Below are 140,698 nucleotides of genomic sequence, written 5' to 3'. Positions count from 1 at the left end.
AACCGTGAGGCAGGCGGCAGGAGGCAGGAGGCAGCAGGAGGGTTGCACTCCTGCATTCTTGACTGCATTTCCGATTGTTCAGGATGTGTCGGTCCGGGTGCATGAGAGTGTTGGTAAAATAATTGGTTACGGCTCGGAACATGCCGTAGAGAAATCTGTAAAACAAATGAAATGAAATGAAATGAAATACATTCGATGTGGAATGGTGGGGGGTTGCGGGTTGCACGTACAACAACATATGATTCGTAGGGAGTGCCAGGGATTTGATTTCTCAGTTTTTATCTACGCATTTCCATTCCATTTCTGACGTCTGTCAGTCGCATTTTACGAGTGAGTACATGTATACGGCCTGCCTCTGCAGTGTGGTGCGTGAGAGTTTTGTTCAATTAATGCTTGTAAATTTTGCTTAGAAATCACATAAATTCTCTTGCTGTAGGTAAATTTTGTCTTGAATTATGAATTCAATAAATAATAGTTAGAAAATACTACATAGCTGAGATATTTGTTTTCGAAGAAGTAATTTGTTTGACAAGTCAAAAAAAATAAATAAAAAAAAAGGGCTGATTGGAAATTTATGTTTTTGTATGATGTTTTAATTAATGCAATAAAATAAATTTAAATAATAGTTTAAATAAATAAAAATATTGCAAGGCTTTAATAAATAAAATAAAAATAATACAACATATATTTATTATATGCATTATTTACTTACTATTTATTTATTATTTATTTACTATTTATTTATTATTTATAATATTTAAAAAGCATTCAGTATCCCGCATCTATTTTTCCCTAACCATATAAGATATGCTTCTTCCGTTTTATTCCTTTACTGCTAAGCCAAACTGGGAGAGAGAGAGAGATAGAGAGCACAGAAACGCGCGGAATTTTCACTGAAATTGTGAAATTAAATTTCTTCATTGAATTGTTCCGAATAGTAATAAGATCCCAATGAATTATACGATATAACAACTAAATATTTGCTTCTGCGTATATGGATTCAACGTATCTTCAGAATATACGTGTTAAATATTCCATCTAGCATATAAATAGCAACCAACTATCCCTCATATGTGGCCCACATAAAGAACTTTAGCACCAGATTTCTTCTTTCATTTCAATTTAACTCAATTGATGCCTTCCTTTTCAGATACTTCACTTCCTTATGCAAATGAATCTTTGGCTTTTTGGTTGATTTCGCAGGCAAAGATCATTAATATTAATTCGGGCAAATCTTTGGCCGACTATACTATCGCAATTAACAGCAAAACCACTCCCAAAATACACATCAACACGAAAACAATTCCCAGTGACATATCCGAGCTACTTACCAGCCGAATGACTTCAACTTAAGCCTGTTTACGCAATATATGTGATGTTTGCCCCACGAAGGAATGTTAATGCCACAGATACAACAAAACATATTTCGAGTCATTAAGAGAGGAGGCATCCTCCCTCCTTCCTCCATTGGCAAAACATGGCAGAAGGTGAACATCAATTTTGAAACACACGCACAACGCACTACACTCCTCTCCTCACCTCTCCCTCTGTGTGGCGGAGAGGCATCCCAAATCGATGGACACGCCCCCACATCAGAGCATACCATCAGCAGAGCAGAGCAGAGCATAACATATATCCCAGCCCATTGCTGATTTGTAGGTGTTGTCGTCTTCATCTGGGTCGTTTAGTTGGCTTGGCCCTTTCGCCGACTTACGCTGTGGCCACACAATTATGCTCATCAACATCCGTCAGTCGTCGTCGACTGAGCAGCAGTCGTCGTCGTCGTCGTTGGTGGAAAAGTGTTAAGTAATGAGTTAATCTGCAACAAGACTCGCATGATTAAGTGCTCTGGAGGCCCAGTAGGCCGCTGAGGTGGCGGTGGTGTTGCACGATAGGTGGGGAGGTGGCTGAGTGGCTCTTTAAATAGATTCGTTCTGTCCAGGGGTAAAGAGTACCACTGTACAGTGGTTATAGAGATAAAGAAATACATCTAAATGTGCTCGTGCATACATATATACATAACTTACTAGTTTCGTGTTAATACCTCTCTCTATACCACTTTTCTAACATATTTTCTGGGCGAGTTTAGGACTCTCTTAGGACTCTACATATGGATACAGAAACTGAGTTTATGGAAGGATTAAACGAAATTATGGCTCGAAAATACATTCTGAGGGGTTTTAAGCTATACACGAAAATACACGTACCTCAGAGAAAGAAGTATATGTGCAATGTGCAAAAACTATTAAAAACAAAGTAAATATTTTGGACTTTTTTTTTTTTATCTAGTATATATAAAAAAAAGAACAATATTATTTCCATAAACTTTAAAATAAACTAAATATTAAATGAATAACTTTCAATTCATATGAAATAAGTATATGTGCATTCTAAACAAAAATTAAAAATACTAATGAAATAATTATTTTTATTTTTTGCTTTTTAATAAATTATATGCTTTTTTTTTTAAGTGAAAATTTGATTTATCCGGGTGGGCATTGAGGTTGCCAAGCAGGAATCTCTGTTTCTAATTGATTGATATTTCATGGTACATCCTAAAATTGTTGTATAAATTAATTCAAATAATTTACAAGTAAAAATGAAGAGTAAATTGTACAAAATTCATAACAAAAACTTACATCACGTATAATTGTAGGGCAGATTTAATCCTTCAATCGGCTGAAAGTTGCCCACTGCCAAAATACACAATGGGAGGAATAAAAGAATCTAAAGACTCTTAACTTAATTCTGATGAAAATCGTACATATTTTATGGGTAGAAATATGGTAAAAGAACATAGATACGATAGGACAGATTATAATAGAGATTTTTGCATCGCTTATTGGTGGATAAACAACTGACACAATTTCCAGAGAAAATGCAGCGACTTTCTGGACTAATTTGTCCAATTATAATCCCAGTGGATGGCTTTTACTTTGCTTCCATACTTTGAATGGCTCGAAAGTGGCCAAACTACACTGCTCCTAATTACTTCATTGTGCACAAGAGCTGTGAATTAACATAATTTTGTAGTACCTTCACCAAACCCATTTCGGTATTAATTGTACTGCTATTATTATTATTATTACTACTCCCACATTTAGTTACATTTCTCGCCAGCGTTTTTCCCTCATTAAGTAATGTGCTCAATGCTTAAACGATGCCACTCCACTGTGCGATGCGCTAACTGATAAATTATGATTGTTGTGTGGAGTCGTCGTTTTGCTTGAATGAATGCGCCTGCCTGGGTCCCCACATTTATGGTGGGGAGGTGGGTGTGGGGAGCTGCGCTTATTATTTATCGCATAAATTGAGTTAATGTGCCCGAGATTAAGGACTAGCCAGCGCGATCCATTGGCCAGCCATTGATCATTCCGTTGTACCTTCAGTCCAGACATTATGGAGACGCTATCAGCATGGAGCATATACACCACTGTCCCTTTCACTGTCTTATCAATATGATAAATTACGATATAGATACTATAATAGGAAATGTGCGTGTGTCTATCTATGTAGGTGAGTGGTCAGAAGGGGGCACGGGTGCGGGCACGGGCACGCCACAGTAGCCGTAGCCCCATGGCTGTGATTGACATAATTGGGCGCACACCATAAAATGCGCTCACAAAGATATCCATAGACAGAATGTCTGTCTGTACAGTGGAATACATAGTTTATGATCGCCACAGACAATGATCAATTACAGTGGGCAATCTTAATCATAAATATTGTCAGTTCTGACGGCACCAAAAAAAAAAACACTAAAGAGTTCCACAAAAAAAAAAAAATATATGTATATAAAAAAAGTCAATGCGTTGATTTTTCTTTATGCCGAAACTCCAATTAAAATTGTGATTATGATGAAGCACACAAATGAAGCAGAAGAAGCATACAAAATAACAAAAATACAGCAAGAGAAACAAGGAGAAATCGAAGATTTAAATACCCTTTGCTGAGGGACTCGTCATATTTTGTTTAGATGTTAGCCCAAGTGGCCAAAACCCAGCAAATCTCCTTTGAAAACCATAATACCCCATATGAAAGTGTATGTAAAACAGCAATAAAAAGTGATGCAGTTATTCCATACGTTCAAGTAGTTGGAGCATTTTTTATTTTTTTGAAGAAGGTGAACACACAGCGAGCCATAAATTATAATTATCGACGAGATTAACTCTTTGCCGCGCCACTTAACTGCGATGACACACGCTCCCAAGACGTCCAAAGAAACAGACAGAGAAAGAGTTGCACAGAGAGAGTGAGAGAGAGAGAGAGAAAGAAGGGGAGCAGCGAGGCAGAGATAGCCAGAGAGGTGGATCTGTCCAGAAATCCCCACACAGCGCACAGCTCTGGTGAAAGAAAGCGACCGACCGCAGATAAGCAACAAAGACGACACTAAATCGTATGCGATAGCAGCAGCAGGAAAGCAGCAAAGCTGAAGAATGTGAGCAGGAAACGACTAAGAGATGACCTGTAATGGGAAATCAATAAACAATAAATTAATTATGAATCATGAATCAATAAAAAAAATGTATGTAAATGTTAATGAAACACACAAAATAATACTAATAAATGTACTATGAAGAAAAGATCTAAAGAGAAGACTTAGTAATGACAGATCTAAAGAGAAGACTTAGTAATTTCTTTGATAGATATACATATATAAAGATTTAATATTTATTACTCTTCCTGATACGATAGATAATACTCTATAATTTTAATTCTTTAAGGAAAATCACTTAAATAGAAAAGAACACTAAACAATAATTTCAGAAATTAATTTAGGTATTTGGCCAGAGATATGCTGATACTCTTCACTGCTTAAACTCTTCTCAATCTAATACCCTATCTTATTTTAAGTCGCTCCAAGTTGTGTCGCTCTCCCCCTTGCATATGACACATTCCCAGCCACATGAAAAACAAAAAAGCAGCCCACAAAAAAAAAAACGAAAGCAAAAATGCACTCGGAAAGGTTGAAGGGCCTCCCAAAAGGAAGAACTGAGGCTCGTACGGGAAGAACGAAACATTCTTTATTTTTTGGCGATAACTTTGGCTTGGCGTCGGCTTCTTCAATTGATATCTGCTCTCTGGACAAACAAAAAGCAAGAAGCTTGAAAATTTATGACCCCCTGTGGTTTTATCGACGCCTCTGCGACACAACCCTTCGGATGGGTCGGGACGGTCCGGGACGGTACGGTACGGTCCCCGGTGCGGCTTTGTGCCCTGTCCCCTGGTCTGTCGATTGAAAGGCGAATGAAAGATACGGGAAGGCAATGTTGTCGCGCAGCTAAACACAAAAACTATATTAAAGAGAAAAACTGAAATTGATGTGTGGTGTGTGTGTGTGTTTTATATCTTTGTATTTTTTGTATCTTTTTGAAGTATGAATTTGCCATGCTCTCTCTATTTGCCGTGACTCCCAGATTCGAGTATCGGCGGAGATTCTGTTCTCATCCCCAGATCAGACCCATTTCATTCAGTACTCACTTCATTCATGGACTGTGATTCGAGATGCCCTTCTACCCTCCGGTTTTCTTTTTTTTTTTGTCTCTTTTACAATATACTTTTGTATCTGTAGCTGTGCATCTCACTGTCTATCTGTATCTGCCTGTCTATCTGTCTCGTTGCGTTGGTAATTTTCAATTTTTATAGTCGTCTTGGGTCGCCAACACACTTGACCCGCTGCCAGACTGACTGCCAGATAAGGATTTCTTCTCCCTGAGATCGCCCTCTCTCTCTCTCTGTCTCTGTGGGATCTCTCAAGCTGTGCAAAAACTGCTGTCTACCGATTTATGACACCACAAAAGTTAATGCTTAATTATGGCAAATTGCAAATCGAGGCGCATTCATTCGCAGCAGCCACAAAACTTAACACGAATTTCATTTTGAGTGCATTTTGTGTCCAAGTTCCGTTTCCAATCTCCCAATACCCCAATCCCCCAGCCAGTGCTGGAAATATTTTAATTAGCTTCGACGATCATAAAAATACAGACGGGGGGAAGGGGCACTGTGAACGTTTTACGATCTGCCAGAAGCGGCAGCTTTAGCATCAGCTTCCAGCAGTAGTACGACGGATGTCGAAAGAGTTTGCACAATGAAACGCCTTAAAATCGAAAATGAAAAACACATTAAAATTTAATCATGCTCGAGAAGTGTTCGAACATGAACTGCCGCACTGCGCTGCTCTGCGCTGCCACATAAAAAGGGATCACGGATCAACGTTTTGGTCATGAAATCAAAGAGAGAGCCCACAAGCGGATTAGTCCACAAACTACTTTACTTTATTTTACTTCTACGAGTGGCAAGGCTTTGGCAAAATGTATCTGAAAGATGTGCAGGGGAGGATGTGCAGTGAAGATTTAATTTAGTAAAGATCATAAAAAAAAACCTTTTTGATTTGGTTCCTCTATTTCATTTTAGCTCTTCGGTGGATCTTCCATCCATCTTCTTTTCATCTTCTGATCTATTGATCTTCTAGTTCAGCTGCCGAACCTTATACAATTGTGAATCATATTTTTAATATTTTATTCGAGGGCTAATGCCCATTCATTCATCTAAGAAAACAATTCAACCAACAAAATCTTTGCTTCTGTCTGCCCCAGAAAGCCAAACTTCAGTAGTGATTTCACTTGTGATTTAACATGATTATAATCTGTTTAGGCCACCCTTTTTGTTACTATTGTTGTTGTTGTTTGGAGGCTGCTTAGAAAAGTTTTCGTTAATCCCATCTTCCAGGAAGATCCCCATCATCATCATTATCATCAGCATTGCGAATTGATCATCATTATTATGATTATCGATGCTTCCTGTTCCATTTTGACCGGTGCCTGCGTTTTTAGGCTACTCAACTCGATCAATCGAGCGCGATCCATGAGATCCATGAGATCCATAGGGCCAGCTCCTACGATGTCTGTCTGCCTTTCAAACGTTATTGTTTCCATGGCTCTGTGGCTGTTGTTTTTTTTTATAAATCCTCAAATTATCAGTTTATGGCTGCTTTTAGTTTTATGAACCGATCACGTACTAACCATTCCGTGGCGATCATTTCGCCTTCGACAGCGCCTCTTTGCCAATGGACAACCACAAGGCCCGCTCTCCCTTTCAGTTTATATATATATTTCTCCCACTGACTCTCGTTTTTCGTTCCTTTAACGTACCCTGTATGGGGTGGATGGGGCGGATTGGTGAGCTCGTAACTGAACCTTTCGCAGTTCAGTGCACCCGTAACTCTTCCTTCCGTTTCATTGGGTTCCTTTGATATTTCAAGCCCTTAAAAATTCCATAAAATATACTTAGTACCAGGTATCCCATGGTCGACTCTTTTTCAGACTATTTCTCTCCCTCTGCGACTGCTAATGATCCTATTTCAGTCGCTACCTCTTCGGTCCCTGACTCTGCCTCTGCCATCCAACGATCTGCTGGATGCGTGCGAATCTTTTTCCAGCTTAGTGTTTTGTTCTCTCCCTCACTCCGATATCCAACGAACGCGTTTCTTTTGTTCCTGTTTTGTTGTTGTTGTTCTTTACGGTTCTGTGTCTTTCCGTCTCGCTTCATTTTCAGCGCATTTTTATCGACTGCACAACTAATTAAAACTGAATGAAAAAAAACGAGATCCCGAGGGTCTTCGTGGCGCTTTTTGGTTTTGAAAGAAATTTAACAAATTATTTAATGATAGATGGTTGTTAAATTGACTGCCCGTCTGGGTCTCTCTCTGTAGTTGTATCGGTCTCTGTTCACAGTCCGGCTGTGGCTCTTAACTATCCGTTATTTAGGGTATTAAGTGATTAGGGGACTCCAATATAGACTCCTCATAGAGCTTAACTAATCGGTATGAGGATCAGCATCAGTCATGGGGGAGGTTGATTAAAAATCAGCTATGACTACCATGTGACGAAGTGTGGAATTTTATTTCGCTTAGTGATATGGGAAAGTTTTTTTCAGAGGGGAATATGACGTTCAACCAGTTCTAGGCTGCTTATGTTGTACCGGCTTAATATGCGGATTTGAAAGATTTTTCCTAATTTTTCTCAGTCGAAAAAAAATCCTTAAACATTGATTTTCTCAACCGGCGAGCTTTTCTGGTATTTTGTGCCACCGAATATTCTTCTAAGTCACCTATTCATTGATAGAATAATAAGATTAGAACACTGGGTATCCTGGTATAGAAAATGTACTGTTTTTTTTTTTTTGCTTTTCCAACATCTTCTTTGTATTATTTTAAACCTATTTTTACTCCTCCTTGGGCGGAAACAAATACTGCAACAGTGCTTCTGTAAACAAGAGACATTTTGCTGTAAATAATCCCATAGATCATCTCTCAGAGGCACCCACCCCGCACCGCTGCGTAACCTTTAGGCAAACAAAAATACAGGAAGCCTGACAGCATGCCACCAGTGCAGCGTATTCACTGTCTGACCTTACTGAAACCTTGGGTGTTCTCTATCTCACAACAAAAAAAGAGGAGATTACCCTGTACTCGAATTGACAATCTACAGCAAAGATCAACAATCCGCAAACCTCATATGGAAAAGGGCAAAGCCACATTAAAAAATGAAAACACAAAAACAAATGAAAATTTTTTTTTGTACAATTTCGTAATACCGAGTGTCACACAATTGAAATATGTAATTAATTATGCCCATACGAGGGGGCAAGGGGGGTGGTCGTCGTCGCCTGCTGTTTATTTTGTGCTACCAGAAACAACCGAATATTTCCCCGATAGAGATCTACAAAACTATTTGCCACACACTGAGGCAGAAGGGGTGTCGGGTGGGTCCCCGTTCCCGGACCGCCAGCAGCTTCAAAGCTTCGCTTTTTGTTTGTGTGTTGTGTTTGCTTTGCTCATATTTCGGTTTTTAATGAATCCACTCTATGATTATCTCGATTACGAAACATTTCCCCCAAAAAAAAAAAGCTCCATTCAAATGATATATACTGACGCCCACAACAAAAAGCAGCCAGCCCCTCAATGCACGACTGAATGCAGTGGAGTGGAGAGGAGTGGAGTGCCGTGCCGTGCCTGCCTATCGCTATCTCTGTCTGTGTCTGCGGCTCCATCTCCTTCCCACACATCGACTTTGTTGGTGGTCGTCGTAGCTGTCGGTGGCGGCGGCAACTACTGAAAATATTAATTAGAAGCCATAGTAAAAACAATAAAATGTTAATAAGCTGCTATCATCTGGCATCGAAATTCAAATTTCAAATGAAAGCAAATGCAAATTTCAACAAAAACATTTGCCAAATAATTATGCTCTAATTCCATAGAATTGAAGGGTAGTTGGTAGTAGGGGGGTGTAAACCTTTCAGTAGAACGGGGAATAAATGGGAGATGAAAATCTACAGATACTCGTATATGTGGGTGTTTGTTCTCTATCTGGGATATTCTGGGATCTCTACAGTTTTGAGTATTCCCAGAGTATTCTCAATACTCTGAAATTTGCGAAATATTTATCCTGTTAATCGGTTGAATGCACTTTATAGGGGTTTAACCAAAGAAATTTAAAGCAGAAATAATTTATTATGAATAAGATTAATTCAAACAAAAATGGTGCAATCTTTTGTATTGTTCCTGATCATGAGTAGCACCCAAAATGTAACCCACACCCAACCCACATTATTGATATATATAATAAATCCAGAAAATGCTTAAGTTACATATAGAAAGAAAGAGCCTAGGAAGAAAGTGTTTCTGTAAGCGAATGATTATATTTTTATACCCACTCGTATAATCAAAAGCTGTGTTGTGGATAAGTGGACAAATTCCTGAGTTAAAAGCAGCTGATGACAGGCTAAATTAAATATATTAAGCTATCTAAATTAAGTATTAAAGGCAACAATAAGCATGACTAAAAGCGAAATCAACGGCCAGTGGAACAGTCTCAGACCAAAAATTAAATAACTATTAAATTTGTTTATTTTAAAATATTCGCAGATTGCATTTTTAGTAATTTATTCATAAAATCGGTGTTTAAAGTATGAATTGAACTTTCGATTCAGGCACTGCCTGTTGGGGGATACGTAAAGAGGATCAAGGATGTGCAAGGTTACAGGCAGATACCAATACCATTACTACAGTCGGCACTATGTATATTCCGCCAACACTAAGTAGCAAGTAATCTGTAACCCTGATTGATTATTCCCCATTGTTTGCATTAAAATTTGAATATTTAATTAACTTGTAATTGTACAGACAAAGTGTTAACATTCGCGTGCAATTACGATGCACATGTCCATATCGAATATCCCTTAAAATTTTGTATATTTTTACAATTATTTTTAGCGAGGTTTTTTTGTGTGCGTTTTTTACATAATTTATGAGCAGACAGACACACACAACAGATTCATTGATTTTTATTATTGTTCGAGTTAGTTAAACTTTTATTGACTTTTAATTTCATTTGTTGTATTTACGTTTATGGTAATGGGATTACATTTTTATGGGGAGTATTTTGTGGCTTTACACGGCCAAAGACACTGCCTCTGTGCATCTGTGCATATTTTTAGGTGACTGGATTAGTGTGTGGATTTGTGGAATGTTAATGGAATTATGGGCACAGAAGTGTGGATGATTTCCAGGGGGCAGAGAACAGCAGATAGTTTTCAGAGGGAAATGCAAGTGTGGAATGGCTGCAAATGCAACTCTGAAAGGTATAATATTTAACATTCATTGACATCTTTCAATTGGGAAGCTTCATAAATTATCAAAACACAGGAAGATATTTTTAATTACAATCATTATTCAAAGTGAAGTGATTCATCGAAAGGGGTAGGCAAGACTAGGCCTCAAACACTCCTGTCCATAAATTTCACACTCAACTCATTTCCTGCTCATTATCATATATATCCCCCAACCGAATCCCAGCCGAATCCCCACCGAATCCCCACCGAATCCCAGCAATTGTACAACAAACCTCCTCAGCTTTGCTTTACAATCTCAATGCGTTCTGTGTTGGGTTGGGTTAGGTGACGGGCATGAGAGGCAGAAGGCATACGGCAAGCGGCATGGGGATAAAATCTGTGGATAGAAGATGGGTCTGGGGTTACCCACAGTCATGGCCTGTCCAAAAAACCCACTCAATTGGGGTTTGGCTCTTTCGAGTGGGCGTCCAACGTCTTCTCCGGCACACATGCGTGTTGTATATCGTATCTCTCCTTCTTTGCCCTGTGTCTTGTGTTGTCTGCAGAGATTTGTGGCCTGGGCGGGTCCCCAGGAGATGTTAGGGAAGGTAATCATGCTGTCACAGTCGCTAATTTCAATTATCTTGAGTGTGCACGTATACGTAATTTGTTTGCTTTTTTTATATCAACAGGCAACAAAATAAATAAAAAAGATTATTCTCTTACTTCCTTCCTTCCTTCCTGAATGAATGAATGAATGAATGAGTTAAACCATCAGTTTATTAAAGTGCATCCATTATCCATAAGTTTTTTGGGCTGCTTCCCCATCCGCTTTTGGGGGCTCCATTTTGACAATCAAAATGTCATTTCATTTGGCAGTGAAGCTCCGCAAATCCGCAATTGAGACGCAACTTACATGTCATTAACAAGGCTTAAGCCAAACGACATGACAGACAGATACTGACTTTGGGTACAGCGATGGAACGAGCACAGAGACACCGCAAAGGGCAATGCCAACACAACATTCTGTCTAGATAATGTTGCATGCAACGTTGCCAAAGTTCAGCAGGAGTTCAACAGAGTAGAAATTAGTACAGGAAGCTCACAGGTGGATTGGGTAACTGATTACTGGAATGCATATGCAGAAACTGAGCAAAGGGTAGCCTGAGGTCGAGAAACTAAAATTTAAAATTGCCAAGAAAATGTTGAAATATTTGGATACGGTTCCATGGCCCGCATATCCACATTTTCATTGTATAGAACCAAATTTTCACACCGAACTTTGTATATACCCTATACCCGCCGCAGCGTTGCCAAACTTCTTGCCCTTGAAGGGATACCCTGCACAGATATCTCACCTTTCAAGCAGAGCATCGCTTTGCTGTAAATTGGCCAATTATCAGCATTTGAAAAATGGTTTACCTGCCACAAACTCTCTACCTTTCTACCTGAATTCTTCCAGAGTTTAGGATAAAAGATACAATGGTGCGGGGATGGGTGGGGGCGCTGCACTACACGCACTTTGACCTTTCGGGCAAAGACAATGCACATTGAATGTTTGAAAAAATAAGGAAAGGGAGAGAAGGAGAAGGAGAACGAGAGAATGATAGACCGACACCAACACCTGCCCCGTCCCAAATGCCGCGCACAATTCTTGTCTATGGCATAGATACACACCTCTATTTTACACTTCTGTGGACGAGGACCCGGCAAATCTATCTGTATCTTTTGATGACCGAAGGGGGAACAGCTCTGGGCCCGGGCATTAATGAACAGACTTCACACTCGGGGCCATAGATGAGTGAGAATTCAAGGGGAAAAACTACCTGAGAGCAGAGAGCAGAGAGAGAGAGAGAGAGGAAAAAGTTATATTGATTATGGAACAAATGTTGGGAAATTAGGCAGCGATTTATACGAAAGCCCCTTGCTTATTCCTTCTCACTCTCGGATATGCTATGCACTTTGATAAATTAATACAATATCGTAACGTTTGGTCATTCAATTGATTCTTTTGGAAATTCATTAGCGCGCCGCTAACGGACCAAAAGGCGTCTGGCCAATGATAGGGACAGTGTCCACCAGAACGACGGGCTCTATGCCACTTTGATTTCTATTCATTTTTACCCATTCTTTGTGGGTTGGTTGTGAAATGCGTCGGAGTGTAGTGCTGTGTGCTGTGTGCTGGTCGGGTCCCAAACTTTTTGTCTGGCTTTATTGCAGTTTGGAAATAGATGAGCTAACAGCTGGAGAGTGAGTGGCGCACTCGTACAGATTAGATAGCAAATGGTCGCCCATTTGAGGAGTTTGTCTGGCCGGGCAGAGTCAGAGAGAGGGAGAAAGGGGTACGAGAATATCCATAACAATGGTGCCAGGGTGGGGGAGCAATCAAATGCAACAAGTATGGATTATCCAAAGCTGAAAATGTTCTGGCATTCCGACTGAGAGAACTACAACAGTTAAGGAGCACAAAGGTTGGCCATTTGTTTGCCTTGACAACATTCAAAGAGTTGAAATAATACAAAAACAGGAGACAGCTTGCAGTGATTTTTTTACGCTTAGAGGGCTTCATATGTAAACGTAAATTTGGATGAGAAATCGATTGGAAATACTGATATTTGTCATCACAAAATCCATTTATAAAAGACACGACCTTCAGCACTGCACCAAAAGTATTTTTCATTGTTTGCCAACATTTCAGTAAGCAGCCAAGGAAGCCAGCCACCTATTGTTTTCGGACTGCTTGAAGTCTACGACTTAAATGGGATTTACTCTAGAAATACGCTACCTATTTTTCCTCCATTATCCCACTGAAATTGCATCTCTTTTAGAATCACAGTGCCAGCGGTGGTCTTGTCAGATGTGGACTAAAGCAGATTACAGTCGCAAAACTTCAAAACAATAATTAAAGGATGGAAAAAACTCCTGCAACATATCTAAGATCATGTGGGACTGCAGCTCTTCTTGACTCTTGCATTTTGCAACATTTGAACATATTTTTGCTCTCCATCAGGGACAGTAAATAATGATTATTTTTTATTTTTTACTTGAAAAAACTCTCCATTTAATGTAGCCGCACAGAAGAATTAAATGGACCAGATTTGAATTTTAAGTTTTTAGGATAATCATTATTGAAAATAATTATTTTTATTATTAAAAATTATCCATAATAATTATGGATATATTATGCCTGTTTTAGGTAAATCTCTACACCACCTCTCATCTGCTGAGACCTGTTTTTAAATTCTGTGAAGAATTATTCAAGCTGTAGCCATTAAATTGATAATTAATTCGATGCATTTCGAACATATCAAAATTCGCATAATCGCAATATTTGTATAACTTTAACACCACACTTCCTGCGCAGTTACCCTTTTTCTGCTCAACAATGCAATATTTGATCAATTTTCCAACCACAATTCCCAGAGAGTCAACACATTATAAGACAATTATCATTTAAGAAAACAAATATAACCTTCATCAAATATTCCTCAGAGAGAACTATATTTCGGGCACAATCCAAGGCAACTTTTTATTAAAAGAAGGTTCGAAATATGTGATGTTTAATCCCCTTTTGCCACAAAGAACGCACTCTGTGAAACAATATACAGCAAAATAAAACCCTCTTCAGTTCATTCTTATCAACAAAATGCATCATCATTCAGTTCAATTCCATTCCATCGTTCAGTTCCATCAACTTCATGAGCACACATACTCTTACTCACACACACACATATATGGTATAAGTAGGTTCTATCGTATACGAAGCGATACGAACGACTGGCAAATGGAACAAAACAAACCCCACCGAGAGGCAGGCAAGTAAACAAAAGGTTAATACAATCCAAATGGAGTCCACAGCATGCAACAAGCTCTACTGGTTGTTGCCACAAGACGAGGCGAGCCACAAGCCCGAGCGCACAAGCCGAACGAGCGCGGCCCGAGCGGCCTTCGGCAGCAGTCGTTCGTTCGGCTCGGATATGTCTGGCTGCTGTGTGACAGCTGGAAACCGGGCGCCGTGACAGTTGATTTTGTGTGTTGGAAGAGCTCGGTTCGTGTTCTCCCGTTCGAGTGGGACGCGTGTTTAGGTCTCTCGTCTCATCGTATCGTGGTTGTCGCGTCATTGTCGTTCCGGTTAGACGGCAGAAGCCCCGCCATGGATTGAGATTCGAAGCGATTCAAAAAATTGTGTGCCAAAACAAGAGAAATTTAGAAAGAAATTTTGAATTAGCAACAAAATAAAACAAGAAACCAAAAACGAAACAAAACGAAAAAAATGAGTGCAGTTCTATTTTGAATGGATGGACAGATAGGATAGTGCCGGTTGGTTGTTAGGAGTGTGTGCCAAGAAAGATTTCGGGCAATTAAAGAAGCGCGTGGAGTGCAGAGTAAAAGTAGAAGAGAAAAACTTGACAAGATGCATTTGCGGGCAATGCGTGGTGGCATGCCACAGTTGCAGCCTCAGCATTTATCCGAGGAAAGTGAAATTAAAAATACAACAACCGTCAGCGAGATCAAACGGCGAAGACATAGAAACAATCAAAATGTCGCCGCAACGTCGCCCAATCGGCTAAAAATAATCAGAGTCGACCAGAAGATGGCATCACTGCTGGTGATACCCCTAGTATTCCCGATGCTACTGATACTCTCTGGATTAAATGGATTAACACAAGTTGCCGCGCTCAAGGGTAAGTGTCAACAGATGTGGCATATATATTTTGTGTGCTTGCAACAGTTGCAAGCATCATCATTTTGAAGGGCAAACTACGCGTATGACAAACTATTTCCTCCTCCCAAAAATGCAAATCCTTTTGTAAATGCATATTCGACTTCGACTCCGAGAGTAGAGTGCCTTGCCCCTCCATTTATTTATTAGCGTCATTTGTTTCCATTTATGTGTTTCATCTATTTTTGGGGCTGCAACAACCAACAAGAGAGTGAAGGAAATTAAGGCACTGCGGTTTAGTTTATTTATGCCTGTGCAACGTTCGCTAATGGATTTTAAGGCCGATTTTATAGACGGAACGCGACATCGACTCTGCCTCATAGACCCATTATTCATGCGACTCTGCGCCTCCCTCCCTCTGCTGTTGCTGCTGCTGCCTTTCTTTCTCATTAGAGAGATAGAGATGCGAGATGCACTCCCATCTCTCGTGGGAGGCCACGTCCACACCGCCCAGACACACTAAGACTGTGTGCGGGAGGAAGATCTGTTCATTTGTAGATGGAATTTGGGCATTAGTAGAGATTTCCAAAGGTTGGGCTGGGTAAGATCTGTTTGTTTGGGCATAGGATGGGGCACAATTAAGGATTTATATAGGTTCCAGCTGGATTAGGAGGAAATAGAGTTCAAGCGAAACCAATTTGTTGGATTCTTTTATGGATTCCAAGAGTTATGAATTTATCTGCACAGAAAATTGAACTTGTGGTAAAATTCTAAGAACGATTCAATGCAGTAGAAGCAACTTAGAACTCTTTACAATTGCATGTAATGTATATTTGATCAACGATCATTAGAACTCTGGCTAAGGCTATGGTTTCCATCCATCTACTGTAGGAAGAAGCAGCAAAGTAAATTCACTTTCAGAGTATATTTACAGGGAAAAAACCTTTGGTTGCATTGCCATTAGAACTCAAAATATTTCAGGCAATCTTACTAAGAAGCAAAACTATCCTCCGATTGTAGCCTAAAATTTTTAAACATTGAAATCAATTCAGTAATCCCTTCAAGACTTTTAATCTCCGTCTCCGCTTATCTACGAGTGTTTTCTCCTTAATTCCGCTATCAAGCTCATATTATACTTAATGTTAAACCCCCCCTGAACTCGCTCAGGGACATCATTTCCACAGAATACACAGATCGAGTTACACTCAAAAGGTCATGTAGATGAGGGTAAAAAAAGCAGTGCAGCGCTCCTCAGGGACGGCAGGGAGGATCACAAAAGATCACTCAACCAAAACAGAAATGTTGTCTGGATAAATGAGAAATGAGTTTGCAGTTCTCCATGCCACAAAACTAATCAATGTATTGTTGTAGTAAATAGTTTTCCCCAAGGAACCTGATTACGAGAGGAGTTTGTTTTTCTTTTTTGGAGGCTAATGAATCTTGCGGCTTTTGCGGTCCAACTGCCACAATGCAATGAAAGGAAAACTAAAGCAAAGTGTAGTTGGAGTTGGAGTCGTAGGTTTATGGGGTTGGGGCTGGGGTGCGGTCTGGGGTTGAGGTTGATTGGCCATTTCATGGCTCGACAAAGTACCAGATAAAACACACATATCTAAATGAGCTTAAGACTGCACACCCGTGCACACCCGTGGCAGCCGTGCACACCCCTTCCCGCCTTCCTGCCTTCCTTCCATCCGCCTGCCACAGCGAGAGAATGTTGTAATCTAATGCTTATTAAACGCTTTTTAATGCCAGCCCAACCATCGCCCAGTGATATCTAAAGTTTTGGACACACGCAATTCGGATTGGGATTGGGACTCGGATTGGGCTTTGGCTTCAGATTCATTTTCATGTGCGCTGCGCCACGTGAAAACATTTAGCACGCAACAGCTTCAGATGTATCTCTGTGGCAGCTCTTCTCGTGTGATGTGGCAAGTGTTGCACGCGACGATGACGCTGACGACGACGACGCTCGTTTGATATAATAAATTGTATAAAATTATCTTCTCTCGGCACACGACAGGCTCTCTCCTGCCACACCATTTTTTCCGGCAGGGTGCAGGGTGTGTGACTCTTATTTTTTGGACTGCTGGTGGTGGGTCAATCCTTGGCTGCTTGAGAATCTCTTTCGGGGTCATACAAATTATCGCCCTCTAATATGCTGCGAGAAGGGGGTTGGACAATCAAATTGAGGCAAAAATCTGCTGCTAATGCCACTCTGGGGAACGTTTTTCCGCTGCTAACTGGATCCCCAAGTGGTGCAGCATGCTGCAGTTTTTTTTTTTTTATTTCTATCTCCAGGGGGTGGTGGGGTGGCACACACTTTTTTTTTTTTGTCTAGTTTATAGGTTCAGATTTCGCCTTTTGTCTCGGCTCGTTCTTTTTGTTTTTGGCTGTGCCTCAAGCCTCAAACTCTGGTGCAATTTTCGAGTCTCTCTCTCTCGAATCTGAAACTCATGTGCATTATGCGAAAATTGGGCTAAGTAGCGGGCTTCTCTCTGTCTCTATCGCTTTGGCTTACTTTCCGTTCGGTTCCGTTCCAATCCTTTCAAATGGAGTCAAGTGCTGGTCCGTAGCATGTTATTTGTTCAATCACATGATTGCCCTACCGATTTCCAGGGCATCACCCAATGAGCTGCTATCCCGTTCCCAGCTGCAGGCCACATAATGAATGGGGGGGCGCAGAGCCGTTTCTATCGATGTGCCGAATACGGCACACAGTTTGGGGCCAAAATGTGATTGAAACTTTGTCTGATGTTGGCTGGGTACTTAAAGATATATCTATCTATGTGTCTGCGATGACCTTTGGGCCTTTAGATTATTATTAGGAGGTGTACTGTTTTATTTCTTGGGAATTTCTTAGTACGCAGGTTTTTTTCTATGAATTTTGGTTATTTTTGTCAAATGCTTTGAGGCTTTTTCGAGATGAATATTTTTGGGGAAGGAACACACTCCATGGGATTAATTAATGCCTTCTTCCTGCATCCTTCCTGAGTTAAGACACAAAAGATCAAATAAAATAAAAAATTATTAAGAAAGAAAAGAAAATTGACAAAATATTAAGAAAATCTTTGCCCAAAGGGGATAACCACCATTAAGATCAGTTATATGTAGGAATAGTGTAAATATCCCCAGAAGATTCGACATCTTTTGGCAATCCCAATCAAAGCCTCTCCTTTTGGTTTGAATTTATTTTCTTTCGGATTGCACTTGGGCCTTCGTTGTGTGGCTTCTTCTTGTTGTGGGGCCGTTCGATCTTGACCAGGCTATTTGCCAACTAAACAATAATTAATTATTTAAAACAACAGTCGCGCACAGAACCCAGGCAAGAACAGGGGTAAGCCAAGTCTTCTTGCAACAGCAACAAGTCTGAAGAGGCTGAACAGGCTGAGAAGGCTGAAAAGGCGAGGAGTTCGGACATGGTCCGAGCCAAGTTTTGCCTACGCAAAGATTTTTTTCTTGTTGTTGTTATTTTTGTTTGCTTCCTGGGAGCTCCGCTTGACAGCCCCGTTTCAAATGTATCCATGTATCCATCTGTGTGTGTGTGTATCTGTGTGTGTTTGGTGGGATGTGTAGCTGTGTGCCTATAGCCGTGGGTTTTATGTACATTTTGCTGCCTTTTGGTTTGTGATATTAAAAATAAAGGAAAATTAAGCCTGGCAGCCGCGTAAAATGCAAACTTGCATCCGAAATGTTGCAGTTATGCCTTGGCGTTGCAGTTGGCGTTTAAAGCCGTTACTGTTGTTACTATTACTGTTGTTGTTGTTGCCGTTGTTGCTGTTGTTGTTGCAACATTTTTGCATGCAATCCAAAGCAATGCAATGCCTGCAAAATCGTTATTTCTCTTTGCCTTTTTTTTTTTTTTGAGAAGGCGTTACTGGATTTTTTTGGTAAAGTTTTTTTTCTCCTTTTTCGTGCTGCCTCCTAGCTTGAAGCAAATCTGTGCTTTGGTGAGAAAAAGGTTTGCAAATTGCATTGGAAATGCTATGTGTGAAGCGGTAGGATAACTGGAGAGCAGTGGTGCAGCCACAGAGCCAGGAGAAAGGGGCCCAGAGCAAGAGAATGGGGCAGAGGCAGAGGCTGAGCAGGAGGAGTGCACCAGAGGGAGGATATGCAATTCTGGAGAGGTCAATCAACATGAAATTTGATTCACAAGTTATGGGAAAGGCAGCACAGCAGGAAAATGGCGAGAAAAACGATTGGAAAACGATTTTTGGGGAATGGCGCAAGACCCATTTGGTTTTAAGGGAAAGAGCCTGTAAAATTTAAATATTCTGTAGATTTTAAGAGCGAAAGATTTTAAATAATTTGACAAGAAAAGGGACAAGTTTTTTGTTTACTAAGAAAAAATGGAGAGGCATTATAGCTTTATTATTATATATATATTATTAAATTAGATGGATAGATAGAAAAATATTCAGATAAATGGATGGAAGGATAGATAGATAGATAGATAGATAGATAGATAGATAGATAGATAGATAGCTGAATAAATAGGTAGATAAATTCTTGCAGTTTTGCGGAAGTAACAGTCATAAATAAAAGATTTAATCTTTAATTCATATCAACACTTTATTTTACCCTTATTTGCCCTCAAAGTTTATGCAAAAACCTTCCATGGTAATTGTCTTTCATAACTTTCCTGCAAATATTCCTTTGTGGTGCTGCTGCAGTAGTTTTTGCCCCAAAGAAATGCTCAAAATGAGTTAACTAGAAGATCAACAAGTTATGCTGGCTAATATGTATTTAATTACACAAATCTGAAATTTCCGGCTGCCCCAAAAGAGGTTTGTCTTTGTCATTTATCCTTGAGCCAAGAGTACCCAGTCGAGAGAGCTGAAGATGGGGACAAAGCCGGAGACAGAGCCAGAGACTGAGACACAGAGACAGAGGCACAGAGCCAGAGCCAGAACCAGAACCAGAGACAGAGCCAGAGATTTGCATATTTGCACTTGATGAAGTTAAGGCTTTTGCAGTGGCTCTGTGGCAGACATAGCCGCCAGCAGTCGCCATTTGGTTGAGGTCGGTCGCTCTCAGATTTTCCACAGTTTTCTGTGCTGCCTACGCGCACTCGGCAAGAAAATTATGAAAAATTTTCAAAGAATTGCCTTGAGTCATCGTCGTTTGCAGTCGGTTGCAGTTTGCAGCCAAACGTTGGCGTTGGCGTTGCCTCTCTGTGCTTGCGGAGAGAAAAACTTTATAATTTGTTAACAAGAGTGGAAGGCAGTGGGGAGATCGGTGGCGGAAAACGGCGCCACTGGGTCCCTGCTTACGTTTTGGGGCTGTTCGTCTGGGCAATTATGACAAGTTGACAAACGGCTTAATCTCAATCGGGGGGACTAGCTGTGGGATCCTCCGAATCACAGATTGTGATTGTCGATGTGGATGTCCATGTGGAGGAAGAGGAATAGGAAGATGGGGCCTCGGTCTCAGTCTCGGCATTTAAATCAATAAAGCAAGAGAGTCCGAGAGTCCGGCGAGCCATCCGTCGCTCGATCGCCGTCGGACGTTTATCGCATTGGGGATATCTAATATCGGAGTGGGGACTCGGGACTCGGGACTGGGGGTCTGTGGCATGTCCCAGAGAGTGCGACACATGCAAATTGGCCAATGTTGCTAAACAAGTTCTCCGCGCAGGCCCCAGGTCTCTCTCCTCTGTGGCTCTTGTACTCACCTGCGTACGACGACGACAACGACAACGAACATGCAAAAATTGGATTGCGGGCTCTGCGTGCAAATAAGGCAACAACCACTAAGCCAACAACAAGCGAATGTGCAGTGGGATTTCGAGTCGAAGATTGTGATACCCTAGCAGATCGAATGGGAGCTTGGAAAATATAAATTTGTCTCTGGAAAAATGTATATCTCCACAACTGAAGGCCACTTTCGACTCTGTTATTCCTGCTACAAAGTTAACTCTCAGGAACCGTCAGACAAAAATCTATTGCACCTCATAATACCCTTTACAAAAGGGTATCCGAAGAGCACAACAACAAGTTGTTTTGCTATAAAAAGGCGCTGCCGTTGCCAGACAATCAGCCATAAATCTAAATGACTGTCAACCCAGGCGAAACCTACAATGGAGTTCTTGTTCTTGCAACATGTTGCCAACTGCCAACTGGAGGAGTCGCCTGCATGCCACCCCTTCCCTCCTCCTTTCGGGATAGTGTGCGGTTTCCAGACTCATTTGCTGCCATTGGCGGCCGCCTGATAAGACACTAAAATATGCTAAAAAGCTAAAATAAACTTGATATTGATATGGCAGTGGCATTGCCAGTGCCATAAACCAAAAAGCATTTAGTTAGGGTATACGAAACGCATTAGGAATTCCATTTGAGGATCAAAGTGGCTAAAGCAGTGGGCAAGGAGTGGTAAGCCGTCGAAGAGAGTTTTGCGGCTACGAGAAAGGAAAATGCAATAATTTAACATACGAATTCCTTCCACAAAAATCCTCTACATAGATCTTTGAATTTTCTATTAAATACTCTCCAAATTAAACCATTTCTTCTGATTTAAAAACTCTCATAAACTTGTCAAACAAATGACGCATAAATTAAGTTACAGATCTTCTCAGGTGCTTTTCTTGGTGCTTAAGTTAACCAGGCTTTAATTCAGATATTGGCGTATCAAATTAATTCTTATAATTTCATTTCTGTTGCTGGCACACAACCCAAGAGACTGAGAGTGGGCCGTACCCATACGTGCCCGGCAGTACGACCCACGTATTTCTGTCTAAAGCAGAAGATTTGGTGGTAGCTTTTGCCATTCAACGAGTTTGTCATAAAATTAATTTGGTTTTTAGTTGGTTAGAGTTGATGCTGAGAATGGGATGGCTAAGAACCAAATACCAACCTGCTCTGCTGCCTCTGTCTTAAGCTTTTTACTGGTTTTTCTTTATTTTCCACCTCCCCGGACTTAATTTATTGCATTTTTGCGACGACGGCAAATGGGGAAATGCGATATGCCAATCACTTTGAGAGTGCAGCGACACTTTCCCAAAGACCACGGGACAGACTTAGTCTCTCTCTCTCTTTCTCTCTATGTGTGCCTTTACTTGTGGCATGTATTTAAGATAAGGCCTCACTTGTGTCGCCTCTTGATGCGTTTTCCTCTTTGGTTTTTTTAGCATTTTATTTACATGCTGAAGAGGCCTCCAACTGACATTTCTCTCTCTCTCTCTCTTTTGTAAAGAGCGTTTCGAGTTACACAGCACCGACATTTGTTTAGAATTTGTCAACATTGCAATCATCATGCCATCCATATACCATACCAGAGCATAGAATATTTAGAACTGGGTTAAATGGGTGTGTTCAGGCGGCTCTCGGCCCTCGGCTCAAAGTAAATATTTAATTTGTGACGCACCTTTGTGGGAAATATAACTTCCTTTGGTCTTAAATTTCTGGGAAATATTGTACGGGCAGGCTGGTAAACTGTCAAGCCACTGATTGATTTACACTGCATTTATCTACACAATTTTATGGTTAATTATTCAGCCAATACCAGACATCAGATCAGAGAGAGAGAGGGAGAAATTTCCACTCGAAATGGCGCAAAAATTAATTAAAATTGCAGCGGCAATTAATCAAAAAAAAAAATAAAAATAAAAAAAAAAGAGGAAGGACCAGTCTTGAATTTGCATACCGACAGACGATCGATGCCACGATCGGAGGGGGCAAGTGATCGTCCGACAGCTGAGTGATCTTTCTTTATCTGAGATTGATGCGCATCGCGTGCAAACCAGAAACATTCTCCAATGGGGTGCGAGTGAGCCACCAGAGGGATCCACTGGGCGCAGGCCGCAGCATGATCATTAATAAACCGCTGTGAGCTGTCAATAGGCATCAACGTTCTGCGGATCACGGATCCGTGTGCGATCAGTGATCAGCGGATCCAGAGGACACAAGACAGAGATCCCTCTCTCTCTCTCTCTCTCTGGAGTGGGACTGGAAATCAACACGAGGATCAGTGGATTGACTGACATTGTTTGCCACTTGAGTTGGCTGTGACTCGGTCTCTGTGACAATTGCCAATTGCCAACTGCCCCACCTTGTGATAACTCTATTTTCAACGCAGAGATAAAGATATGAAGGAGCAGGCTCTGTATGAAGAGAGTATATGGAAGATAAAGGAGCTTTATTATATGGGAAGTGATGTGGCAGATCGATTCAAGTCACTTTGGAGGAGAATACCCATACTAAATGGAAGATTGAGTAGGCTTAGGAGGGAATGGATGAAATGGGACAGATTTGGCATTTTTCTAGTATTTTTCTGGTATTATTTCTATTATGTTTTGGTATTTCTTGTTATTATTTTTAGTATTTTTCCGATATTAATTCTAGTAATAGTTCCATAAGTACAGCACTTGATTTGCGTAACTCTCAAGAAGATGCCATCATCAATTGATGTCATTGCGGGAGCCTGGTTCGGGTTCTGGAACTGGAACTGGAACTCTGGTCTGGGGGTATAAACATGATCGCAGCCCTTTTTGTTCGCGTAAACATTCTCAGGATCGTGAAGTCATAATAATTGCCCCCCGACTGCAGACTGCGGACTGCAGACAGACACCCAAACATGTCGTCGTTGTCTTATAAACAAAAATTCAATAATGCATAAATACTACAACAAAGCAACTAAGACACAAGCAACAAAAAACGCTGAAGAAGTGAAGCAAAAACAAAGAACATGACATCGAAAGGTAGGAGGGAAGGAGGTGGAGAGCGCGAGGACGCCTTTGGGGTTGCCTTCTGCAGCATAAAATAATGATGATGAAAATGTTGCACATGCCGGGTAGCCGGGTAGCGGCCAAGGAGGAGGAATGAGGCAGCGCGCGGCTGACAATGATGAGGCATGATGACAGACCAACAAATCGAAAGGGATCCCAAGTCCAGGCAGGGCCAGGGCCAGGGCCTGCTGCAGGCCCAAAGTTGCCACCGTTGTTGGTGGTTGGGTTGGGTTCGGTTCGGTTCGGTTCGACAGCAATCGTCATCGTTACCACAACACTGCACAGATGAGACGGCGACACAGTGGAACGCATTGTGAAACATCCGCACAAAAGAGCAAGCACATGGCCAGAGCAATTGCAACCCAAAGTGAGGGTAAAAAACGATGATGATGGGAGTATGCGAGTCCTCTGATGATGGGAGAATTTGTATTTGCGGAATGTGTGATAATTGCGTTTATGCGGGACGGGCGATTCATGTTTAACAAAATCAATCAAATGATAATTAATTATTTCCTGACTCATCCACAGATCAAAAGATCATTCATATCCATCTGAAAGCCATATGAAATTACTTTGATTAAAAAACGATTATTAATATGAAATTGGAACTTGTCCCTAGATATTCCAACATATTACGACATTTGTTCTTCAACCGAAAATCATTTTTTGGGCACATTTCTCTGCTTTCATATGATGGGAATAAATATTAACAGATACAAAGTTTTATTATTATTATTATTATTTATTATTATTATATATATTTTTATTTATTTAATTTATTTATATTATATCCTTTGGCATTTCCCTTTCTTGGACAAAACTTTTCCATACTTGAGTGACGTGACCCTTGGAGTTCCGCACTCCCCTTCCATTCACATCACACTCAATTCCGCTCAACCTTTATCACCTTTCTTTATCGTTTGCTAAATCCCAAGATCCCATCACGCATAAACCTTATGGCATCTGCTGCTGTCGCCCCTTGCATCAATTTTATGTCTGTCTGCGCCTCTCCCCCCGCGCACCCATCACGAACACGATGATACAAAAAAGCGAAATCTGCCCTCGGCCAGAAATTAATTTTTCATAATTTTTTTGCGCCCTTTTTTCCAGTGCTGTTGTTATCGCAACTTGTTCCCGTGACTCCCTGCCATGACTCCTTCCACTGACTTAACCCATGTTTTGTGAAAATATCCTGAATGGCAGTGGCCAGGGTCAAGGTTGAGTGGGTGGGGTGCAGGGCACGTCCACTGGCACGGGCGGTACTTTCTGTGTTATTATTAAAGTTGATTGTCAAATGCGCGCGGCCCTTAAGTGATTTTTATAGAGCTTTAATTGGGCGAAAGAGGCAGGCGCTGGCGGTGGTGGCCGGCCGGCGGCTCTTGACGTTTGAAGCTGGGCCCAAAGGGACACTGACAAGTAAAAGGCATGCGGCTTAATTACTCACGGTAGCCAGAAGGCAGACAAAATGGAAAGAAAAGAAGCGAGCCGCAGAGGGAGATACTCTTAAAGCATTTTTCAGCTATGCAGCCAATGCAAATGCAATTTATTTATAGCGACAGAAGGAAGGATCTGCATGGAGTTGGAGCTAGGTATTTTCATTGGGAATTCGAACGAATAATCCCTGTGGGTGCCTCCTTTGATGCTTGGCAAGTCTCTTGTTTAAGTCATGAAACCCTTCCCAAGAGCATCAAAACTTTTATTGCACTGCCAAGAAGCGTGGAGGCATCGAGGAGTGTCTCCTCCTTCAAGGTGCAAACTTGCGCGCGATATTTTGTGTCCGTTAAGGGGGGGAATAATTCACGCCGCTGCTGCTGCTGCTGCTGCTGCTGTTGGATCTGTTGCTCATTGGGAGCGTTCGACTGTTGACAGCATGACGTGACAACATGCAATGCAAATCGTGTGACACGATGCCCCAAAGGGGTGTATAAATTAAATGTTTCCACTCACAAGGCCAGGCCTACGTCACCCCATACCATACTCGCACATATCTCTATTAGCACCGTTGCAGATACATCTCTCAGATACTACAGACAGGTCAAGACCAGAGAACAATGCGTAGGGAGCCAACCAGCCAAAAATAAAACTAAGAACTTGCATTAAGTTGGCTTAGCAACATTTTCACGCTTAACCGAACCCCCACACACACACACACGCAGTGGGGGGAAAAAGGAAAAACTGCAAAAGCAATAAGTAACAGAGAAACAAAGAAAACCAGACAGAAAAAGTTGTATAATTTCGCATTGGCAGGTCCTAATCCCACCAGCACCACCACCACCAGCACCACCAGGTACCCCGAAAACCCACACACGAAACTGTGTGGACACAGATCTCGAAAACGAGATTCCTCCCCACACAAAAAGTATTTATGATTATGGTTGGGGTTTTTCCAATAGCAGCTGCTTTTGATGTTTCTTTTCTTTTCTTTTATTTTTTTCCGTTTGTTTTTTTCTGCGAGCAAATTAAATTTTCTTGTGGGGCAAAAGTTTTTTTTTTTTTTTTTGGCAATAAAATTTAACAATACTCTGTGTAGAATTTTTATGATTATCTTGCAGCGACAGACAGACCCGAAAAACTGACAACAATTTCCATTTAGACAAAGTTTTTCCTCTCTCTCTCTCTCTCTCTCTGTCTCTGTTGTGTTGCCTAATTGTGGCGGGAAAAATGATTCTTACAGCAAGGTCAAAGGCAATTCGTGCCGCCACCAGACACCATCCTCCACCATCATCCTCAAGGAGTGGAACACACATCTTTGGGTGCTGGCTGGCTGGGTGCGTAGGTAGAGCATTCCATAGATGCAGCAGCAGCAGCAGCATCTGAAAAGAAACCCGAACCAAAGTCAAACAATGGAAAAACAAGAAACGCATTCTCTGGCAGCAGCAGCAGCGGCAGCGGCAGAGCGAGTCATAAATTTTCCAACGAAAAATAGAGGAAAAACAATATAAAGCCAGCACACAAAAAGAAGACACGAATCGACAGTAGAAGTGGCATAGAAGGCCAAATATCACATAAAAGAGGATGAAAAGGTTCTACAAAAACACACAAACACACTGCAGCCAAAAGTATAGCTGGATGGCAAAGTAGGTAGCATCCGATGGCTAGATAACTGCACTCGTGGGCCATCCGCCGGAGTGTCCAAAGTGCCTTAAGTAGGTTTTTGGGCTTAGGTAGTCGTACTGCAGGTGTCATTTTCACTGGAGCAAACGTATTGAGGATTGAAAGATTGCCCAGCAGAAAGAGTCGTGTCGTCCGGATGGAACCATATGCATACCAAAAAAGGAAACGGTCCTCAGATTATATTTAATGTAAAGGATCCTGGCGAAGGACAGCAGCTCCTGCTGATAGTGCTCCGGCTGCGGCTGCGGCTCGGGGTATCTTTTGTTTCGTAGAAAGGCTGGCAAATGTTTTCCAAGTAAGCATTTTGGAAACCAGTAGGTGCATTTGGGTCAGGGCCACGCTGATTAATGGATATATTTTTATGTGTAAAAGAAATGGCAAATCGGAGACACATATAGTAGATAATTCAGCAGATCAAACTAAATATTATTAATAATATTATGCTGTTGCATCAGCTCGCAAAATTCACCGTTTCCAAGCCGATTTGTTCAGCTCTCATATGAGCTGCAGCCCCTTCCAGCCACTATCCATCAAAATCAGTTCAGTATCCAACGCCACACAACAGATACATTTTGTGTGCTAAGCACTTAAGCGATCGCTAAACGAACGCATTGGACCAGCCCCAGCCCCGAAACATATTAATTCGCCTGCCTCTACGCGGCAAATCGCAGACTTTTGCAGACTTTGGCAGACTCTCCGCCACTTAGCCACAAAGCGATCATTCAAAATTTCAGTCTTTAGTCAAATTACAGACTCTGTTTTGGGAGGGGGAGGATGTTGGGGACCCGACCCGGGCCTAAACCGTTCGTTCTCTCTCTCTTTCAATCTCTATCTGTAGCTGTGCAATTTTGAGCTACAAATTTGGCGCCCACATAGACACACAGATACACCTAAAATGGCAGCTAATTGGAAGTAAATCGAGTTAAACTTTCTTTCTTCCTCCACGATGAAAAACGATGAAAAACAGCAAAACCGAAGCAAAAAAAAAAAAAAAAAAAAAAAAAAACATTCGCGAATTGCACGCATGAAGCCGGAGGCATTTTGAGATACCTGGTATCTTGTGCTGTGTATCTCATAGTTTGCATAGCTAATTAGCCAGTGCCTCCAAAGAGGAGTCGCTGACTCCAACTTCGACTCCAACTCAGTGTCTGAGTCTCTGTGGCTGTGGCTTACTGTAGCTGTAGTTGTAGTTGTCGGTGTTTGGATCATTGATCAAGAGCCAAGGCTAACGAACGAAATGTATCTCATGGAACGTTCTCACATTAGTCACGCGTTTAACATATTTTCGTTTCGTTTCGTTTGGAGAGAGAGAGGCCCGTTTTAAATTTAATATATTTTGTAGAATCAGCAAAAGGAGCAGGAGGAGCAGGCGGCAGGGTATGCAAATATTTTGTGCTGCAAATCAAGCGTGCGTAACCAGGAAGAGAGGAGCACCAGCAGCAGATACGTTGAAGAAGTAGTTTGAGATACAGAACCCAAGACTCCCATCTCCCCATCTGCATATGCTAAACACAGCCAACGAGAGACAGAGAGAGAGAGAGAGAGAGGAGGTCCAGTACAGCATTGTCTCCTACCGCGATCTACTCCGATCTCTCCTCACGTCTCGTGGGCACTTTTCTTGTATCTGATTTGCGACAGAGTCGAGTCGCGCGCGGCACTGCCGCTGAATATGGTAAAGAAGCTTTGGCAAAATGCTAGCGAATTAGGAACGCGGAATGCGATCGATACGTGCGCGGCCAGGCCAGGCCGGGCCGGGCCAGCCAGCGTCCAACAGGGAGCACAAACCAAGAAGTCCGCGAGAGGCAATGGCAATGGCAATGCATGTTGCACATGCCGCAATGTAGTCGCAGTCAGGGCTGCAGCCGTGACACGGCCACGGGTTTAGTCGCTCTAAAGAGCCTCCATCCATTTGGAGCCTCACTGAGGCATCTCTAAGATACGCTTTCGCGCTGTGCTGTGGTCAGTGCGAGCGATTCGTTTCCCATATTGCTAATGCGAGAAGCTGCTCGCTGTTCGCTCTTCGCCTTCGAAGGTTCGAAAGAAAATCGTGCTCTCGGCCACAGGCAGCTGGTGACTGGTGGCTTTCTGGTGGCTGGCTGGCTGGTGGACTCTGTGGACTCCGATGCCATGCCAAATGGAGTCTCCCCAATGGCAATTAAGGAGCCCAAAACGTTCTGTTGCCTCACCATCGCTGCCTGTCCTGTCCTGTCCATGTCCATGTCCATGTCTCTTGTACGGAGTCTCTTGTCAGGTTTTGCTTTTGCTGCTGCTGCTGCTGCTGCTCGCAATTCTTAACGGTAATTATGTTGTTCGTTTTGGCAGGGCTGCATTTTGCGTAGCCCTCAAAGTGGATTCCATTGACCAATCTTCTAGATCCCCAATCCCCAGAGCTTGTGTTAAATTGGATTAATTTGACAGTAAAATGCAAATGAGCCAAATGCCAAATGCCAAACGCATCGCAAGAAGCGAAATTAAACTTTTAGGCTGCCTTTTTCGCGGCGCTGCACATGGACATGGACATCTTGGCTGGCAACAAATTATGCTACTCCTCTCCCTTTCTCTTCCTCTCTCTCTGGCCATTTTTCTTGCAGCCTTTAAAATAATCAACATGCTTTTTTTTAGGGGGGGGGCTGAGGCACAGGGCGGCACATGTTGCTGCCGTGCAACAAGCTAAGTGCAGCAATAATTTTTAAATTGAATTTTTTTTCGTTGCTCTTCTTTGAAGTAAAGCAAAAGCAAACAAGAGGCAGCAGTTGGGCTGTAGGATCGAATATGGAGATACTCTTACTATGGTATCTATGGGATATAATCAAGCGGAGATAGGTTCTGGAACCCATGTGGATTATTCTACTTAAAGCTACGTCTTCGAATAATCTTTCCATGCAGTATCTTTGTGCTTTAAAATATCTTATGCCCCCCTTTTGAGAGAGAGTATATAACAAGACAAGTTTTCTTAAGGTTTTCTTGCAGATTGTTTGGCTTGCAGTGCCTGCCCCTGAATGTGGAATCTGGCACTGCCCTTTGGCAACATGCATCACCCAAAGTCGGCGTCGTTTTTCATATTTTCTGCCCCTGCTGCACTCACATGACTGCACTTCTTTTTTTTCTCTCCGCCAATCTTTAATTTCTTCTTCTTCTTTGGTTTTTTTTTGTTGTTGTTGTGTGTTTGCCGAGAGATTGCTTAATCGATTTGCCATGACTTGGGCGCCAGCGCTGAGCAGAGACCCACTCTGATAAATTGTTTTGCCATGTGTTTATTAATTATAGCGAATAAAAAATGGTATGCTAGTAGGGGGTGGGGGAAGCTCACAGACACAGACTCCGACTCCGAGTCAGAACTCTATCGATGCTGTAGTTGTAAGCTCTTCCAGGTGGTCCCTCAAGCAAAACAGCAAACATGTTGCAGCAGGAAAAAACACACACAGAATCCTGACAACAAGACAAAACATTCATTTGGTCTGTTGCCATTGGTTTTTGGCTGGTACTGGCTGCGGCTGCTGCTGCGCTGCATTTTGGCCATTTACAAATGGAAATTGCATTGATTTCTGTGTCTGATGATGATGGGGGTTGTATCTACTGCACTGCAACCACTGCATCCATCCGTGCTGATCCATCTCAGAGCTGGAGACTCAGAGAGTCAGCATCAGCATCAGTTTCAACCTTCAGCTTCAGCTTCAGAGTCTAGTCTGACTATCCACTTTGATGATATATTGCCGCCCAAGTAACATTCTTTCTCTTGGTCTCTTGGCCATATTTGATGCCCAGTTACATGTTACATGACGTGGCTCTGTCCACAACTTTTGTTGCTGCTGTTGTTGTCTTTTGTATCTGCTGCTGGTAGATTGTACTCGTATCTGCTGCTAGCTGTTGTTGTTGGCTTTGTATCTGCCCCAAACGAGTCACAATGTTGTGTTTAGAGATCTGCCGCTGCCGCTGCTCTGCTGCTGCTGCTGCTGCTTTTTTTGTTTGCATTTATTAGCATTTTGCCCTTTGCCGGGCTTCCAGTTGATGTTGGCTGTTGGCTCCTGTCGCTTGTCAATTGCTGCCGCTGCCGCTGCCGCTGCTGCTGCTGCTGTGTGTGGCAACATTTTCAATTCAATTATATTTCATGTTCATGTTGCATCGATTTACATTTTAATTTGTGTCTTTAGCGGAAGTCATTTGTGAGCAGAGGCAAAAAAACACAGAAAATCAAAAAGTTTGTCGCTGGTCGATCGCTTGATGGGAGAGATACATGGGTATCTTATGGATACAAAGTGCAGATGTATCTTTGGCTATTCATGGCTATTATTCATATTTGAGAGAGCTCCTCCACAGCCCACATCTCAATCAAATTTCCATTGTTCCAGTGAGAGATTCTCGGCTTATTTTGCGACTCCAAACAATTCCCATTCATTAGCGGGCCATGGACTCATTCTGTAGCCAATTGTCTCATAATTTTATGATTAGTCAGGCCATGAAGTTCCTCCACATGTACATAAGTTCAAAAAGATCTCCCCTCTCCCCCCACTCATTTCCCAGCCAATCTTCAAGTGTCGCTTTCATTAAGCGCATCGAATTTCCCCCATTCCCAGCGTCGCGCCGCTGGCCCCCGATGACAGCTGAAGGAAATATTAAAAGAAATATACACACACCAGAGAAATGCGTAAAGAAAAGCGGAAAATATTTCACCAAGTCAAATAAATATTTCAGCTGTTTCAAACAAAAAAATAAAATGAAAAGAAAACAGAAACAGAAAACACCAAAGGAAAAACTTTGTTTGACACCTTCGACCATTGGCATTGGCATATGGCTTTTCCCCCCGCCCCCGCCACCGGGCATCAGTCAGTCATTCAGACAGTCGATTCCCCCGCACCATCAATCAATCAATTAGAGCAGTTTTTCTTGTGTTAAAGTGCATTTAGACGCTGTATTAAAGGCGCTGCTGGGCAGCTTTGACCAGTGCTCTTAATGTTCATCATCATAAGCAGAGCAAACAGTTTCTTCCTCCAGTTTCCACCAGACTAATGAGGGTATGTACTGGGGCTGTGATCTAATGTTATGACAGCTCATCAAGTGTCAGCGCAGAATGGTGCTAAAGGAGCAGCCAAGCAGGCATCACTTTGCTCCCGGGCACTGCTCTGCTCTGCTCTGCCTCTAATGACATTTACTTTTAACGTTTATTAAATGTTGCCCTTCGTACGAGTATATGCGTGTGTGTGTGCGAGAAGCTTAAATCAGTTGGGCCATGGGCCACAGGCACAAGCTGGACATTAGTTGAGGATAATAAGGGTTCGTTTTAATGGGTTTTTGGCTGTGTGCCCCAACAAACGAAAACTCAAGGGTAGCTACAGGCACAGCTCAGGGTTTGCATGTGTTTTCAAGTTCTTTTGAAGGTTTTTAGGAGCGTACATATATATTTTGAAGGGTATATTCTTGAGTTTCTTAACTCAAATTTCCATAATTTACGCTGAGTCTCAGGAGTTTTTGTCTCGATCTATTTTTATGCACCTAATCCCTACCAAAATGGGTCTGTGTCTGAAAAATGATTCTCTGATCTTTGGAAATATTTTGTATCTTACAAAAGTATCTTAAGTGGGATGAAGGTTGAGTGCTCTGGACTATTTAATGACGATAATTCTTACCTAAAGTCAAGTTCCACTCTATGATCTGTTCTTTTCTATATTATATTCCATTCTATTCAATCGTTTCTATGATCGTCTACAAAAAAATCCAACAAAATATATATTCTATATTTGCAAAAGAATTTATTTATGCAAAAGTTTTGAGCAAGGAATTTTAATGTTCCACTTCCATGAAATATTCCTAATATTCCTATTTATTTATTCTATTAATTCATAGCTATTTCTATATGTTATCTCGCTATGCAGAGTATCTTTTGGGATAAGTGCATCCATAATTTGTACTCCCTCCTACCCATATCATATCATATCATCATCTTCACATCCTCACCACGATCTCGCATTTAAGCATCTCTCTTCTCTTACAAAATTATCTCAGTGTTTGCTGCTCTAACAACTTCCTCCGCTGTTCAAGGTCCCCTCCCGACACTAATAACAGCAATTTGTATCATCATCAAGTCGCTTCTGCTGCTGCCTCAATAATAACGCTTAGAATTTTTGATTTGCTGATGTTTTTTGTGTGTGTATTTTTTGTGTGGTGTGGGTTCCTTCTTGTTTTCTCTTTCAATGCGATTTCATGGGCTCTTGATTAACTTTGTTTCGTTGTCGTTTTCGGTTTTTCGTAAGCTGCTGGTAGTATGAGATACTCAGATATCTGGGCAATGAACAATGCCCAGTCCAGTGCCAAAAAGCCTATTAAGTTACTTTTTGATTTCATTCGCTTCTCTCGTCTCTGCGGCTTTTGCTGTGGCGGTTCAGTGAACGCCCCACTATAATTATGTGCTTTTGGCAATTAAACGACAGTTCTGCTCCGCAGCGCCCCGCCCCTGTCACTGTCCCTGCTGCTGCTGCTGCCTTGGAGGCTGGGGAGAGGCTCCAAATATGGTTAGTGTCATAATTCTTGTCAAAAGCCAACCCCCAAGCGACTAAATTCCGCAGACGACGACAGAAAAACGCAGAGAGTGGAGAGTGGAGTGAGAAAAAAACTGCATAAACATTGCTGATTGAAATCAACTTTGGCATGAAATCAATCATCGCAGGAGACGGCCAGGCAACCCTTCGGCTCACTCTTTTTTCCTCCATTTTTTCGGTGCGGCTCGGCTCAGCTCAAGCCTCGCCCGTTGTCCTGCCTTTTGCTTTATCCAACTTGGAAATCTTGCCCAGGGCCGCCGCGATGAGTCTTTGTGTTGCTCGTTGCTGACTGGGAATACCCTAACGAAGGGGTTGCCCATGAAATTTGATATGCATTTTAGATTTATAGTTATAGATTCATAATTTGATGCTAGAATTGTATGTAATTAGAGATTTGTGGTTGAAGATGGAGAAACACTCTTTGAGCACTCTTTTTGCTATGAATTCTGCTGCTGAAATATGTAGAAAATTCCTCCCCATTGCTAAACATTTTCATTTGGCGTATTGAAACCATGTCATATCAAAACACTCACTTGAATTCGCACCCATTAGAGTTCTCTTTATATTATATCCCTTTTGAAATTTATGAACAGAAATCAATGAATTGGAAATCACATTTCTCGATCCATTAAAAATTGCACTACGATTTCCATTCATAGAGCATTTCCTCTTCCACTTGATGGAACTCTCTCGCACTTGATGCCAGACCATTTTTTTGTTCCCCCTCCAGACCCTTAGACTTCCTTTCGGCTTTCGGTCTTCGGTCAGTGTTGAGTTTCGCGCTTCGAGTGGCCCTAGACCCGGGACCCGGGCTGCAGGACATGCAACATGTGACATTGAGAGCCTCCAAGTCGGCTGCCTGGCCTGGGCCGACTCCGGCACTTCAAGGCACTTCGGATATCGGGCAACGGGCATCGGGGATCGGATCGGGGCTAGCGGGCTTTATATTTATGATGATGATAGTCAGTGGAGAGAGAGGCAATTTCTGCTGCCGTTTTTCAGCTCATTTATTCATATTTACATTTAACATGCGTTTTTCTCTAACGAAGTCAACGTAAATCGATATTCAATAAACGACATCTGTGAGCATTTTTTTCCGTAGCCCAAGCCCCCCTTCGCGACCCTTAGCCAGCCACGATAATGATCTCTTTGTTGAGTGAGAAGGAGGAAGGCAGGGCAGCCAGGGCAGCCAGGCAGCTGGGACAGTCCCAGGTCCGGGCTCAGATACCAGGGCTCAGGGGTTAGAGAGTTGTTGCTGTGGCTGTGGCTGCTAGCTGCTTGCTGCTGCTGCTCCGATGCATATCTGTCAGGGATGTCAAAACGACAAAACATAATTTATGCTGCACATGCGACAGACGACAGACGAGAGACGAGAGTAGAGTCCGTCCCGTCCCGTGCCGTGCCGGTTCCGTACCGCCAGTTAAACGTGGTTTATGTGCAATTGTTTATGGCTCTACTTGAATCTGGTTTTCATTTCAGGGGGCTACCGTTTCGTTTCATTTCGTTTGTCTTTCTTTCTACAGATTTCCTTGAAATCTACTCTACTACCTCATTTACCATTCACTACATGATTTACTAATAAATTGTATTTCTCTCTATTTATTTTAGGTAAGAAAACAAACACACACACGGGCACAGGCACAGGCACAGCATACAGACGATCCGTGATCTAGCTGAGAGATCTTTCTGCGAGAGAGAGCCAAGAATTCCCCAAAAAAAAAAACAACAAAAAAACAGAAAATATCAACAGTATGTGGAGCATTTTTGGAAACTGTGTCGCTGTCATAAATCAGACAAGCCATTGACACATTTCCTAGAGCTTTTCGGTTGTATTTTTAACAGTTCCAACATCTATCAAAAATAATTAATAGAAAACTTGTCGAAATGTCAATGGGCACGACAAATGTAATTAATTTGAACTTTTTTCCACTGACAAATTATGGAACTTTACAGCTTTTACATTATTGAAATGAATTTAGTATTCAATTTTGGGTTTTTGGTTTCGGTTTTCGGGTTTCTGGGGTTTTGTGTTTTGTATTTTGGGCTTTAGACTGGCCCGTGCAGACTGTGAAATTGTTCAAATCGGCTTACGAAATAAACAAATTAAAATAATAAAATACAATTAAGAGATTAGGCCGAATGATTAATTGGATTTTTCGTTTGAAACTTCGCTCGTTTTTTTATTTTATTTATTTTTTTTTGTTATTTAGTTGTCAAAAAGTATACGCTTTTTTGGGTACGGAGCATATCGGTTACGATAGGACGTGGATTGGGACTTTTGACAGGTGATAATGACAGGCTGTAGGTTGGCTATTACTTAAATTATGGTCAAGGGTGCAGGGTGCATGATGGTGCAGGTTTTATTTTCGGGGGTTGTAGATCTCCATGAGGGATAGGCAGATATTTGTTCAGGAATAATGAGGGTGTGGCAAAGGAATCAACTTTGGGAGTGCACTTAATGAAATGAAATGTCATGTGCAGTTAAGTAAATTAACCGTAGATCAATAGTGGTGATAATGTTTTCAATCGATTGTAATAACAGTGTAATTTTTAGTTAATTTATTTAGTTAAAAGTCATTGCTGTTATTAAGTTTTAGAATGAACTTTATATTGTTGCAAATGGAATTTTCAGATATATTTTTAAACAATTTTTAATATCAAAAATCGATAATTATAATTTATTCAAAGGTCTAGAAAGCACATATTTTCCCCCAGTTAGCTATCGAATATTTATCGTTCATAATATTCGTTTAAAATTTATTCGTTTATTGCAATCAATTTTCTTATTTTTAACACTTTTCCATTCTTTCAAAAAGGAAAAGAAATCAATCGAACTTTTGTAGAGAGGAATAACCCTTTTCCACCAAATTTTGTCTATTATTTATCGACTATTCTAATTCCTTTGCTATTCAATTCCCATAATCAGCTGCTATTCAGCAATCTACAACCCAAGACTCTAGAGTCTAGAGTATCTGAAGCGTATCCCCCACACTCACACCCCAAGTATCTCAGGCGACTGGCACCTTCCATTATGTCTCCATCATTCATACATCATATGTTTATCACATCATCTTTTGACAAATGATCTCACATTATGATGCAGATTTTGGATTAGCATAGCTCTTAACCGGCTCCTCATGAGCGTACAATGTTGTACACGGAATAACTTCCACTTCAAGTTCAACTTTTGGGTTACATCAGACAGCACCAGACAGCGCACAGCACACAGCGCACATTCTCTTTTGGCCCAGCCAATATGGAGTGGAGTACCCATGCAAGTTCTCAATAAACCAACAAAAATTGAAACCCCACTTTGCTTAAATGGAGCCCCGAACAGGGCAGGGGAGATAGAAAACAAAGATATAAACTATAAAAGAGTTGATAAAAAAACAAAAAAAAAAGGGAAAGAGGAGTACGAAATATGACATTGATCGCCATTCCCCTCCCCTCCCCACACAGACCAAAACGAGTATGTGTCCCTTTTTTTTTTGCGTGCGCCTCTCATATATATTTATGACTGGGGACTGTCCTTAAAAGGATTTCAGTGTTTTTTTCATTTATGAAATTATTGATAAGCGCTGGCGACGCTCTTTTGTGGCGGTTTCTTTTAGCCGGAATGCATATTCCACTGATAAGAGTAGGACGAGGACGAGGACGAGGAAGAGGAATCCCAAATTCCCTTTGGCGGAAAGTGGTTTCCCCCCCTCGTGCACATATGAGACTTGAATGTCGAATTTAATTAACAGCGCAAAAGTCGCACAAAAATGCCGGGAGGGAGGGGACCTTGTCGACAAAGGCATCAGTGGGAAACCAAACCAAACCAAACGCCACACCCAATGGAAAGTTTTTGCTAGGGCGCTCTCTGGGAATACTGTGAAAACCCTGTGGCGCCAAATTAACAATATGCGTACAATGTGCGAAAAAATAAAGTAGAAGGCAGAAGAACCGAACCAAGAGCCAAGAGCCAAGACCACAGCCAAGATGGGGAACCAGACATTGGTCTGTCTGAGCATTTTCGCTGGCACCTTCGGGCGTTTTGGCTCATTAGCGACTCTGCCAGACTCGCTTGGCGTGCTCTGGCATAAATTTGACATTGAAAATGCCAGAGAGAGAGAGGAAAATGCTCCAGACCGACCAGACGAATCGTTTGTTAGAGGATGAACAGTGGATGCATGGCATGAGGAAAGTGTTAATAGATATTGTGTGAAATGTTTTTGATGTACGAAATAATACTAGAGATATTGTGAACCGCATTCTGGGAGCTGGTGGTACCACTGTGCCACCCATCCTGAATGCTCGTCATCGCAGCAGGGGTAGGCAGGCGCCTGCGGTTTCTCTCTTCTTGTTTTGCCTAATCAAATACTCAGTCCAATGGGCGAGGATTGCACATGGCGCCAGGGGGAGGAGAGAGAGTGAAAGGTTCTGGACGGGGTTTGTCTGGCACCAAAATATAGCCAATATGTTTCTACATTTTGAATAATTTATTTGATTTTTTGATTTCTTGTGCATTATTTCTTGTAATAATAAAAACAATAAAAGTCGATCGGCAGAGAGGGGTCGAGGAGAGGGTGAGGTGAAGCTTGTTGAAAATCCTCACATTATGGGCCATAATCCCATGTTGGTTTATTGCGGTTTTTATTGCTTGCGCCTGGGTACGGTTTTTGGGCAAATATGCGGATGCTGCTCTTCAGCCTCTAGGGCACGGCACTCTCTCTCTCTCTGTCTTTCCCTACTCTCTCCTCTGAAGTGTCTTGGCCTGTTGTGCATATCACATAAATGTGATAATGATTTATGCTGCCAGCTTTGGGTCTCTCTCTCTCTGTCTGTGCTCTCTGTTGGCCCACATCCGCCGTGTTGGTAGGTAAATACCAGCATTTAAATAATTGGCAACCAGGCTGCTTCCGCTTCAGGATGTTGTTTCTCTCCCTCAGTACTCGTATTCACCCTCCCGCGGGGCCTAAGCAAACACACAACAAACAATCAGTGCTGGGGGAGCGGGGCGGGAAGCGGGGCAGAACAAACGCAAGGCGCGCAAATACAAAGGCAAACAAATAAAAACAAAAACAAGAGAAAACATTAAAAAGGGAAACACATTTCTCCTTCAGCTTAACAGAGGAAGTTTGGTCGACTTGAAGATGTTCTAACACAGAGGAAGTGTTGGAGGAAAATAAACTGCTTGCTAGGGGATCGTCAGCAGATTGTTTTTCTACTGAACAGCTGGAACGCGAAGCGATAGGCAAAGTACATCCACAGTACAATCGATGGTCAGTGTTTCCATTCTATATGTGGCTCTACCTCAATCGGATAAAAATTACAGACATTATATGGATAAAATCTAGCTTCCAATTCACTATCCTTTTTTCTCTAGTGCTGCTCTCTACTCTCTACCTCTCTACTCTATATGATAGGGACTATTAGCCATACCCTCACCCATTCAACACTGAGTTGGAAACAGGCGGGTGCAAAATTATAAGCGCCTTCGCGTATTTAACTCCACACAAAAACAACAAAACAAATCCTGCAACACACACACACACACACAGACACTGGGCCCACTCCCACTCGCCCCCCCCCCACATCATTCATATTTACTTGTACAAAAGCTTAAGTGGCAAAAGTTGTGCAAAAGGCTTACAAACTCCTCAAGCTTTCAGACAGCCCAACTCCTTCCCTCCCACCTTCCTAAAAACCCAAGTGCTCACACTGCTCCCTAGGGGGTTGGGGGCGAACCCTTTCCTGTTCGCTTTTGGCCAAGTTGCATGCACATTAAAAATTAAACATTTCAGCATAAATAAATAAATGGCAGCAACAACAGCAGCAGCAGCAGCAGCAGCAGCAGCGATAGAGACAGCAACCTCCATCATCTGGCGGCAAATCAAAAAAACTTTTGCTACTGCTCCTGTTGTTGTCCTGAAGAAGTCGCGTTGCACTAAAAGCTTATAAATTATGGTCGAGTTTTTCCGTTGCCATGTTGAGCCATTGCAATAACAACCAGTCGGGGGGAGGTTAAAGAGTCAATCTTTGGACTTTGTGATGCCTGCTTTTGCGATTTATTTATCAGTTTTATTATGTCACTGTAGTAATAATCCGATTGCTATAAATTTGGTAATTTAGGTGGATAATGTTTAAATAATCAACGCAATAAGATATTAATATTATAGGTGAAACAATCGAGGATATTTTCTAGGGTATACGAAGACCATCACTACAGCAGTGCTAGAGAGCCGAAATAGGAATGGTATAGCAAAACGAGAACAGGAATAAAAGAGCACAACGAAAATCAAAATGGCACTGGAGCAACAACAACAACAGCTCAAGCTCAGTTAATTTTTTAACAGTCCACCGCCCCCCTTTCCGGGCCCAGCGTCACAGTTACTTCACACAGCCCTTGAAGTGAGAGCTTTCCGACCTGTCGCTTTCCCCATCGTTATAAATGGGGGGAAAAATAGAAAAATGTGGCAACAAAAAGTGGCAGAACTCTCCGACTGCCACAATTTGACATTTTCGGAACAGGCAACAAAAAATATAAAAAGTAGGAAAAGAGGGAAAACTTTTACTTTCTGAAGAGAGCAAGATTTAAATCAGTAAAAGATTTGAATGGAATTGAATAATTTGGTTAATGGAAATCGGTTTGAAAGGATTGAAAGGATAGAAACGATAGATATAAATAGAAATAGGCAAAATCAAAGTAAAAATTAAGATTGAAAGAAACTTAAATTTGGTATGTGATGAATATGGATTTGACAGGATTGAGCTGCAATGGAAGTTATAAGGATTAAGCATGTAATGCATAGAAATCTCTCGCAAAGTACACTCCTCTCAATCAGACATCACCTTGGGCAGTACCTATTCTGTGACTGTCCATTCCAGCATGTCTCTCCCACAGTTTCGTACACATTTATGTATATTCAATTACCTAAAGACATTTAGCATACATGATGATGGTTTTCAAGCTAACTGCACCTGTCTGCATCCCCATCTGTCCACCATCAGTGTCCACCCCCACGCACTTAGTTGTGGCCATATCTCGTATGTTGTTTGATTACAAGTCTGTCTTGTGGGTGCGATAACAACATGGGGGGGGGAGGGTATACGCATACGCATACATGTGTGTGTGTGTGTGTGTGTGTGTGTGTGTGTGTGTGCAAAGTCAGAGGAAGAGAAATTGCCCAAGTTATTTGCATATGCATTTTGAGCAGCTAGCATCGTACAGCACCGCCGCCTCCAGGTTACACGTTTAATGTTGCCGTCAGTTTTCGGGAAAGTTGTGATTTTTATACCCGTTACTGGTGGGGTATACCGTATTTGTCCAGCTGTATGTAACACTCAGACAGGCATTGATTGCTGCAGTCGGAAGAAGAAATGCAGTGGCTGGACACTTCCAGGGTATTTGATGGTCGAAATTTTGTCTCACTCATTTATTTCTTATTGTTTTCCGCCACTGTGTGCTGTGTGTTTTTGTGTGTGTGTGCTGTTGTTATTGACATGCTAATAATGATGCATATTGGCATAAGATGCTGAGATGCTGAGAACTTCGAGTCCCTCTTTTAGCACCTACCGGGCTCCCAAAGTCAAACAACGACAACACCAAATTAGCAGAAATGCAACAGCCTCAGCATCCCACTACATTCACAGTGGCATCCAGAGAAGTAGTGGCAAGGCAAGCATCGACAGCACAGCAGTGGCAGATGTTATTGTTGTTGCTTCTGGACTACACAATTTCGTTTATGCTTATGTTAGACAAACATACAGCATAAGGAACAACAAAAGCAACAACAGCAATGCAAGAGAAACAAGAAACGAAGCTTGTCTTAAGAGGGCGAAGCATTAGATACCCTTCCATGGTAGATTTATATGAGTTACATATATATGTAAATATGTAGATACATATTTTGGATATATCCCCGCACCTATTAATGCAGATCAAGACTTCGCTCCACAATATCGCAAGTTTAGCCTTCTCGGTATTGTCAGAATCTTTCCAAACTAACACGACTCTCTACAAAGGGTATAATGCGATAAGAGAACACTGAGAGAGAGAGAGTGAGTGAGAGCGAGCAGCAGCAACTCCAACAGATTTCTTAACAGCAAGAACAACAACAGAAATGCATTTCCTGTTATTATTGTTGTTCTCCCGCAAGCTGCCTTCTTCCCCTTCATCTACCACCTGGCAACACACGTTAGTGGGTGCATTATGAGTTCTGCACTCTCTTCTTCTCTTAGGAGCTCTGGCTCCCGCAATAAGCATGTATGTTTGCTTAGGTGCACTGCTTGCATGCTTTCAACGCCAGCAGCACTTTTTGCTGCTGCTGCTGCTACTGCTACTGCGCTGCCGTTGCTGTTTATTTACTCAAGACTTCTTTAACATTTCCCTCTCTCCATGCGCTTTTACTCTTTGCTTACACGAAATGCATGCATAAATTGCCACAAACACCCCACACACACACACGCAGGTATGACACGCACACAACACACAAATGAAGAGCACATGCCAAATGAGCGTAATTAAGTGCTGAAGAGAGAGAGGAGAAATGCATGATTGTGTGACACTAGGCAGAGGTTAAATAGTTTGATTGCAAATTATAAATAGCAAATAAATTTTGGTTTCAATCGAATCAATCAATCGGCTGCTTTACTGAAATGCAAGTAAGTGCTGGTACGAACTTTGGGCACATGTTTGTTATAAATCAGCTAGTGTCATACGAGCGAAACCAGCATTATTCCTGAGAGTCGCCTCTGTCGAACTGCTTCCTCATCCGCTGCTCATTCCCCTTTGTTTTTGCATTTTTACATATTACTTAATATGGAAAAAAAAACTCCAACTTTTCCGGCTCTCTCTCTCTCTCTCTGTGTGCTTCTGTGCGTGTGGAAAATTCTTGCAGCAAAGTTTACATATTTCATTTTACCTGATTTGTTTTTCCCTTTGGGGTTTTGACTGCACTGCCTGCTTTCCCTGCCTGCTGGCTTATCGAAGTTCCCTTCTCACTCTTTCATTCTCTTGGCTTTTCCGTGTGCTTTTTCGTTTGCTTTATGTGGAAATGTTTATTCTCCGTCCAACAGATTTTTGCTTAATTAAATATTTTGTTAGTGGGCAAAGAAAAATTCTTTCAGGTGGTTTCCACAAAATAACGAGAGATAGAAGCAAGTTTTTTTCTTCATGTTGATGATGAAGATGAAGACCTCCTTTTAGTGCATCTGAGTAACCCTTTTTAATAAGCAGTGCGTCGTCATGACTGTGGAACTATTCAAGTATTTCGTCATTTAAATTAGCACACACAAGAGAGTGTGACCATGACAACAGCAACAAAAGGGAAGCAGGCATAATGCCATCTCGGACATGGCCAAAATCAGACAATGGCTCAGTGGCGCTTTCTGTCCTCCTCCTCCTCCCACTCTCTCTCTTACTATTCGGCACACAACAAAAGACTGCTGGCTTTGGTGGCAATTACAAAAGTACAGCAGCAGCAACAACATCAAAAGCACAGCAGCAACAACAGTTGACAAATGTCCGAGGTACAGTCAACAACAAAACGAGTACGTCCCATTGTCCTCTTTCTCTTTTTTTTTTGCTGCCAGTATCTGTTTCGGTCTTTTGGTAAAACACAATTGACAAATGTCATCATTTTGGGTGCTGGCATGAATCAGAAATCACCAAAATCACTGAATGGTGATCTTCCTCTGTGATAACGATGTCACGATGTAATTCCATTTGCATACTCTTCGCATTTCGAATGGGATAAAGGTCACACTTTTGGGGAGTGACAACATCAGAGCAGCTCATGTAACAGTTATTTGGAAGATATTATGGTAATGGATTCACTGATAAAAGAACTCTTTAAAAGTGTGAGAATTTCCAGCAGTTCTGCTTAGATATTACTACATTTGTAATTAAAAATCTACCATATCTATCTCCCAACTCCTGTGATTTATTCAGTGACTTTTCGCATCTCCATCTCTGTCCTTCCTCTCATCCACTGAGAGCTCTCATTACTATCCGCTTTCAATAAATCTGGAAAACTTAATTTCCGGCTGAATGATGTTACTAACCTGGCTCCATCACACCACAACCGAGTCACACCCACAGCCCAGCCGCCCCAGTCCACTGCAATGTGTCCACTCACCTCTCGATTCTGGATTCTGTATTCTCGATTCCCTGTTGGAGCTTCCTCCCCTGCACTTCCATTTCATTTCTCGCTCACACACACATTTTCCCCATTTTTCACCTTTAAGCGCTTTTCGTAATTACATTTCAGCTGTTCCCAACTGTTTGGTTCCATTTGTTCTGGTGCTTCATTCTCTCTGGGTCCTGCTGCTGGTGCTGCTTTTAATAAAGTTTATCTAGCGTTGTCCTTTGTCTCTCATCCTTATCGACAGACACAAATTTATGTTTAGTCTTTAGTTAGGTTCGCCTTGACTCGACTCTACTCTCTCCTCTTTGCTCTTCTCTGCGCTGCCCTGCTCTGGGCGTACAAATATTTTCATGAAGTTAATTGAATTTGAGAGGAGCCTCAAGTGAAATTTTGTTGCTGCTTAACATAATTTCTGCTTGGATTTTGCCTGCCCTTCGGGTGGGGTCCTATCCCAGCCCCACTCTCCCATTAATGGCCTCTTAATTGCCGCCGCATTAAGTGACAAAACTTGTTTGGCCGTCAGGAGATAAATTTCTTTTTCGGCAAATCCCCAGAGATCCTTAGATCACACACACACATGTGCCGGCTCGATGATTGAGTTAGAGTTAGAGAGATCCTCCCTGTGGGTTCTCGGCTCTCATGCTCTTGAGCATGAAATATTAGAACACTCCTAGGATCCGGGGGTGCTCTCGCACTCATCTCAAGTGGCTGTGTCTGGAGTGTAGGGTTACTCCAAAGACAAGATTTCCCTTTTACGTTACCCTTTTCTTACGACTTCCATTGTAAAAGAAATAACAAAAAAACACGTTTCCTTTATTTCCAGGTGAAAATCCACGCATCATTGAGCATCCCATGGACACGACGGTGCCAAAAAATGATCCATTTACGTTTAATTGCAAAGCCGAAGGCAATCCAACACCAACCATACAATGGTATAAGGATGGACGCGAACTGAAGACGACGGATGCGGGCTCCCATCGCATGATGCTGCCCGCGGGTGGCTTATTCTTTCTCAAGGTACGCATCGGACTGCGACTCCGACTCCGACTCCTCTATCATTATGGGTTTTACAGCTGTCGTTGCACGAGGCACACAGGCGCAGGCCATGCAGAAGAAGGAGTTGCAATTCCTTTATTGGGTTCCTGGGAACCCATGCCAATCATTCAGTTCCCTTCTGCCTCCTGCCTCCTGCCGCCTGCCTCATGTGAAACGCAACATTTGTGCATAAACAGTTCTCGTTTTTTCTTTTGTTTTTTGTGTGTTCTGTGCGGCGGTGTATCTTTAGTCCGATATTATTTTACGGGCTTCCGTCTGGTTGCATTCTCCAGTCGATAGGGAAAACAACCTGATGAACAAACAAAAGATGTTGTTTTTTGCTGCTGCTGCTTTGGGGGGTTAGACGTCAGAAACGCAGCCTAGCCGCCGCCCTCCGACCCCCCAATATCATTTCGTGCGTGCACATTTCGCAATTTCTGCTAACGAGACTCCTTCTCAGGAAACCCGAACCCCAACCCCAACCCCACCACCAAAATGGTAAAGGGTGTGGCATCAGACATTGCAATATCCTCGAACTCTGTTTATATTAAATTCCTACTCGTTCCCCATGAAATTTTCATTAAATGCAATACATTTTTTATTCTTGTGTTTGTGTTTTCTTTTTTACAACAAATTATTAATGGACGAGTGAATCGTGAATTTAAAATATTTATAAATTAGAACAGTGTCGAGCAGCAGACGCACTTAAATCATTCCACACTCAAATTAGAGTTGATCTCAAGTCCAGCAATTTATTTTGATTATCTTTTTCGGGCTACCCCAAAAGTCAACCCCATCACCGCCAACTCCAAACCCTTCCCCATGAGTACGTACGTCTTTGTTGCCAATTAAAAGTGAAGTGGCCAAGTGATTAAGGCGCACACACACATAGAACCCCAAGCCCCCATTGGGTTTGCTGGAGTATGTTTGAATGTATTTTTTAATTAAATTAAATTGCGTATACGCAGACTGGACAACGAACAGGAAGAGGTACAGTTTGGGGGTCTGAGGCACGTTTTACTTTTATTTGATTTCGGATGAGCAATTTTGAGACTTTTTGATCTGACACGTGGCTGGGTCCGGTCCGGCCTGGTCCCCAAAAACTACTTAAATCTTTTAACTCTTGTATCTAATAATCTCCCATTTCTCATCCACCAAAAGGTCATACACTCACGAAGGGAGAGCGATGCGGGCACATATTGGTGCCAGGCGAAGAACGAGTTCGGTGTGGCACGCTCCAGGAATGCAACATTGCAAGTGGCATGTAAGTATTATCAAACGGAAATACATACTTAAATTGTAACTTTATTGGAAGTACGATATTGGCAATGAAAACAATTGTTTCAAGCATCCTTTTTTTTAATTTCAAAGATTATTTTGATTATTTAATTTATTTCTGTGTTTGTTTGGGCCATACAAATGCCAGTATCTGCTAGCGGTATCAATCAAAAGTTCCACTATAAATAAAAGTGCATTTTATTCAAATATTTTGAGGGGTTAATCTTAGGGGTTATCCACACGAAAATCACCCCAAAACGGCAACAATTCAAGAATTCTTGTTCCTGGCTGATGGATGGGTCGAGAACGACTTTGATGGATCGCCTAAGCCAAGCTAAATTTCAGCTAATTGGAGGGTTGCATTTCGCAAAATGTAACCCCAATGCGAATGCAGCTGCCCGTTCGCTGCCCGCGGCCAACTTTGGCTTTCTAATTAATAAAATAAAGCGAAATCGCAGAACTGCACCGAGTTCCGTAATCGATAGCCACCACACCACACAATACCACACTCATGAGAGTTCTTCGCCCGATTTGAGTGGCGTTAGAGGAGTAGTCCGGATTAATTAATTGGTCAAAAGCATAATGGGGGGGGAATGGAGGATTTCGATTGAATTTCAGTCATGTTTAAAGCCATAAAACTTGACCAATTTGATTGGGGCTGCAGTGCAGATGCACCTCCTTAGCCTGGCCAAGTCAGATGCTCGCTGCCATTGAGTGTTATTTTTTTTAATATTTTTTTTTTATGGTGTACGTTTTTGCCTTTGGCGTTCAGTGGAGCGCATTATGCGTTTATTGAAGTGCATTTTGCATTTTACATTTTGTACATTTTCGCATTTTGCATTTTCCCCTCAATAAAAGCGAAGCCCGGCAGCAGATACGAGAGCCAGTGGCAGAGCCGGTGGAAAATGCGAATAAATAAAATAAAAATACGCATTGCAAATGCCAAAGCTTATTAATATTTCTGTTGGCTGTAGCCAAGTTGAGTTGTGTCCGCTCAAAGCCTTAAACCTGGGCATCATTACCAAGCTTTTTATTGGCATATTGAGCGGGGGTTGGGCGGGCAGGTCGGACGGTGGATGGCTTATAAAATATGAAGGAGCGCATAGCCAAGTCCCAGGACCTGACGTTCACCTGACAGTTATTAATATTGAATCAATCAAAGCTCTTACTCCAGGGCAGGACTCCTCCTCCTTCACCCATCTACCCATCCAGCACATTGACGTTTCTCTTTTTCCTTTTCCCTTTCTCTCATAGTTCTTCGCGATGAATTCCGCTTGGAGCCGCAAAATACTCGAGTGGCCCAGGGCGAAGTGGCCCTGATGGAATGCGGTGCCCCGCGTGGCTCGCCGGAGCCGCAAATCTCCTGGCGCAAGAACGGACAGACCCTCAATCTGAGTGCCGGCAACAAGCGGATTCGCATTGTCGATGGTGGCAATCTGGCGATTCAGGACTCCCGACAGTCGGACGATGGCCGCTACCAGTGTGTGGTGAAGAATGTGGTGGGCACCCGGGAGTCGGCCACGGCTTTCCTCAAGGTTCATGGTACGTAAAGCAGAGCTCCCCCAGAAATACATCCATTTGTATTCCCCGTGCATCTTCATCTTCATCTTCATATCAATCTTATTCTCCATCCTTTGCAGTTCGGCCATTTCTCATTCGTGGACCGCAGAACCAAACGGCTGTCGTGGGCAGCTCCGTGGTGTTTCAGTGCCGCATTGGCGGCGATCCCCTGCCGGATGTCCTTTGGCGGCGCACCGCCTCCGGCGGCAATATGCCTCTGCGTAAGTACCGCCACCCAGGGTTCAATTAACCGGAAATGCTCTCCGGCGGGCCCGTTGCTGCCCGTTACCAGTTATTCCACACATACTCTCGCCCCAGGAGCGGCCATTCTCAAATGAAATTAAAGCTTTTTGTTTAGCCCAGCCCAGGAATAGAAAGCAGAACAAAAAGTTAGTTTATGCGGTTGCTTTGGCCCTGTGGCTGTTCGTGCTGGCCAATTGGGCAGTGCAGCAAGGGAAATGCACTGAGCGAAATTTACCCCAAATAAACGAACACTAAAACATTCCCTGGCCCTACCCTGTCCATCGCTTTCTTTCCGCTCCCAAACTCCCCAAGCATTTCTCTCAGTGTAGTAAACACCTACAGCACCGCCACAGTCCAGCTACAGCTTTTTGTTGCTAGTTTTCGCTTGGTTGGTTGGTTGGGGGGGGGTTGGTTTGAGGTTGTGCGGCTGTGGCCCCCGAGGCATCACCACCACCCCACCACCCCACCACCCCACCGCCCCCGTTCTAGCTGTGGGCAAACACAACTGTAACTTTTAATTCCGTTAATTGCCAATCTCTGTTGGCAGCAATCAACAATTTTGCTTGCACAACACTCGACTGTTGCAATGTTGTCCTTCAGACAGGGACAGAGACTCCCCGACTCCCCGACTCCTCCCACTGCTCCACTCCTCCACTCATTCAGTCATTCAGTCAACTCCTGTCCTGTCCGACTCTCTCGCTGCCCCAAAAAGGAGTGCAACTAACCCCTAAGAGCAGCTAGTTTACGCTTCTTTAAAGACCTCAAAGAAAAATAGCATAAAACATGCCACACACACACACACACACACACGGAGAGAGGCAGTCTCCTGGTCGCCTGGCCTCGGCCTCGGTTGTTGTCCTAAACTTTTGTTAAGCAAACAATTGGCACAGTGGCCAGGAAAAGAACTGAAGCCAGAGTTTGGGGGGAGGGGCGCTGCCTGGCTGCTATGCCACATTTAAAACCTATTTCGCATTCAACCAACCAAAAAGAAAGCACAGAGAGAGATAGACCCAACCCAACCCCAGTCTTTGTTTATTGTAAGAAAAACCACAAAAGGTGCTCGGAGTCGCCTCCGTTTGAGCACATCCCTGAGAGCCTGAGAGCCCGAGAGTTTTCTACATCTATGTCTATCGTCTATCGTCTGTCTTGTCTTGGCTTGGCTTACTTTGCTGCGGTTATTTGGCTGAGTTCGTTCCCTGGCCATTTTTACGCTACTTGAACTACTAACGAAGTAGCAAGGGGGGGTACGGAAACCCCCAGAAAGTTTCAGTTTGTTTTTCTCTCCGACTCTTACACTCACACATGAGCTCCACGACTAACCCACACACCACACCACACTCTCTCTCTCTGTCTCTGTGTCTGTGTATGTTCAGGTCGTGTGCACGTACTTGAGGACCGAAGTCTGAAGCTGGACGACGTCACGCTGGAGGACATGGGCGAGTACAGTTGCGAGGCGGACAATGCGGTCGGCTCAATTACGGCCACGGGCATCCTCACCGTTCACGGTAAGTTAATTGCCTGAAAGCAACGGATTGACTCAAGAGCTAACCGGACACACTTCACCCACCCACACACTGTTCTCCACAGCTCCGCCCAAGTTCGTTATACGCCCCAAGAATCAACTGGTGGAGATCGGCGATGAAGTGCTGTTCGAGTGCCAGGCCACCGGCCATCCCCGGCCCACGCTCTACTGGTCGGTGGAGGGCAATAGCTCCCTGCTGCTGCCCGGCTACAGGGATGGTCGTCTGGAGGTGACGCTCACGCCGGAGGGTCGCTCGGTGCTGGCCATCACGCGATTCGCCCGCGACGATTCCGGCAAGGTGGTCGTCTGCAATGCCCTCAATGCCGTGGGCAGTGTCAGCAGCCGAACGGTCGTCTCGGTGGACACCCAGTTCGAGCTGCCGCCACCCATTATCGAGCAGGGTCCCGTCAACCAGACGCTGCCCGTGAAGTCGATTGTGGTGCTGCCCTGCCGCACGCTGGGCACGCCCGTGCCGCAGATCTCCTGGTACCTGGACGGCATACCCATCGATGTGCAGGAGCACGAGCGAAGGAATCTCACGGAGGCGGGCGCCCTGACGATCTCCGATCTGCAGCGGCACGAGGACGAGGGCCTGTACACCTGTGTGGCCAGCAATCGGAATGGCAAGTCCTCCTGGAGTGGCTACCTGCGGCTGGACACCCCCACCAATCCCAACATCAAGTTCTATCGGGCGCCAGAGCTCTCGACGTACCCGGGCCCGCCGGGCAAGCCCCAGCTGGTGGAGAAGGGCGAGGACTCCGTGACGCTCAGCTGGACGAGAAGCAACAAGGTCGGCGGCTCCAGCCTGGTGGGCTATGTGATCGAAATGTTCGGCAAGAACGAGACCGACGGCTGGGTGGCCGTGGGCACCCGGGTGCAGAACACAACCTACACCCAGGCGGGCCTCGTGCCGGGCGTCAACTACTTTTTCCTGATTCGCGCAGAGAACTCGCACGGCCTGTCCCTGCCCAGTCCCATGTCGGAGCCCATTGCCGTGGGCACGGTAAGTTCTGCCCCCAAAATACTTTTCCCTCTCCATTCCCATTTTATAATCATATTTTCCTTCCTTCCTGTAGCGCTACTTCAACAGCGGCCTGGACCTGAGCGAGGCTCGGGCCAGCCTGCTGTCTGGCGATGTTGTCGAACTGAGCAACGCCAGTGTGGTGGACTCCACCAGCATGAAGCTCACTTGGCATGTAAGTAATCCCCAGCCCAATGCCCCACCTCATCGTCACCTCACCTCATTCCTCCAATGTTCTTTGGTTCGCTTATTCATGCAGATCATCAACGGCAAATATGTCGAGGGCTTCTATGTCTATGCGCGTCAGTTGCCAAGTCCAATAGTCAACAATCCGGCTCCCATATCCAGCCACACGAATCCGTTGCTGGGCCCAACCTCTGCCACAGCATCAGCATCCGCATCCGCATCGGCATCGGCATTGATTTCGACAAAACCAAATATTGCCGCTGCCGGCAAACGTGATGGCGAGACCCAACAGCAGCAGCAGCAGCAGCAGCCATCGACAGCGTCGGCCCTAAGCACCAAATATCGCATGCTGACGATACTGAACGGCGGCGGCGCCTCGTCCTGCACCCTCACGGGCCTCGTCCAGTATACGTTATATGAATTTTTCATTGTGCCCTTCTACAAGTCCGTGGAGGGGAAGCCGTCCAACTCGCGGATTGCACGCACCCAGGAAGATGGTGAGTCTACTCTCCACATTTATGTTTCCCTTTCTCTAGCTTGCTACTCATTTGCATGTGTGTGTGCACTGTACAGTGCGTTTCAGTGGCATAAAATACATTTTAATTTTTTTTTTTTTTGCCATTGGTTTGTAATTATTAAAACTAACTGAAGTTGAAGTAACTTTCTGCTGCACATTTTGATTGCTATCTTTTTGATTGGCCTTAGCCTGTCAGTCAGGCTTTGCTGCGTCACATGGCCGCATGCTATTGATACGCACTGTAGCCTGCGACTTTCTCTCTCTCACTCTGAGATCTAATGAACCATGTGCCTTAAATCCATCGAAATCCAACAAACCGAATAAAATACCTTTACAAGGAAAACTACCCCCGTGGAAAGTTACCCCAAGCCCAGACCCAAACCCAAGCCCTACCTTCAAAGGTTCCTCCTCTCGCTCTCTCTCTCCCTTTTGCTCGTGTGACAAATGCAGAAGGCGGTGACGGGGCACACGGGGCACTTTTTGCATTTGCAACAATAACCTAATTCAATAAAAGGATATGAGCGGTAAAAGGAAATGGCAGAAGGAACGGGAAACGGGGAACGTGGAACGTGTAACGTGTAACGGGGCAGAGCCTTATCCTTCGGGCCATCGACATCAGCTGCTGCCGCCCATGCGGGTCGGGCGGGGGTCGCATAATCGCCAATAATTTTTTTTTTTTCCCGAGGGCGGAGATTTTTGTTATGTTTTGTTGTTTTTTTTTTGTGTTGCGTTTGTCGGGTGGTGGGGTGGGGGAAAGTATGGCAAATAATGGAAAGTATGTCAATCAACGGAAGGATACAACAACAAGCAAAAAAAGAGAAGCCGAATCATGCGTAAGTAAATGTCGAACAATGTCAGCGAAGGATTTCCGATGTCAATTCCATGCTGGGCTCACGTGTACAATTGAAGGAAAAACTCTGTACCAAAGGGGTGGGGACAGTTGGGGGGAAAGGGTTTTGGAGCTAAAACAATTCACGTGGCCAGAAACAGGACTCAACGACTCAAAGACTCAAATCAAATGCGGTTTGTGTGCGGAATACTTGATCCAAGCGATTTACATGTGTCCCATATGGAAGCCCTTTCGTTGGCGGCTTATCGGCGGAACATGACTCCGCCAAAAGTTTATCCTTGGGTCTAAGCAAATCCATTGAGCCCCCCGAGGTTAGCCACGGGAATATGCGAGTATCATTGGCAGCCCCCATAGACAAGCCTCAAGATAAGATTGAGCCAAACTGAAAACTTGCAAAAATGCAAACTCAACGAAAGAAAGATGCGAAAATATTAAAACAGAGAGAGTAAAGAAATGGAAACTTTCCAGACAGGTTTATCACTTCATTCCATCACCAGAGAAGCAGCTGAGATATAAAACTTACCCCGAGAGACGAGTGCGCAGCGAGTGCACAGAGAATAGAGACTGGAGACTGGAGAATAGAGAAATTCTCTTGGCCACAAAAAGGAGATATATAAAAATAATTAAGAAACAAAAAGCAAAGTGGCAGAGAGGGAGAGAGAGAAGTAGTAGCAGAAAGTGCACTCACAGTGCCTGCAAATAAGTCAACAGTGGGAGGGAACCGCAATATAAAATGCACAAACGTTGCACGCACCCCAAAAAAAAAGAAAAACTCTTGGCGTCGCACTTGACTCCACTTCATTTCCAGTATATTTGTGTTCCCTGCCACACACCAGCCAACTTCCTCCTCTCCCCGCTCGACTGTCATCAAATCAAAACTCATTTCGTATGCATCACATTTTCACTTGAGCATCGCAGCGTCTGACTTTTGTTGACAACAGCGGCGGCTACAGGGGGGCTACAGGGAGCTACACAGGGAGCTACACAGTGCCTCAAAGAAATTGCCAACGCAATTGTGTAAAGATAAACAACAATTATTGCTGCTATATGAGGCACTGTACACCCGCACAGTGGGCCACAAGAATGTGCAGTGCTGGCAATGCAAATTTGAAGCGAGGAGCCACTAAGGGGACGGGGCCCCCCAGACAGGAAACATTTTTAGCCACGTCGGAAGTCGGCAAATAAAGGTGTGCTGCTGCTGCTCCTGCTGCTGCTCCACTGGGGAAATGTTAGACGGCGGCAAAAAGGAAATCTCCAGCAAAGGGCAGACAGAGATTTCGAATTTGGGTGACTGGGGAATGCTCTGCAGAAAGCTTAAAGGAAAAACTGTTGGGCAGAAGTGTAGATGGGAGAGGATTGATCCATGGCACATCTCTGGCTGGAAGCTTAACCCTCTAGCTGCTTCTACTCTATCAAATTTAGTTCCTTCCACCAAAGGACACGCTTTTCCGACCTTCGCCAATAAATGACACGACATTTCCCGTAAATAAGGGTGTCGGCGGACAGAACAGGATTTCCCCTGCACCAACGGAATTCCGACAAGGGAGTGGTTGCCTTTGCACGGACATATCCTCACCCGAATGATATTTGCACTATCAAATTAACCCCCAAAAAAACAAATATATGAGACACCGGAATGACATTTTGCAGTGACCCCCACCCCCACGGCAGACCGCAGTGAGTCACACTTTTTGGCAGTGACTGTGTTAAGTCGAAACATTTAGATAAGCGGAAAGTGTGATCACAACTGCAATTGCTGTGTGTTTTCAATTGCTTTCTGCACAGACAATTTGAGATTCATCTGCGAGTGCTACGCCTGGGGGTCATTTGTGTCGCACAATGGCAGCTACGTGTTAAGCAGCGTTGCATCAGCATCATCATCAGCATCATCAGCATCAGAACGAGTAAGAAGAACGAGTAAGAAAGCAGCGAAAGCAGCGAAAAGAATGAACAAAACACCCGCATAGACAAAAGGCACGACAAGCACTTTAGCATGTCGCAATGGGACAACAACAAAGACAGCAAAAATAAAAAGAATCAGAAGGAGTCTCGCAGGCAGCTCTCTACAGTACCCCACCCCACCCCAGCCCAGCCCCTATTTTCCAGGGGGTATCCTATCGTACCTATTTAGGGATTTTACTCCTCTCCTGCTGCACTGCACAGAGTCTCTGTGCCACTCCTGCAGCACCTTTTGTTTTGTCTCGTTGCAAATTTTGCACGTGTGTGTTTATTTAAAGAAAATTGCTTCACTCAGCCGTCGCCACAGAGGGGGAGAGAGGGGGAGAACGACAGAGACAGCGATTGGGTGCAATATAGCAAAAGGGAATGGCTGGGGAGGGGAGAAAGAGGGGAAAGCACTTGTAAAAAGCGACAGCAGGAAATAAATAAACAAATGAAGATGAGTTCTGTGAAGTGAGCTACAACTGCGGAAAAGGATTCCTTGGGCACAAGCACACACACACACACACACACGCACACAGTAGACACTCGATGTGAAGGATGTGCCTGGACGGGGGGAGGGTGCAAAAACCCTTCAAGTCCACACATCCCCAAAAGGCCCGGAACTAGTTTCAGTTTGTTGACTGCTTGAGAGGAGAGACACACTGGAATAGGAACAGGAACTCCCCACCAACCCAACTAAATGCTAATTAATTACCAAACAAAATCTCATTAGGGCGGGACGTCACGTAACAATCAAAAAGCCATCTAACCGGTTTCCCCTCTACTCTATTTGCAGTGCCCAATGAGGCGCCATTTGGCATGGAGGCTCTGCTGCTGAACGCCTCTGCGGTGTTCCTCAAGTGGAAGGCGCCCGAACTGAAGGCACAGCATGGTAAGTGTTCCATTCAAAGCCCAAAACTGCATTTATCGAAACTCTTATCGATAAATAATCGCTATGAAAAATCACTTATATTTAATGTGTTCGTTTTGCAGGCATTCTCCTGAACTATCACGTTGTGGTGCGAGGCATTGACACGGCTCACAATTTCTCAAGGATACTCACAAATGTCACCATTGACGCGGCTTCGCCCACGCTCGTTTTGGCCAATCTCACCGAGGGCGTTATGTACACTGTGGGCGTGGCAGCGGGCAATAATGCTGGTGTCGGTCCCTACTGTGTGCCGGCCACATTGCGTCTGGATCCCATCACCAAGCGTCTCGATCCGTTCATCAATCAGCGGTAAGTACAGTTGGGAGTTTGGGGAGACCTTTCCAACTATTTTCAGCCGCGGGGGCGAGAGAACTTTCTCAGCTATTTTTAGCGGGTTTTATCCTTAAATAATTTCTATTTCTATTTATAATTATAATTTTGGTTTTGGTTTTGCAGCTATCCCATCAATCAGGATCATGTTAACGATGTGCTGACACAGCCCTGGTTCATAATACTCCTGGGCGCCATACTGGCGATACTCATGCTGTCCTTTGGGGCGATGGTCTTTGTGAAGCGCAAGCACATGATGATGAAGCAGTCGGCCCTGAATACCATGCGTGGTGAGTATTTCCTGGACACTATACAAATACACACACACACACACAAAATACACATTGGATGGCAGCGGTTGGCTATGGCGGCACATCCTGGAGAGCCTGGAGCATCCGTTGCAAGAGCTCTGCTAGTTTTGGTTTCCTTCCTAGCCAGACAGCGGCAGACTCGCACACACACACATTTGCATATATAAATAACGCTAATTTTCCATTGTTGGACACAACATGAAGTGGGGAAAGGGATACAAGAGAACAAAGCAACAAAAATATGCAACCAAAAATAGGTGCGAATAAATATTTTAGCAGGCCGAGGCCGAGCAGCCCAGATATACTCTCCATATAATAGAAATTAACATTTTGCACGTGACGGCAACTTCCTGTGCCCTTAGTGGCAGTCCCTGGACATTCCCCAAGCCCTCCCCCGCTCTCTAATGGCTGCCATTGCAATTATGCATTTAGTTTTGTGTGCATTATTAACCAACAAGTTGTGTGTGTGCCGGCAGATGGCCTAAATGGAGAGTTCAAGCAGGGGGATAGGCAGCTCTTGTGGTCTAATTGAAATTAGCATCGTTACGAGGTGAGAGAGGACAGTCAGGGCAGGTGGGGAAAATAGTCTGCGAGTCAGGTAGGGGGAGGCAGTGCGAAGTGCAGCCTGTTGACTGGGGGGAATTGGGCATTTTGGTTTAGCTGGTTAGCCCCTAAATGGTTGTCGAGGGGTGGAAATAGTCCTGGAATTTTAGAGCAAAGGTAAGGGAACTCTGGAAAATGGCAAATGAAAAGCAGTTCGAGTCAGCGAGAGGCAACCAAATTAACAGAAATTAATTAAGGGAAAGTTTTAAAGCATATTTTGGGCAGAAATATCTATTTCCATTTGATTTTCCCAACCCTACTCCCCATGCTCCCCATAAATCCCTCCCGAAATGCAACAAATATTCTGCTGCTTTAATTGGGGAAAAGCTGACAACGATTCAAACCATTTGGCAACTCTGCTGGCAATCCAGCACACAACAATAGTGTAGAACAAGTCAAAATCCAAATGGTAAAACACGGAAAAAAGCGTTGCATATTCATGGGCGCCATTTACCATAAACTAAGCAGCATCAGGGAGCTCCAGGGAGCTCCAGGGAGCATCAGAGAGAGGTGCGACAGTTGAATGAATGCTCACCTGCAGGAGAAAAAAAACTGCAAAAAAGGACACAAATTTGAGGGGACAGCAGACGGCTGACGGCAGACAGCCATAAATGGGAGACTGGGTGAGGAGAGAGTCAGAGAGTCAGGAGGTGGCAGGCCATAAAACACTCGCTTGATGCGCAGTTATAACCCGGGGACAGTTTAATTGGTTGCATTTTTTATACGTATGCAACACAATTTGTCTCCTTGTTGCTGCTGCTGCTGCTGCTGCATTCTGCTCTTTTGTTGTTCTGGCTGTGTTTTGTGAGCATGCAACGCAAGTGGAAAATTGACAATAATTTATTTGATTTTTTCCATGCAAGGCATGAGAGAAATGGCATGTCCCCCCCAGGAGGGATAATATTATTTTAATGCGCTCAATTTATAGCAGAGGGAATTAATCCACTGGGATGGGTGTCAGGAATGTTCCAGCAATTGATTTCAATATTGAACGACTCAAAAATATAGGAGAAAAGGTTCCCAAATTATACGCTCAAATATGTACCACAAATACCACAGATACAAAAGCTTTTTCTCTCCCAAAAAATCTCCTAAAAAATCTCTGCCCAAAAATCTCCTCAAAAATCTCCGACAAATCGACTCCTCGCCGAATCCTTTTCGAGAACACAATTGTCTATGCCGTTTCCCACCAGCTCTTTTGTATGTTTTTGTTTAATTTGCGGACTGCAATTTATCCCTGCCCCACAATTTTGTTGCACAACATTTAATTGCTCTGACTGACTGTCTTCTTTCTGCTCTCTCCCAACCCTTTTCCACCTGCAGGCAATCACACGAACGACGTGCTCAAAATGCCGAGTCTATCGACACGGAATGGGAACGGCTACTGGCTGGATGCGTCCACGGGCGGCATGGTGTGGCGACCCTCGCCCAGCGGCGACTCGCTCGAGATGCAGAAGGATCACATCGCCGACTATGCCCCTGTCTGTGGTGCTGTGAGTCCCGGGACTGGCGGCATTGGTCCCGGTACGGGAGGCCCTGGCGCTGGTGCCGGCGGCATCAGCGGCGTCGATGACATTCATGGAGGACATGGCAGTGAACGCAATCAGCAGCGGTAAGTTTTTCCAACGAACAAAAACCAATCCAGCAAATTGGGGGCGATGCTAAGGAACGGGGTTCGCCCCAGTGTAAAAATACTTGAAACGAAGTTGGGATACGCTTTGGAGGGAATTTCTGTGCATCAATCAACATTGAGGATCAACTGTGGGGCTTAAGGAAATTCGTCACTAACTTTGTTGTTTGTTCTTGAGACTGAACCCCAACGATCGGCAGTTATGGGCAGCAAATATCTTCCCTATTCGAAGAGTTATCCCAGCTTTAAGTTCAGTCACAATCTGAGCAAATTATGCGGCTTCTTTTCTGCCCAAAAGCCACATCAAACTGTGCCTTCAGTCGGTAATACCCCTCTTAAAGGCTAAGGGTATGCCAACAACAACAACGACAACCTGGCAGCTCAAAGCGGCGACAATAAAAATTCACCAAACTGTGAAATTGCATTTTTCTGCCGCGGCGACTACCAAAAAAAAAAGAAAAGAAAACTCCCAAAAAGAAGAAAATATTCCCCCCAAAAAAAAAAGCACACCCAGACACACATAGTTTTTCGAGAGCATTCTTTTTTGCTCTCCCTTTTTGGGCCGGTGGGAAAATCAAGTTAGGAATAGAAATGTTGGCCGGGCTATTTATGTTGATTTTTGGCCAATGCCCAGTGGAGTTCTTGCCGGGTACAATGTAATTATCAAAGGACTCAAAGGACTGCACTTTAACACGACCTCAAGGCTGCGCTTTAGCACGACTTTAAGGCGGTTTGGGGGGCTGCAATAAAATATGTTTTGCATAATTTAGCCACGCATTTGTAATTAGTTTTGTGGTGCAGCTGGCAGGCCTGAAGGTCCAAATCAAAGTTGAATCCTGTTAGCAGGACGGACCCCGTGGCAATCTAATTTATTTGTCTGGCCGCTGGCAAATGCACGCAAAATATTGTTTTGGGCCTGGAAATTGTTGCTGTTTGGCGCAATGTTTCTGGCATCGAATCGTAATTGTTATTTATTTGCGGCTAATTTTGTGTTGGCCGCAAATTATACGTAAAATTAGGCGGGGGCAGGAATCGGATTTAAATATATAAAAAAAACAAAAGTGGGAAAGCTTAATATTTAAACTGCTGGAAAATATGTGAAGAAAATGTAGTAAAATCAACAAAAATTTAGGAAACTTCATTCCACATTTTTACATCAAAATCCTATTAAAAACTACTTATATTTAGCGTTTTATCCACTTTTTGAATCACTTCGTAATCACTTTATCATGGCAGACATACCAAAAAACTTGATAAAATAAAAAGAAATATTTAAAATTTAAATATAGCATTTTCCGCGCACCAGCAGCTGCTGTCCAATAAAATTGCAATTAAATGCCAATCAAGCATCAAAAGCTAAAGAGTCATTCCAAAAATAAAGCAAAAATTCGTTTATTTAAATAAATAAAGGAGGAAAAAAATAAAACGGGGGCCGCCTGCTCAAATATTAAATGGAAATATTTTTTCGAGCGACTACTGTAAATAAATGCGAGAACGCAGATAATTATAATTATTTTTGCACACTTAATTAGCCATTAAAAACGCAAATTGAAAATGAGTCCCACACACACACACACACACAAAGTCGCCTTTCTCTGTCTGCAATTTAATACAAATATTAAAAATAATTGCAACAAAATAATAACCATAACATTAAAAGTAATCAGATAATAATGAGTGTCATATGTGTGCAAAAAAAATAATATGATAGAGCAGATAATAGATTATAGTTCATATATCTTTATAATTACTATCAGATATGTGAGCTCTATGTAAGTTATATGCCGGTTGAGAGCTAATCCACGGGGCAGTACACACGAGTACATGATAAAGTCTGGGCATAAAATCATAAAATGTGGCACACATCTTGTTTTTCCATTTCACAAATCATTTGAAAAGATGCAGGTGATATCCGGGATTGTTTTTCCTGTCCAGTTCCCTTCTCTGTTTGGTTCACTTCACAAATAGATTTATCAAACATAATTCGCTTAACAAGTTTAAATGTTTTACCCCGTTTCCGAGACAGCATTTGACAAGCTCATTGCTATTCCATTGAGGAGTGCTCGTGCAGGTACAGGTACAGGGAACAACTTTTATTCCCTGGCTGCTCCACTCATTAAGGGGCATTAAGAGCGGTCTATGTGGAGTGCTCCGTGCCTCGCCATGGTAACTCCATCAATGCGCCGTATATTTTTACAAGCTTTTCAGAGTTTTAAAATCATTTTTTTTTTCTGCTCTTTTGGTACGGATGGTTTGCTGGCTGGCTGTCTGCACTGCCCTGCACTGCCGCCAGGTTAATCCGCTTTCAGTATTTAAATACGAAAATAATGCTAAAAATGTGAGAATGGACAAAGGGGTAGGTGGTTGGAATGGGAATGTGGGGATGTGGAGCTGGTAGATGGGGGTGGGGGAATTCCTGCTCTGCTCTGAACATTTGCACCTTGGCGCTGTTTTTTAAGCTGGTCATTTATTTAATGGATATGCAAGGATTGCTTTAGTCTGGGAAACATCTACCGAAATACTATTTTCTCACCTGATCTTGACCATATATCGTAGTACAGTAGTACACATGAAATGTGAAATAAATTCACATTTTTCCACACGGAAGGGCACGCACAGAGTCGGAAGCAACGCCGGACTGAACTGAACTGGACTGGACCGAAACTGAAAAATGCAAATTTCCGCCGCGCCACGCCATAAATTCCGTACACCAAAATCCCGACCAGCAACCGACAAATTTATAACCAACGAGAAGGAACGTGTGAGTCGTTTCTGGGACACGACACATACCCGACTAGCAGTATATCATATTGTTAGATTTTTTAATTTTATTTACATTCATTTTTTGCTACATCGACTACATATACAAGCTATTCTACACTAACAGTAATTGTACGTTCCATTCAATTCTACACTCCTCCGCTAGGGGTGCTCGCGCACTGAACGCTGCAGTGTGCGAGCGAGGGAAATGAGTTGTGTTGTCGTTGGCGGGAGGGGGGGGGGAGCAACTGAAAATTAATTTCTTCATTCTGGCTATAATTAGACCGACTGATTCAGATGAGTTGTGATATGGCATCCTACGATACTTTATTTTATCTATCTTTAAGTGCCCAATTCGTTCTTTGTGGGGGGGAGGGGGGGGGCGTTTGAAACACAAGGGGATACACATGTGACCAATTGGTTGCCCAGCAAGCCAGACTAGGGTCACAGACAGACAGCAGCGACAGACAGACAGACAGACAGACAGACAACGGCCGACACGCATGCGAAAAAAGGGTTCCTCCCGTTACACACACCACTACCACAACAATACCCATAGTACGGGTATAAAAATATGGTGTGGGAGGGGATGGGATTTTACCCGGTTGTGGGCTGGTCTGGGGAAAATATTGTAATAAACAAGCCAAGTAATAACTGGGTTCCTTTTTCATTTGTTTTTATCTGTTCATTTGCAGGTACGCGGGCGAGTACTCCAATATACCCACCGACTATGCGGAAGTGTCCAGTTTTGGAAAAGCGCCCAGCGAGTACGGACGTCATGGCAATGCCTCCCCGGCGCCCTATGCCACATCCTCCATACTGAACCCGAACCAACAACAACAGCAGCAGTCACGTTATCAACAGCGAGCAGTTGGACCGGGCTCTGGTTATGGCCTCCAGCGTCCCATGCATCCCCATTACCAGCAGCAGCAGCATCCACAACATCCACAGCAGCATCAACAACAGCAGCAGCAGCAGCAGCAGCAGCAACAGCAGCAACAGATTCCCCCGGGCAACATCTATCAGCAAATGTCGACCACCAGCGAGATCTATCCGAGCAATACGGGCCCCGCTCGCTCGGTGTACTCGGAGCAGTTCTATTATCCCAAGGACAAGCACATGCACATGCACATCACCGAGAACAAGCTGAGCAACTGCCACACCTACGAGGCGGCTCCGGGACCCAAGCAGACCTCCTCCCCCGCCAGCAACTCGTCGCAGTTTGCCAGCGTGCGGCGGCAGCAGTTGCCGCCGGGCTGCAGCATCGGACGGGACAGTGCCCGCTTCAAGGTAATCAACACAAACACAGGTCCGGGGGGTCCACTGATGGATCAGGGCAAGACCCAGCAACAGCAACAGAACCTGCTCGATCTGGATGGCTCCTCCTTCTGCTACAACGGGCTGGCCGACTCCGGCTGCGGTGGCTCCCCCTCGCCCATGGCCATGCTGATGTCGCACGAGGACGAGCAGGCGCTGTACCACACTGCCGATGGGGACCTGGACGATATGGAGCGGCTGTACGTGAAGGTCGATGAGCAGCAGCCTCCGCTGCAACAGCAGCAACTTCTGCCCCTGGTGCCGCAGCATCCCAGCGAGCTGCTGCAGCCCTCGCCACACAATCAGTCCTGGCGCGGCCAGAGCACTCGAGGCAGCCGCAAGGCACCCCAGGAGTCCATCAATGTGAAGGAGGCCAGCGAGCTGATCTACGCCCCCGGGAGTGTGGCCAGCGAGAGGAGTCTGCTGAGCAACACTGGCAGCGGCAGCAGCGGCCAGCCTCCGTGCCACAATGTCTGACCCCTGCAGAGCGGGTCCATGGGACAGCTAGGCAAGATTCAGGCGGAGGTACAGATGGTCCAGATGCAGTCCCCATCCCAGACCCAATCCCAGGAGCAGTTGTATGCCAGGGAAGTGCGCGAGCTGCTCGCTTGGTGCGAGCGCTTCAACAATGGCGGTGTGGAGAACTTTGAGTAAGGATATGGATGGATGGGGAAAGGAGATGAGAATGGGCATGGGCATGGTAAGAGGAAGGAGCGTATATGGTTGAAGGAACGATCGATTCACCCTTCGCATTTGTCACTGAACATTCGAATGTGACCGAGACTGAGACTGAAAGCGTGCGAGGATTTGCGTGAGGATTACTTATAATTTTTAGTATTACAAGGTTTCGTTTCTATATATATGACAAATGCCCCAAAAACTGGCGGGGACTCTATGCTAGTGATAGACGTATTACCCTACTTTTCTCTCTCTCTCTCTCTCTCTTGGTATCTTTCTCCAGCTTTGTATCTTCTAAAACTCTGACTAAGAAACTGCTTTCGTTGCACTGTAGAATAAGTGTAGGATGTAGATCATTGTACATGTTGAAGAAAAAGTATGATAAGTTCCTCCAAGTATGCAGATGATGATAACCCCCACACTCTGCGTTAGCTATAAAATAAAGCTTACACGATTTAGATAGGATCGATGGAAGGCGGGCAGCATTACTGTGTGCTATATATACATATATATACCTAGGCCTAGTATACAGACAGATATCCATACATACACACATACATGAATGTTTATCCACCAACGTGTAAATATTGTAATGCACTAGACGTAATTATATTAAATGTATATCAAGTAAAATATTCAAATTAATTATGCAAATGTGAACATGATTGAGTAGACATAACAAATAATATAGCATATACGCGAATATATTTAAATTATTGTACTGTGGTGGGGGAAAAGGAATGGCGGGGCAAATAATTTGAAGTTTTTACTGAAGTTTAACTTCTGTAAATTACTTATTTTAAATCTTGGTCTTTCATCATTATGATCTTCTACGTTTCAACTCTAATTACACTTATTAGTTGGCCTACCAATACTTTTCCCCTACCTCTATAAGTATCATCTAGTATATGGTTAAATACAAGTGAATAAATTGTGCATATAGTAATTTAAATTGTAATAATTATAGCAGTGCCCCAATTAATTAATTAATTATTTGTTGTTCAAATAGTCTGCACATAAATAAATACACACACATATATTAATATACGTACATATATAATCCAACGATAGATATAGAGACACCACCAACCCGGCATATATGACAAAAACTCCTTCAATTTCGAGCCAAGAAAAATACAACTTTAAATATTTTTTCTTTGGTTCGCACTAATGAACTGTACTCCAAGGCAGACAACTATATTTATATCTAGATATATCCCAAAATTAATGGATAGCATTTATGCATGTTTGTTGCACAAATAAATAAGGGGATGAGTGCGCGTTTCTGTGTGTCTATGTGTAATTGTAATTATTGATATTGAATACGTATCTAAAATGTAGCAATTAAAATGCAAAAATAAACACAAAAAAAAAAACGCCATAATTATGATTATAAAACAAACAAATCGAAGCGAAAGCTTGTATTTTTCCTGGGATTTTGGTTGGATTTTAGTAAACAATCAACAATCAGAATGAATTCTAAAAATGAGCAATGGTTTGGGGGCAGCACAGTAATTGAATTACTGAAACTTTGTTAGTAATTTATGGAAAACAATTCTGATTGGAAAGTAAGGAAAAATCAGAGTCCCTATGGCTGGTACTGATTGTCTAGTAGGTCCTTTTTGTACATGAAATAAATGTACAAAACTTCTATGGGATGTTATGCAAAAAGTTGTTTCCAAATGAATTTTTTTTTCAAAGTGAAACATAAAAAAAATTAATTGACTGCTAAGAATGAACAGAGATACTCGTTTAAATTTATTTAAAAAAAAATTAATGAAGGCTAAGTAAAATAGTAAAATTTCTTGCAATTTTCCTCTAAGAAGCAATTGGAATTAAATAAGCCTTTTTAGAAACAAAAAAAAACTTAGCTAGATAACTGCCTAAATTATTAAGTAAAAGTTCACTTTTATTCTTCAGAAGCTTTAACTTTTTGTATCGTCAAAAGTATGCTATACAATTATCATCGGAAATGTAAGCCTGAAAGTAGGCAACGTAAATGGCCCCGACAAAAACCCATGGTATCCGCTGCACCTGTGCCTGTCCCACCCTCTTGGCTGCTAATTGAAAAGTCACAACTTGCCACCTGTGAGTATGCCACCACCACATCCACATCCACTGCCCCTAGGAACCCATACCCAAACCACTCTGCCGAATGCACGTCTGGCAACCCTTTTTGCCGCGACTAATTTTCCACTGGCGACGCGCTTTTAATTAGCTGCAAACTCTGAAACCCAAATTATGCATGACTCTATGCAACACAGGGTGTGCGGTGCCGTGTGGTGCGTCTGATGCGTCTGGGAGTGTGCTGCCGCTGCCGCTGCTGTTGCTGCTGCTGCTGCGACCGCGCCCATTTTAACTACAAAATAATTACGTGCTAGGCAATTAATGGGTCCAAGGGGTTAGAGTTACAAAAATACTCTTATACATTTTTTCCTCACCCACAAAAAACTCGCCCACGTGCGCCATGTGGCAACATCCGGAGGCCATTTGTTGCAAATCGACAACCATTTCCGGTGCATAAAGTGCTCAGAAGGACAACGGCAGGGGAAGTGCGGAACAACATTTGTGAGCTGCGGTTTTTTAATGCGAAAAAGAAATCATAATGCTAAATGATTATTTAATCATCAAAGAGCAGAGCAAGAGAGAGAGAGAGAGAGAGAGAGTTAAAGGAGAAGGCGATAGGGATGAAAGCCAGAAGGAAAGGGAATATATAAAATATATCTCCATTTTATGCAGAAAACGATTTCTTATACCCCAACACATTCAATAACTTTAATATTTGTTCACAAGTCATTGTTTATCTTTTGTTAACTCCCAAAAGCCAACAAAATCAGCCAGTCAGCCTTCCCTTTCAGCCAGCAAAAGGACCCTCCGTATGAGCCAGATGGTTGCTTTTTTTGGGGGGATGTAGCAGATGCGTTCGGCTTCAACTTGTCACCTAACGTTTAACGATAAATTTGCTGACAGCGACAACGGATAATTAGTTTCACTAACGAGAAAACTTCCACTGGCTCGTACGACCCCCACACACAAACACACACACACACACACACACACACGCGAACACATGTCTGGGAGCGTGAGAGCCCTAATGCAACATGTTAACCCAAGTAGCAAGGAGTAAAAGCAACAGTAACAACACCATCAAGGACTCGCAACGGACTCAGCTCGGCTCCGGGGCTCAACCCATGATGATACGTACGGGCAACAGGATGTACAATCCGGCGGAACGATGCCCATGCTTCAGTGCATCGTTCTCCTTGAGCTAATAAAATGATTATGTGTTATTTTTATGCTGTCAGCCGAAGGATGGATACTCAGAGATGGGTGGGATGGTGAGCCGGTTGAATGGGTCCTTTATAAGACAGACGGCAGCTCCTGGCGGCGGCGGCCCTCTCCCAACAGCAATTGCCCATGATTGTTTACATATTAATCGCAACTTTTAATGGGCAGTTAAACCATTTTTGTTGGGGCGCTTACATAATTGAAGTGGCCAAAATGTTAGTCCAGGGAATATGGTAATTGAATTGTTATGGCGGCAAATTGTTATATTCGGCAATGGCATAAGCTCTAAATTAATATACATATGTATAGTAACCTTTCTCATCAGGTTGTGTCTCAGTTCTATAAAATTATGAAATTGAATGCAGGTACAAAAAAGAGCAAATCAAAAATAAAATTTATGATTTATGTGGAATTTTTAAATATTTTATCAGCTTACAAGCTTACAACACAAAGTCCTAACTTGTTCTCCGCCAGGGGTACAGAGGGACAGAGGCACACTGAATCAGCCAAGGCAGAGTGTGGGATCGAGAGAGAGAGAGAATGAGTTACGGCTGCATCGCTGGAGGGGGAGGTGGGTTAGCAACTGAAAATTAATTTCTTCATTCTGCCTATAATAGGCTATAATTTAGTCCAATGACTAGTCCGTTGGGAAAGTCATCATCATCATCAGCCCTATGGTTCGTTATAGTAAATTTCCCAGTGGACTTATTAAACGTGATGTTTGAAGGAGATGGATAGAAAAACAATTTAAGCTTTTGCGATCGAACCAAGATTTATTTACAAACCTGTACGAAAAAAACCGTCTTTAGTAACTTGGAAATCGCTTAAAGGGAGTAAATGCTGGAGACTTTGTAGATCGGAGACGCAGCCTCTAAATATTATCAACGAAGTAATCTTGCCCAATTCCGTAGTCTCATTAAGTCACTCAGTCTCAAGCCAGCTTTGGGGAATGCACAGACTCTGTAGATCGTGATTATTTCTCATCGCTAGGGCGGCAAAGAGTTCACTCCAGGAGCCAATTATATGGCATCCTTCTATTTCCATATGGTTATGGCTTTAAGGCGGGCTAAAGGTTCTATCGCAAGGTTATTATGTTTAAAAAAATCCATTTCTACGAGCAATTTATTTTTTTCCCGATTGAACGATATGTTCCTGTCGTTGATCTGTATATGAATTTTACCCGGGCAGGCATTCAACATTTCGACGAGGATTTCAGACGATTTCATGTCGACACGACCGCAGAGTTTTTGATTACATTTTATATGAATTCTAGCTAACGTTTGGCTGGACTTTATAACTGCTACGACCCCAGGCGATATCTCCTCTAAAATTTCATTGGCATTGAGGTAGAGCTTTTCCAGTTCGGTAAGTTGAGAAAGGAGCTGAATATCCAGACATCAGCGAACCGACATTCCAAAAATCGCAAAGATCTCAGGCGTGCCAGTTCCCTTGCCCCCACGGGATCGAAGTTTCCATTCAAACACAAATTTTGTAGTGTCTGCGACTCGCTCGAAGCCAGAGCAGCCAGGAGGCCCTGGAGGGATGCAGGGGATGATGGCACAGATGTAATAGTCAATTCTTTGAGTACGGGTAGCTGCGCTAGTAGCTCGGCGCTTTGTGTTTATGTGATAGAATACGTTTTTCCCTTGGTATGTAAAATATTGACAAATTGTCTAGCTCAATCCTGATTTTCCGCTTTGACTCCATTAGAATGCTCAGAACTTGTCTGGATATTGCCCCAAAGTCGTGTTTGGACATTATCTTCAAGTAGTGGAGTTTGGTCAGCTGAGACAGGAGCCCCATGCTCTGGGGATCGTCAAATCCACACTTCACTCTGGTTAATGTTCCGATCTGGGCCAGTGCCTGCGTTTCATTGTGGTCCAAGGGTGCATCGTCTATGGACAAATCGCTGGAGACTTTGCTCCGATTGCCGGCCAACACCGCCAGCAGAGGCTGAAGAGTGCCCGTCTCGGGCACGCCTACGATTCGTAAGTGGTTCAGTTTGGGAATCTTGGACAAAGGCCTGTATACGCTTGCATCGCAGTCGGGTCTCATTTGGAAGGTGAGTTCTTCCAACTGTTTGCAATAGGGGACGATCCCAGTCAGCCTCTTTCCGCCCATTTCATTATTCATGTATTCCAGAACGCGCAAGTTTTTGTTCAGTCCGCAGATTTTGATCAAATCATTAATATCAATCCGAATGTTTAAACGGTGTACCTCGAGGCTTTTAATTCTTCCCAGACCTTTTAGGGTGTAGCCTGAAAATAAACAAATTTTGCTTGCTTAAAATGTAAGCCCGTAGACCTAGGCGTATGTTACAATGCTCTCACCCCGCACATAAATGTCCAACTCTTTCAGATTTAGCTTGTTTTGGAGCTCATCTATCAATTTTCCATTCCTGGAGCGGATCGTCAAACCTTTCGCATGAATCGGCAACGCTAATGAGATCGGCATACTTGAATTCGTCGGGTCTAAATGGTCTCTCGCTCTCGCAGTTCTTTTTTATGTACTTAAATATTTCAAAGAAGCACATCGACTTTGACCTCAAACCTATTATACCCTTTAAACTCATCGAGTACAGGGTATAATTTAATCATGCAAAGAACTGCGCCGCATAGCACTATTTATATCAGAGATGCCCCGGCCCATTGCCCACCGAGCCCTTTTGTTTTTGTAATTGCCCTCAGCATAGGAAACCAATTCTTGTATGCATACACAGTTTGTGCAGTGTACCAGCATACCATACCGAAAGCTCAACACATGCAAACAACTTTGTGTGTATGCGATCCGTCCAGCAAAAACCGGTTTTGTCTCTTCTCTGATTGGTGTTACCCGACTTTTGTTATGATTTTGTTGTTTGGGAGTATTGGTGAGTGCCCTGCCGTAAGCTGACTTTGGGCATCGCTGGTTTAAAGTTTACGCCGTAAAGACTTCGTGTGGTTTCGTTATTCTGCCTGATGACGTACCAGCAGAGAAAATTCTGCTCTGCTGACGTCGCGGCAGAGAAAAATGCTTCGGCCTATGCACAAACGGCTTCATATTCTGCCCGCTTGCCTCAGCGGCAGAGAAGCATTCTTGTGCCCTATGCACAATTCTTCGGCTTTCGCAGCGGCAGAGAAATAAGTAACGTATTTGACTTCGTGTCTGTTGTTTTCGCACACAAACGCACCAAAAAAATGTGTGAGTCTGTGTGCCGACCCCTGGTTTACGCTGTACGTGTGCCGACTGCGCTGCCCGAAATTTTTTCCTATGCACAGTGCATACGACGCTGCCGACCTCTGATTTAAACTATTGAAATTATAGTTGATTTTTTGTTGTTGTTAAATTTATTGAACAACTTAAAACCTCCAAGGACTCCAAAACTCACTCACAATTATGGAATGCAATGGTGTCGCAACCCAGTCCCAGGCGGCGGGGCTGGGGCCTTCCCGGACTTACTTAACCGGACTTACTTACCTGAGGGATCAAATTTTAGCTGGGCCAAGCTGCAAATTCTCGGATATGAAATAATTTTAGCACTGACACTTTGCAGCGGTAGTGGAGTCCATAGCATGTCCATAGCAATAGAACAATTCATCGTTAGCGTTGGCAGGTACACCCCACACACTCGGATAGCAACAGGAAAAGGAACAGGTGGCTTAGTGCAGGTTTAATCTCCCACTTTGTAATTTCGAATCGTAAAAGTAACTAAATGAAAAAAAAACAAGAAGCATCATGAAGCGTTATTTTACTAATACCCTTCCATTGACACAATGAGACCGATGATACACCTTTTAGAAATCTAAGCCTTGTCATTTTTTTTCTATTAATTATGCATGAATTTGAATATTTTTTTGTCCTAATTTTAATGCCTAAGTATATTTAATATTAAATAAAAATTTTTTTTCTTTATCAATTTTTTCCTTTTCGTATTTCTTTTGGAAATTTTTGCACGGCCAAGCTCGAGCTGAAAATTATACACACCCAAGCAGAAATGGGATTAGCGAGACGCTTTCTCATGTGCACCTGTTTTGTATCGTATCGGCTCTCTCTCACCTGCAGGTTGTTTTAAGTTGGTTTCGTGTAATTAATATTGTTGCATCCCGTGTAGATGGAGCCATCACTGGTGCGTAGGCGCTTTTAGATTTATTTAAAAGTAATGATAAGTTATGTAAAGTTAAATTATATAAAATATAAGGATAATTAATGATATTCCGAGTTGGGTTTTTTTGTAATTCGCTCCGCGATCCCCACCAAGGCGGCCATCAATAGCACGTTCGGACGGCTTGGATAGGTGGAAACCAGCACCACGTTGTGCATCAATTTACCAAACGAGCTTCCACAGATCTCCAGATTGTCAGACTTCAGGTGAATAGGATGCAACGGCACTTCAGGCGCCCGATTGAAGTGCCGCTGAAGAATGTGTTGGATTTGGGTCAGCTCCCTCTGGATGCGGCCTTCAGTCTCCTCTGTGCCGGCGAAGTCCTCATCTATTTGTGGAAATACATGATTTTCCCAAGCATGGGGTTGAAACGTGTAATTATACGTCTGGTCCAGCACGGTATCCACGATGTCATGCTCCACCAGGTTCTTCCGCAAGTGGGTCACGTCCCACAGCACTGGGACGATATCACGATATCACGATCCTCTGTGCCCAATGTTCAAGTGGTGTCGGATATCAAGCATCCAGCCTCCATCGAAGAAATTTTTGATGTGATTAACTTAAAGTATAAGCACATGACTAACGATTTTCACTTTTCGCGCAGTGTCCGGTAGATCCTTCGATTGCTGCTTCTCCTGACAGGCTCGCTTCAGCTGCTGCTCCATGCTGACGCACGTTTCTGCTCCTCCTCCAGCTTCTTGCGTGTTTCTGCGGCCTGCTGGGCCATGTTGTCCTGCTCGGACGACTTCGATTTTACCATCTTCTTGAGCTTGTGTATCTGTGCATGCAATGGTGGCGTAACCCAGTTCTGTTCAAGAAGATTTTGGAATCAAAGTTCAATAAATTTGAAAGAATTTTGCAGATACATACGATAATTTTGTGACTCGTGTAGGATCCTGGTTGGTCGGAACGGGATCCTCTCCTAGCGCCTATTTTGGCGTCTTTCCCACACTTCTTTGGTCTTCTTCATGATGTTCGCTGACATTTGCTGGTGGGCTGTCCGGCACATGACATGCATCCCTCGGCAGGAGCTCTCGTCCTCCACCTCCTCGTCGGCATCCATCTTCTTATCGCTGGGACAAGCATCCTTTGAGAGGATGTCCTGGTTCTCCTGGCCAATCCTACTCCTCGTTGATGAGCTGCCGCTGGATTGGGGAATGTTTCCTCCAGGCACAGGATGCACACACGGGGTCACTGGAGTCACCGGTATAATTCTTGCGTACATTCTTTGGCCTGGCGCAGCATTATTAATTTGAATATTAGGAGAATGGTTTTCAACAAACCACAACATACATACATACTCGCACGCACATACATGCACTCAGTCTTCAAGAGGCTGATTGGGTGGCAAAAGAAAAAATTTATAGCTACGCTTTATGCTTTATTTATTGTTTTTTATATTGAGTTTATATTATTCTATTCAAATTATATTAGCTACGCTATGCGTTAGCACAGAGTGCCGATAATTGAAAGTTTTTAATAGATCAAATAATAAAGGGTCCTATCAGGGCGCGTGCTCTGGAACGACTGCGAAGAATGGCGCGGCACAGCTCCATTTATATGAAGCATCGACTGCACGTCAGAGTTGCCGAATCAGCTTTTTCCCGTCAGATCTAGCTTTTTTCATTTCGACTCTTTCAGCTTTTTATTTAAATAGCATTTCGGTTTTATTTTTGCAAAAGTCATATTTTAGCAAAACTTTCAGATCATTTGCACATGCCGAAAAAAAAAATATTTGATTGCTGTTAGTGCAACAAGCTCGAACAAATGTTGCATAAAAATTTGCCTGAAAAATAATTATCTATTTGCCTATTTGTGGACAAACATACTGCAATTGCATGTGTAGACCATTTGTTATATGTACATTAAAAAAAATAAGTCATTAATTTTCTTTAGAATTATTTTTTTTAAATTTCATCAAGGGATGATTTTTTATTTTATCAATCCAGCTTTTTATTCCTAAATATTGGCAGCACTTGCGCCTCTGCTCGGCTTCTATCGGCAGCGCTGCCTCCACATGTGTGTGAGTGTTGCTTCCCGTTACCGAATTATGCATTCTGGTGATGACACTTTTTGCTAGAGGTGGCTAACTAGTGACTGTCGGTCGCTCATTTTAAGACCACCTATTTTTACATAGGTCTTGTAGATGCGCTATTCTTTGAAATTGCTGATTTTTACTGAACTAATCTGACTTTGTAGGATTTCTTTGGTTTTTATTTAGTTGGTTTTTTTTTGGTTCGTTTGTTTAAACTATTGAAATTATAGTTGATTTTTTTTTGTTGTTAAATTTATTGAACAACTTAAAACCTCCAAGGACTCCAAAACTCACTCACAATTATGGAATGCAATGGTGTCGCAACCCAGTCCCAGGCGGCGGGGCTGGGGCCTTCCCGGACTTACTTAACCGGACTTACTTACCTGAGGGATCAAATTTTAGCTGGGCCAAGCTGCAAATTCTCGGATATGAAATAATTTTAGCACTGACACTTTGCAGCGGTAGTGGAGTCCATAGCATGTCCATAGCAATAGAACAATTCATCGTTAGCGTTGGCAGGTACACCCCACACACTCGGATAGCAACAGGAAAAGGAACAGGTGGTTTAGTGCAGGTTTAATCTCCCACTTTATAATTTCGAATCGTAAAAGTAACTAAATGAAAAAAAAACAAGAAGCATCATGAAGCGTTATTTTACTAATACCCTTCCATTGACACAATGAGACCGATGATACACCTTTTAGAAATCTAAGCCTTGTCATTTTTTTTCTATTAATTATGCATGAATTTGAATATTTTTTTGTCCTAATTTTAATGCCTAAGTATATTTAATATTAAATAAAAATTTTTTTTCTTTATCAATTTTTTCCTTTTCGTATTTCTTTTGGAAATTTTTGCACGGCCAAGCTCGAGCTGAAAATTATACACACCCAAGCAGAAATGGGATTAGCGAGACGCTTTCTCATGTGCACCTGTTTTGTATCGTATCGGCTCTCTCTCACCTGCAGGTTGTTATACCCGTACTCAAAAAAGAGTTAAGGGGTATATTAGATTTGTGGTAAAAGTGGATGTGTGTAACGCAGAGAAGGAAAATTTTCCGACCCCATAAAGTATATATATTCTTGATCAGCATCAATAGCCGAGTCGATGGAGCCATGTCTGTCTGTCCGTCCGTCCGTCCGTCCGTCTTGTTGAGCGCCTAGATCTCAGAGACTATAAGAGCTAGGGCAACCAAATTTGGTTTCCAGACTCATGTGATATCCCACTGTTACAAGTGTATTTCAAAATTTCGCCCCGCCCCCTTCCGCCCCAACAAAGGACGAAAATCTGTGGCAGGCACATTTTTAAAGATACGATAAAACTAAAAACGCAGTATCGTAGAGAATGTCCATATCTACCAGACTGCCGAATCTGAATCAGATCGGATCATAATTATAGCCAGAATGAAGAAATTAATTTTCAGTTGCTTCCCCTCCACCTCCCGCCAAGACAACACAATTCATTTTCCTTCTCGCTCACACACTCTGCCGCGTTCAGTGCGCGAGCAACCCCTAGCGGAGGAGATGTAGAATCTAAATGGTACATGTAGAATCTACATGTTAGATGTAGAATATACATTGTATATGTAGATGTAAATAGCAGATGTAGCAAAAAAATGTAAAATGTAAAATTTTTTTTTTTAATTCTAAAATTCTAAAAAATCATATGCTCAAAAATGTATGTGCTGACTGAGTACGGGTATAAGTAGAGTCGCGTCCCCAGAAGCGACTCGCACGTTCCTTCTCGTTTTAAGTTGGTTTCGTGTAATTAATATTGTTGCATCCCGTGTAGATGGAGCCATCACTGGTGCGTAGGCGCTTTTAGATTTATTTAAAAGTAATGATAAGTTATGTAAAGTTAAATTATATAAAATATAAGGATAATTAATGATATTCCGAGTTGGGTTTTTTTGTAATTCGCTCCGCGATCCCCACCAAGGCGGCCATCAATAGCACGTTCGGACGGCTTGGATAGGTGGAAACCAGCACCACGTTGTGCATCAATTTACCAAACGAGCTTCCACAGATCTCCAGATTGTCAGACTTCAGGTGAATAGGATGCAACGGCACTTCAGGCGCCCGATTGAAGTGCCGCTGAAGAATGTGTTGGATTTGGGTCAGCTCCCTCTGGATGCGGCCTTCAGTCTCCTCTGTGCCGGCGAAGTCCTCATCTATTTGTGGAAATACATGATTTTCCCAAGCATGGGGTTGAAACGTGTAATTATACGTCTGGTCCAGCACGGTATCCACGATGTCATGCTCCACCAGGTTCTTCCGCAAGTGGGTCACGTCCCACAGCACTGGGACGATATCACGATATCACGATCCTCTGTGCCCAATGTTCAAGTGGTGTCGGATATCAAGCATCCAGCCTCCATCGAAGAAATTTTTGATGTGATTAACTTAAAGTATAAGCACATGACTAACGATTTTCACTTTTCGCGCAGTGAATTATTGAATGCAATGGTGTCGCAACCCAGTCCCAGGCGGCGGGGCTGGGGCCTTCCCGGACTTACTTACCTGAGGGATCAAATTTTAGCTGGGCCAAGCTACAAATTCTCGGATATGAAATAATTTTAGCACTGACACTTTGCAGTGGTAGTGGCGTATCATGTCCATAGCAATAGAACAATTCATCGTTAGCGTTGGCAGGTACACTCCACACACTCGGATAGCAAAAGGAAAAGGAACAGGTGGTTTAGTGCAGGTTTAATCTCCCACTTTATAATTTCGAATCGTAAAAGTAACTAAATGAAAAAAAAAACAAGAAGCATCATGAAGCGTTATTTTACTAATACCCTTCCATTGACACAATGAGACCGATGATACACCTTTTAGAAATCTAAGCCTTGTCATTTTTTTTCTATTAATTATGCATGAATTTGAATATTTTTTTGTCCTAATTTTAATGCCTAAGTATATTTAATATTAAATAAAAATTTTTTTTCTTTATCAATTTTTTCCTTTTCGTATTTCTTTTGGAAATTTTTGCACGGCCAAGCTCGAGCTGAAAATTATACACACCCCGCAGAAATGGGATTAGCGAGACGCTTTCTCATGTGCACCTGTTTTGTATCGTATCGGCTCTCTCTCACCTGCAGGTTGTTTTAAGTTGGTTTCGTGTAATTAATATTGTTGCATCCCGTAGATGGAGCCATCACTGGTGCGTAGGCGCTTTTAGATTTATTTAAAAGTAATGATAAGTTATGTAAAGTTAAATTATATAAAATATAAGGATAATTAATGATATTCCGAGTTGGGTTTTTTTGTAATTCGCTCCGCGATCCCCACCAAGGCGGCCATCAATAGCACGTTCGGACGGCTTGGATAGGTGGAAACCAGCACCACGTTGTGCATTAATTTACCAAACGAGCTTCCACAGATCTCCAGATTGTCAGACTTCAGGTGAATAGGATGCAACGGCACTTCAGGCGCCCGATTGAAGTGCCGCTGAAGAATGTGTTGGATTTGGGTCAGCTCCCTCTGGATGCGGCCTTCAGTCTCCTCTGTGCCGGCGAAGTCCTCATCTATTTGTGGAAATACATGATTTTCCCAAGCATGGGGTTGAAACGTGTAATTATACGTCTGGTCCAGCACGGTATCCACGATGTCATGCTCCACCAGGTTCTTCCGCAAGTGGGTCACGTCCCACAGCACTGGGACGATATCACGATATCACGATCCTCTGTGCCCAATGTTCAAGTGGTGTCGGATATCAAGCATCCAGCCTCCATCGAAGAAATTTTTGATGTGATTAACTTAAAGTATAAGCACATGACTAACGATTTTCACTTTTCGCGCAGTGAATTATTGAATGCAATGGTGTCGCAACCCAGTCCCAGGCGGCGGGGCTGGGGCCTTCCCGGACTTACTTACCTGAGGGATCAAATTTTAGCTGGGCCAAGCTACAAATTCTCGGATATGAAATAATTTTAGCACTGACACTTTGCAGTGGTAGTGGCGTATCATGTCCATAGCAATAGAACAATTCATCGTTAGCGTTGGCAGGTACACTCCACACACTCGGATAGCAAAAGGAAAAGGAACAGGTGGTTTAGTGCAGGTTTAATCTCCCACTTTATAATTTCGAATCGTAAAAGTAACTAAATGAAAAAAAAAACAAGAAGCATCATGAAGCGTTATTTTACTAATACCCTTCCATTGACACAATGAGACCGATGATACACCTTTTAGAAATCTAAGCCTTGTCATTTTTTTTCTATTAATTATGCATGAATTTGAATATTTTTTTGTCCTAATTTTAATGCCTAAGTATATTTAATATTAAATAAAAATTTTTTTTCTTTATCAATTTTTTCCTTTTCGTATTTCTTTTGGAAATTTTTGCACGGCCAAGCTCGAGCTGAAAATTATACACACCCAAGCAGAAATGGGATTAGCGAGACGCTTTCTCATGTGCACCTGTTTTGTATCGTATCGGCTCTCTCTCACCTGCAGGTTGTTTTAAGTTGGTTTCGTGTAATTAATATTGTTGCATCCCGTGTAGATGGAGCCATCACTGGTGCGTAGGCGCTTTTAGATTTATTTAAAAGTAATGATAAGTTATGTAAAGTTAAATTATATAAAATATAAGGATAATTAATGATATTCCGAGTTGGGTTTTTTTGTAATTCGCTCCGCGATCCCCACCAAGGCGGCCATCAATAGCACGTTCGGACGGCTTGGATAGGTGGAAACCAGCACCACGTTGTGCATTAATTTACCAAACGAGCTTCCACAGATCTCCAGATTGTCAGACTTCAGGTGAATAGGATGCAACGGCACTTCAGGCGCCCGATTGAAGTGCCGCTGAAGAATGTGTTGGATTTGGGTCAGCTCCCTCTGGATGCGGCCTTCAGTCTCCTCTGTGCCGGCGAAGTCCTCATCTATTTGTGGAAATACATGATTTTCCCAAGCATGGGGTTGAAACGTGTAATTATACGTCTGGTCCAGCACGGTATCCACGATGTCATGCTCCACCAGGTTCTTCCGCAAGTGGGTCACGTCCCACAGCACTGGGACGATATCACGATCCTCTGTGCCCAATGTTCAAGTGGTGTCGGATATCAAGCATCCAGCCTCCATCGAAGAAATTTTTGATGTGATTAACTTAAAGTATAAGCACATGACTAACGATTTTCACTTTTCGCGCAGTGAATTATGGAATGCAATGGTGTCGCAACCCAGTCCCAGGCGGCGGGGCTGGGGCCTTCCCGGACTTACTTACCTGAGGGATCAAATTTTAGCTGGGCCAAGCTACAAATTCTCGGATATGAAATAATTTTAGCACTGACACTTTGCAGTGGTAGTGGCGTATCATGTCCATAGCAATAGAACAATTCATCGTTAGCGTTGGCAGGTACACTCCACACACTCGGATAGCAAAAGGAAAAGGAACAGGTGGTTTAGTGCAGGTTTAATCTCCCACTTTATAATTTCGAATCGTAAAAGTAACTAAAGGAAAAAAAAACAAGAAGCATCATGAAGCGTTATTTTACTAATACCCTTCCATTGACACAATGAGACCGATGATACACCTTTAAGAAATCTAAGCCTTGTCATTTTTTTTCTATTAATTATGCATGAATTTTAATATTTTTTTCTTCTTTGTTTTGTCCTAATTTTAATGCCTAAGTATATTTAATATTAAATAAAAATGTTGTTTCTTTATCAATTTTTTCCTTTTCGTATTTCTTTTGGAAATTTTTTTTTTCTTTTTTTGTTGAAGCTTTTTCCTTTCTTTTAAGTTGCCTTTAGAATATCTATATTTGATGAGATATCAAACTATTTTAATAAAACTGAGAGTATGAGTGGTGGGTGACATGCGGCCATGTGGGTCTATCTAGGACAGCAGCTCCACCACGGACCAGAGGCGCAGCATCGACCAGCGATCGGTCCAGCAGAGCGTGGGCGAGAAGGCGACACGCCGGCAGAAATTCTTAAACCTATGTAGCATTAGTTAAATATAAAGAACAAACCTAAGCTAAATCGTAATTGATCTTTGATTTAAATCATTGAAAGTACGAGTACTCCATACGCATACAGCTGTGTACTCCCGGAAAGGAGCATTTTGCAAATAAATCAAATGAAAACAGAAACCGACACTGCTGCAAAAACAATTATCAAAAACCAAATATAATTATATTATACAAAGTGGCAAAGGAACTGGCACTCTTATGAACTGGAGTGTATGTGTATATTTGTATAATTGACTTGCTAACCGACGAGCTGTCATTCCTGAAAGTGGAACTCTATCGACAGACGACACTTCCCGTGTCCGTTACAACCGCGGCGGAGACTAGTTAATGTGAAAGCAGTTCGTTACCGGCGATTTTCCATCCAAATATACGCTTACGCTTCCAGGTATAGGTATATAAGAAAATTAATGCTCATTAAGTTTTAGAGCTGATGCAGAGTTGTCCATAAATAAAAATAAAACAAACTTTTTTTTGTCTGGAGAATCTCATTGCATCTCTGTTTCTCTTTGTTTAGTTGAACCTATGGGAGAGGGCGTTATGTGGTGGCCCTGAGGAAGGGCTGCTGCCGGTATAATTCTTGCGTACATTCTTTGGCCTGGCGCAGCATTATTAATATGAATATTAGGAGAATGGTTTTCAACAAACCACAACATACATACATTCTCGCACGCACATACATGCACTCAGTCTTCAAGAGGCTGATTGGGTGGCAAAAGAAAAAATTTATAGCGACTTTTAGATTATGTGATTGTGGAAATCATAGACGATCTAGTGATTTACGAAACTCCGGTCAGGTTCGAGTGTCGTAGAATTTAAATTGTATTGTTTGTGAAAATATTACAAAACATGGCAGACCATACCGAAAAAGGCTGTGATGATGGGGCCGGGGAAGATTCCAGCAGGGCGCGGACAAAGAAGTCGCTTCGGAGCCAAAGGCGGCTCCCGCTGATCTAGATAATGCAAATGTAGTCCCACAAATGGTATCAATTAGATCATTGCTTTATTTATTGTTTTTTATATTGAGTTTATATTATTCTATTCAAATTATATTAGCTACGCTATGCGTTAGCACAGAGTGCCGATAATTGAAAGTTTTTAATAGATCAAATAATAAAGGGTCCTATCAGGGCGCGTGCTCTGGAACGACTGCGAAGAATGGCGCGGCACAGCTCCATTTATATGAAGCATCGACTGCACGTCAGAGTTGCCGAATCAGCTTTTTCCCGTCAGATCTAGCTTTTTTCATTTCGACTCTTTCAGCTTTTTATTTAAATAGCATTTCGGTTTTATTTTTGCAAAAGTCATATTTTAGCAAAACTTTCAGATCATTTGCACATGCCGAAAAAAAAAATATTTGATTGCTGTTGGTGCAACAAGCTCGAACAAATGTTGCATAAAAATTTGCCTGAAAAATAATTATCTATTTGCCTATTTGTGGACAAACATACTGCAATTGCATGTGTAGACCATTTGTTATATGTACATTAAAAAAAATAAGTCATTAATTTTCTTTAGAATTATTTTTTTTAAATTTCATCAAGGGATGATTTTTTATTTTATCAATCCAGCTTTTTATTCCTAAATATTGGCAGCACTTGCGCCTCTGCTCGGCTTCTATCGGCAGCGCTGCCTCCACATGTGTGTGAGTGTTGCTTCCCGTTACCGAATTATGCATTCTGGTGATAACACTTTTTGCTAGTGGTGGGCTAACTAGTGACTGTCGGTCGCTCATTCTAAGACCACCAATTTTTACATAGGTCTTGTAGAGGCACAAATGAATATTTTCGAAGTGCAGCAGTTCTGTCATCAAACATCTTCTATGGGATCTTGTATGGGATATCCCAACCTCTGTTCTGACGGTCTGCTTACAGTAGTTAAAAGAAAATCTACCGATTAAATATTTAGTTAAGATAATAATTAGTGGATAGATAATTCTGACAGCGAATGCAATGAATGCGATCAGAATAAGGGCGGACGAGTACTAGAAAAAATTAATTATAGGATCGAAGTACGATTCAGAAATACAACACAGCGCAAAGAATGCCGCCATTTTGCACTCATTTTGCTCATCTACGTCACAAATGTCGATTTTCAACAGAGCGCATATATTCATCTCGCTTACACTTATTGGGTTTAAGGTGGAAAGTTATGTTAAAATTACAAAATATACCCGGTACTGGGGATGTATTAGTTGTAGAGTCAAGTAGATACGTGTAACGAATAGGAGGAAGCGTTTCCGATCGATATATGTAAATATATATATATTCTTGACCAGCAAAGAATGTACATGTCTACAAGATTGCCGAATCTGGATCATATTGGAGTATTATTATAGCCAGAATGAAGATATTAATTTTCAGTTGAAATGTTCGCTAACATAAAACCAGGTGTTCGGTAACATCGGCTTCGACTGTTCGTCAGCGATAATGTACGAGACAGCGCACAGTGGGCACTGCTTGCTAAATTATGTATAAATATAAATAAATTATCTCTCACTGAAACAATTTTCAATTTTGAGTGCTCAGTAAAGCTCTGGAAATTTATTTTATTATATGTTTACGTTCATTTTATTCAAAGCGTCATAAAATATTTTATTTTTATTTTGCCATCTCTTTTTGACTGTGATTACACAGTGTGTATTACAAACAACACTAACAAATAACAACTTTAAAACCAAACTTGAGTCGAGCATCAATGTGCTGAGTCATGCCACTAACCATACAGTATATAGATGTGCCAGTTCATACAACGAGAGGAGCGCAGCTGAGGCCTGGTGGTGCTGGGACCATTCGGCTGTGGTGCTGAGATGTTCGGGTCGTGGGCCTGAGACGTTTGGCATTTTTTCGACATGTTCGATTCATGACGAGATGCGAAAGCAAGCCGAGAATTGCAAGTGTGTGTGTGTACACAGACACGACAAAATATTTATGAATTCTTATTTTCCGAAACCGTTTTTTTAGTTTTGCCACCTCTTTTTGGCTGAGTATCCACTTTAAATACACACAATGCAAGCAAATAACTACTTTAAATCCAAACTCGACCTATTCAGGGCCGAATCAACCCTCAACGGCGCCCTACGCAACCATCAATCTGGGGCCCTCCATTTTTTCACGCCAGTTCCTTCTTATTTCATTTGAAATAAAAACTTATAAATTTAATGTTTGTTTAATTAATTTTTAGGTGTTTTTCATTTAGTGGCTATTAGTGTGTGTATCTTGCCTTATTTGGTTTTTTTTTTTAAGCAAATTTCTGTTATCCCTAGCGCCGGGCCCTAGGCAACTTTGTATTTTTTCGTGGCTATTATTATTTTATTCCCGTCTTTCAGACTTCATATTTTTTGGTGAATATTTCTGTCACTCCCTGATGGCACGGCCGAGGCTAATTACCTAAGCCGAAAGCAGAGGCAAAGGCTAGCCTAAACGGGAAATGGAAGAAATACCCGCGCACCCAACGCAACATCAGCTTTTCAAAACAAAACGAAAAAATATTTTATGAACGGCTTCGTCTAATGCCTTTGCCCGCCCGCGTCAAGTCGAGTCGAGCGACAGAACACACCAAGAAAATATGAAGTCTTACGACGGGAATAGGTCCAGGGCCGGATTAGCAGTTGCCTAGGGCCCCCTAGGGATAACAGAAAAATTTTGTTGAAAAAACAAAACTCCAAATAATGAATAAAATATATAATAGCCACTGAAAAAAATAAATTAATTAAAGGAGGGCCCCAGATTGATGGTTGCCCAGGGCCCGGTTGAGGGTTGATCCGGCCCTGAATAGGTCGCTACATCACATCAGCCCTCAAAACAAAACGAAAAACCAATTCAAGCGGCCAACAATTGTAGAGCCCACGCACAAGCACAGTATGTGTGAATACATGGCACACACACATTTACGTAACCTGGAAACGAAACTCAAAACAAACTCAAAACTGTTTCGGAAAATAAGAATTGATACAAAATTTTGTCGTGTCTGTTTACACACATACATTTGCAATTCTCAGCTTGCTTTCGCATCTCGTCATGAATCGAACATGTCGAAAAAATGCCGAACGTCTCAGGCCCACGACCCGAACGTCTCAGCACCACAGCCGAATGGTCCCAGAACCCCAGCCGAAGGCCTGGTTGTGCTGGGACAGAAAACTCAGCTGCGACACGGTCGGTGTATGAACTGGCACATCTATATACTGTATGGTTAGTGTCCCAGCTCAACTGGACAGCCAGCTTGACGCATATAGTTCTATCTCTCTCTCTGACTTCAGGCATTTCCCCTCTTTATTTTTCCAGCCAGTCAGTTAGCAAAGTCTAATGTCATATGGCTATAAGCAACTTTTTGGCAGACGAAACAATTTTCATTTGCATAAGAAGATACGGCGTGAGAGCAAACATTACGTTACCTTTGTGCTATCTTTGTACGCTTCAGTTTCGAGTTTCTTTTCAATACTTTCTTCAATCAAAAGCCTCAAAGATTAACTAAATGATAGACTTCCATTACCGAGTCCGAGACTTCCGAGTCCAATCAACTTGAATGTACATCCCTTAGAATCGGATGAGCAACTGAAAAACTATTTAACAAAATTAACAATTCACGACATCAAAACTTTTCAAGTTTTCCACTTGAAAGTCACGCCCCCTCCAGGGGGGTGGACATTTTTTGTTGTTCTCATTGTTGGGTAAAAGGCAAACAAACAAACAGAACGAACAATCGCACAGGCAGACAGACAGACAGACAGACAGGGGACAGAAAGCGGAAGCTGGCAAACAAGCGGAAGGCTCTTCTGGCACTCAACTAATGGCAACATAATGCGTTTATTGTGGGGCACAGAATGGGGCACCAGCCGGGGAATCCCCCAAAGAAGTGATAACCCAGCGCAGCGCAAATGTCAACGCAAAAGTCAATCAATGCATTGATGGAGGGGGCACTCAGATGGGGCAGACGGGGGGGCGGTCGCAAACAAAAGGGGGTGGCTACTATAGGCGTGGCAGACACACAACCAGGCAAGGGGAGACAGAGAGATTGGGCGAAAAGTACGCACTTTTCAATGGACCAAACAACCAGACACAAGTCAGACGGAGCGCATTCAAAATCAATTCAATTGAAAAACATTTTCCCATTTTTTTTTTTTCACAAATACCCTCGCAGAGGGTATACCTTGTACCTTAAGCAGATTTTTGCAACGAGAAGAGTCGATACAGTCACATGAAACATTGTATGCATCGATCATTTCTGCTGCACGGACTACACATATGTACTTTGGAATCGCTTAGATCGAATGGCTATATAATGTAGCACTTATATTAAATAGGGATCGGCAAGGGCACATAAAGCTTCGGTGCTAGTATCTACAGCTTCATTCTGGTTTTTCCTTTATTTGGAGTACTGTTTTTTTGTTGGGGGTTGACTTTTCCTCTTCGTGTTTTGTATGACTTTTTTTACAATGAATTGCCGCTTTTTTTTTTGTTGACCATTGACTGAGAAATCACTTGAATTCTGTTCATTTTCATTTTTGGGTGGAAATGAATGATTTCCTCGATGCATTCAAAACGCTAATGAGACGTAATGTGATGGCCATGACGGGCATGATTCTCATTTCTGAAGATACTGGCTGCTGCCTGGCTGCTGGCTGCTGGATGGTGGGCTACTCATGGTCTCTCTGCTGTCTCATCAGCGGTGGCTGGCCAAAAAGCAGCGACAATTAATTGCCATTGCTCGCCGACAATCGTCGTCGTTTGTCAAAAACTTTGTTGCATGCTTAGTGGCAGCCAGATACACGCAACAACAACTGAGGGATTGCCACATCATCATGCAAATGCCTCAACAGTTTTCAGATACTTATAGCTCATTAAGCATGGCGCTTTGGCATCGTTTCAACTTTGCAAAGTCATGCCACGCCCACCTAATGGCAAAGCCACCCAAAGCTTAAAACTCAAAAACTGACTGACAAATTTTCACAGCTCAACGGTTATTAAACTCGGCTGAAAAGTTCAATTAGCTGCAAGTCTGTTAAGGGAAGTGCCAACGGCTGACTGGAAGAGTCATGAAAAAAGTCTGGAGGGTGCAGGGAAATACAAAATACAAAAAAGTAAAAGGAATACAAGAATATGCATAAAATCTTAAACGATGGAACGTATATTTTTAAAATACCCAAAAAGGATAATAAAAGATCGTACAATATTGATAAAACCATAGAGAACCCATGGGAGAATTTTAAAGACTTCTCCAGACAGAAAATTCAAATGGAAATCAGGAAAATGACTGTCAGATAACTATTTTGAAAGACTGATGGCTGAAATGTTCAAAAAGAACACGAAAAGGGGTTTTAAAAAACTAGCCAAGGAGCTGCAATGTTAATGAAGGACTGGAAAATATATTACAGAAAATATAAACATGCAACTGAAATGAAACTGTGCAAGATATAGCCAGGCTACTAATCCAGACTATAACGCTCCTTGGTAGTCGTTTTGAATATTCACTTGCACCCAATCACCCTTTCAACAGAGATCCCTGGGTGCTGCCATAGACCCCAGGCCAACAAACTTTCCACTACAGAATCTATCGAAAAATCGTCGCAACATTTTCATTTGCTAAAACTCACTGTTTGACTTCAAAGGACATTTGTGCAGGAACTATCTGCGAAGAGTTCAATTAATTATACGACCATGCCCACCCCCACGCACTCTGCGCGAGTTCAGGGAAATGTTTTGTCTGATTTTTGAAAATCTTTTTGGACAGCGCACAGGACATTTGTCACACGCTTGCTTTCACCAGCAGCTCCATCATCATCTTGATTCGAATGGCCATTCATTCACTGAGTCATTCGTTTCCCTTATCCGGATCCCTATGTTGATGCGAATGCTGGCTGGGTGGGGGTTCCTTCAGCGTTTCAATATTAATTGCACAGCTTCGAAGGGAAGACCAAGACGAATACGATGTGGGTCTGGAGTTGGAGTTGGGGTCGGGGTCGGGTCAAGTCGAACCAGCACAAAGGACACACTGACCCATGTCCCCTTCGGTAGCTATTTCTTTGACTTTTGATGAATGGCTAAGAATTTGGCATGACATGAATGAGCATTTTAAATAAATTAGTTGTATGCGAGAAGCGTTTCGTTTTCGGCCTGATTGAGTCCTTTGATTAGCTCCAAATAAATCAGTTCGAATCGGATGTCTTAAAGTTCAATCTTTAAGCTAATAAACCCGCCACTCCAGAATAATACCTGGCGGTTATTAATCAACAAAATAAACCAGCATAAAAATTGTTATAAGTTAATTAAGCTAAATGAAAAGCTCTTAAGCATGAGAAACTCCAGACGCCTGGCTTCAGGTGGAACAGCAGACGCCTTTGCCTTTGCCCTGCCAGACGTTCAAGGTGAAGACCAAAGAGGACTCGTATAAAAATGCCAGAGATAAATTTGATATAAGCAGGGTTCTGGGATCTGAACCCCAGACGCAGGCAAGACAGGAACAAGACAAATGTCTGGCAATTTGGCTAAATGGCAAACTTGGCCAAGTAAAACATGCACAGGAGCATAATCAAGACAATAATTATTATTGTCATGTGTGTATTTTGGTGGTGCCCAACAAAGTTCTTCCCATTCCCATTCCCTCACTCGCCATTCCAGCTGGCAGAGCTGGAGGAAACTTTCAGTTTGGTTAGCCGCCGCCTGTCTGGCACTCGTCTCCTCATACTACATACCACATACGGGTATATCTCTCCCTTCCCTTCCACTTCGCGCTGACTGACAGCGTGTGTTAATTATGGCCATCTCCAGGAAGACTACTCAGCTCGGTCTCGTTTTGTTTTGTGCTGGAAATCGCATTAGGGAAATTACCTAAAATGCCAAATACCTCAGCAAACATAAATACGTTTAGTTCTGTTCTCTGTTCGCTGTTCTCTTTGGGGCATTGTCTGTCTGGGAGCTGCTTAAAGGCTTGCCAGCTTATTTTAACTGAGCCGCTTTGTTTCCGACTTGAACTTGTTTTAGTTTGTCTAATTAAGCGTTTAAATTGGCTTTGTCTTGTTTGGGCTTTCACCTTTTGATGGGAATCATTGGACTTTAGGTAATCTTTCATTTTTGTTGGGCAGTGAAACCTATTTCTTATTTTAATCGCCTTAAACTTAAATTTCTATTTTTGTAGATTTTTTAGCAGCTTCAGAGCAACTACACAAAAGTCTTAAAGGGTTAAGGGAACTAGAAATATTTTCCTCTTTAATCTGATAAATAAATTACGACTTTGTTCTGAGTTTATCGAATTAGTACGAATATTTAATATGCAGCAACTCTTTTTCATAGTGTAGCAAGGACCTTTAATTAAATTGATGTACGTACAGTCACGCCTCGAGCATAATTGACTTGACTTGACCCCAAAAACCCAATTTGAGCATCGACCAACAGGCCCCATCCCCTGCTGCCAAGTGGAGTTATGTAGAGACAAAACTCACTTTGGACCCCCACTTCTGCCACTAATTGCTATTGACAGTTATGGTTAGGAACTGAACAACGGCCAAGGATGCCAAGATGATTAAAAATTTAATGGGTCTGAGTGGAAGAGAATGCCCTGTGGCTAACCCCAATCCATCAGAACATCCGACTGCTCTTTGACTCGCATTCCAGGAAAAATCAAAGATTTTGGCCATGCCAAAAAATAGCCAGAGGGCCACACAGAGAGAATCATCGACCCTCGTAGTTTTGTGTGTAACGAAAGGGGGGCATTGATGGGGCTGAACATGGCAACATGGCAACTATGGAAATTTGTTGTTCAACTTGTTGCTAAATACACAAATCTAAATTGATTACAAAAAGTTACCACGAATATACAGAGTCAGAACAGAGAACATGTGGCCTGGCCCCAGTGATTCGGTGAAAATATCTCAAGGTGTTGGGTAAGTGCAGCCGAAGGCTATTCAAATCACACAAGATGACAGCTGCTCGAGAGCTCTTCGCAGTTTAATGAAAAGTGAAATGATATTTGGGCGAAAAATATATTTCATAACGGGCAAAAGTCTTTCCATTTCATTTTTGTGTGTTCAACGCTCCCTGAAATAAGATTTCTGATACCCTTCATGGAGGTATTAATGATGCTGAATGAAATGGCGAGCTGGGGTGCTGTGGACTCAGTCACTGTAATATTTACGGGTATATTTACTATTTGATAAAGTAAAACGAAGAAGTGTACTACGCTTGTTTTCCTGGATTCCAATACTCAGGGTACTTGCATATTCGATTCGCTTTTGGGCACGCACCCTCCGTCTATGACTTTGGTTGTTTCTTTGTCTGATGTTTGTAATTCGAGCTTAGTGTAATGGAATTTTTAAGCGAATGTCACAGAAATGCACAAAGTACAATGAGACAAGAAGCTGCTCAAATATGCAAAGACTTTTACCCCCAGCACATACAGGACACCTAGCAGCTTATTATGAGCAAGCAAGCAACCCAGAAACCCCCCACAGACCCACGCAAGGACACCCCGCTGGAGCATGCAACATGGGAGCATGGGGGAACAACAACAACAGCAACAAAAATGGAACTTATTTTCGTAGACAAGAGCGAATCTTGTGTTTATTTGCGCTTATATGCACATCATTTCTCATCTATCATCAGGTTGTGTCATAGGGCGTCTTACACTCATCTTTTATACCCTTACAGAGGGTACTTGTATTTTAAACAAATTTGGCCAATGCACTAACTACGAATTTGTGAGCTTATGGGGTATATTTTTACTCGTATTGCCGATTGGCAATGACAGAAATGCCGCCCTTCTGTCAAACTAGATGCTAACTGGATATATATAGTAGGTTCTGCAGCAAGACAAATATAAATCACAATTACTATATCATATATCCCCCTTAAAAGTAAAGGATCTCCAAGTGTATCTCAACTTTCGACCTCCAATAAGTAACCTTTTTTCTTGTTGTTTCTATCATCTTCTGCTGCATCAATTTTCCCTGTTGCCATTATTATGATTGTTATTAACTTAAATAGAAAATACTTGACTGTTTCATAAATCTCACCCACTGGAGGTGCCTGCTGAGTGGGGTTGTGCAGGGGAGGAGAGTGGCTCAGGCTGGCTGAGGTCTGTGGTGTAGTTGGGGTCCTGCTGCGTCAAGTAGATTTATGTTGCTCTTGCCGCTGTTTGGCGTGTGGAGACGAGTTCCTTTCTGATTTATTTGTGAACGAAATTCCTGCGAAGTTGTTGGATTACACACAAGAAATAAAGCCAGTTTTCTTAGGAAAATAAGTCATAGAAAATGCTTGAAAGAGGCTCGATTCTTCTATGCTAAGAGCTGATGAAAGAAAACCTGGAATCTATAGTTTATATTTTTGTTGAATTAATATAATTACACAAATTATTACAATTTTTATTTCAGTATTTGAAAACCCGAAAACCCATTTAACAGATTTAATATCTATCCCACAGCTTCTGCCTTTCCCTCCACCAACTTTCAACCGCAAAATTCAATTTAAAACATTTTGTGTTTCACCTCAAGAATTAGGGGAAAAACTAATTGGCTGCCTTCTAAGGGGAATCGCAGCCTGACTAAATAGGGGAAAAGAAGAGACAGAGCGAAAAGTATTATATTTCCATGCCAGACAAAAGCCGGCGACTGGAGGCGCACAAAACTTTTAATAAATTCGCAAATTACTTTATAAGCAACTCGTTATCGGGTTGTTTTTGCTGGCGGGTCGGATGACAATCAGCGCGATAAGAAGTTGGCATAAACAAGCCCAAAGCCGTAAACTACAGGCTGTTTAGCGTTAAGCCGAAATGAAGGCAGATGGCAGCCAGATGAAAGGAAAATCCAGCGAGGACATCACACAACACAACACAACACACCCACCACAACGACACGTTGGACGTTGGACTGCTGCCGCCGCCGCGTTGGCAATTTTTATTTAGCTTTTGTAAGTTAATTTGTGCACTATTGTCCTGGGTCCAGGGCCACTGCAGGACCCGGTCTGGGTCCGAGACCCGTTACTGGACACAACTCCCTGCCCACTCCACCCCCCGTTGACTCGTTGAATGAAACGTTTGCCTTTTGCACTTTTTCTCTCTGCGTTCTTTCAGTCGCAGTTTCTTTCAATACCCTTCCAGAGGGTACACTGATTCCAGCTAGATGTAGATCGATTTCTACTCTTTAAATCTAGAGAGTATCGAGCACTTCGCTGCGCCGGATCTGTCCGTCCCTTCTTGTTTTTAATGTAATTCAATTTCAATGAAATTTAATCGTCCGTACATGGCAGCCTCTCTCCGAACCTTCCCCCATATAACATTATTTGCGTCATTTTGTGGTGGTTAATTTCAGTGCAACGCTTTTACTATTCAATTATGTTGCCGCTTGTCGCCTCGCCTCATTCACGGCATTTTTTATGCACTCTTGTTTATGATGAGAGGAGTTCCGATCCCTCCTCCTCCTCCTCCTCCTCCTCCTCCTCCTCCCCCTTCTTCTTCTTCTCTTTACAGAGAACTGTTCTATTGTCCTGCTAATGCCAGCCTGTGTCTTGTTTGTCATCCGGTGTGTGTCGTCCTGTGGACGTTGCCCTTGCTGTGCTTTTTTCATTGTTATGAAAAATTAAATGGGCATAAATCATGCTAATGGCGCATTGAAAATTGATGATGCTTTAAAGCATGGACTGGAATCTCTCTCCATCAATTTATTTATGTATTTGCAATTATTTGTGCATATATGAGGGGTGGAAGGAAGTGCCAGGAATGGCATTCCTAGTTGTTGATTTTTGGTACGGGGTTCCATTTGGTTCGGTTGATCTCATCTCGATTTCAATTAGATGATTGTTTAAATGCGAAAAGTTCGCATTTTTATGGGGGAATTCTCTAGCCGATGATGTCAGCAGGGCTGCTAGAACATTAAGGGGAAGTATTCCTGGTACATCATAAATGCAAGCAGAGATATTGTTTTTGGTGTTTGAATTTATTTAAGAGCCTTGTAAATCAAATGGGAACAGGGTTGAGTGAGGAGTGAGTAGTTAGGCTTAGTTTTAGTTTCTTCTCTGAGGTTTTTTCTCCCTGCTGGCAACAGCTTTGCCACCATCAGGGACCCCGCTAAAAAGCCATAACTAGCTCGGAAATCCATTCGGAATTTTATTCCCCACGCATTTGGTAGCGAACACAATGTAGCGCCCACCCCCCCCAACCACCACCTAATCCAGAGCTCAGTGGAGGGGGTGGGATAATGGTGCTCCACCACCCACATAATGCAAATTGCTCTTATAATTTGCACAGCAGCGACGTCATTCATCAGCCTTAGAGGCAGAGATACGGGAGAGAGCGTTGCCAGGCTAGACAAATTTCCCAGGGATTATCAGGAAGGATGCCCTGGCTGCACTCTGTTGCTGCTGCTGCTGTTGCAACATTCTCCTGCAGCTCAACGCTTTGGCGCTTCATTCCATTTATTATAACAACTTTTTGTATAGTTTTCTTTTTTTGTTGTTGGAGGTTTATTTTCATTGCCAAAAATATATTTCAAGCGGGTTCAACTGCGGCGCGCATTTTATTTGGTTTTAGGATTTTTCGCCCCAGCCAGCCCCAGTTTGTTGCAAACTGTTCCACGCAGACACATTGCCACTGCAGATACAGCTACACTTTTGGGGCCATTGCAGTTTTCAGCTCGCAGATACAGATACAGCAGCTCTGGCCGAGCGACCTCCCGCAGAGAAATTTTCATTTGGTTTTTAGCTCAGTGAGCATCCCATAGGGGGGAAAATTGCAAGTTGCCAGGGTATATTGCTCAGAGTGATGTGCAATCCAAGGCAGTGATATTTTAGAAACTGGTAATATAATCCTGTAAAAAGTAGGTATGCATATTTATTGAATAAAAAAATATAATAATTATTTTTGGTTACTATTTAGGCAAATAAATGTTGTAGTTTCTTCTATAGACTCTACACTTTATTCTTAACTTAACTTAACTTCCCTGCTCTTTTATTCGCCCTCTAACTACTTACAGGTTCTCCCTTCTGCGAGTCTCTGCTATCTGTGGGATAAATACATTAGGAAAGAATTTATTTTAGCAAATATATTCTTGTTCTTTTTTCTCATAATTAATCATAGTAAGCATGTATATATTTTCTCTCATGTGTATATCCTCTGTGTAAATACTTTGTGTAAATACTTTCGTTCGCTCTTTCCAGGTCCTCCCTTCTGCGAGTTTATCCGTTTACCGACCACAATCATTCTTAGTCGATTTTGCCTTGCATTTGGGAGTTTTCCTTTTCCTTTTTTTTCCTGTCTGTCTCTGTGCCCCCCCACTCGCACTCTAGCCTGCCCTCGCTGGCTTTCATGGGTGTCCACCTAGCCAGTGTGTTGTTTACATGTTCATTCGCGGGATTTTTCACTTGAAATTGGAAAGTCGACGTCGCGTCGGCACAAAGAGTTAAGTCCCCGCATCCACAGCATCCCAAAAATTGGTAGAGTGGGAATGGGAATGGTCGGGGGAGTACTGGATTGAATCGCTTATTGTTCTGACCCACACATTGTTGCATTAAATGAAGGTTTTCTCCAGTGTGTTTTCTTTTTTTTTTTTGGTTTCCCCCTTTCTGCGGTTGTCTTTGCATTAAGCTTGTTAGGACTTTAATTTGGAGGCATCCTTGGCCGAATCGCATCAACGCAGCTGGAGATCGTTAAATAATTCATGTCAGGCCGCACCGAAATCGAAAAAAGATACGAGAACCAAAGGAAAGAACCGGAAAAAAGCAAGCAAGAAAGAACGAACAGCAGCAATGAAAGCCAAATTAAGCAGTTGGAATCGTTTAGGCAGCAGAATGGGGAAAAAGCCGAACAGGATAACCAGAAGCAAGCAGCCAGCAGCCTCTTGGAGTGTGGGGGGTACTGGGGGTGAGTCCCAGCTGGGCGCCTGATTTACGTTGCAATAATTTTCATCTCATTTTCATTACGTTTTCGAAGGCTTATCCAGGGCAGGGCAGCCTTTGCCTTGGCGTTTTTTTCCCTGCATAGGGCTAAAAGGTGAGAAGCTCTTTTTGGCCTGCAACTCCGGCCAACTACGGTGCTGGCGGGCCACTTGAGCTCTTGGCTATTTATCATTCCCCAAGAGCTTATACATAACTTCCCTCCTGTGTCTGAGCATAGGCCTGAGCATTCGCCTCTGTGTCTGGAGCCCCTGGTTACAATCTCCTCCTTCTCTCTCCCCTGCAGCTGTGAAGTTTCCATGGAATGGAGGCTTTTTTTTTCTCCCTTTGCCTGTTACCATATCCTTGAGTACCCTCAAAAGTTGTGAACAAGTTGCAGGTTGAAACAACAACAACAACACAGCAACACGAATGCAAAGGATCAACAAGGCACTCAGCACAGCAGCCCGCCAGGAAAGGGAAAACAGGAAAAGGAACTGGAACTATGGAAACAGCAATGACAACGAGTGTGACACTTCGCAGTGCCGACAGATTTACATCAATTATTGAACAGGTGCGTGCTAACAGGTGGATCTATCTCACTATAAGGGTTCAAAAGGGCAAAGAACTGCCAACAACTATTTGGAAAAAAAGAAACAATTTTGCTAGCATTTGATGCCGATTGGTATTGATAGAAGAGAAGGCTTCGAGGCTCAGTTGGGGTTGCGGGTTTGCGGGTTGATTTTAAACCTTGTCAAAAGAGAATGAATACTACACCTAGAATTTTCTTATGCCTCTGGATATACACATGTTACATCCATCACCCCCCTTGGATTATTCCTTAGCTGACCCTCGCTGAAAACTTTTGCTGTTTGCGGGAATGCTTAACTTTTTGATTTGCGTGAAATTTGTTTGTGCCTGCGACAAAATCCTCTCACATTCCCTTCATTAAGTACTGAGCCTGGTCAAGGGGCTCTCAACGAGCAACCGAAACCAGAACAAAAACCTTTTATCCTTTAAAAAAGGATTTGCAAATTCAAGAAGCACAACGAAATCCTTTTGCCAGCAACTCAATTAGTTGCACGCATCCATTAGGTATTCCGGGCACAGACCGAACGAGTGGAACGATTGCAAAGCCATCAAATAGCCAGGGGCCGCCCTTCGAATCGGCTAGATGGGTGGGAGGGGGCTAGGGCAGGGTCCTAAGAAGGGTAGGGGATTATTTTTTGGGTACAAGCAGGTCCCACCACAAACAAAGATGTCACGCAGTGCGTTGCCCAAGGGGATTTGGACATTGGAACACCCAAAAATATTATATATGACATTTTGTTTTGAATACTAATGTGAGCAGGCTGGGCTGGGGCTGGGGCTGGGGCTGGACTGGACTGGGCTGGGAGAGCTGAAGGGTCTTAAACTTTCTGACACAAAACCACTTTGCATAGTCCATGAAATAAGTGTATTTATCGAGAGTTTAAGGAACATTTCGTTATTCGCTGTTCGCTGTTGTGATGTTAAGAATTGGTAAATATAATTATATTCTGCTTGAAAACAGAACTAATTCATGGCGATGCAGTAATTCTCCTTCTACTCCATAGCCACAGAACTGGGTGGTAACGAAGGCATCGCGTCACTCGCTATGGACATAATGGTCTTCGGTCTTCGACTTGTCGCCGCTCGTCTCGTTCATCTCGTGGATCTTCTGGATATCCGGGGAACTAGAGCTGAACGGGCCGGACTGAACCTTCCTGTAGTAGACGCGTGGAGTGTACTTTGTTTGAAGTTTATCAAACATAAATAAATTGGCGAACACTTCCATGTCAGTGGGTTCGCTTGCAAAGCGGTGCGACGAGGCCTGATTCATTCTCAATTAATCTGAAAAAAATAAAAATGAATATAAGATTTATGCAATTGCGTTCTGTTACAAAACTGCCACAAATGTAGAGCACTACAGCTTAAAAGAATAGTCACAAATTACTTAACAATTGAACAAAAAAATTCAGCTGAAAAAAGTTTAACACGAGCTTACGAAAAAAAAAACGCGTTTGGGATAAAAATAATGCACGCTGTGGTGTAAAAAATGGTCACATCAAAAAATATTATTAATGATTAAAACTTTAGGCTACTTTTTATCGTTCTCCTAATGAATATTAACGCTTTGTAATAACTCCGAATATATTTTTTTAACTATCCCAAATATCTAACTCTAATAATTTTCATCAGTGTAATAAATATTTATCGATACTTACCACGAATATTGTATAAAATATCACTAAAAAACCGCAAGTTTGTTGCCATCCCTGTCGCACTGGAGTTCGCAACTTCCACAGCTATACAGCCGAAAAGCAACATTAATTACTTGAAACCATTTCCCTGTCGTATCAAACAATTGGCACAAATGAGTTCCGTAGAACGCGTGGAAGACAAACGATTGGTAAACGGCCTCACGGAATTCTTTTTAAATTGGGAGGGAGATTATATCTATCCGCGCAGTAAAAAAACTTGCGAGGCTGTGGAAAATCCGGCTGGTCCCGACTTGATATCAGCATGCGAAGAGTCGCCCAAGAAGCGCGTAGCAACAGCAGTCTCCACACCAGAAACCATTCGCAGCAATCGCCAATCATTCATGGAAGACGAGACCGAAGAGACGCGTGAGCGGATCGGCTTTCAGCGCGAACTGGTGCCGTCAAAAATACTTGGAGCCACCGCCTCGCTGGGCAAACTCATGTTCCTGATGCAGTGGAAGGACAGCGATCAGGCCGATCTGGTGTCTGCCAAAGTGGCCAACGAACGCTGCCCACAGGTTGTGATTGCGTTCTACGAGGAGCGCCTCACCTGGCACACTGGCAATGGCAATAGCAGCGGCAACGGTGGCAAAGCCGAGGCTGAGGCCGAGACCGAGTCGGAGCAAGAACCTGAGGCCGAGGACAGTACAGCTAGTACATAAGCATTTAATTTAAGCAGCCTCACAAACGGAAAATGTGTGTAAAATATCTGCCCATAGGAATATGTTAATTATTGACTTTGTTCATTAATTGTGACCTTCAACATCCGTCCTACAATTACCTAAATAAAATGAATGTTCTGTAATCAAATAAAATACAATTCGCCAAATGTAAAATAAAAATATAAGCAGTTGGAAGAGAGGCAGTTGGAACCTTCTGCCTCCCTCCCACAAACTGCAGCCAAGTTGAATTTAAAGCCAAACTACAAACGAGATGACTGTGTAGATCTTCGGATTCCAATTACAGCCAGAGTACATTTGAATTGTTGCAACAATGGGAGTGCCCATCGTGATACCAATTGCCGCTAGATACCCCATAAGAATTAGCCTAGCAAAAATCAATTGGCAGACGACAAATGCGCCAGACACGCGCTGCGCTGCGTTTTGCCGTGCTGGCTGGGCCCATTCGACTGCAACTAATGTGTCTCCATCAGATAAGCCAGACAATCAATAAAAGCGCCAGACGAATGCTTCAACAGTCTTCAAATTTATAAACCAGTCAATGTACATATATCTGTGTGTGTGTGTATGTATTTTTGTGCAACTATGTTTCTAGATCGACAATACGTTGGGGTCGCGGCACACGCTGTTGAGGACTGGCGGCAGTGGGCGGCCCGAGAGGCTCTTCACGCAGCGGGGCTGCAGATTGCTCAGCAGATTGCAGACACGCTGATGCTGATAGCTGACGCCCGGGGCGCCATTCTGGTAGATCTTGTCGTCCACATAGACCACATCGATGCCCTCGCTCATGATGCGCAGGTGGTAGTGGTGGTTGTGGGGAAAGAAGCTCAGCTCGGTGCCGATCTCCTTGCTGATCAGCGTGTTGGTGTTCGTTTCGGGCGTTTCGGTGCCGTCAGTGTTGGTGATGAACTTGGCCAGCTTCACCATAAATACGGCAATCTCCGAGTCGCTGTACAGGCTCTGGCCCGCGGGCAGCACCGTCAGCTCGATCACAACATTCCTGCAGCAGATCAGCTCCGGCTCGTAGGCCTGCAGGGCGTGAAAGTTCAGCAGAGCTGGATCCGGCTGTCCAAATTGTACATTAGAATTACGCAAAATTACGATTAAGATCTCTCACATTGAAGTTCTGGCGGTAGTTGATGAGCATTTCCTCGGTGCCGTAGATGGTGCCGTGCCATTTTGGCGGCAAATAGGCCTCAACGTCCGACGAAGTTAGCAGCATTACGCCGTGCTTGAACACAGAAGCAGTAAACAGTTTAGCAAAGCCCTCGAAATGTGCTCTTCTCACTCACCAGATCATAGGAATAATCCTGCAGGTTCTCGGGTGTCACGTCGATGGGCTGCCCATTGGAATCGAGAAACATAGTGAAGTGGAAGTGGAAGTGTAGACTTTCTATATTCGGCCTAAAATAAAACAGCTATTAATTTTGGACAAGCAGACAGAATGATTTGTATGTCACACACGTGTGTCAATGCCTATATCGATACATCTTTAGCGATATTATGTACATTCGATAGTTGCAGTGCAGGGTTGATATTTTTGCATGGTTGCATTTCAAGTGATTCTTTTTGTGACGAAAAGCTGCATGGGTCGTGTTTCTGTTCTGTTCTGGTAAGTCTCTCTCTGCCATTTCTCAATTGTATGATTAGCTGCCTTTGTGCTGGTTTGGGCTCATAAATTTGTCCACGCCCCCTGCGCCAATGACAACTTAAGTGCGGTCATGTTTTTGGGGTCTTGTCTGGTCGCCCTTGGACTGTTCCATTAGGAAAACAATTACAGACGACTCTGACAGCGCCAATGCCAGTGCCCAAGCGGCACAGAACTAAGCCCATGGACCCGTCTCGACGCATCCTCGACCAGGAAGAGATAGCATTCTGGCGTCTGGCCGGGATATGTGGCCATAAATTATGAGTTTGTCGTCACATGCTGCCGCTCGGACGGTCTTAGCCGTTTGGTCATGTCTATTAAGCAGAGCAGCCTTGGGGCTCAGTGTCTCTGCCACTCCCACAATCACAATCCTTGGGGCTTATTTTGCGGTCCACTGTCCAGCGACCGTTTATCAAGTGCACTGTTTGTGGGGGGGCCCAGTTTTATGCAGTTAAATTTGTTTACTTTCTTCGTAAACCTTTCCGGGGGAAAGGTCTTCGTTGCTCTTCGTTTCTCCAGCAAAAATTCAAATACCCAAAAACATAAATTATATCCCTGAAATTCCTCTGGTTTCCTCTCTATCCATCTCCATCTAGTTTAATTTGCTCACGAACCGAGAGAGAGAGAGAGAGAGCGCGTCACATGTGTGTCTAAGTGATTTTCAATAAGTTGCGACTTCCTTCTCCGCCCTCCACCACACCACCCCGCACCGTTCCGTCGTGTCGTCGTCGGGGTTTGGGTCAAAGTTTTTGGGGCACGATTTTTCACAGCTCCAGATGTCTATGGGGTACATATCGTTCATACATACATATATGTAGGATGTAGGACTAACATAATTTATGGCGCTTTTGTGTGGGTAGTTGGGGGGGGGGGGGCTGTGTGTGTCTCAGCTAGCGGATTTTCGCAGGCGTCGATAATGACGAGCGATTTCTCATAGCCAAAAGTGAGTTTGGAGCGGTGGGGGGGGGATAGCTGTGGGGTCGCTCATTTCGCCAAAGCACCAGCCATTTGCAGCAGCTGCGACCGACCTTTGACATCCCCCAGGCCCAAGTCTGCCACGTTCCAGGAAAGGCCAGACCAGGGCCAAGAACTCACCAGCAGGAGCTGGAGCTGGAGCAGCAGCAGCAGGACCAAGTACATGGGCACGTAAAAACAAACTTGATTCTCGGCCATCAAAAAATGCCATCCGTCTTGCAATCCAACCAGAAATGTTCCTACAAATGTTCCCTTTGACTCTGCTGCCTGCGCGACGTGATTCAATATCTTTGCGAAATTATTTTTTAATCATACTTCTTCGACAGAAGTCAAACAAACATAATGCCGAGAAACCGTGCCGAGAGAGAAGGAAGGAAGTTCTGATGTGAGCAAGCTCTGGCATGGGTAAAAGATGAGACAAATTCCCAAGAATACACAGAATGGAATTCAGAATTTGGTCAGATCAAAGAGAAGTGTCTAGAGATGAAAGCTTAATCTGGATGGCTAAAAGATTAGTTGCTCAATTTATCAATGGAAGTGAAACACTCCGTGCTTTGGTCTTAATCAAATTATTAAATGGTGCCTTCTGGCCCCTGCAGCAACCCTTTACACACCCCAAACTGTAGCCACCCCCACAAACAAAAGATGACAGCTACAAAAATACATACACATGTATGTAGTACATTGTACATATGTGTGGGACATTATGTTACATAAAATAGCAAGAGAAAAATAAGCCATAGAAAGTAGCAAAAAACTTTTCTAATTTGAAAGATTTGCAGCTGGTCGTCGTATTGGTCGTCGCGTGCGTCGGCTATTAACGCTCGAATCGAATGACGTTTTTGGCTGGGATTGTGCGACTGCTACGAATACTTATGGTAAATGCCCGCAAAATGTTGCAAATGGCAACCAAATCAGCGAATCTCATACCATGTCTCATGCCCGTTCCCCATCCTTAAAATTGCAATTGTGACAATGCTGACAATCTGCAGGCGACAGCCAACACCAGAGTTTTGGTGCTTGGGCGGCGTCAGGACGCCATCGAGCCAAAGGGGCCAAAGCGGATGGCGGGGGGAAACAGACGGCAATGGCAGTTCCGTCTACATCGCTCTCTTACACCATCTCCAGCTCCATCTCCATCTCTGTGCTGTGCTGTCCTGTCCTGTCCCAGCCGCCATCTCTTTCGCCATCTCCATTTCTAGTGCCGTCGTCCAGCTTTCTGCCTTGGTGGCAGCGTCAAGCAAACGGCGACACTTACAATCAGTATGAAATTTACGCGATTTTCATTGCGGCAAATGGTTCGCTTTTTTCGGTATTAACATTTCTTGGCAGGAAAAGGGAGGCAATGTGTGTAAGGTGTGTGGGTGGGTGTGGGTGTCTGGCTGATGTCGTGCCAATTTTCTTTCATATTTTCCCTCACTCTGCTCAATGGGCATATGGGATAAGTGAGGATTCAGACAAGTGTTTACTTATGTTACGGAGCAATCCCTTATGCTCCATGATGCCGGGAAACTTTGAGGTGCAATGGAGACAGTAAGATCTTCCCATAAGTCCCTGAACGATCTCTCCGAAGAGAGATCAGAAGAGATCCAAAGAGATCTCCCTGAAGAGTGTAAAACGAGTTCGTTGTGTCCCAAGTGGAATATGATTTTGTTCACAGTTTGGTGCCTTTGCCGCCCCTTCCCATCCCTTTGGTTGTTGCCCTTGCAATGCCTTAACCGGCATAACAACAAACAGGCAAACAGCTCGCGGCTGCCACGAGCCAAAAGTGGCATCAGCTGCGGCAGTTGGCGCGGATATATCTTCCTGGTACCCAGCCACTGCCACTGCCACTGCCCCTGTCCCATCCAATCCCCCATTCTCCAGCATCTAGCTGGGCACGCACACGACTCTGGCTGGCTGGCTGACTGACTTGGCCCCCTCTACACACTCACCCTGGCACTGAGTCTGTCTCTAGCCGAGGATAATGCAATAAGCGTTGCCAACAAGGCCCCAACGTCTTCGTCCTGTAACTTTGAGCCTCACAGGATCCGCTTGTGGGTGGCATGTTGCACAGCGAAGGAGGGTGGTGCAGGGAGGGAGGGAGTTTGGGAGGCTGCACATGTGTGCCAGACAGGTTATGCGCCATAAAAAATTTAAGAAATTTCCACCAGCGTCGGAGCCAGCCAGAACCGAAAAACGACAATACTTACGAGCATTTCACAAATCAAAATACTCTTCGAGGGTTTGCTCCTCCCCCGTCCCCTCCCCCTCCTCCTGGTTCATGTTGTTCCATTCCCTTTGTTGTCTGCCCCAAGTGGTTATTGTTCTTTCCTTATTCTGTTTAGCAGCTGGGAACAACTGATGCCAATGGGGGCAGAGAGGAGTGCGAAAAACAATGTGCTAAATAAATAAATTTGTCAAAGATTGCAATATAAAAAAATACTCGTAATATAGCAAAAACTTTGGCTATGACTGTGTGAATGACTTTTATCATGTGGCAGGTGATGGGAAGAGTTTTACGGGAGGAAAGTTGTGAGGAAAATGCAGTAAAAATTGTGGACATATTTTCAAAGCTGACAGAACTATTTCCGGTTGACACTAATGGGAGTTTATTCCATTCAATACTTAAGCTAAGATGTACAGGTACTGGTGCCAGACTTCATCCGGTAGGCAATACTCACAATTCACGTATATTCAAGATTTTACCCCTCGAAACTATTCACACAAATCCGAAAATTAGAGGAGCTAATCGAATAAAAAGAAACTTAAATCACTTAATCTTTAATATACTCCTTCAAGCTTAGCTTACAATTCAAGACTGTCTTTTGTTCTAGATCTTCATGGAAGTGCAGGCTGATCCCAAAGCTTATTCTTCAGGCCTTAAGCTCTCTCTTCAAGCTCTGTCTCTCGCTCTCCCCTATCTATGGGAGTGTCTGCTTGAACAGCTTTGAAAATTGAGAAATTTAACGAGAATCAAAGACATAACGCCATATCAGCATAATAAGGGAATCAAATGTCCAAAATGTTTATATTTACTTTACCCGAATGGCGAGCAACAATATCTACTTAAATGTCACCCACTGCTTGCTTATGTTTATATTATTTGATTGGAGGATCGCGCTGGATCGCGCTTCACTGACTTGGCATAAAGTAAAATAAATTATAAATAAATCCCAAATTATCTTGAATATTTGTTGTCCCATGATGTACCTTCCCTTGATCGCCCAACACTAGCCATCCATATTTCCGGTAGATTGAAACTCTCTCAGAGCTGCTATCTGCTGCTCCTCATTTCCTCCGCTGATGTATGGCATGGCAGTTTCCCTCAGCTGCTTTTCCTATGTAAAAGAAGAGAAACAGTTCGTAATATCCTAGGAGAATGGCATGCAAAATGGGGCCACAGGCAAGAGGGGAACAAAGGCGAGCACAAATTGCGTCATGTTTTGCAATTCCCACGCATTCTCGGAAACTTCCCTACCCATCCCTACTGCCAGTCTTTATCCACCCAGCCCATATATCTCTACTCCCACGAGTTCGCTTGGGTTAAAGGTCGTCGGAGTGTGTCTCCACCCACTTGCTGTTGCAAGTGCCGCCTGCTGCTGCTGCTACAGCTGCTGCTACTGTTGCGACTGTGGCTATTGCTTTCCTCCTCTCGGATGTTATTTAGCCGACAGTTTAGTGTTATCACCCCCTCCGGCTATGTAGTCCTTTTTTATGTCATCTGTTGATTGCAGCAGACCCCCAAACCAGACTGGCACCCCCCGCAGCAGTGCTCTCAAATAAACCCAATGCAACTGCAACAATAATCGGAATTAATTCAATTTCGGTGGCAGGTTTTAAAGGTAGCCACTTAATTAAATAGCCACACACACACACACACACACACGCACACGTACGCTCTCTCATGTGTCCTGTCCTGTGGCCAGGATGCACTGCACTCCGCTACTCTGATTTTTATGTAGGAGACCGAACGCTGCTTAAATCAAATTACATTCAACAAAATGCCCATAAAGCGAATGAATAACCGCAAAATATTCGAGCACTTAAAATCGCAAAATGATCGAAGTGTGTGCAGAGATTTTAATGGATATGCTGCCGTGACACTGTAAGAGTCGTGAATAATAGTTAAAAAAAAGTTCTGCTTTCGGAATGGCAGATTCTAAAATTGCTTAGATTTTAGAGGATTCCTAAAGCTTCCGATGCAATCTTCTTATTCAGTTTTTATCGGTCAATATGACCTTTCTTGGCAGTTTCATTTTCGATCTGTATTTGATCTGTATGTCTAGCTTCCATCCGCTTCTCTAGCTTGCCATTTTAACTTTGAAATTATTGATTTTGTGCTGAAAAAAGTCAAGGAAATGAAGTACCAATACCAATACCCCTTTATATAGTAAACCTAGCAATAAACCATTTAATGAAATCCCTCATGGATTTACCTTTTATCGCTGGTCGCATATCCATCAAAAAATATATATTCTGAGTCACGCTCTCATCTCCCATGTCAATTTTGTCGGCTGTGGTTGCACACAGCAGTGACAGGGCCCAAAGGGGAGCAGCCACAATAAATAATAGGCCCATCATACATATGCTTAAACTACATACTTATCATATTTAATGTCTGATTTAAATTTATTTGAGCGTGTGTGGGACTATCTAGATATATACCCTTTAAAGACGACACTCGGCGACGCCTCTGTGCGGAGATCTGGAACATAGCCCAAAAGCTGCACTCATGGCCCTTAATAACCAACCCGGCTGAGGGTATCAGGCTACCAGTTGCCGGCTTATGGGTGCCTTTGATCAAATTATCCCTTGCTTTCCCACCCACGGGCATTGCACCTGTTTTTAAGCTCAGATGTCCGGTGAATGTGTACATATTTTAAATTTAATTACTACACGCTGCATGCAACAAACGACAACAGGTCCAAGCAACCATTCCATTCCATCCCATCCAACCGAATAGGGCAACCCCAATCCTTTCATTCCACGACCTCAAACAGAGAGAGAGAGAGAGAGGAAACGCGCTATGAATTCGCTTTTCCAAATAGTTGCCTGGCCATTCAAAATCTGCGCTAGTTATGCGGCTGTAAATATGTGCTCCAACGAAGGTGGGTCTAAGAGTTTCTTTTGGAAAAATAATACCTAGGAACTCGAAGTAAATAAACTTCAAGATAAAACCATTCTTATAGGATTTTAAGGGTTTCCTCTTAATCATGAAGCGTTCTGCGTACATCTGTGACACAGGCAAAGAGCATTCCCTTCAAAACTCTACAATCCCACCTACCAAAAAACATATATCATCCCACCGTCCATGCCACTTCAGAGCTCTTCACCTGCGGGCATTTTTGCACATTTAACTCAATTTGTGGTTTACATTTAATTAATTTAATAATATATGGGAAAATGTCATTTCTCGTCTTCTCTGCTGCCAAAGAGAAACAAAAAAAACCGCAAAAATCTCGCCACTGTCAACGGGTTTTCCTGACCAGAATTCGTCTCCTCCGCTGAAGAACCTCAACAAAAATTAAACACACAAATTTCATGCCACGAAGCGATGGCAAAGCACTCAACAGATGGCGCCCGCTGTCTGGGCGATTGGATTTTGTCCAGAGAGGGCGCCACACGAATGCAATCCACACAAGGGCAGGAAGCTTTCGTTGGAGTGGGAGCAACAATTTGTAATGGAAAATCAAGCAGAGAAAATCCAAATATTATGGGAATTAAGAAATGTCTAAACCTGTGGCTAGTTTGACATCAGATTTAGGTGGAAGTGGATCGAAAATAGAGCCAATGAATAGCTTTATATTAATTTTTCCCATTTTACTTTGGGAGAGTGCAAATGGCCTGACTTTGCAGCAAGGAATGTGTCCCATAATAAACCCCATGAAACACTTAAATATGAACAAGGTAAGATGCAATTTTCATCTCCCTAATCTTCGCCTCCTGCAATGATATTTCTGTTCAACAAGTTCCTGGGCACTTGGTATGTGCAATCCTACTATCCATTCGATGACGAAATCCAGTTAGAGTGTCAGCACTTTATCTATCAACGCCAGTTCGGTCGTTACTATGAGTTCGAGCTGCTGCTGGACAACAAGTAAGTTGACACACGAATAATTATAATAAATAAATATAATAAATAATAAATAAATGCTTGAAAGATTTTCGAAAAAAGTGATGCACCGTTCGACTGTTATACGATACGTTCAAGAGACCGGCGCCATCGAGGTGAAGCGACGCAACAGCTGTAAGTTAAAAAGAATAATGAAAAAATATTGTTTAATATGCTACAAATTCTTTACAAAGCCTATGATAATCCTCCACATAGAAAACCTATTCGTAAGTTCACAAATCAAATGTCTATATAGACACTACAGATTCCGCTTGCAGCCACTCGACCAGATCGCTTTGAAATGTTTCCCCTGGCCGTGGAATATGACTCCTATGCGGTCATGGTCACCTGCAACAAGCACAAGCACGACAGCCATTACTGTGAGAGTATATGATATCGTAAACCAATTGCAGCCCGATATGAATCTTGATCCTTAATCTTATAGTTGGCGCTTGGATAATGACTAGACACTGTAAGCCGCCGGGTGCGCACATCATGGCTGCTCAGAATGTACTCATCAAGCACGATATTGAGGTCGTGGACATGATAGATGCCAAGCAACACCATTGTGAAATATACGCATGGTGATTTGTCACAGTCTTTGCAGAAGTTCAATGGCTGCAAAGAGCTATTTCAATTCTTTTTAAATTCGAATAAATGCTCAAATGAGCAATTGAGCTGGTACATCAATATTGTAAGTAATTCCAACTTAAACGGATTATTGATTTGATTTGATTTGGAACTTTGCTGTGATCATGATCATGATCGGCCTTATACAGGTCCCTTCTGGATAATAGAACGCTATGTTCCACTTTTTTTCCTCAAGGGGGGGGGGGGGGGGGCGGGGGAAAAAGGGTGCGGGCGGGGGGGGGGGGCGGGGGGGGGGGGGGTTATAGATGACCTATCTTATCTATCTACCTTATCGAATGATCCAACCAATTATAAGTAGATTAAAGTATATACTTATGTAGCTATCAACTGGTTTGTAAAACATGAAAACATTCTTTACTGATTGTTTGAAAAATTAGCAAACTTGCATATATTTGGTCAGAATGATAAATAAATATATTTTACGTATGTACATAAGTATGTATGTATATATATGTAAGTACATCATATATCATGCAGACCTAATATATCTCTCTGAAATTCTCTAGTCTAAATATCACGTTTCCATTCACCATATTCAGGACATTGAACTACTTTATTTGATCGCTGACAATTGATATGCTGCTTGCTGCGCTTAGCACACGGAAGCCCTTATCTATAGAGAACTATCGCAAAAGTTCTGCATACATATATAGTTTCGCCATTAAATGATGTAAATTATAATTCCGCGTACCGCGCTCAGAGAGTGTAACGAGAGCACTGCTTGACATACGCATAGACTCTGCACTCTCTCTCTCACTCTCTCTCCATTCAGATCGTCTGCATTTCACTTTTGTTTGCATTCGTCAAGCAGCGTCGGCGCAATCGAAAAGCTCTCGCCGTCTGGCGTCTACCTAGCTAGCTGCCCAGAGCGAAAAGCTCTCCCCACAAGCATATAAAGGTGTATTGCATTTGCACTGCAGCCCCAGTTCTAAGTCAGAAGTAGAACAGTAATCGTTTTGAAAAGTGAATCTAGCAAGCAGTAGCAAGCAGCATCTCTCTCCATAATCCATAATGATTAATCAGCGTTCGGGGTATGTCTCTTAATTGTTTGCGCACATTTTACAGTTATTTACACCGTGCTTAATCACGCTTACAGTTTATATTTCTTGCTGCTTATCGGACTGCTGGCGGGCAATGGAGTTTGGTCTCAAGTTCCCTTTCCCGGACAGTGTCCGCAGGTCAAAATAATGGATGAATTCGATGTGGAAGCGGTGAGTGTTTTGTTTATGTCTATGTTTATGTTCGAGTTTGTTTAGAGAGGTTTTGAGTCGGAAACTTAAAGGTGATATACAAAATAAAAGAAGAGATTTATAAAATGTTTATTTTATTTTACACTAGTGATAAATAAGAAAGTAGAAGCAAACAGCCGGATTTAGAGGTGCGAAATTAAAGAGTTATAATTATTCATAGATAATGGATAAGATTAGAAAAGAGTAGATAGAAGAGCATATGTATGTGTAGATAGGAGCATAAATAATAAGCCACATTTTTGGTATGGGAAATCGGAAGAAAGACAAGCCAGTGATCAACAAAAAAGAAAGTAAAACTTCCCTGGGTCGTGGAGTATTTTTTACCGCCAAATAATATGCAACTCTATCACAATAATGGCGATGAAAGGGATTGGAATGTTAGGGAATAACATAAACAAAATTTAATTAACTTTTATTACAAAGTAGTTTTGGGAGCCTCTCAAGAGGGGTTCTTCAACAAATAGATAAGATAAACATATTGATTAGTTTGTACTGTTAATCAAGCTAAATACACCGAAAACTATTTGATACAAACAAACACAAACAAGGTACTCAGAGGAAACCAACCAGCTGCTGTGACAAAAACAATTGCCATAGAAATAAATATATATTTAATATACTACTATGTGCAGTACTTGGGCATCTGGTACGAGCATAGCAAGTATCCATTTGCATTTGAAATCGGCAAGAAGTGCATCTACGCCAACTATTCGATCATTGACAATTCCACCCTGTCCGTGGTGAATGGGGGAATCAATCGACTGTAAGTTGGGGGAAAAATACATGTAATAAAAGCCACAACTAATAACGTATAATCTATGCAGCACTGGCAACCCATCGAACATAACTGGAACAGCCAAGGTGCTAGGCCCTGCTCGGCTGGCCGTTGCCTTTTACCCGGGACGTAAGTGTTCCGCATTCTATCTCCTACTTGTAGAGCTTACCCCTATTGATCTATTGTCTATGCCCAAATTTGTAGAGCAAACGACGAAACCAAACTATCTGGTTCTGGGCACCGACTACGAGTCATACGCCGTTGTCTATAGCTGCACTAGCGTGACATCTCTGGCTAATATCAGTAAGTATAGATGTATGAGGAAGTCTACTCGATAATTATTATGCAAGGCGGTTGACTTGTCTGCTTTGGCATGAGCACACACTGTACAACTTGCTGCCTTTATGCCAACTACAATGTCTAACAAAATATCTATCCTACATTTACATTTACAGAGATCGTTTGGATCTTAACCCGTGAGCGTGAGCCCTCAGCAGATACCATTGCGACAGCCAAACAGATTTTGGATAATAATAAAATATCGCAGTCCTTCCTCATCGACACCATTCAGAGCAAGTGCCCCAAATTGGATGCAAATGGCACGGACTTCGGCGTTGAAGATCTGACAGAGGATGCCATCGATGACTTTGTCGGCACTGTGCTGCCAAATGCCATCGAGAAGGCATGAGAATGGCTGCGACGCTTCTACGTGCGTCTCTACAATATTTTTCTGAACTTTATGAGTTCCTAAATTTACTGTCTTCGAACCTTGTACATAGATACACACACAAATGTAGATGGATAGACACATGTTAAATAATACTGCAATTGATTGTTAATGCAATAAAATAAAACATAGTTTCGGTTACGGGAAAGTCTCCATAGATCTAATAGGGATTTCCAGATTTAGTTCAACGTTCGTCGCTAAGATGTGGCCAACTGTTTAACCTTTTTGTATCACAGTTGGGCTGCAATATCCACTCTGCAAATTGTTGTAAGTCCACCATGAAATTGTCTTTAGTTTCTGGCCAATCCACTGCCAATCGGTTTAGTCCAGACTCAATTGCACTTAATTACGATTCATTCCGATAGAAACCTTTGCAACATGATCATGCTGCAGGTCTCCGTGTAAGTATCCAACAGACCGCAGTAAATATCCTTAAAAATAACTTTCATTCAACAGTTTTGCCATCCTGGTGTACATTTACATGCCATCCTCTCTGGCACTTATCGTCCTTGAGGGTCCTTGCTCCGCAAATATGACAGCTGTGGGGGACTTTGACATGGAACGTTTCCTGGGCAAATGGTACACGTATTCCGCGTATCCGAGTCTTAAGAAACGCGTGTCCAAGTGTCAGTCGGCGGAGTTCAGAAAAAAAGACGATAAACACTACTTCATTCATAGCAAAGAGCTAAACACCAAGTAAGCAAATGAGAAAACACAAAACGGAAATCTTCGCTAACCTTCCCTTCGACAGGACCGACACAGTGAAGACTAGAAACGAGGATATCAAAAATATTGATCCAGCTCACGGGCGATACGATCTAATGACCAAAAATAAGGGTAGGAAAACCACGGCACTGTCTATATATAACCCTTAATAATGCCCACAATCTTGTGGCTAGCCTTTCCCCAGGGCATTCAGATCTATATACTGGACACGGACTATGACAACTTTGCCATACGCTACATGTGCTTTGATTCTGCCTCCGTGTTCAGCTTTCGTAAGTGCAAGAATTATGATTTTGACTGCCACAGTTATAGCTAAGCATTAATTTTAGATTGGGCCGCCATCCAGACTCGCATTCGTCTGCCTGCATCGGATATAATATATACGGCTCAGGCCTTGGCCAGAAAATCTGGCATTGTTTTAAGCAAAATGATGAAGATACAACAGGATTCGTGTCCACCAGATACATAGATACACCACATGTATTTGTAGAGAGAGAAATACGAGTATATCTGGGATTCTTGTGTCGTTTTGCAATTGAAGAAAGATTTGTTCAAGTAATGCTTTAGTAACCACGACTAATGTGGTTAGAAATTGTATAGTTGAAAGGTCTTAAATAAACGGAATAATATTATCAAATGTACCTACCACTAGAGATAGATTAGAGATAGAGATGTTTCGATGGGGTTGCTTGGTGGAATATAACATGGGGTAAACTTACTTTAAAAAAATCACACCTTTAGCATTCTTTGGACAATTTTATTAGTAGCTTATTTTGTTCATAAAAAAATGCCACCAAAAGGTTTATGTCTGAGAATAAAAACAAACAAACGAAAAAAATTAAAAAAGAGAAGGAACGCGTGAGTCGCTTCTTTGGACGCGACGCTACTTTTATACCCGTACTCAGTCATTTTTGACGAAATTTTGAAATACACTTGTAGCAGTGTGATATCACATGAATCTGGAATCAAAATTTGGTTGCTCTAGCTCTTATAGTCTCTGAGATCCAGGCGCTCATCAAGACAGATAGACATACAGATTTTTTTTCATTATGGGGTCGGAAACGATTCCTTCTCTGCGTTTTTGTCTTGTGTACAAAGTACATTCAAAAGTTGCCCATTTTTCGCATAGTCGAATCATCCAACTCTAATCAGAGTTTGAAGGATTAAATAATAGTCTCAAGGCTGAGCCATGAGCCACTAATGACACTTTTAAAGATTGTTGTTCCTTGAGCAATATGTTCATAGATCATATCCAAACCTATCCTTAAAATCGGATTTAATTTCTATGACAGTTCCATTTACCAAATAAGGAAATCAAGCTAGGGTTTGTCGTACACCAAGTTACCGCTCACCTCGCAGCTTTTCCTTGGGTTTACAAATAAAAAGAAAAACAAATGTTGGCCCACAGAACGAAGCATAAATCAGAAAACCGCATTCGGAACGGATGCGCAAAGATAAACCTCGTCCCCGAACAGCCATTCTCAACCTTCCAGCGGCAGGCACACTCTCAGGTCTGTCTCTCCCTCCCGCTCCGATTCCCTGGTCAGGAATAAAGAAAAAGGACAATTGTAAAATTAAACAGCGAAAAGGCAGAACGGAGAATGGAGAGCGGCGAGAAAACTCCCAGCATCGTCCATTGGGGAAATTTTATGGTACAACGATTTTAGATATATGTATATATGTACACATGCTCGCATATATATATTTTATTTGCCAATTTTCCAGTTGTATTTTGTTGTTGTTGTTCTCCCCACTCATAGTTTACCACCCGCGGCAGAGTTGCGAGTTGGGTTTTGCATCGTTTGTTGCATGGGTCACCTCTCGACCCGCTCCCAGAGACTGAAGATAGAGAGCATGGGGCAAGAACCCAGCGAGGACTTGGACTAGGAGGACTACTCGCTATGCATACAAAATTTGTTTCGTAAACAAAGTAATGCCATTACAAACAAATTGGACTTTGTGCCCATGTTTTCCAGCCCCCCATTTCCCGGACACTGTTGCAGTTTGCAGACCCTTTGGGAAATCGCTCAAGAGCGATAGAGAGAGAGCGGAGCGGAGCAGTCGTGATGATTGAGGGAATATGTGACTGACATTTGAGCCTTCCTCATACATAGATGGATGGCATTTATTGAGTGCCAAAGGAGTTCCCCTCCATGGAGTAGGTTGCCTGCGGATATTGGGTTACTCTTTGGGAGATTATACTCGTACTATTTATTCAATTTGGTATTCCTTTGCGGTGGCCCAGAGGGTCAGGGTCGGTGTCGGTCCGTATAGGATTCGGGCGGGGGATGCATCTGGGGAATTATTTATGCGCAGAATGCTGTCTCTACTTTGGGAACTTTAAAGGTTCGAGTGATGCGTTCCTTTATTTTCCTTTTCCTATATTTTCCTGCATCGCAAATCACAAAATTTCAAATGCCAAATCAGCTAAATCAATTTGCTGGTTACATTCAGCAAGGTACTGGGCACAAAAGCCAATCCACATTCATTCCCTGCCCACAACTGTCTTTCAGTCAATAAAATGCCTTTTAATTAATCGGACGGACACCCCAGACGCGGGCTGTGGCAGCGGCATGGAGGAGTCTGCGTGTCAGCTGTTGCGGCCGAATGAGTGCCGGGAGCATCATTCGAATGCAGCGACGAATTGAGCGCATAAATTATGCAGGCAACCATTTTGGGGCGCCAGCATTTATGGCCAGGAGTTTTGTTTTTTTCTGCCATTTTGTCGGCTGGCCGGCCACAAGGGACAACAGCCGGCCGGCCGGCTGGGCAACAACAATATGCTGTAAACGTTTAATTTGAACGCGTCCTCTAATCGCTGTCCTGGCAACGTGCGCCAACGTGTGGCAAGGCTCAGCAGCAGCCCAGTCCCACCCCCACGCCTCAATCTGTGTGCTGTAATTGCGTTCATTGAATTGTTAACTGGTTGCTCGTCGCGTTGTCTACGCCAGCCGCTGGGTCTCCGTCTCCCCCCCCCACCCCCACCGCTCGTGGAACCACAAAACTTGCCTCCAAATGCCGTTGTTATCCTTGTGGTCGCTGTGGCTGTGCCGCCTGCCTGCCCCCTGGGTCTGTGTCCTGTCCCCTTAAGTTGATTGCGGACACTCGATTTGGCTCCGCCGAAACCCGGTCAATGCGCATCAAACTTTTTGGCTCTCTCTCTGCATTTGGCATTTATTGGTATTGTTCCAATTAAAGTTGGACTTTGGGCCATAAAATATGCAAGCTCAGCCAACCAGTTAGCCATTCGCTGCGATCCACCCAACCAGTCAACCAAGCAGCCAAACAGCCAACCAACCAACCAAGCTATTGCCAGAACGTAAAACTTCTGGAGTCGCTTCGATTTTGGGCTGGGCCCCCCCACAGGACATTAATGCGTTACGGTCAATGGTTTTGACTGCAGGAAGAGAGAGAGAGAGCCGCAAAGAGTGCCAATAAAAGGTAATAAAAGTGGAATCCGCGACTGCACTTGGCACTTGACTCGATAGACAATGCGGTCAGCGGACTGAATGGCACGAAGAAGTGCGCATTTTCCGTGCACTTTTCCAGCGATTATTGTGGGGTTTATTGAGGCCCAAGTTGCATTTTCTTGTGGGTTTAATTATGGATATCGCAGAATATTGTATAACTTTCTGAAGCGCCAAATATTGTAGAGTTCTGAATAAGCTTTCAATATCCGCTAAACGTTCTCGACACCAGCCAAACCCCCAGCCAATCACCGCATCGAGCATCACGTTGCATTCACCTTTGACCCCCCACCCGCCGCAACGCACAAAATCAACAAACTTTGGTTGCGCCTTTACCACATGTTGACCGCCACCGCCCACCCGCCGCCATTCACCATTCGGTGGCACGTATTGGCTAAGCCAAAGTTTCGGCGACGCGTTGCCGCAACTTGCGTCTTGTGGCATGGCTGGCAACTGCTTAATCAATTACGCAACTTTGTAACAACATGCGGAAGGCGGGGCACACGCAGGGTGCAGCTTGGGACCCTGGCATGCCAATGCAAGCGTGCGCCGCATGCATTAGACTTAGTCAAATGTATAAAAATGCAGCTATCCCTCCCCCCTCCCCAAGAGGCGCCAACACAAAAGTGACAGCTGCAGCCCGAACTCGGGAGACTTTGCAGCATCTGCAGCATCTGTGCTGCACCCAGTGGTGGGTGGAAATTCTCGAAAAGTTGCCAAAGTATTCGCAGCCAGAGACGTGGCGTCGGCGGCAGTGTTGGCGGCAGTGTCTAAATTGTTTAATTAAAACCTTTGAGAAATGGCTAAAGCAGTTGCTTTGATCGGCAAAAGGTAATCTTTTCCCTAGCCTTCAAAATTTAATTTTCAAACTAAATCTCCAAGTCTCAGCCTTGGCAGCAGCATGTCGTAGTGGCTGGCAGAGGAGGAGGAGGCCCCATCATGACTGCAAAGTCCGGCTACAAGCCCGTCACGCACATCATCTTCGACAGTGATGGCACCGTCATGGGTATGGGCACATACCTTCCTGGATTATCCATTGGGCTATTCATTAGCTACCCTCCCTCTCTCTCTCTCCCACTCAAGACACCGAAAATATCTACACAGATGCCATCAATGAGATTGTCGTGCCGTTCGGCAAGACCTACACCTATGAGATGAAGCTGCGGTACATGGGCATGCCGGCAATGCAGTCCGCTCAACAGCTGGTCACGGAGCTGCAGCTGCCACTGACCCCCCTCGAGTACCTCAAGATATTCGATGCTGTGGTCTTTAGGCGCATCCAGAATGTGCAGCTGATGCCGGGTGTCAGGGATTTGATCCTGCACCTGCACGATCATCGCATCCCCATGGCCATTGCCACCAGCTCGGTGCGGGCCGCCTTCAATACCAAGTCGGCGCCGCACAGGAATCTGCTGCCGGCGCTGCATCACGTTGTCTGTGGCAATGATCCGGAGCTGGGGCTGGGCAGGGGCAAGCCACTGCCGGACATCTTCTTGCTGGCCGCCTCCCGTTTCCACCCGCCGCCCGAGCCCAGCAAGTGTCTGGTGTTCGAGGACTCGCCCAACGGCCTGCAGGCGGGCATTGCGGCTGGCATGCAGGTGGTGCTGATACCCGATCCCCGAGTGCCCGCGGCAATGCGGAGTGGCGCCACTCAGGTGCTCGACTCGATGGCGGAGTTTCAGCCTCAACTATTCGGTCTGCCCCACTACGACACCTGTTCAAAGTTTGAATTTGGATAGGCAGCTCCCTATCCGTTTTCATCCATCAAAATTCAACATAAATTTCAGTAGAATTAATATAATAAAAATTGCACGCGTAGAAACCCAAAAAAAAAATAAAAGAGAAGAGAAGATATGTCAGAACTGGCGGCTTCGTCGCGGCACTGCTGCTTTCGACCTGTGACCCATTGCATCTTCGAGTTGGACGGCCTGCTGCTCGACAGCGAGCGCCTGTACACGCGGGCGGTGCAGAAGATTCTCGATCCGTTTGGCCACATCTACAGCTTTGACCTGAAGCTGCGCTGCATGGGCAAATCCACATCGGAGTCCGCGGACTTGATCATCGACAGCTACCAACTGCCCATCAGCCGCACGCAGTTCCAGCGGCTCCACAAGCAGCACAGTCGGGAACACTTGGGTTCGGTGGGCTTGATGCCGGGCGTGGAGCGGCTCCTGCGCCACCTGCAGACCTCCGGTGTGCCCATGGCCATAGAGACGAGCGGCAATCGAGAGTTGTACGAGCTCAAGGTGCGTCCCCATGCGCAGCTCTTTGAGGTGTTCCAGCACGCGGTCGTCGGCAGCTCCGACTCGGAGGTGAAGCAGGGCAAGCCCGCGCCGGACATATTCCTCTTGGCCGCCTCGCGTTTCAAGGATCCCCCCAAGCCCGAGAACTGCTTGGCCTTTGAGTCTTCGCTGCTAGGCATGCAGGCTGCCTTGAACGCTGGCATGCAGGTGGTGCTCGTGCCAGATCCGCTGCTCTCCATCCAACTGAGTGCTCCGGCTGCACTGAGACTGCGATCGCTGGAGGCATTCAGGCCGCAATACTTTGGACTGCCACCGCTCTAAGGAGGAGCATGATGCTTCGTTCAGAGCTCTCAAACAACCCAAAGATCGAAGGGATCGCAGGGCAGCGTATTAAATTTGTTGTGCATTAAATGTTCTCACACGAAAACACAATATGGAATTCGTTACTGTTCAGGCAGCAGCGCTAACAAGGCAACAGTGCTGTTAACAGCCCAGCGTAACAGCATGTAGTCGCTCCCGTTTACAGCGCACTGAGAGCGGGATCTTGCTCTCTCTCACGATCCAAGCAGTCTTGGCTTGTAAACTAGAACTTAAAGGTGCTTCTAAGCCACTCTCATGTTTTAGTGCGTTTGTGCATCAAGGCAAATACTTCACTTATTTCTCTGCCGCTGCGAAAGCCGAAGAATTGTGCATAGGGCACACGAAGTTAGTTCTCTGCCGCTGCGGCAGCCGAACCGATCTAGGCTTATACGCTTGTACGCTGTACGTGTGCCGACTGCGCTGCCTGAGATTTTTTCCTATGCACAGTGCATACGACGCTGCCGGCCTCTGTTCTAAACGATGCAGCGGCTGCACGTGAAGCAGCAGCATTTCTCAAGCAGCTTTGCTTACACAGAGCGCAGAGAGAGAGAGAAAGCAGAGAAGCTAAAAGCTCATGACTCAGTTTGATATTCTGTGCAGGGAGGGGAAAACCCTTCAGAGTTCCCTCAATCGCGTTCGGTTCCCAAAATTTGCCAAAAGTTTTAACTGTCAGTTTCTAGTTTAAAATTCGGTAACTTCTTTTAAATATTAAAAAAAAATTCTTTTTCTTTACGGGCCAAATGTGCAACAAAGTCCGCCGACCACCACCGGGTTGCCCCATTTGCTGTCCCCCCGCCTGCTGCGAGCCGCGGACATGCTACTGCATCTTCGATCTGGAGAGTGCCGTGTTTGGTGAGAGGTTTTCCGACTGCCCCACTGCCTGCAGAGATCAATCCCAATTGGCAATGCCTCCTCTCCCATCCTGTAGATACGCGCAACGTCTATCGACGTGCAGTCCTTGAGCTGGCGGCCAGCTACAATTGTGTGGTGCCAGAACTGGTGCTGCTCAAGGTGGGAGTCATGGCGACGAGTGAGATGGCGGAGCTGATTGTCAGGAAGTGCAATATACCCGTGAGCTGGGAGCAATTCCTGCTGGAGATCAACGAGCGAGCCTCGGCGCTCATCAGCAATCCGCCGCTGATGGACGGCGCGGAGCGACTCGTCCGCCACCTTCACAAATGCTGCATACGAATGGCGCTGATCAGCTCCAGCTGCGAGGATCTCTACTGCAAGAAGATCCGCGGCTACGAAAAGTTCTTTGAGCTCTTCGAAACGCTGATCTGCGCCGACGATCCGCAATTGAAGCAGCCCAAGCCGGAGCCGGATGTCTATCTGATTGCCATGTGCCGCCTGGGCGAGGCCGACACCGATAACACTCTGGTCTTTGACGGCACAATCAAAGGCGTGCAGGCGGCATCGGATGCCCGACTGAAGGTCGTCATGGTGCCCGAGAAGGAGCTGCCCTACTGCTGGTCCGAGCGGGCAGCCTTGCGCCTGGAGACGCTCGAGCAGTTCAAGCCCGAATGGTTTGGCATCGCTCCGCTCAGCAAAGAAGCTTTCAGGCCCAAGCCCAAGCCAAAGCCCATGGCTGTTAGACCTGAGATGGCCAAACAAGAGTCCAGAGAGGAGAAGCCGGGCGACGATGCAGAAGACACCGACAAGAAGGAGGAGAAGGTCAATGAGGACGATGCTGCGAATGAGGAGCCTGTCCCGGTAGACGATGCCGATGAAGCAGGCCTGAAGAACTGGTAAGTGTATCGGCAGCTTACGGTAATTTAAGCCTGATTAAAATATATAAACCTCTACAGAGAATCAACACTAAAATTGTGAGCAACTCAAGAGGAATCCCTTGATGCCATTTTCTGGTTAAGACTCCTTTTGGCAACTCCCTGATTAGAATACATTTAAAATGAATTTGCTATACAGCCGTATAGCTATTATAGTTCATAAATGAATAGATTATTTTAGCCACAGTGCAAATGCAACACACACCCATCAAATCATCTTTCCATCGTTCCTATGCGCTTCATACTCAACAGATTTGCGGTTAAATCTTCACCCCAAAGCAATAGTAAATCCTGGCAATCTGACTAAAAGCTTTTTGCCGTGATTCACACTTGCATAGAACAGAGCATAGAACAGAGCATAGAATAGAAATAAATGTTGGAAGGAAATCATAAACTTGTTCATATGATAGAGACGAGTTACGAGTACCATTACCAGTCACACTTTAGCGGCTAGTCAATTAAAATTTGTTTGCTTAACACGAAATTGATCCCACCCAAAAAAGTGCAGAGTTACGGTGTACTTTATTCATTGTTGCCTTTATCTGCTGAATAATAAATACAGTTTAATTGAAAACATTTTGATGATGACAAGGAAATTGAAACCCATCAGCGAGCCAAATGAATTTTGCCACAAAAACTAAATGCAAATTCAGATGGAGATTAAAATGGATTAGAAATAATGCCCATTGTTCGTGGTTCAATTGACAGTTTGGTCTAGTATTTTGCCATCAAGTGCTATTCAATTAAAGATAATTAAGCATTTCCCAGCTTCCAGCAGGCTGCAGCAGGATGAGCGGCGGACAGCCAGCCAGCCAGCCAGCCAGCCAGACAATAAATCCCAGTTGAGTCAACATTTTCTTGTCATCATCTTCATCTAGAGGTTTCTCTCTCTCTCTCTCTCCCATTTGCCCTCTCTGTTCAAAGGCAATTGTTTGACAATTTAATTATTCAACACATTACGCATACGCAGTGTGTGTGCTTGTGTGTGCTGTATGCCTGTCTCTGTCGGCAGGCAATATGTTTGGCCAGATGCAGATGCCAACTTGCAACTTTTGAGCCAACTCCTGGCTCCAACTTATAATTACTTAATGTTCGGCTAGGAAAATGTGTCTCCACGCCCCCACCCCCACCAGCGACAGACGGCAAAGTGAATAAACCTTTCAACTCTTTAGACACACTCTGTTTTTTTTTTTGTATTTTGTTCAATTTTCATTTTAGCTTTAGCTTTCTATAACCGACAGCTGGGAGAGTCGACTAGGGTCTATTGTGGAGGCGTGAATCAAATTTTAACTCCATGTTCCCAGTCTCTAAAATAGTTAAAAATCTCATAAAAATACTTTGGAAATTTTAAGCACATACCCATTTAATAAGCTAATTTTCGCGTATATCCTCCAAGTTCTCCCATGATAACCAAGGTATTTCATGGTCGAGCAGCTGTATTTAAACATTCTCTCGCGATTTTTTTTCAACTTTTTCCCGCCGCTTCGTTGCCTTTCTTCCGCTTTTCCCTAATGAACGAACGCCACAGGAAGCACTCAAGGGCAAAAAGCTCTGCAGGAATAGGAATTTAAAAAAATATGCATTTAAAAAAAATATGATAATAAAAAGAAGAAAAGTGCAGCGTGAAGGAGTAAAAATAATAATAATCTGGCTTGTCGCGGGGCAGACGAAACGAGGTTCAAATGTTCAAACAAGATCTCAGAGTTTGTAATTTCTTAATTAAATTAAGCTAGAAAAAACAGCGCCGCAGGCGATGGGATTCTCAGTTGAAAACAGAGTCGGACATGCCACCAGTTGGGAAACTGTAACTGGCAAATCGTTTTCATTTTCACTCGGCTGGAAATGATTTTCTTTGAGGTATTGGAAAGGCATCAAAAAAGATATAGAGACAGCAAGAGCATAACGAATGCATTAAATATTGGCTTTAATTTAAGTTTACTATTTCTAGAATTAATTTTGTGCTTTATATTTTATGCTATTCGATTTATAATTATTTATTTCTCCATTCTTTGCAATTACAGGGACAAGCTCAGACAATCGGTGAGGAAATCATTGAGACAAAGTCGGAAATCGGATATGAAGTTCGATAATTTGGAGGATAATTCCCCTTTCAAAAAAAAATAACAACAACCAAACGCATTCAAGACCCCGGGATGTTTCAGTACTTTATTTTATTTTGCTCAAAAATTATTTTAAATTAGTTGAATATTAATTATAAATTATAATACTGTAATTGACTATTAAACCTGAAGTTCTGTTAGTGGAATGTTTTGTCCATTAATGGCTTTTTTTTTTGGTAGGAACATCTGCAATAAGCATTGCCATTTCCTTCAAACCAAATCGATTGGAAACCATCATCAAAGCCCGAGTAATCAAAGCTTACAAGGACCCAGCCCCTCATTACCAATTCCAAGTGTTTTTGGGGGTATTTTGTGGTGTAGGGGCGGGGAGGGGTATAGCAACAATTAGACCAACAACATTGGGTGGGATTAACATGTGTCGACGACGGCTGAGAAGCTTCTCTAGTCTCCTGCAGCATTCCACTAAATTAATGTTAAAATGCAAGAACGACGGCGACACAAATGCCAATGAGTGTGGTGTTCTATGGAACTCCGTGGTCTGGGGGTCTTTTGTGCATTCAGAGCGGGGGCTTTGTGTGTGTGCGCTGCTTGTTATAAAGCATTAATCAAGCATACCTGCTGGGCAACGGAGCTCAGCCCCGTCGGCTGCTGCGGCTTTTGCCTTTGCTTGTTTGCGGTGGCGAAAAGGACTCCTCCCCCCATCTACCCAAAGCCCATTCATAGCCAGCACCCACCCACTCAACTACCTTCCAGCCACCCCTCATTCCAGCGGCTGCCCCCGCTCAAAAGGGCACTAAATTGGCGCTCATTATGATGGGCCGGACAAAACACATGTGCGGCAGTGGTGGCAGCGTGATTGGCACTCGTGATAAATGGGATATACATATTTAAATTCTTTCGATAGTTTATTAATTTCTGTAAGCGAGCTCCCAGTCTTCAATGGTTTTTCCCCTTTCCAGAGTCAATTTTTGAATATTTATTTCACATTTCGTGAGTCCATCACGCTGCCATCTCCAGCAAATAGCCATAGCCGGGCTTCTCCCGTTGACAGTTCGCTCCAAATAGTCCTCAATGTGTTAGATCTACTGCCCTACGTGCTCATTCGACTTTCCAATTCCAATTCCGTGACTCTCGGCAGAGTGCCATCGCTAGCTCCGCTGCGGATCCGTGTACGTGTCTGTGGGAGGGTTTCCCTTTTGCAATTTTCCAGCTAAATGGCATACATTAATTAACGGTTTTGTGCGACAGACGACGACTGCGACGCGGCTCGGGTTCAGATTCAGATTCAGGTTCAGGCCCAGGTCCAGGTCCAGACCCCGGTAGTGGCATTCATTCTGACCCGGCTCTCACACTCGGCCCGGTCCGAAAAAGATTAATGGTGCGCTATTAATGTGTAATGACAAATGTTAGTGCCCTGTCCCCCTCCGTTCACCACCCCACTACCCACTGCCTGTGTGTGTGTGTGTGGCTGTGTGTGTGAGATCTCACTCTGACATTGAATGGATTTTGTAGCTCTCCTTCCATTTGCCGAAAATGATTGAAATAAATATTTAATTAAAGTTCCAAAGTGCAACAGCAGCACACAAAACGGCTCCAACAACAAACAAAGAAACAGAAGCAACTTTTGCTCTAAATTCTCATAAAAAATTCAATGGCACGCTCCTCTCTCCGACAGGCAGACAACAGCCAGCAGAATTCAGCGACAGGAACAGCAACAGGAACAGCGACAGGAACAGGAGCAGCCGACACCGACAACGATATGCAATAAAGTGCGGGCAGCAAAATGTGTCACCGTGCTACAAATAAAACCAAATGAGAAGGGACCTTGATAGATGTAGGAGCGGACAATACGAATAGGGTAATGCCCTGACGATATCCACATACAAAAGTATCCATATAGTTGCAGATACTTCCAGGCCAGTACGCAATAAAAATCCATCTAAAGAGGATTAAATTATAATCTGGTAATGTAATATAATCTGTGGATAATTAAATATTTAGTAACCTTTCCCTTTCCAAGCCAAACAGATCATAAAACTCCAAATACTCTTTTTTACCCAAACAAAAAAAATAAACCAAAGCAAAGTCATGAAGCAGCGGAAGCGGCAGCAACAACAGTTGCAACAACATCAACGTCAGCGTCAAAGTGACAACAACAGACATTAGCAACGCACACGACTCGTCGCAGTGAGTCCAGAGATCTGTACAAGAAGTAAAGATACGGGAGAGAGGCGGGATGGCGGGATGGAGGGACAGGATCAGGACGACACCGGACACTTTGGCCAACTGTTGTTGTGGCAAACAAGTAAATAAATGACAAACTAAAGCCAAATTAAGTAAATAAAATTGTTGCCGCTGTCAGGCGCATAAAGTGACGTCTGACACGGACACGGACACGAAACATGGGCACGGGAATACTCGTATACAGGACGGGACAGAACACGGTACCCGGACATACTCCGACAGGACATATACATGTGGTGCTCGGGCATACATAGGTTCAGGCCTCGGACGAAGCCACAGGGCCTTGAGCTGAGGCGCCCTGACAGACAGGCCTGAAAATGTCAGCAAGAAAAACATCTACCACACAAATATAACTAAAACTAAAGTTCAGGCAAAGATCTGCTTGCGGTTAAAGGTCGCCACACAGAGGCAGAGCTATGATTGAGGTTAAAGGTGTGGACAGACTTTAGTGTGGGGGGAAAAAAGTGCACAACAAATTAAAAAAACCAAAAAAAGTGCAATAACCTTTGGGGGTCTTTTCAGCACAGCCTAGACGAATTTTTCAGCCCAAATGTAGAGTTCCCGCTCCACCCCACACATTTGGGCAGAGCAGACAAACGCTGACATGTGTCAGAACGAAAGGCGCACAATTTATCAAAAGGCAAACAATAACAGAACAGCAGAAGCAACAATCAAATGGGAACGATCGAGTAGATCTGAAGACTAAACAACACCCGGTAAAATGATTTGAAAAATATTCAAACAATATTCTGCAGTTGGAAAAAAGGCTTAAATAATATCTTAATAATTTTCCACTACTACAGGATATTACGGGTTTATTTGTGGGAATCGTAGAAGCACTAAACAATTACAATTTGTATGTTTACTTTTGGCTTTTACGAGTACTCTAGACCTACAAAGAATCAGTAAGACTTTCAGATGTTTTCAGGGGTTTCTAGATTTCATTCTCCCTTCTATTAAATACCTCTCTCTGCTAAAAAACACAATATACTCCACGAATACCGTGTACCAAAATAAAAGCAAAGCCAAAGAAATAAGATGTGATGAGTAGACAATGAGGATACGGAAAAAACCCAAAAACTATACAGCCAGCAACAATACGAAAAAAAAACAGCAACTGAGGCGCAAAGCTTTAAAGCGACAAATGGAAACAAAAGATCTGAGATTGTGAGTGGAGAGTGGAGGGGCACAGAGGAGGAAGTGTGACAGCCCGATGGAGAGTCACTATAGAGAGATGGTCACACAAATCCGAGTCCAAGCCAAGACAAGAGCTTAGAAGTGGCGCAGGCAGAGGAAGAGGCAGAAGGCAGAAGGGAGAACAAGAAGAACGACGTTGACGACAATGGAATTGGTCAGGCAGAGATACGACTACCAAAACGAACAGAGAGAGATAGGTGGGGGGGGGGAGAGACAAGTTCTGGTTGATGATACGTAAGCCAAATGAAAAATCGACTCCCAAGTGGGCTGCCTCTGTAGGAGTATGTGGCATTGTGCACATCCTCCTCCGCACAGCCTCATTCATCACACAGCCAGCCAGCACCACACAAAAAAAAGAAGGGAACCAGAAGAAGAAAGTAACTTCCGCCATGGCTCAGAGAAAAGCTCTTCTGTGCTCCTCTATTTTTTGGTGTCTTTCTGGCTGCGATTACTTTTTTGTTTTTGTCTGCGATTATCCAGCGCAAAGGCTGTATGAAATTTTTCGCTGACCACGCCTACGTAATGTTGCATATGGGACAAGGCAGTAGGCAGATTTCTGGCATATATTGGGGCATGACGAGAAGCAGGATTTGTTGGTAACAAAACAGGCATTGATGTAGATTTGAATTTAGTTTATTTCAATATATAAATATCATGCAGTTTGTTCACTTGCAAATTCACTTGCGAATTTTTTGATATTTACTTAAATTTTTAGGAAAATAAAGAAGTTTTATGTTTTGTTTATTTTATTTGATAATGAAAAAAATTAACTATGAATATCTACTTAATCTGCTTCGTAGAAGAACCCCCTGTTTACTATTTGTTTGCTAAAACTTTCAGTTTAAAGAGTAAAAGATCTTCGTTGCACAGCACCCAAAAGTAAAATTTTTTACGATTTTAATTTTCGGTACAAATTTGTTGACATTTTTGTTTCGTTTAATGAGAATTCTGCTGTGACTTTTTATTCCATGCGGTTTTTATTGTTGTTTGTTTTGTGTGTTGGGGGCTCTGTGGCGGTCTCTCCAGTGCACACTTCCGCCTTCCCCCCTTCCCAAGCCCTGTCTAGTTTGTGTTTCATTAAGATTCGCCTTTTTGCTTTTGCTGTTGTTATTGTCGAGTCTCCTCTCCAAACCCTGTGCTGTGATCTGCCCTGTGATAAAACTAATGTTGACTTTGGACTGACCCGTTTTCTGGCACACAAATATACGTATGGTATTATGCATGAACAGCAAAAAATGGCAATAATTATAGCAGCTGAGGTCACAGCAAAAAAAAAGGTTTACATATCCATGTGCGTTTCTGTGTTTCTGTGGTTGGTCCGGTTTTTGTGAGGTTTTTTCCTAGCTTTTGTAACCAAGTAAAATGCAATTACACTCGTATCTATTGCACTCTGTGTATGAGTATATTTGTTCAAGTTATGTTTTGTAATTTCATATTGAGGTCAGTGCTACTGACAGTAATTTATAAAAGTTTTTGTTCATTTTTTGCGCGCGCTGCTCCACTCCATGGTCAAAAAAGGTCAAGAGTTCTGCTCATTTGTTGCTGAACTAGAAGCTGGCGGTGAAGGTTGCGTTGTATGTAAATAAATAAATATTGCCGCAAGGGTGTACAAATTATATGAAACCACATGGCAGTGGTATGTTTTACTGCGAATTAAACTTCCCATATGCGAAAACAAATAAAGGAAAATAAAGTACACATTTGTGAATTTAATAGATGAATTATGCGTATAATATTCAAACTTCAGAATTATTTCTATAAAAAATAATTAGTAGAAGTACAAGAATATGTTTGTAAAGTGATTTTTACAGATAAGGAAAACCCATACCAAGGATCCAGATGGCTTCGTGAATAAGTTTCCCAAGTGTAGCCCCCCAATAGATTTTCGTAATTTATCATTTTGAAAACTCTTCAAAAATCCAAACAAACTCTGACGAGAACTTCAATTCCGTTACTCGCTAGCGCCATCTACTCACTCGCCGGAAAGCAGCTCTCATCCACGGGATAGCCAGCCACAGCGCAGACTCAACACGGTCGCAAATTCCGCTCCTGTGCTCATTCAGCCAGACAACAGCAGAGACAGAGCCAACGAGCAGACACGAAACATCGCTCGAAGGATAAACAACCAACAACAGAGCAGCACCCCCATAAAACACTTTAATTGTGCTGGGGAAGAGGTGGAAAGGAAAGCATTTGACGTAAACCCAAGCATTTGCCAGCCTTTGTTGGGGGCTTTGTTTTTGTTGGTTTGTTTTTAATGTCAAAGTATATAAAAAATGTATATGAATGAATGCTTGCAGGAAATATTCCAGCATAAATTGACAAACGTAAAAAATATTAATAAAGATTTTTCAGCGTAAAACTGATTGCGTGGCACTTAAATTTTTACGGCACGCTTTAGCTACCGAATCGAGGAATTACTCCGCTCTTTTTTGTATCCTTTTTGGGGCCGTATCCTTTGGCGCATTTAAGCGAGCCATGAAATATGCATGAGAATCAGTCTGACTGACCTGGACCCTCTCTGTCTCTCTCTCTCTCTCTCTGTCTGTCGGTGCGACGGATGCACGGGGCTCGGAAAACAGAAGCGCGTCAGCTGTCCGACAAGGCCGAAAGTCGTCGAACTGTGAAAGCGGCTCAAACCAACTCTATCGTTCTGCTCTCAGAGAAATCCCCATGGAAAATATTTCCATATGCTTCGGCCTGCTGCCAAGTGTAAAAGTATTTCACAAATATGTACAATATATTGCGGTATATATTCGGCTCTTTGAGAACTTTATTAATATTATTTTTATGATTATTATTGCGGCTGGTGGACTCAGACTCAGACCCCGACCTCGATACCAAACCAGACTCCGACTGGAACGTGATCTGGCATAATTACCGCGCCAACGATGCTCCTGTCCGAAATTGGCCAATCGCTATGATAATAAAAATACATAAATGCCAGGGCATTGCAGATGGCACACGGAAGCAGCCAGCCAGCCAGCCAGCCAGCCCCCCGGTCGACACACTGGACAGCGACAATATTTTAATTAACTTAATTAAGCAATTTTTATTTGCCCATAACCAGGTGAGGCGGATGCTGCTGCTGCTGCCAGTACTCCCATTGTTTGCCCCGTGATGGACTCAAAGGGACATTCTCGAAGAGTGCGGGCCCTCAATGAATGCAGGAATTAACCCAAAAAGCATTATCAGCTGCGTGCGTTCGGTTCGGGCTTACTGAAATGTTGATTTAATACTTGAGCTCTATGGAAACTTTAAAATAATGATTGGGGCTTAATAAAGTATTAAAGAATTGGCTGCAATTTTCTTAAATATATTTTTAGTAACCATCAGAGAACGCTTCAATTTAGACAGGGAATTATTGTTCATAAATAGAATTTATAGATTAAATTGAAATTAGAGCAGATGGACTATCTAGAGGTAGATTTGCCCATTTAAATACCCTGCACTATTAGGTATATAGAAGATCTAAACATTTTAATGGAGCAATAAATTCCCTGACAGAGACCCACCAAGCAGCTCAACTTTATGTAAAGCAAAGTGCAGTATGTTCACTTGAAATCTTCTTCAATCAACTGAAGAGTTACTCAAATTATCTATCAATTTTAATTTCAATTTCCTTCAAATTTGTGTTTTTGTGCAATTCGAATTTATCATTACGGAAAGTTTGTGCTGTGGTTTCAGTGGCTATTTTTGACAGTCATTTCAGATTGGTTATGTCTAGAATTATGTGTGTGCTAATATGCGTGAACATTGTAATTTGTTTTGGTTATTGCTTGGCTATGGTCGGGTCCAGTTAACCGCTCTTGAAGAGCAGCACGGCCACCTGGCCCAGATAAAAGTAGATGAAGTGACGCGTCTCGTGGGTCACATACGAGCCGAAGTTGCGGCCGACGATGACGTGCCAGGTGGGGTTGTACTTCTTGTCGAACTCCTTCTTGATGTAGGCGGCAATGTCCTTCTCGATGTTGTACTTCTCCAAGGCCGCGGTGGACACGTCCACGGCATCCTGCTGCATTTCCTCGCTCATGTCTGCATTCTTGATCACTGCCTTGCGGTCCGACATTGTTTAAGCTTCTTTTTACTAAATGGCAGCACTTGCTGAGCTATAAAGCTGGATGGTTAAATACCGTCACACACACACACACACACAGCATATCACATTTGCCTGCAGTGTTCTGCTTACCAGTGTTTGCCGGTGTTTTTTATTGATGTCCAAAACTTTCGCTTTTAGTCGCTTTTTGACTGCCCCTGTTTTCGTATTTTTTGTTGCTGAATATCCAAATTTGGCTAGTAACTCGAACTCTGATGGAATTTGATTGACAAATCCTACAACCGAACAAGGCACACTGTTCCTGAATTTTTTGTTGATTGAATTTTACAAATTCCCTACAAAGTGACACGCAAGTTTCAAACAGGGCTGGAAAAACGTAGAGCTGCAATTGAGGGATGGCAAATATCTGCTCATACGATATTTCGTATATATCGTGATAGCTATCGATACTCATGTATTTGTTTGTTGGGCTAATCGAAATAGTTTCGAAATGAAAAAAGTATTTTGAAATTGTCGGTTGGGAAACAATATGAGTTAAACGATGCGTGAATATTCATTGGGAGGATTGGTTCATCCTTTCTTAGGTATCCTATTCTTAGGTATAGATTTATTTATCATATATATGTAGTATTTAATTATTATTATGGTATTACTTTTGCCCGCCTTGTCGCTGCTTCTTTCGTTCCAAGTCGTTCCATATCTGATTCATGACCAATCAATTTCCACGCCTTAACTCTCTCTCTATTGAAACCTCAGTCAGTCAGTAGCATTCCACAGATAATGTTGGCCAGAAGTCTGCTCTATCTGTCGCTTTTGGTAGTGGCTTTCCGGGATGCTGGATCTCAGAGCCTGGAAGACAGCGACGGGGCTGAACAGTTCTACTCAACTTCGGTCGTTGGCATGGCCGATCTGCTGGAGTTCAACGCTGATTTGCTGGACATTCTGGACAGTTACATTGAAGTTCTAAGAGAAAGAATCAAACTTATCCAAAGGTGGGTTCAGCCACCTGCTTGAGCCAGGCTTTCATTCTACATTCCCCCACCAGGACGGTGCACTACATGATGAAGCATTATGATACGGAAAACCTGCAGGAAAATCCCCTAGACCACTTCCATTTCGCGCGGCACATGCAGAAGGATTGGGCCTACATGCTGGAGCTGTTGCAGCAGCCCCTGGGCAAGAAGCAGCTGCAGTTCCTGAAGGATTCACGAGCCCACTATCCCTCAGTATGGGACCTGGAGGAGGGCTGCCTGGGCATTCACAGGATGCAGCATATCTATCAGCTGCAGCCAAAGGATATGGTCACAGGCCTGCTCGATGGCGTTCAACACGGGTGGGCGCAGCCATAGCAGAAATATCCCTTTCCTCCCGCCTTCATTTGAGATCCTTTGCAGGACAAGCTTCTCAGCCCCGGAGTGCTTCACTGTGGCTCGGGCATTGTATAAGAAGAACTTATTCCACGAGGCGGTGGCATGGCTGGAGCAGGCCCTCACACTGTACGAACAGGCATCAGAGGAGACAAAAGGCCACTACCAGATCATTGGCTTCGATGTCTCCCAGGTGCACAAGCAGTACATCGAAGGACTCATGACGCTAAGTGAGTTTGGGAGATCAATTGACACAAGTCTTACCCTTACCATAAATTCAATCGCCAATCAGATCGCTATGCGGATGCCTTGAAGGCCATCGATTGGCATCCCAAGCCCTACTTGCGACGACTCCGCGACAGGGTGCAGATGCGGCTGATGAGCAGCAACGATGTGCCGATGCAGAAACCCAATCTTCCGCTGACGGTCCTGCAGCTCTGCTGCCGTGGCGGCTGTCCGTACCGGGACATGCACCGCCTGACGTGCAGCTACAACACCACAGCCTCGCCCTTCGCCCGGCTGGCTCCGTTCAAGACGGAGCTGCTCTCGCTCTCGCCCTACATGGTGCTCTACCACGGCGCCATCACGCCGCTGGAGTCGCAGACGCTGCGGGACCTGGCCAAGCCCATGATGAAGCGGCGGGCCATGACGTACCACAAAAAGAATCGGACACCCTTAATCGACGAGAGGCGCACCTCGAACTCGGTGTGGTTTCAGGCCAAGAGCAATGCGGTGATCGAGCGGCTGGAACGGCGGGCAGGGGACATGACCAGCTTCGAGATGGCGAACTCGGAGGTGTACCAGCTGCTCAACTACGGCATCGGGGGCCACTACTATCCCCACCTCGATCACTTCGAGAGCCCAGATGTGAGCACCACAACACGCAGTTGAACTCTCTTTCTGATCCATCATTTGCATCCTTAGGTTGTCAAGAATCGGAGCGTAGGAGACCGCATAGCCACCGTTCTGTTTTATGTATGTTTTATGTCCGACTTTAATGTCTGATTTCCACTCGAAATTCTCTGATCTGCAGCTCAATGATGTGCCGCAAGGCGGTGCCACTCTCTTTCCCCGTCTGAATATCTCCGTTCAGCCCCGCAACGGTGATGCCATTCTCTGGTACAACCTCGACGATCGCGGAGAGGGCGAACAGGACTCGCTCCATACATCCTGTCCCATAATCAAGGGCTCAAAGTGGGGTGCGTACACGTAGTCTTAAAGGGGAGACTCTCTATGATAACTTTTCCTCCGCTTCAGCCCTGGTCAAGTGGATAGACGAGATGTCGCAGCCCTTCCGCAGACCGTGCAATCGATAGCCACTTCCCCTTACACCCATAACTAATGCAGAATTCTGTTGGTCACGCTTCGCCTTGGAGCGTACTATATATAATATACGTATTATTCATTACTCTACCATCAATCATGTGGTTTTCTCTGCGTCTTGGCCTCGTTTCGCTGGCTCTTTTCCACACTTTTTGTGGGTCGCTTGCCTCCGCCGCAAGTGGTTCGGCCACTGAAAAACTGATGGCTGTGGAGGAGAAGCTCCTGGCGCAAATGGTGGACTACAGCAGTGTGCTCCAGAAACAGATCAGCTTGATGCGTCGGTAGGTACCAAAACGGAGTAGAAAAAGGAGTTCTGAGTTCCCATTTCCAGCTACATTTCATTGATGAGAGTGAAACACGAGCAAGCGGCGCCCGACTGGGAGCAGTACCTGGCCAATCCCCTGCACAGCTACTCCCTGATCCACCACACGCACTTCGACTGGACCAATTGGCGGCGGCTCATGGAGCAGCCCCTGGGCAGAGGTAGCAGACACTCAAAACATACAAAAAACTTGCTCCATTCACAGAGAACTGTTCCCTTAGAGCAACTGTCCAAGATGCGCGCACTGATGCCACAAATTCCAAGAGCTGAATACTTGAATGCCAAGCAAGACCTCATCCACGAACCCCGGGCTGGAGTTCAGTTTGAGTAAGTCCAAGAAATCAATCAAGTTAGGCCAGAGAGAGTCCTAATCCACACTCGATATTCCGATAGTCCGTTGGAGTCCTTGGAGCTGGCTCTGTTCGCATACGACAAGGATCGCGCCGATCTCGCCGAGCAGTGGCTGAATGTGACCCTCAGCGGCTACCAGCAGTTGAGTCCCAGCAAGAAGGAACTCTACCAGGTGCTGAGAGTGGTCGAGGAGAGCCAAGTGCAGGCGCTGTATGAAAAGGTCAAGGCACTCAACAAAAATCAATCATCAAAGGAAATTTTTTAAGTTTTCATTTTTATTGTTGCTTTATTTATTCCAATTGTCTATTAGTTGCACTTAAACTATGATCTAATAATATTAGTGACATTTACATGGGTATATTATATGGGTCCAGGGAAGGGACCCCCGGCCTAAAGTAGCGCGGGAGGAGGTACTCCTCGAATCGGGCTCGAATCATGTCAATTACACTGTGCGACAGTCATTTTGTACTTTGCACGAGCCAAAATTTAGGTTGTGGGCCGCGATGAGTAGATCACTTCCTCATACTTAGAACTTGCAATATAGCCCCAAAATCTTTTTTAAAAATTCAAAAATTCCGCAATTCGATGACTGTTTGCATTTTTATAATTTTTACTCAGAACCTGCAGCGCGGATATCCACATATTAGAGTGACGAATTGATTGGCTTGGCCGATAATGCCTCGAGACTGTGGGTTTTCCACCAGAGCAGCAGAGTTTCCTTAAAGCATCCAATAGAAAGAGGAATGCCATGCGATTTTTCGTTGGAGAACTCGTCGGTTTAGACAGCTTTACGAGTGCCCAGCCAAGTAAGCGTCCGCCAGTTAGATATATCATCTGCCGGAGTATTTGGCAATTCGAGGAGAGATTTGGAAATAAAACTGCCTAAAATCCAAGGGTTCTCTCTGCTTGATATGATGGAAGGAAGGCAAATGGAAATTTAATTTAATTTTGGTAAATCCATATTGCATATCTAAGAACCTGTAGCGCAGTTTCCAAAACTTACGTCTACTTGGGGGGATTCACGCGATCAACATGCAAATCACATTACATACGGAAGGGGGGGTGGTGCAAAACCCCCCACAGAGCGCGCACTTGGAGCTGTAGGAGCTGTAGGAGCTCCGTCAAATCACAATCGCATGACACGAATTGGATGCCGGAATTTGCACTTAATACGAAATTCGTTAATTTCCTTGCTTGTTCCCCCTTGCCCCTGCCCCGGGTGGTCCTTGCGCCGAGAACTCACTCACATTTATCACACATCCACGCTGCAAAAAGGCTGTTAAATTCGATTAGACATGCAATCAGCTCGGAGCGCCACACGAGACTCAAGCCGAACGGGAAATTTTAGATTGAATTTTAATAACAGCATTGTGCGCGCCCTAATCAAGTAATGCAACCAATTTGAAATGGGGAGTGAGGCATACACTGCGCACTCTGTGCATGTGGCCGACTCACAACGACAACATTGTGAACAAATTTCGCTTGTTTTACCTAATGAAAAGGCTAATTTAGCGGACACACGCTATGGCCAGGGATTTATTGTGGCAGGGACAGGGACAGCAGGCCATGTCTGTGTGTGTCAGCGAATTTTGAATAGAAATTGATGGCACTTCCGTGGATGTCTCATAATTCTCACTTAGCTCATCCATTTGTAATGATTCACGAGCAGGGAATTGAGTAAGTATATAATTTCTGGGCAGTCTCCAGGGTTGCGTCACTGAACTGAAAAAAAGTCACACCAAATCAGTTCTTTGTTAATTCACTTAAAATACCTTCAATCAAGTTAAATTTGCAGTCCTTCAACCCATTAAGAACCTACGTTAACCTGTGCAGAGGGCTCTACTGGCTTCATATTCCCCCACTCCAAAACGAGTACTGAAAGAAGTGCAATCCGTTTTCCATGGGCTGCACATTCTGACAGGACTCAATTGTGAAAATGAAAAATAACTTCATAACCGCATGTTAAATCTTTGCTGCCTCAGTCCTGCCCCTTTGCCCGGACTGCCTGCCTGACTGCCAGCCTGGCTGGCTGTTCCTTGGGCTTTGTGCCACATCCGTTGAGTAAAGGCAACAAGCAACACAATCGCACAATATTTCCGGGCAAAGGTAATAAATAAATTGCATACGTAATTAAAATCGACGACTCTGCACAGGACTCCGCCTCCTCATCATTCTGGGAACTCCTTTACAGCCATTACAGCAGCAGCAGCAACAATGCGAAGAACAAAAGTTTTCCCGACTTGACTTGTGTGTGTGTGCTTCGCCCTTCCCCCCTTTAGCGCCAACTGTATTTCTTCTGCCTTCACTTGAGTTTACTTCTTTGCCTGCGTTTTTTCCATGGTTTTTGCTGTTGCCTTGTTGGCAGCTCTTTTGTTTTTTACCCAAGAGTTGCATGCGAACAGCATGGAAATGGTTAATGGCGGGAGGGGGTAAGTGGGGAAAGGGAAATGGGCTGGAAGGTAAGCAACGCAGAGTTCACTGCTGCCTCTTGTGTGGATATACCCTGAGGAGGGGCTACATTAACTGTGCCAGTATTGTTTAATCAGCAATTCTTTTGGCAATGCGCAGTAGAATTCTTCTCCGAATTGTGTTCATTTGAGGGTTTGCTTTTGTTCTTTACAAAAATCCGCAGATCTCCCTGTCAGTGCTTGCCATCCAAGTGAATTTAAAGAGCATTCCTCACTTCAGCTTGGCGGCGCTGCAACTTGTTTGCTTTTAATTTGACTTCATGAGCAATCAACGTCACGACGTCCACGACTGTTGGTCCTGGTCTCGCCCTGCTTGTTCAGCAATTTGCATGACAAAAGCTTCGGGTTGGGGTTCGGGCTGGCTGCGCTCCTAGGCTCCTGGCGGCGGCCATGTCAAATGCTGAGTAGTATCTTTCACGAATCCAACATAGATGAATTGTTCGCCTGGCCATTGTTGTGCCATTATTTGACAAAAGTCACGCAAAGAATTCACGTGACGAATTCAAGGGGAGCAAGGGAACGACGCAACACGAGAGCAAACTCTTGGAAACCTGAGGAAAAAAACCTTCATTAAAGGTGCCTGCCGCCGCTTTAAGTTGGGGAGTTGGGCAGTTGGCTGGTTGGGTAGTTGGGTAGTTGGTGTGGTTATGAAAGCATAAATGTTCTTGTTGTCGAGGCGAGCCATTAAAAAATCAAAACAAGTTAACAGTAACCAACTAGCGAGGCGCTGGCGATGTTGGCGACGGCGACGGTGATGGTGAAAGGCGAATCGGAAGCCGGATGTTAGAGCAGGGCGCTCCTTTGCCTTTGCCTTTGCCGCAAGTTTGCGGTGGCGGCATGCGGCGCGTACAGGAAGTAAGCACACACACACACACACACACACACACACACGAAGATACACAGCAAAGAGAGCCAGGCTGAGCGATATGAGAAGCCATTGTTGTTGTGGTTGTACGAGTATACCCCCTCAAAGCCATGTGTCCTGTGGCTTCAAGCGCGAGCGTCAGAATCGCGATAAAAAAAACGAAACAACAAAGAGCAGAGCATACGATTTGGGAGTACGGAATACCCATTAAAAAAATAAATAAACAGATAAATATAAAAAATATAAAAATACAATAATATAATATAATATAATATAATATAAAAATAAAAAAATATATATAAATATAAAATAAATATAAATAAATAAAAATAAAAACACATTAAGTAGAAAAAAAACCATCTTAAAAGATTTCCCACATTTAATTTAAAATCGAATGAGATCAGAAATTACATTAAATACTTTTACATACTCCCAAAACATACCCTTGCTCTTCCCCAAGTACTGGGTATGGTAAAAACAGATTATGGCAAGAGGCTCGGGGTCTGACACTGATGTGTATGTGTGCTGACATCGGTGACCCATGTATGTCTCCCCCACCCAAACCCCACCTGCCAGACAAGCCAAGCGACAGACCTCTGGAGGGAGTCAGATACGGAGACCCACAAACGAGGGTCATTTGCTCTTCTTGTCCGCTTTTGGAACAACAAGTTACCCCACCATCGACCACACCATCGAGAAACACAAGCAACAAAGTTCCTTCTTTTTTTTGGGGCTTTAAGAAATGTTTGGAAATTGAAGCCGAATTTGGCACAACAGTCGCTGGGTTTAATGCGCGTAGCTGGGGCTCTAGCAGATGTCAGCATTTTGGTATTATAATGCCATTAACTTTGTCATAATTCAGTGCAGTCTCGCAGCCACAATTTATGCGTAATGAAGGCACGAAGGCAGACCAGTAGAACAGTCCATGCAGATGCAACTGGTAGCCCAGCAAGCAAATGTGTGGCACGATAGCTTAGGCCATACGCAGAGGCTAAGAGAAGATAGCAATAATTAATGGCAATGTTAGGAAAATTTGTATATGCAGATGTTATCATGCATCGATAAAGGAAGATTTTCGGACTATTTTTTAAGTTCTTAAATGCAATTTAGAGCCAAAACTCTCAGTCGATCAAAACAGATCTCAGTATAGAATCAGTATAGAATAATTTTAGCGGACCTGTTTCACCTGTTGAAAATCTCTACTATGCAGCCCCAAACTTTGTTCATTGGGATGTGCAGAGCTGTTGCAACCGTTTTGAAAATGAGCTTCTTGTTGGCAAATGTCGCCCGCTGGGTACCTCTGCCTGCACCCCAGTCTCCAGCCATGTACCCTGCTAGTTGGCAGAGTCCTATAGCCGGCAACAACTTGACATGAACTAAGCTAGCCAGCCAGCCATATTAGCAAGGCATATGGGAAGCTGCAGTGCTGCATGTGTGTGTGTGTGTGTGCTCTGCCTAGGGTTAGGGTTCACCAGGCAGGTGAAATTTCTTGGAAATTCTGCCAAACAGCCTCATGATATTTGAGACCTCAGACACAGAGTTTTGGGTAGCAGCTTTGGTTAGGTTTTGGGTTTGGGTTTTGGGCTTTGGGTTTTTGATAACGCATGACTTGCACTATAATTGTGTGTGTGTGTGTGTGTATCTGTGTGGCTTTCTGCATTTGCACTCAGCTTGAATTTTCTGCTCTCGACTCGTAAGCGTCAGCGAATATTTTTCAGCTATTTGCTTTTCATGGTATTTCGGGAAGTACTTTCGGGTTTCTGCCAAAAATGTATGACACCGCATATATATACATACATATATGTATATACATATGTATGTATGTAAAAAAGAGAGGAAATGAGAAAAAGGACAGAGCATAGGGGAAACACACAGAGAGAAGGGAGTGGCAGTGGCAAAGGGAAACTGCGGGGCAAAGGAGAAAATTTTCCACATTTTGCATATTTGCATTGGGCAAATTAATTTCGCCTGTCATATTTACATTCCCCCTCTCGGTTTCGCTCTGTGTCCTCCGACTCCTTTTCTCAGCTGTTTCCCTTTCTCTTTTTTTACCCAATGCTGTTTGCTGTTGCACGTTTCGTATGTTGCCGATGGTTTTTTGTAGCGTCTTTTAACTGAAATTATTTAAAAATATATAAAAATATATATAAATATATTTAAAAATTGACCAATCAAATGAACAATATCGATGTGGGTCAGTGCCATTGCCAAATATTCTTCCGGTAAAAAACTCATCGTGTAACAGCACCTTTAACGTATTTTCTCATGCAAGTGTAAAAACACACACATACATATTTAGTTAATTAAAAATAGCTGAAAACTATTTGACTTTTATCACGAATTGCCTGTTGCTGCTGGCTGGCTGGCCGGGGTGGGCTGGGGTTCGAGTTCTAGTTTCATATTCGAGTTGATTAAATTACTCGCACATTTCTAAGCTCTCGCATAAATCATTTCAGAGGTTTACGCTAACTTTTTGGAGGGCAACATAATATGGGTCTTTGCCGTAATTAATTTGTAAGTTGTTTAAACTATGAAAAACTATAAATACTGGCTGAAATTCACATGCACATACGGAGTGTTGAGGGTTTGCATTTCAGACCGGGATTATCGGGTACCTTCGACTGATGAAATGACTTCTGCAAAACCCAATCGAAATTTCGCTACATTCTACATTCAGTTAAAACTATTTGCTCGTTCCATAATGTTTGTTCTAAATTGACTAAACAAAGTTTGCAAGTAGAGAATTTTGTGCCAGAAAAAACATTCGGAGGGTGGAAAAGCCATTGCCATGCATTGTTTGCATGCCCTTTGAATATTTTTAGGCGCTTACATACGACAAGAACAAACTACTTTTCCCACTTTTCCATCGAGTGCACCAGGAAAGAGACAGAGAGAGAGAGAGAGAGAGAGAGAGACCAGATGCTGCATTGAAAACTTTACCATTTGTCTTTGTCACTGCTGCAGAGATCAAAGTTTTCGGCTTAAATTTTTGCATGCACTTCAAACACGCAATTGGCATGTGACGACGACACAACATTCGAATCGAATTTCCCTGCATCCGTATCATTCCTCTCCTCTCTCCCGTTGCTGTTGGATATTTCAATTTGAAAAGTTTGACTTAGTTTTTTGTTGTCGGCGCTTTTCGATTAAAGTTTTGCATGCGGCAGATTAAAAACTTTCACATCCCCCCAAGTTGCAAGGCACTTTTTGTTGCACGTTTTATCTGACATTCTTGGCAACATTTGCAGGTCTTTGGTGGCATTGGCATCCACATTCAATTGCCAAGTGGCACAGCAACAAGCCACATAAAGTAAATACGGAATTCAATGTGTTACTTGGGGGAATTTGAACTAGACTTAGGTGATGGAAGAATGTCTTCAAAGGGTTTGTGTGGTATATGTACATATATGTCAAATTAAAGGTAAAAAACAAGAAGAACATTCTGGAAATCCTACAGAAATATGTGCTTTTAGAACTTACATATATCATAAATAAAAATGAACTAAAAAATAGATTATTTGTATTTATTTTGACTTGTTTGACTTGAAGCGGTATTCATTATTATTTTATATATTTTTATTTATTATTATTTTTAATGCACTAGTCACAGAAGAGTTATAGTTACAATTACAATATTTAATCTTATTTCTAAACAATATTTGACATACATACATACTCGTAAAGATTCACTTATTTCATCTACTTTTATATTTAATATAATTTAATTTAAACTCAATTTTTTATTTTTATAATTATTATAGGTTTGTATATATCATAAATAAAAATGAATTAAAAAATATGGTAAGAAGTGGTCTCTCGTACGTACGTAACATTTCTAAAATTACTTATAATGATTGGTGATTAGATAGGGAAAGAAAATATTGTTATGGAAAAGTCCTGAAAAAATCAAAGTATTTCATAGAATATCAAAATGCAAAAGCGCTAATCAAATCATCAGAAAAATAGCCAAAAAAAAAAAATATTAAAAAAAAAATTCTTACATTTAAGAAATTGTATTTGAATTTTGTGCAAAAATGTGTTAACATTTTTGACAGAATAACCCGCCGACCCCTACAGACAAAGACAACTTCTACTTTTACTACAACACAAACATCCATGCCCGAAGCGGGATTCGAACCCACAACTGTCTTTGATCGATGCGTCAGATGCAGCCTCATCTTACCCACCAATACCAAGCCAGTCGACAATTATTATAAATCTAAGCATGCATATACATCGATGTGGGGCACAGCACAGCTGATGGCAAAGTAGGGGTATGGATAGGTAGGGACATCAGCCAAAGCCGCAGAGTTGCATTGTCGATAACTGTCTCACTCTGCGCGTTTTGACTCCATTTTAAAAATACAGTCAGTCGCTGAGAATCGTCGATGAAGAGTTTTCAGTTTTTGTGTTATTAAACTATGTAACCTTATCAATTAAACTTGCGACATTACCTAAATAATATATCTAGTTTTTATCCCCAACATAGGTGAAGACAAATATCAGCAAATAATATTTTTTGAAGCGGTTCGAGTCCCCTCTAAGGTGCAATGGCTCTATAAAAATGTTATTATTGGAGGCAGAATATGTAGGAATAAAAATGTAATAAAAGCTTTTAAAATACACTTAGATGTGTTATAGGTTTTATAGGACTAAATCGTATGGTGTTTTAATCGGGAACACCCTTTGTAAGAAGTATTTTAAAGCATTTTCATTTCACTTGTACCTACTGTGCACCGATCTCTTTATTTTCCTGTTAATACCTCTCAAATGGACCTCCAACAGCACTCATTTTTCCACACCAACCCAAATGATTTATTTAAAGAAAAACCACAAACACTCTGGCAGTCACCAACACTCACACCCACTCACACACACATTCAAAACGATACACACACAAAAAGGCAAGAGAAAGAAAAAAGCATTTTGCTCTTAATGTTATTTAGGACTTCCTGGCGTATTCGCTTTTGATGGGTCTCGAAAAAATTTAAATTTTTAATGCTATTTCAGCGTAATTTGGCAGTTCGTTAGGCCTGTTAAGGAGGCAATCGCACACACAGATATGCACCCACACCAATGTATGATGCTACCAGCTATGCACATCCCGGATATACACACACACACACACACACACACACACCCCATACTCACGTAGTAGTAGTAGACCCATAAATATGAATAACAACAAAAGCTGAATGAAAGCATGGCAGTGGTCCTGGTGCTGGTGCTGGTCCTTCTTCCTGTGTGTGTCTCATATGACACATCGTTATGCTTTGTTAATGGACTCTGTGCCGCGCCTAAACAATGAGCAGGGGAGCTAAGCAAAGAGCGATGGCGTGGGCAGAGAGGAGGAAACATTAAGCGAAGGAGAGGCGGGCGAAGAAAGCATGGGAAGAACGTCTCAGCTGGCAAAGCACATCAAATTACAATTAATTATTTAAATAATGTTAATTTGCATGCATTTAAAGGACGATGGCAAAAATGACTCAATTACTGTTACACTGAAGCACAAAATTTGCAGAGTTTCATTGTCAAATAATAATGTATTTTTAAACTGTATAAAAATAAAATTTATATTCGAAACTGCTTACATTTTTATGTAGATACTTTTTTGATTAGAAAATCATTTTTACAATTATTCATGTTGCATTTTAAGGGTTTATTATTCTTGGTTGAAATATTCCTTTGTTAGCCCAATAATTACTTTCCAATTTAGTTGTCTCGTTGTCCAGTGTTGCTGCCAGCACAATTTAATTGTTTGATTTTGTTAAACCTGAAGCTTGACTCTCTGTCTGGCTCCCATCGCCGTGCCAGCACAAACACACTCACCTCAGCAAATACGCCAAACATTTGGGAATGTCTGCCCCACAGACCCCACTTCTACAGTTCAGCCGACATTTCCCCACCCCCGTCATGATTGGTGGCGTCTAAAATGTAACTTTAAACTGCCTGAAGCCTGAAGGAACGAGCAACGAGGAAAGAGGAAAGGCAACAACATCAAACACTTGGCTCCCAGCGTCGATTCGAAAACTGCATGACATGCGTGTGTTTGCTTTGCGTTAATGAAGTTGTGCCATGGCTGACAGAGGGGGGAGGAGAGAGGCTGTGCAAGCGACTGTAGAAGCGAGATAGCGAGACACTGAAACGGTGCAACCCAAAAGCCAAAAGGGGTTTGGGTTTGGGTTTGGGTATGGGTGTCTACGCATGCAGACAGCTTAGCGCGTCATCAGAGTCCTGAATGGGGTGGCTGGGACGGGGAGGGTCTGGCAAAGGTAAATGGTAACTGTAACGTTAATACCGTTGCACGCGAAGCGCAAATGAAATGAAATCGGAGGCAGACAGACACAGAGATATCGCCATATACAGGCAGCTCTTATGGGCTTCTCTTTGGCCCGCTTTGGCATCAGACATCAATGTCAGAGCGTGTCTTCTGTGCAATTAGTGCTTTTGTTGATTATGTTGAAAATGTTTGCTGGGGATTTTCGCTCATTTTTGTAGCTGCTACTGCACAGTGAACAGGCAAAATACCCCCTTTAAAAGGATCAACAAAATGGGAATATCAATCCCCCATTTATGGGTCTGTAATTTTGTAATTTAAAATAAAGCTCCATTCAGAAAAAATGCGTCCCAAAAATTTGGTAACTTCTAGTCGTTACTTGTCTTTCTTGTCGCATTTTTGTTGGTTGGTAAGGTAACAAGGATTTCGCTTAATTAAACAAAATTTGGCAGTGCAGAGCTCAAAAATGTTTAAATATTAATCCGGATGAGTAGGGTAGGGGTTACGATAAGGGCATAGATGAAACGAAATTCATAGCGATGGAAAGAGGTTTCCTTCAAATTATACAAAGATACATATACAAAGAGAAGCAGAGGCAAAAAGTGCAGAGCGAAGCTAAAATAATATTTCACTTATGAATTTTGATGATAGCTAAACAGTATTTCAAAAAATATTCTACATATCCACTTCACTAACTTCCCTCTTTCCATATTATTTTTGCTCAAATTTTTAACATTTTCTCATCAACTACCCCACTTATCATGGCCCGCGCAGTCATGAAAGTACCCTCATCAAAATGATCTATACGCCTAATCATTTGCATACCATACCCCAAACAAAACATACAACAAAAAACAACAAATATTTTGGGAAATTGTTCTAAGAAAAAAAAACATATTTCTAAATATTGAAAAAATACAAAAAAAATAAAAAAAAAAACAAATGCGGAAAAACAGTAAAAAATCTGCAAAGGGCGCAGAGAAGAATTGGAGGGGAGTGGGGGGAAACCAGTTAAGGGCGCAGAAAAAAATGGTAAAACATTAAACAGATTTGAGCAAATTTGTTTTGGTGCGTGTGCCATCAATAACTTTGGCAGCATATTTGACTTTCCGCCCCCCCACCGCTCTTTAGAGGGTTGCTTTGCCAAAGGGTTCACAGAGCGCAGAAAAAAAAACATACGAAATTTGTTTGGTTTCTCATGGTGGCTCCTTAACTGCAACCCCTGTCCAACCTCACTTTCGTTAGCTATCTGACTTTGGCTAATGTTTGCCGTTCTCCAACTTCAGTTTCATGCAAATGTGCTCCATTTTCCAGGACTCCAATGTACACCGCTCTCCACCAACCCACCCTCCACCCGCACGCTGTCAGAGCAGAGGCGACGCTCTCTCAAATTGCCCGAAAAAGTATGCAACACTTGACAGCTCTGGCAGGGACGTGGCCTGTGCTAATTTTCCGTTTCCTTTGGCTTCAAGTTTGGCTGCATGTAATTTGCAAATCGATAAGCCACAGAGAGGCGCCTCTCCAGATACCCTTGCAGAGGGAATTACATGCTTGCTACAGCCGAAAGGCAATCATTTTCGACTCCATAATTGACTACTATGGACACTTATTCCGATTCGGCCCACACAGCCTTTGGATCATTTTATCATGCTTCTACCACCTAAAAGAGTATCCTGCGGCTTCGACTCCATAAGTTGGGCCTTTCTTTTCTTCTTTGAGGCTTTGTTTTTGCCATATTTTTGCATGAAAATCACGAAGTTGATGTCAAAAAAACATTTTCATACTTTATCGAATTTCTCTGTCGGCCTGAACCACTCAAAAGTATTACCACAATGGGAGTGGGCGTGGGCGTTGGCGTTGGCGTGGGTGTGGGTGTGGGCGTGGTGCCCACGTGGTTCTCCTGTTGCGGTGCAAACAATTTTCAAAGTTGTCAATAAAAAAAAAAAAGACGAAAAAAAAGGTGGATTCCAACAGCTTGAATATCCGAGTAGTATGTTGAGGCCAAAGGCAAAGGAAATGTCACATGCAGTGCCATGGAGCGGCAGAAACGACAAACGACAAACGACAAAGGATTGACATATTTCAAGGTACACTGAAAGGTTCTGAAATATGCCGAAACCGCATTTCGTATTCATGAACTCAATTTGTGGGTTACTTTTTGTTGTACTTGGTGGAGTACTCGTTCTTTTACACAATGCAATCAATCATAAGGCTGCTTGAAGCTCCACTTGAAGGTGCATAAATTTAGAGTGCAGCAGTCATTTATTTCTATTTAATTTAATATTTTTAAATATAGAAGAAAATTACTTTGAAGTTTCAATTGTTTAAGTCTTACTGTTTAACTTCCTTTAACTCCACTTAACTCGTAAACAAGCTTCATAATTCATTGGCTAGTAAATAAATTAGCTTTGTTGCATTTTAAGTAAATTCGCTTTAAAGTTGGTTGCAATTTAAAATGTAAATAGCCGGCAATTAGCTTAAAAACATGGCCATATGCAGGCTGAAAATTGTACACACAAGTACATAAATATATACGCACACGGACCACACCCACCACAGAGCACACCCACCACACACCACCTACCACCTACCAGTCTCCCAGCGAGTGGCAGTGCAGTTAGTTTTTACCTTCTGTCACCTGGCATCAATGCCCCAGATGCCCCAGGCTGTGGCGCCTCCGCCTCCACCCCCAAAGCCCAACGAA

The 140,698-nt window shown here is 43.2% G+C and overlaps 14 protein-coding genes across 17 annotated transcripts in view; 10 read left to right on the top strand and 4 right to left on the bottom strand.

The window, feature by feature from the left end:
- LOC121404422 overlaps positions 1-1,495 on the bottom strand; it is a 1,607-nt gene extending 112 nt beyond the window's left edge. The window contains exon 1 of the mRNA XM_041593847.1: positions 1,332-1,495. Within this exon, the coding sequence (XP_041449781.1) occupies positions 1,332-1,495 (164 nt within the window). The remainder of the gene's footprint in view (positions 1-1,331) is intronic.
- A 13,324-nt stretch (positions 1,496-14,819) lies between these two features.
- Positions 14,820-62,466, top strand: LOC111076635 (roundabout homolog 2). Its single transcript, XM_022370508.2, has 14 exons — positions 14,820-15,296; positions 44,594-44,787; positions 45,967-46,069; positions 47,338-47,625; positions 47,724-47,864; positions 49,260-49,391; positions 49,474-50,411; positions 50,485-50,604; positions 50,689-51,112; positions 54,720-54,815; positions 54,917-55,163; positions 55,311-55,474; positions 57,422-57,710; positions 61,184-62,466. Exons 1-14 carry the CDS (start codon positions 15,026-15,028, stop codon positions 62,280-62,282), a joined length of 4,506 nt encoding a protein of 1,501 aa, XP_022226200.2. The 5' UTR covers positions 14,820-15,025; the 3' UTR covers positions 62,283-62,466.
- Positions 62,467-70,782: 8,316 nt separating this feature from the next.
- LOC111077364 lies at positions 70,783-71,268 on the bottom strand. The gene is made up of 2 exons (XM_022371615.2): positions 71,214-71,268; positions 70,783-71,145 (listed from the first exon to the last, which is right to left on the bottom strand). Exons 1-2 carry the CDS (start codon positions 71,227-71,229, stop codon positions 70,835-70,837), a joined length of 327 nt encoding a protein of 108 aa, XP_022227307.2. The 5' UTR covers positions 71,230-71,268; the 3' UTR covers positions 70,783-70,834.
- Positions 71,269-94,172: 22,904 nt separating this feature from the next.
- LOC111075727 (chromobox protein homolog 3-like) lies at positions 94,173-94,956 on the top strand. The gene has a single exon (XM_041593846.1). It carries the CDS (start codon positions 94,173-94,175, stop codon positions 94,719-94,721), a length of 549 nt encoding a protein of 182 aa, XP_041449780.1. The 3' UTR covers positions 94,722-94,956.
- A 290-nt stretch (positions 94,957-95,246) lies between these two features.
- Positions 95,247-96,195, bottom strand: LOC111078038. 2 transcript variants are annotated; one of them, XM_022372575.2, is made up of 3 exons: positions 96,032-96,195; positions 95,857-95,970; positions 95,247-95,804 (listed from the first exon to the last, which is right to left on the bottom strand). In XM_022372575.2, the coding sequence occupies exons 1-3, from the start codon at positions 96,101-96,103 to the stop codon at positions 95,331-95,333; spliced, it is 660 nt and encodes a 219-aa protein (XP_022228267.1). In that variant the 5' UTR covers positions 96,104-96,195; the 3' UTR covers positions 95,247-95,330. The 2 variants fall into 2 exon arrangements, with proteins under 2 accessions (XP_022228267.1, XP_022228282.2); XM_022372590.2 differs by having other exon boundaries at positions 95,247-95,794; positions 96,032-96,142.
- Positions 96,196-103,088: 6,893 nt separating this feature from the next.
- On the top strand, positions 103,089-104,140 carry LOC111078030. Its single transcript, XM_022372568.2, has 6 exons — positions 103,089-103,251; positions 103,314-103,441; positions 103,506-103,591; positions 103,651-103,683; positions 103,735-103,836; positions 103,902-104,140. The coding sequence occupies exons 1-6, from the start codon at positions 103,135-103,137 to the stop codon at positions 104,042-104,044; spliced, it is 609 nt and encodes a 202-aa protein (XP_022228260.2). The 5' UTR covers positions 103,089-103,134; the 3' UTR covers positions 104,045-104,140.
- Positions 104,141-105,019: 879 nt separating this feature from the next.
- Positions 105,020-107,004, top strand: LOC111077998 (apolipoprotein D). The gene is made up of 6 exons (XM_022372527.2): positions 105,020-105,138; positions 105,204-105,318; positions 105,990-106,120; positions 106,182-106,261; positions 106,337-106,435; positions 106,588-107,004. The coding sequence occupies exons 1-6, from the start codon at positions 105,119-105,121 to the stop codon at positions 106,818-106,820; spliced, it is 678 nt and encodes a 225-aa protein (XP_022228219.1). The 5' UTR covers positions 105,020-105,118; the 3' UTR covers positions 106,821-107,004.
- A 297-nt stretch (positions 107,005-107,301) lies between these two features.
- LOC111077988 (lazarillo protein) lies at positions 107,302-108,226 on the top strand. The gene is made up of 4 exons (XM_022372518.2): positions 107,302-107,555; positions 107,611-107,696; positions 107,759-107,857; positions 107,915-108,226. The coding sequence occupies exons 1-4, from the start codon at positions 107,341-107,343 to the stop codon at positions 108,052-108,054; spliced, it is 540 nt and encodes a 179-aa protein (XP_022228210.2). The 5' UTR covers positions 107,302-107,340; the 3' UTR covers positions 108,055-108,226.
- Positions 108,227-111,868: 3,642 nt separating this feature from the next.
- Positions 111,869-112,887, top strand: LOC111076581 (pseudouridine-5'-phosphatase). Its single transcript, XM_022370421.2, has 2 exons — positions 111,869-112,058; positions 112,136-112,887. Exons 1-2 carry the CDS (start codon positions 111,992-111,994, stop codon positions 112,789-112,791), a joined length of 723 nt encoding a protein of 240 aa, XP_022226113.2. The 5' UTR covers positions 111,869-111,991; the 3' UTR covers positions 112,792-112,887.
- Positions 112,806-113,717, top strand: LOC111076587 (probable pseudouridine-5'-phosphatase). Its single transcript, XM_022370435.2, has one exon. The coding sequence runs from the start codon at positions 112,906-112,908 to the stop codon at positions 113,614-113,616; it is 711 nt and encodes a 236-aa protein (XP_022226127.1). The 5' UTR covers positions 112,806-112,905; the 3' UTR covers positions 113,617-113,717.
- Positions 113,718-114,310: 593 nt separating this feature from the next.
- Positions 114,311-117,692, top strand: LOC111076711 (probable pseudouridine-5'-phosphatase). 2 transcript variants are annotated; one of them, XM_022370619.2, is made up of 3 exons: positions 114,311-114,507; positions 114,584-115,403; positions 117,464-117,692. In XM_022370619.2, exons 1-3 carry the CDS (start codon positions 114,396-114,398, stop codon positions 117,564-117,566), a joined length of 1,035 nt encoding a protein of 344 aa, XP_022226311.2. In that variant the 5' UTR covers positions 114,311-114,395; the 3' UTR covers positions 117,567-117,692. The 2 variants fall into 2 exon arrangements, with proteins under 2 accessions (XP_022226311.2, XP_022226320.2); XM_022370628.2 differs by lacking the exon at positions 117,464-117,692 and adding an exon at positions 115,464-115,937.
- A 6,487-nt stretch (positions 117,693-124,179) lies between these two features.
- Positions 124,180-125,375, bottom strand: LOC111077102 (dynein light chain 1, cytoplasmic). 2 transcript variants are annotated; one of them, XM_022371254.2, is made up of 2 exons: positions 125,154-125,375; positions 124,180-125,081 (listed from the first exon to the last, which is right to left on the bottom strand). In XM_022371254.2, the coding sequence occupies exon 2, from the start codon at positions 125,031-125,033 to the stop codon at positions 124,764-124,766; it is 270 nt and encodes an 89-aa protein (XP_022226946.1). In that variant the 5' UTR covers positions 125,034-125,081; positions 125,154-125,375; the 3' UTR covers positions 124,180-124,763. The 2 variants fall into 2 exon arrangements, with proteins under 2 accessions (XP_022226946.1, XP_022226939.1); XM_022371247.2 differs by having other exon boundaries at positions 124,180-125,073; positions 125,154-125,374.
- Positions 125,376-125,801: 426 nt separating this feature from the next.
- Positions 125,802-127,704, top strand: LOC111075736 (prolyl 4-hydroxylase subunit alpha-1-like). Its single transcript, XM_041593845.1, has 7 exons — positions 125,802-126,013; positions 126,067-126,354; positions 126,416-126,618; positions 126,681-127,255; positions 127,313-127,363; positions 127,422-127,587; positions 127,646-127,704. Exons 1-7 carry the CDS (start codon positions 125,802-125,804, stop codon positions 127,702-127,704), a joined length of 1,554 nt encoding a protein of 517 aa, XP_041449779.1.
- Positions 127,705-127,797: 93 nt separating this feature from the next.
- Positions 127,798-128,699, top strand: LOC111077094. Its single transcript, XM_041593818.1, is given in 3 exon segments — positions 127,798-127,992; positions 128,043-128,194; positions 128,255-128,699. Coding segments are annotated over 3 exon segments (627 nt in total). The 5' UTR covers positions 127,798-127,912; the 3' UTR covers positions 128,650-128,699.
- The last annotated feature ends 11,999 nt before the right edge of the window (positions 128,700-140,698 follow it).

Source organism: Drosophila obscura, unplaced genomic scaffold, assembly GCF_018151105.1.
Source record: "Drosophila obscura isolate BZ-5 IFL unplaced genomic scaffold, ASM1815110v1 contig_200, whole genome shotgun sequence".
Classification (NCBI taxonomy): domain Eukaryota; kingdom Metazoa; phylum Arthropoda; class Insecta; order Diptera; family Drosophilidae; genus Drosophila; species Drosophila obscura.
This window is presented reverse-complemented; position numbering and strand designations above follow the sequence as displayed.

What these genes read in the sequence shown, in the direction of transcription:
- LOC111077988 (XM_022372518.2), top strand. Translation starts at nt 107,341, where the DNA reads ATGCCATCCTCTCTGGCACTTATCGTCCTTGAGGGTCCTTGCTCCGCA. An exon ending in TCTAATGACCAAAAATAAGG is followed by an intron (nt 107,697 to 107,758) that starts GTAGGAAAACCA and finishes TCTTGTGGCTAG; the next exon opens with CCTTTCCCCAGGGCATTCAG. An exon ending in TGCCTCCGTGTTCAGCTTTC is followed by an intron (nt 107,858 to 107,914) that starts GTAAGTGCAAGA and finishes CATTAATTTTAG; the next exon opens with ATTGGGCCGCCATCCAGACT.
- LOC111077102 (XM_022371254.2), bottom strand. Translation starts at nt 125,033, where the DNA reads ATGTCGGACCGCAAGGCAGTGATCAAGAATGCAGACATGAGCGAGGAA.
- LOC111077998 (XM_022372527.2), top strand. Translation starts at nt 105,119, where the DNA reads ATGATTAATCAGCGTTCGGG. An exon ending in ATGAATTCGATGTGGAAGCG is followed by an intron (nt 105,319 to 105,989) that starts GTGAGTGTTTTG and finishes TACTATGTGCAG; the next exon opens with TACTTGGGCATCTGGTACGA. An exon ending in CGTTGCCTTTTACCCGGGAC is followed by an intron (nt 106,262 to 106,336) that starts GTAAGTGTTCCG and finishes CCAAATTTGTAG; the next exon opens with AGCAAACGACGAAACCAAAC.
- LOC111078038 (XM_022372575.2), bottom strand. Translation starts at nt 96,103, where the DNA reads ATGTTTCTCGATTCCAATGGGCAGCCCATCGACGTGACACCCGAGAAC. An exon ending in AGGATTATTCCTATGATCTG is followed by an intron (nt 95,971 to 96,031) that starts GTGAGTGAGAAG and finishes TCTGTGTTCAAG; the next exon opens with CACGGCGTAATGCTGCTAAC. An exon ending in ACTACCGCCAGAACTTCAAT is followed by an intron (nt 95,805 to 95,856) that starts GTGAGAGATCTT and finishes CAATTTGGACAG; the next exon opens with CCGGATCCAGCTCTGCTGAA.
- LOC111076711 (XM_022370619.2), top strand. Translation starts at nt 114,396, where the DNA reads ATGTGCAACAAAGTCCGCCGACCACCACCGGGTTGCCCCATTTGCTGT. An exon ending in TCTGGAGAGTGCCGTGTTTG is followed by an intron (nt 114,508 to 114,583) that starts GTGAGAGGTTTT and finishes CCCATCCTGTAG; the next exon opens with ATACGCGCAACGTCTATCGA. An exon ending in GAAGCAGGCCTGAAGAACTG is followed by an intron (nt 115,404 to 117,463) that starts GTAAGTGTATCG and finishes TTGCAATTACAG; the next exon opens with GGACAAGCTCAGACAATCGG.
- LOC111078030 (XM_022372568.2), top strand. Translation starts at nt 103,135, where the DNA reads ATGAATAGCTTTATATTAATTTTTCCCATTTTACTTTGGGAGAGTGCA. An exon ending in GGTGAAGCGACGCAACAGCT is followed by an intron (nt 103,592 to 103,650) that starts GTAAGTTAAAAA and finishes TTCTTTACAAAG; the next exon opens with CCTATGATAATCCTCCACAT. An exon ending in CAAGCACGACAGCCATTACT is followed by an intron (nt 103,837 to 103,901) that starts GTGAGAGTATAT and finishes TTAATCTTATAG; the next exon opens with TTGGCGCTTGGATAATGACT.
- LOC111076587 (XM_022370435.2), top strand. Translation starts at nt 112,906, where the DNA reads ATGTCAGAACTGGCGGCTTCGTCGCGGCACTGCTGCTTTCGACCTGTG.
- LOC111076581 (XM_022370421.2), top strand. Translation starts at nt 111,992, where the DNA reads ATGACTGCAAAGTCCGGCTACAAGCCCGTCACGCACATCATCTTCGAC. An exon ending in CAGTGATGGCACCGTCATGG is followed by an intron (nt 112,059 to 112,135) that starts GTATGGGCACAT and finishes CTCCCACTCAAG; the next exon opens with ACACCGAAAATATCTACACA.
- LOC111075736 (XM_041593845.1), top strand. Translation starts at nt 125,802, where the DNA reads ATGTTGGCCAGAAGTCTGCTCTATCTGTCGCTTTTGGTAGTGGCTTTC. An exon ending in CTCGATGGCGTTCAACACGG is followed by an intron (nt 126,355 to 126,415) that starts GTGGGCGCAGCC and finishes GATCCTTTGCAG; the next exon opens with GACAAGCTTCTCAGCCCCGG. An exon ending in AATCAAGGGCTCAAAGTGGG is followed by an intron (nt 127,588 to 127,645) that starts GTGCGTACACGT and finishes CCTCCGCTTCAG; the next exon opens with CCCTGGTCAAGTGGATAGAC.
- LOC111076635 (XM_022370508.2), top strand. Translation starts at nt 15,026, where the DNA reads ATGCATTTGCGGGCAATGCGTGGTGGCATGCCACAGTTGCAGCCTCAG. An exon ending in GGCTTTCCTCAAGGTTCATG is followed by an intron (nt 47,626 to 47,723) that starts GTACGTAAAGCA and finishes CATCCTTTGCAG; the next exon opens with TTCGGCCATTTCTCATTCGT. An exon ending in GATCCGTTCATCAATCAGCG is followed by an intron (nt 55,164 to 55,310) that starts GTAAGTACAGTT and finishes TTGGTTTTGCAG; the next exon opens with CTATCCCATCAATCAGGATC.
- LOC111075727 (XM_041593846.1), top strand. Translation starts at nt 94,173, where the DNA reads ATGAGTTCCGTAGAACGCGTGGAAGACAAACGATTGGTAAACGGCCTC.